Source organism: Homarus americanus, unplaced genomic scaffold (genome assembly GCF_018991925.1).
Source record: "Homarus americanus isolate GMGI-L3 unplaced genomic scaffold, GMGI_Hamer_2.0 scaffold38488, whole genome shotgun sequence".
Taxonomy (NCBI): domain Eukaryota; kingdom Metazoa; phylum Arthropoda; class Malacostraca; order Decapoda; family Nephropidae; genus Homarus; species Homarus americanus.
The window spans coordinates 1-144,179 of NW_024725463.1; the positions used below are offsets into that span (position 1 = coordinate 1).

The following is a 144,179-nucleotide window of genomic DNA, read 5'->3' on the forward strand; positions in this document are numbered from 1 at the left end:
CTTCCGGAAAGTAGATATTTCCCATTTTTTATGATGCAAATTTCCCGTTTTCTATGATAATCTACTTCGCAAATTAGGTAATATTTCCCCCAAAATTCGAAAATCTACTCCCCGAAAAGTCGATAATCTACTTTCCCGAAAAGTAGAAAATCTATCTACTTTTCGGAAAAGTAGATAACCAACTTTCCCGGAAAGTAGATATTTCCCATTTTTTATGATGCAAATTTCCCGTTTTCTATGATAATCTACTTCGCAAAATTAGGTAATATTTCCCCCAAAATTCGAAAATCTACTCCCCCGAAAAGTCGATAATCTACTTTCCCGAAAAGTAGAAAATCTATCTACTTTTCGGAAAAGTAGATAACCAACTTTCCCGGAAAGTAGATATTTCCCATTTTTTATGATACAAATTTCCCGTTTTCTATGATAATCTACTTCGCAAAATTAGGTAATATTTCCCCCAAAATTCGAAAATCTACTTCCCCGAAAAGTCGATAATCTACTTTCCCGAAAAGTGATTATGGAAAGACCCCCGGCAGCGTCGCTGTCCCTGGGAGAAACCCTGAGGTGCCATCGCCCGTGTAATGGCTCGTAGGAGTAGTTGTTTTTGCACTATTTAAGATTATGGGTGATATGACGTTAAATAAATACACCGCCCATCCCATTTCCAGTATCATCGTATCCTAAACAATGAAATGGAGTAAAAATATCCAACAGGAAAACATAAGTTGGGGTGTTGTGCTGACTGAGTGCTCTCTTCTCCTATTGGCTGTAATTTGGTGTATTTACATTCTAGTCCACCAATCACAGTTAAATAAGGGATTATTGGACGAATGCAATATGTACGATACCTCCATCAAATCTCTGGGGGTTCCGCCGCCCTTGGGAGAGCCCCTGAAGTCGCCACTGCCCCTAGCAGGGATCCTGTTGCCCCTGTGAGGGATCCCATCGTCCCTAGAAGTGCCTCTGGGAGCCCCGCCGCTCCTAGGAGGGCCCATAACGGCGCCGTTGCTTCAGATAGGGCCCATGGGGGCGTCACCACACCCGGCAGGGCACCTGGGAACGTGGATGTCCCTGGTAGAGCCCTTATGGGCGTCGCCGTCCCTGAGAGAGTCCCTGGAAGTTCCTCTGGACCTGAGTTAGCTCCTGGCAGTGCCAGCGCCCTCTGACAGAGCCCCTGGGGGCGCCGCCGTGCATGGCATTGCACCTTGGGGCCCCACCTCCCATGAGGGGTCCCCTGAGCGCGACACTGTCCCTGAGAAGGCCCCTGATCGCGCCGCTGTCCCTGGGATATCCTCGGGTTGCGCTAGTGCCTTGGTAGGACCCCTGGGGCGCTTTAGTCCCCGGAAGGGCGCCTGGGGGCGCCGTCGTCCCTGGGAGAACGTCTGGGAACGTGGCTGTCCCTGGGAGAGCTCCTGGGAGCGCCAGCGATCCTGGCGGGGTCCTTGGGGGTACCGCCGTTGTTGGAAAGGCCCCTGGGAGCTCTGCTGACCCTGGGTGAGCCCCTGGTGGCGCCACTGTCCTTGGAAGGGCCGCTGAGAGCGTGGCTTTCGCTAGGAGAGTCCCTGGGAGCGGCAGCGACTTTGGCAAGGTCCTTGGGTTGACTCTGATTATGGAAAGACCCCCGGCAGCGTCGCTGTCCCTGGGAGAAACCCTGAGGTGCCATCGCCCGTGTAATGGCTCGTAGGAGTAGTTGTTTTTGCACTATTTAAAATTCTGGGTGATATGACGTTAAATAAATACACCGCCCATCACATTTCCATTATCATCGTATCCTAAACAATGAAGTGGAGAAAAAATATCCAACAGGAAAACATAAGTTGGGGTGTTGTGCTGACTGAGTGCTCTGTTCTCCTATTGGCTGTAATTTGGTGTATTTACATTCTAGTCCACCAATCACAGTTAAATAAGGGATTATTGGACGAATGCAATATGTACGATACCTCCATCAAATCTCTGGGGGTTCCGCCGCCCTTGGGAGGACCCCTGAAGTCGCCACTGCCCCTAGCAGGGACCCTGTTGCCCCTGTGAGGGACCCCACCGTCCCTAGAAGTGCCTCTGGGAGCCCCGCCGCTCCTAAGAGGGCCCATAACGGCGCCGCTGCTTCAGATAGGGCCCATGGGGGCGTCACCACACCCGGCAGGGCCCCTGGGAACGTGTATGTCCCTGGTAGAGCCCTTATGGGCGTCGTCGTCCTTGAGAGGGTCCGTGGAAGTTTCCCTGGTCCTGAGATAACTCCTGGCAGTGCCAGCGCCCTCTGACAGAGCCCTTGGGGACGCCGCCGTCCATGGCATTGCACCTTGGGGCGCCACCTCCCATGAGGGGGCCCCTGAGCGCGACACTGTCCCTGAGAGGGCCCCTGATCGCGCCGCTGTCCCTGGGATATTCTCGGGAGGCGCCAGTGCTCTGGTAGGGCCCTTGGGTCGCTTTTGTCCCTGGATGTGTCCCTGGGGGCGCCGTCGTCCCTGGGAGAACGTCTGGGAACATGGCTGTGTCTGGGAGAGCTCCTGGGAGCGCCAGCGATCCTGGTGGGGTCCTTGGGGGTGCCGCCGTTGTTGGAAAGGCCCCTGGGAGCTCTGCTGACCCTGGGTGAGCCCCTGGGTGCTCCACTGTCCTTGGGAGGGCCGCTGAGAGCGTAGCTTTCGCTGGGAGAATCCCTGGGAGCAGCAGCAACCTTGGCAAGGTCCATGGGGCGCTGGTGATTATGGAAAGACCCCTGGCAGAGTCGCTGTCCCTGGGAGAAACCCTGTGGTGCCATCGCCCGTGTAATGGCTCGTAGGAGTAGTTGTTTTTGCACTATTTAAAATTCTGGGTGATATGACGTTAAATAAATACACCGCCCATCACATTTCCATTATCATCGTATCCTAAACAATGAAATGGAGAAAAAATATCCAACAGGAAAACATAAGTTGGGGTGTTGTGCTGACTGAGTGCTCTGTTCTCCTATTGGCTGTAATTTGGTGGATTTACATTCTAGTCCACCAATCACAGTTAAGTAAGTAAGTAAGGGATTATTATCGCGAACCATGAACCTCGAAATTCACATTCTTGAATCCGAAGCATTTATGGACAGAATAATTTATCAGTGTCTACTGTTTTGGGTTCACAAATCTGGAAGCGCCAGCTGCGCTGGGAGAGTCTCTGTGGGCGCCGATACCCCTGGGAGGGCCCCTAGGAACGCCGCTGTCTCTAGGAGAGCTCCCCAAAACGCCATCGCTCCTGGCAGGGCCCCTGGTGGCGCCGCCGTCCTTGAGAGGGCCCCTTGGTTTTCCGCTGTCCCTGGGAGAGCCCATGGGGGCACCACAGCCCCTAGCAGTGTGCTATTGGGGTCCCTCCCAGGGTCTGTGGCGCTTTCATGGGCTCTCCCAGGGACAGCGGCGCTACGAAAAGCCCTGCCAGGGACAGCGGTGCCCCAGGGGGTATACCTTGGTAAAGGGCGCCACCAGGGGATCTCCCAGGGATGGCGTTGCTTCAAGGGGCTCTCCGAGAGGCCCACCCTGGGATGGCAGCGCTCCCACGGGCCTTCTCAGTAACGGTGGCTACCCCAGTGGCCTTGCCAGGGTCGCTGGCACCCCAGTGACTCTCCCAGGGACAGCGGGGCTCCCAGGGTCCCTTCCAGGGACGGCGGTGCCTCTAGGGATTCTGCCAGGGGCGGTGGCGCCCTCAGTGGACTTATCATGGTCGGTGGTACGCTCAGGGGCGCTGTCCGGGGCGGTGACGCCCCCAAGGGCCGCGCCAACACCCCTGACAGGGCCCCTGGAAATGCCGCCGTTCCTGGGAGGACCCATGGGAGTACCGCTGTCCCTAACATGGCGCCTGGTATCGCTACTGCCCATGAGACGGCCCCTGGAAGCGCCGGTGTTACTGGGAAAACCCCTAGGTGCGCCACTTTCGCTGGGAGAGCCCCTGAGGGCGCTGCTGACGCTGGGAGGACATTTGGGAACGCCGCTGTCCCTGGGAGAGCTCCTGGAGGATTCATTGCACCAAGTAAGGTCCCTGGTGGCGCCGTTGTCCTTGAGAGGGCCCCTTGGAGCGCTGCTGTCCCTGTGAGAGCCCCTTGTAGGGCCCCTGGCGGCGCCGAACCTTCTGAGAGAGCCCTTGGGGGCGTCGCACCTGGTATGGCAAATGGGAGGACCCCAGTGGGCACTGTCACTGTAGGGACTCTGGGAGCAGTTGTTTTTGCACATTTAGAACAATGGGATATAGGAATAAATACACCGCCCATTGCATTTCCAGTATCATTGTTCTAAATGTGCAAATACAGCTGCACCCAGGATCCCTATAATGACAGTGCCCCTTGGGGCCCTCCCATTTGCCCTACCAGGTGTGACGCCCCCAGGGGCCCTTCCAAGGGCGGCGGCACCCCCATGGGCCTTGGCAGGTGCGGTGGCGCCCCCAGGGGCCCTGCGATGGGCTGTGGCGCTGCAAGGGGCCCTGCCATGGGCGATGGCACCCCCAAAGGCTCTCTCACGGACAACGGCGCACCTAAGGGCCCTGCCAGGGCTGGTGGCGCCCCCAGGGTCCCTCCCATGGGCGGACGCTTCACCAGAGTCCATTCCAGGGGCGATGACACCCCCAGAGGCCTTTCCAGCGGCAGTGCCCCACCCCCCCCCCCAAGGGCCTTATCAGTGGCGCCGGAAGGAGCCCTCCCAGGGGCCCTCCCAGGGACAGCGGTTCCCCCAGGGCCAGGTCAGGTGTAACGGCGCACCCAGGGGCTCTCCTTTTGGGCAGCAGAGGCCCCAGGGGCCTTCCCAGAGGAGGTGGTGCCTCCAGGGACCCTTCCAGGGCGGTGATGCCTCAAGGGGCCCTTCCATGGTCAACGGGTCCCCCAAGTGACCTCCCAGGGGCTGAGATATTGCATGTGCGTATGTGGGATAGTATGTGGAGTAGTATGTGGAGTATATGAGATAGTATGAGAATATGTGGCAAGAGAGAGAGAGAGAGACCTCCTGACGAGATAGCTTGCCAGCCAACAAGAATTTAATATTCAACATGACAACCACTAAGAAAATGACAACCGGTTATTCAAAAATGTGTTAAAATTTACTGTGAAGAAATGTAAGTACAGTATACTGTATTGTATGACCATGCATTTTGAAGCATAAGGTGGCCATGGCTGTTAAGAATATTTTCACCAGTAGAGTACAGGGTTTTAAGTGATATTCCAGGAAGAATTAAGCATATATTTCTATATTTACACATTTGACCCCTGTAAGGAAACACATTATGCTTAAGAATTTACCGGTACATTATACAGTACGATGAGAAACATGTTCTGAAGACAGACTTCAGTCATCGTGAAGGGCCAGAGATCTCACAGGATATGTAGGTTAAGCTTTACAGTGGTCAGGTATATGATATTAAAGAGTAATTTATTTTGGTGTACTTAGATAAGCCTCAGTTAACGTTACAATGTTATAACTGCGCTTCATCCTCTTTTAGCTCGTAATTTGTTTAGGATTTACACTGATCATCAACAGTTAAAAGTTAGGAAAGGCTCTGAATAAATTTTTGGGGTAAAAGCCTTGATTCTATTACCCAATAAATATAATATCATTAACATTAGTAATATGAGCAGTAATATTACTATTATAATGACCTTACGACTCAGACGATCTGGCCTTTAAATCAAGAAGTAATCACATAGGTACAGTAAATAGTATCGTATTTATAAGACAATTCACCTGTAAGAGAATCCCACTCCTGACACACACACACACACACACACACACACACACACACACACACACACACACACACACACACACACCCCAGCATCCTGATGGTCCTGGCCCTTGTCCTTCTGTGAGCTTCGTCTTCCAGCGTCTAGCCACAGGCGGGGGGATAGCTTGCACCGTTGACCGTGCAGAAGAAGGACAGAGAAAAGGTGATGGCGCGGTTGGTGGAGGTAGCGGTGACGGTGTAGGTTGAGGAGGTGGTGAAGATGATGTTGAGGGCTATACGTGGTTTACGGGCGCTGCTTTCACTGTCCTGATCAACCAGTCCCAGCAGTGATCCGTCTAATGATGGTCTGTGGGATGTTAAACAAAAGTGTTAAAAGTTGTAGGCTTAGTTTCTCAGTCACTTAAGCTGTCAACTGGGTTTTTCTTTAAAAAAGCCGCCGCCCATTTGACTAAATCAATTGACAACTGGAAAGGTTTATATTGATAACATAACCTATCTAATAACAGAAAAATAAAACCACTTGATTTTACTTTCTCGAGAAAATTTTTTTGATTAATTTCACCATTCAATCACTATACCAGGGGTGTCAAACTCATGGCCCACGGGCCAAATGTGGCCCTTGGGAGGGTCAGGTGTGGCCCGCGGGATGACGGTAAAATTTATCATCCCGTGAAATTATGAAAGAAATAGATATAATCATGTTTATTTAGTAAAGTGAATTTTACATACTTAAGATCAGGCAACCCCAAATGAGGTATTCCTGGTAAGCCAGGTAAGGCAATGTGTGAAGCTGTAAACTTCAATCCTGCAAATATGTGATATAGCACTTGTCTTGGCCCTGAAGAGGGTAAGTAAAATAAGAATTGGCCCTCGAAAGGTTTTGAGTTTGACACCACTGCACTATACAGTAGTTTGTCTTGTGTGCTTCCTGATTTACAGCATTTAACCCACGGCGCCTTGATTCTCAGTCTCTCCAAATCCTTTTTGGGTTTTCTACCTTTACAATTAGTGAAAATCCGGCACTGCTACGTTACACCTTCCATTCCTAGTTTCTCCTTTACCGGCATCTCCCAGACCTTGTATCCGTTAAGGTCACATTATCACCAAACCAAAGACGTGTGTGTGTGTGTGTGTGTGTGTGTGTGCGTGTGTATCACCTCCTGCCCAAGTGATTCTCCCTGACTCCTTCACCCATTAATAAAGATGTCTCATAATACAGTTGACATCAAACAGCTCTGTCTTAATGTTCTCTGTAGAAAATCAGTTCCACTAAACTCCCTCCACCTCCACATACTACTCCTCCATATGAGTTTTCCAACAGTCTCAATATCTTAACTGTGAGAACATATTGTGCACTCCTTCGTTTCACACTTCTCTTCATAGATATACAAATTCACAGTACACTCGTCCCTCACACTTCTCCAGTTCCTCAGCAGTAATTCATCTCCTTTAGTTTATATATCATCTCTTTATGTTGCTGCTAGGTTTGACTCTCAAATTATTTTTCTTAGAGAGTCGTATATGTACATATTTGTACAAAACAAACATTTATAACAGAAAAACAAGGCTTATCAGACCTAGACAAACCCATCCTTACGATCTTAAGTTTGGGTAGTACAGTATTTCATCTCTGACGCTGCAGCTGACTGCTCATGCGCAGATCGATCTCGTGCTAACCTTTTAAATTGTTCCCAAATAATGCCTGACTCACTTACATAATGAAAAAGCACATTTCTAAGCTGGTGATATTGAAGGAGCTAACCACTACTTATTAACGCAAATAGTATCCTTACTCACCCATCGTTTTCCAGCAGTTGATCGGCGATAGCAGAGTAGCGACGGAATCGCCTCTTCTGGCACACTTCAGGATTAGTGGCTAGGGCGCAGGTGAACGGCCTCACTGTGGTGGACGTCGTTAACACGATGGCCGTCCTTGTCGTATGGGCTGCCACAACCTTTCCATCTTCAGGGTTGCGGCCTGCGTGTGGATTGGAAATCTGTGAGCTATGGTTGGACCGGAAGACTATAAGCGGTGGATGGATAGGAAGCTTATGGGCTGTGGTGAGATTGGAAACCTATGAGCTGTGGATGGATTAGAAAATCGAACTGTAGTTAGATTGGAAGCCTTTGACTGTGGGTGGATTGGAGTTTCATGAGTTGTGGTTGGTTGGGATGCACAAAAGATGTGAGCAGATGGGAAGCATACTGGTTCTCACCTTGGGTCGTCGACAGGACGGCCAAGAGGATGCCAAGAACCAGCCACTTCATTCTGAAATAAAAACCAATACACATTTAAGAGTGAATCATGCTTCAGTATGTACGGTTCAGTATATTGACATCACGAGTGAACGATAAACACTACTCCTTGGTGAACTAAACATTAAGTGAAATCAATGTTTATGGAGAGACTCACACAAGAGAAAATTCATTGTGTTTCGTATTCTAATTTTCCACAACACTGTATATTATCCTACATTTCCCACACAAAGGAAAAATATGTAAATTGGGTCTTATTTTTTTGTTATCGCATCTCACGAGTTTATATATCAGAGTAACGAAGTTTAAGCTATAGTATCTACAAGAACCTGAGTATATCCTGGCGACGAAGAACTGTCAGGTTGGAACAGGTCTTTGGTTTTATATACCCAACGTAGTATACGTGTGGTATGTTGTCGTATACCATAAACTATAAATAGACTTCACGACGCTTCTTTTCCCAAGCAATGGCCACAACAAGGAACTAACCAGAACAGTGATCAAGGACTTGCTATTTATACGTAACATTTTAGGCAGTAAATCGCATTAAAGGTGAGGACTATAACTAACTCATAACAATATCCATCACTATTTACACGAATGCCTGAATGAAATAAAACAGAAATATAACTTTCATGGTCAATATATCGTCAAGTTATGAAGGAGTTATGAGGAAAGTTGTGAGCGTTGGGGTATTTATAGCATCATAGGTATTCATCACTTGCCTCCTATACTCACCTCTTGCATTACAGGCTGGGTACATTGGGTGCCTTGTTGCTGTTGGTTTAACACGCGAAGTTCACTAGGCGCTGCACCAGGACTTAAAATCCTTAAAGTAACAACTCTAACCTACTCCTAACAACTTAATGTAACCTAACCTAACTTACCCGCAACTAATCTAAACTAACCAACCTCTAACTTCATGCAACATAGCCGAACTTAGTTAATGTAATTAAACCCAATTCATCCTAATTACATGTAACCTAACACGACCAAACATAACCTAACCTGACCTACTCCTATCATAATCGGATCTATCGGTTTCTGAATCTTGGATTTGAGTTTTGTTATCCTAAAACTGCCACAGTAAATTATTTTGGTGATAATAAAAGATAATTATTACAAAAGCATTCAGGTTTTTCAACGAGTCACAAGGCGACTTCAGTCACTACACACAGACCCGAGAGACAGAGAAACGAGTTCTCCAGAAATCCTGTATCTTGGACCTGCAATAAGGTGAGTAAGATCATTGTTAAACTCAGTAGATAGATAACGGAGGCTGTATACCGGGTGAGGTGGGATATTCAGATCAACCAGTGTAATTGCTGTCGGTCCTCACTAATGGTCCTGACTCGTGTTATAAAAACTAAACGTCTTTCATACAGTAAGTAGTGATTTATTTGTAATTCGTGTGTAAATGCAGGAGGTAGGCCTACATAAGAGTTATACTCCCGAACAGGTTCACGGGGCAATGCGGAATCACACATGGCACGGAGTCTAGGACAGTGACTCGATTCGTGTGGACAAATTCTCAAGAGGGTTTCCTTATTCCTGTAACTTGACATGGACATTGAACCTCATAAGTGCCCGGGCGAGTTTAATTGTAGTCGAGAGTTACCAAAAATCCGGTTTTTTTTCAGTGTAAGGCCTCAGTAGCTGGCTATAGGTGTAGAAATTAATATGACAACTCCATATCCTGGAAGGCAATTACTCTGTATGGACGAAACTGGCCATCAATCTTCCTTATGTATCATATAAGCTTTTACTTAACACCGGAATATTACTTCATCATAACTTTAGTTCTGTTTGAAACTCTTAAATAAGGTAATGACAAATGTCGTTCAATAATTACTTCAAGATACTTCTGTAAAAAAACAAAAAAAGCAAAAAAACAGCGTATATTGTGTTTATCCTATTGCAGTATCAGTTAATGATTTTTTTTCGAGTTTGGAAAGTCACCTGAAGTCTTTCCTTTGAAGATAATAAAACAAGTAGGTTAGCCTTCATTGTGTTTAAAGAATATTTCTGGATACCGCCACGTGAGCCAAAAACCAAGATTCTTCATTTTTTATTTAACGAGCAGAAATGTATCTACAGTATGCGTGGAGAACAAGAAGCAAACACAATATATAGTCGTTCCCAAGGTGTCTCACCCAAGAGAACGCCCGAGGCAACGAGTGAGTTGGCTTCCATACTTGACCTGGGGCTCACTCTCTCCAGTTTAGGTACACGTCACTCTCCTTTACCCTCTCGTCTCTGAATGAGGTAAGTGTAACCTGAGTTGACAGCTTGACTATGGTGGACCAGCCTAAAATCAAGCGGTGGAACCAGCACTGAGGTTGACATTTGTGATCATTAGCCACAGACATTTGGGAATGTTTGAAGTTTCTGCAAGATCATGAAGAAGGGTTCCCGAAATCTTCGTGTTCGGAATCTAAACTAGATGATGGCCTCAAGTCATGAGCTCCTTGAGCAGTACGGAAACTATTCGGACTCATTTCTTTTCCATCTGGTGAGAAGACATGGGGTACATTAGCCAGAGATGGAGTCCATGCATAGGAAACATCCATATACTCCGACTTTTGATGCCAAGGAAATTTTTACTCGTTGACTATCTACTGCATAAAACAACGGTCACTAATGCATATTAGGTTGACATAATCTGAAATTTGCACGTTGAGGCAGGAGAAACGACGGAGAATGTTGAGGTGTGTGCTCCTCGTCCATGGCAATGCGCCAATTAACAAATCCCATATTTTACAGGTGTATATAGACGACTGTTCTCTACTGTAGCTCCGAGCAACTCCTACATGGTCCCTACATGCCCTATCTGGCTCAAAGTTATTAATATGTTTTGAAACCTGAAGACCCACCCCACGGGCTGCACCTTCAGGAGACTACTGAGGCGTGGCACAATAAGTTTAAAGGACAATTGGAGTAAGTGTATTATAGTCCGGGCAGACTATTGGAATATGACATTAATTGTAGCTCTCGCTTTTTAATTTTATACTCAATTTGCAAAACGTTTTGATATCCTCTCGTGCGGTCCTCCCAAAGGCAAGTTTTCCAATTGTTTAAATTGCTTCTTGTTTCTTTACCAAGGTAAGTGGTATTAGCTTCAAATAGGTAAGGTAAGGTAAGGTAAGGTAAGGTAAGGTAAGGTCAGGCTCAGCCAAGTTAGAATGTAGTTAACTCCTCGTTGAGATTCAATAAAATTTGTAGTAAATGGACAATGTTTAAATGAAATTCACATTGTGGTATAAATTGTATGTTTATATATATATTTATATTTGTATATGTACATAACTGACCCCTCGATGCTTAAATTAAAGTTAATATAAATAAAAGTCGCCATGATCGATTACAGTATTTCTCCTGACGTGCGAGTAACTAACTAGAGGTTCACTGTGAGTCTGTCAGCTGAGCGACAATTTTAGCTGCATCCCCTGAATCAGACTCACAAGTAATCACAAATATTTTGGCATTTGTAGCAAATTGAAATACAAAAATAACAAAACCAACTTTATCAGGAGGAATGAACATGAGAGAACCCCAAGTATTTTTATCCTGTTCGCTTGTTCCACATTATGAGAACCTTCAATCAACACCTACACGCAGGAGATGTACTGTAAGGCCCACTGCCCGCTGCTCTGGAGTCAATTAGCCTAACAACCGGGAGGGTAGACTACACCGTTGACCGTGCAAAAGAAGGAGAGGGAGAAGGTAGTGCCAGTATCGACGGAGGTGGTGGTAACGGTGTAAGAGGAGGAGACAGTGGTCCAAAAGGTGAGAGCCAAACGTGGGTCCCGGTCATCAACATCACGCTCCTCGCGATCAAGCATGCCATTTAGGGAAGCTTGAATCTCGTTGCTGAGGAAGGGAAAAAAAATCCTTTCTAAACCGAATACTGATTTGGTACAGAAAGACATGTGGATTATAATGATAATAACGTTAATAACGTTAATAATAATGATGATGATGATGATGATGATGTTTCTTGCTATAACTTACTTATCCAACTCCAACTGTCTGTCGTTTATGTGAGAATATCGCCGGTATCGTCTCTTCTGACAGACGTCACCTTGGGTAGCGAAGGCACAGGTGAAGGGCGTGACGGTGGTGGATGTGGTGATGAAGAACGCCGTCTTGGTCGACCTGGCTGCTACAATTCTGGCATCCAGAGCATCACGCCCTAGACAGAAAAAGTCAGTCATGATTTTGTTTTTGTTTTAGTACAGTAACATAAACGTCAGTTAGGTAGATCTCTATTTAACAGATTATATAAGAAATTTCAGTCCGTTATATCGAGATCCATTAGATATGAAATCTCCTTATAATGGAATATACCCATTAGATTGATGTCCGTTAAATGGAGGTTTTACTGTATAAAAAGGAGTGAATTTTTTTACAAGACTAACATCCACCCAACTCTAGGCAAGTAAACGACCTGGGGGTTAAGCTACCAAGCTCGCTTCTATTCATCTAAATGTACAATATCACAAAATATCTACTTTGTACTCTAAGCACTTAAGTGTCCTCGTTAGGAATTTAATGCACTACATCTACCCTTTTTCATCTAAAGGTGAGGTTTATAATTCAATGTTGTAAAAATTCCTCCATATAAACATTAGTATCAACTATGTGAAGACCTGTTGTTTTGAATGTTCTCACTCACTTTAAATTTTTAGTCGTGTGGATTTTGGTTCAATATAAGAAATAAAAACTTTAACTCCAGGAGAAAGTAAGTATAAAGTACCAGACGTCCCAACACCTGGTTCCGTAGAGTACTGTTTGTGTCTGTTCTTTCCATGTACAGTAAGGGGGCCGACAAGTTGATATAACACAATGGGGGACAGTTATATCTCTAGATGTATTTTTATCCACACCTTAATTTATAAAATCTAATGAGGAGATAATCAATGTTTTCCTTTGTACAGGATTTCATGAAAGGTGTTTTGTTGTTTTGGTTCGATAATGTTGGTAATGAAGGAATGATTATGAATAGTATCCTAGCGACGCAACGGCCAGGGTCATAATATGGTGTCTACAATGTTGGTATGTAATTGATATATATCGTTACTAAAAATAGACCCCAGCTTAACCATTCGCATTGGGACTCAGTCTTAATGAAACTCAGACCCAATGGACTCTTAATCTTAAGGGTCAAACTAAGGCCTACTAAAGGATTGGGCCTTCGAGATGAAGCTATCAATGATAGACCTCGAGTATTAAGAACTACACAAGGGACTGGTTAGGTTCCTTACCCACCTTCTACGAGGGACAGGACGCCCAACGTCAAGGCGAAAATCAGCCACTTCATTCTGCAACAAAAGCAAGTAAGTAGTACAAATAAGAGAGCGATATTCTTCATTAATGAGGTAATAAGGGCGTACTTCATCCTGTCATTGGTTATGATTCTAGCTGTCATGTTTATAAGGAAACATTACAACCTGTCATACTTATATAACCTACCTGTTAATTATATCTACCTGTCACAAGTTACTGGGCTTACCTGTCATAGATCCGAGGATACATACATTCTCCTTTAAGCACATTCTTCTCCTTGTCATGTTTATAAATACTGTATCAATTCCTACCTATCCTGTCCCCACCAACACATAACTCCCCCCCACCAGCACTTAACTTCCCCACCAACACTCAACTCCCCTACCAACACTCAACTCCCCATCATCACTTAACTAACCTGTATAAATCCAGTTGACTGAGGATACTGAGGGGTCCTGTGTCACAATCCTTATATACTTCACTTCACGTCAACTATTCTAAAAAAAAAATATTTCCAGGTTTCCTTCTCCCGTTATTGGTCTTCAGTGAGGAAAAAGACGACCAGTGGCCCTCCCTCCCCTCCCCCCTTCACAAATTGCAGTATATGAAGTGCTTTTATATTTTTTTTTCGCATTTTTTCACAAACATCGAGAAAACATATGAAAAATAGTTATGTTTTTATACTACATAAGGAGATTTGAAAATAGATTTTGATCGTCGGGAAAACTGAATAAAAATTTTGAGTTTCCTGGTTAATGTGGTGCGAGACTTCGCGGCGAGTTCGATCCCGAGACATATTTAATGCAGTGCTTGGACTGCTTGCGCGCCTACCTACTACAGTACCTCTCTGCTTGCTAAATCCTCTACTAGCATACCCATTTGCTCGCGTACCCTAGCGTACCTCACCTTTGACACACCAAGCGCACCACACCTCTCACACACTGATTGTACTGTATCCCGGTGATTCTTTTTCAAATGGAAGAAAAATAAAAAATTCACGCAGAAAATTCTAAGTGGTATCACTTCTCACTGCCACGCAGGACAGAGGTTCATACTCAAAGGAATGGATCACATTCATTAACAGTATATATAGGTCAGAGTCATGTGGGTGATATCACTGTTCACTGCCATGCAGGACAGAGGTTCGATGGTCGGTCGCATCTCTCTTCCGCACTGTTGGCAAAGTTCTAGGCGTGTTCTGGCTCCATAATATATCTGTACCTGCGCTTTTAAGTCTATGGACATCTGTTGCCTCATGAGTTTTCAAGATGAGTAATGTTACGTGTTCGATTAATAAGTAACCAACAATCGATAGGAAACACGACGATGAAAAAAAGAGAGAGGAATTTACAGCTAGTTGATGAAGGAGTCACACTATTTCGTCTTGTTTTAAAATGTCACTACATAACCAATTAGCTAACACGTTCACATTTGTTTTGTAATGAGGTATTTTGGTTATAAATAATTACAAACATGTGTGGAAGTTATTATAGGTCGATGGATTCATAGTGAGGGAGAGGTGGTGGTGATGAGAGAGGGAGGTGGTGGTAGTGGGGGAGGTAGTGGGAGTGGTGGTGTGAGAGGATGGTGGTAGTGGTGAAGGAATGGCAGTAGTGAGCGTGGCAGAAACTTTCCAGGATGACATATGGTAGATTTTTCTCATGGAATATTTTTGCTGTTCATTATTGCTGCTCATTTTTTGTTTTCGTTTTACTTATATAATTTCACCACTTATCACCTCACTTGCCGCTCGAGTGGTTGATCAAGCCAGTGTTAGTATAGGAGGAAACCAGACCTGTGATGCTTGGTTCACACTACTGTAGATAACACCTCACGTATCGGTGGTGAAGAGGATAAAATCAAAGAAAATATTGGACTTCAATTAATAGCTAGAAGAAAACATTTGCAATATATTTACGTACAGTATTTACATAATTGACCCCTATATATAAAATATAATACTAGTATACAGTGAGAATTCTCAAAAATACGATATAGGCTTCCAAAGAGTCCAGTTACATCGGGGCCGCTTGGTGAGCGTTTACCCTCACCCACAGCTTGGAGGACTAGATGCTCCATTAACTGTACAGAAGTAGGAGAGCGAGAAGGTGGTCAGGGTGTCTGTGGAGGTGGTGGTGATGGTGAAGGTGCTGGATACGGTGGTCCAGAGAGTCACGGCAATGCGGCCACCACGCTTCCCTTGTCTGGGTACATCCTCCTCCTCGTCATCCGTATCTTTGTCGAGTGAACTATCCACCAATGTTCTGATGAAAATAATGGACAGAGATTTTGCTTGCATTTAGATTATGGCATTTAAGGGATTAAATTATAATGTGCAACGGATAAGAAAATACCCATTAAATACTAAATAATGATATATCCACAAGGCGATAGTTCCGGATCATTGGCAGTTATATAAGAGGCTCCAGAAATAACCCTACTTACGGCCGCCCTGTGATCACCATGCACTACACTTCAGACAGATTCCGACATTTCATTCCCAATAAAGTGGGATGGGATATAAGGTCCTTCAGGGTTCAAGTTATCAATTGCCTTTCTGGAAATTTATGCTTTAACCCCAAATTTTGTCGCTTAAGAAAAAATAAATGTAATTTGGGTATTTTTGACCGGAGTCATCTTGTTATGCAGCGTACAGGGTAAAAATATTGACCAATAGCCTGGTAGCGGATGAATGAAATTTAGTGAGAATGTCGTTTTCTATGTTAAGGAAGTAGGACGTCAGGACTTACTCTTGATTTTCATGGTCAATGATGGGCATGAAGCGCCTGAATCGCCTCCTCTGGCAGACAGCAGCGTTGGCGGCGAAGATGCAGGTGACGGGGTTGGTGGAGGTGACGGTGTTGAAAGCGATGGCTGTCTTGACCGACCTGGCCACCACGATCCTTGCATCCCCCTCACTCCGACCTGCAGAAGGATATACAAGGATGTCGGTAAGAATTTCAAGAAAGGTTACAAATACTTATCTTCTTGGTCTGTTTAATACTTGGATGCGTGTATGGGGGATTGTTATTTGTGTGTGTGTGTGTGTGTGTGTGTGTGTGTGTGTGTGTGTGCGTCTGTGTTGGTGTGTGTGAGCATCTGTCTGCCTGTGTTTTCCAAATAATTTTAATTGACCAGATTAGCATGTCCACAAGATACCCAGATTAGCATGCAGGCACACACGGACTCCGGAGATGTGAAAAAAAGGCACAATAGAAGGTTGACTAAAACCAAGTGAATGTCTCACCTTGGGCCAGGCCCAAAAAGCCCAGGGCAACAGCAAGCACCAACCACTTCATTCTGGAAAAAAAGAAGACATCATAATCCCCCCAAAATTCAGGTGTTTAATGTTACTTATTTTTTATTTCCGAAGAACTCACTGGGTGAGTGATGTTTGAGGCATGCATATATATATATATATATATATATATATATATATATATATATATATATATATATATATATATATATATATATATATATATATATATATATATATATATATATATATATATATATATATATAGTCGCCTACAGGTGTGTTGTTACCCCTTACCACGCCTACATTGCTCACGTGACAACTCGTATGGCTAAGGAAGTGATTGATAGCGCTGTTTCCTATCAGTCAGTTCCCTCGCCAAATGAACAGTGCGTGGATGGACTTTTCAGCATAAGAAGGTGAACTGAACTTTTTAATGTGCAAAATCGAGCTTGTTAAATATTGCATAGCCTACGATTGGTCTTGTTTATAATGTGATTCTTAAATATTACTATACTTAGATAATCTTTAACTGATGTTTTATTTACAAATATAGAGTTGATATTTGAGCCCTGAACGTGATGTCAAGCACTCACGGACCCACACCAAGTAGTGGTGCTATTAGTGGAAGTATAATGGCAGAAATATTCCTCCCAAATGGTAAATTTTAAGGGCGATAAGAATAATGCATTTCCTAGTTTCTTTTCCTCACGAGGAACCTATGTGCTCGACATATGTATCTTAGTCACGATTTTGATTATCTAAACAGGACAACACGTTATCTGCACCCCGAGACACGAAGCCCATTTTACAGTCAGAATATCCGATGTTATAAATCTTGTCCATTTGAGCACAAGGTTGATTTTAAACGGCTTTATTACGATATGGAAATTAAAACTGGGATGGACGGATTGATCGATGGATGAAACCTCTGGATATACAAACAAACGGATGCATGGACAGAGGCAAACAGAGACATGGACAGACACACAATAAGATATATGTCAGAGTATTTAACATCAAAAGCATCAATATACTACAATATTTGGCTCTTGTGCATCCTTATGCCCTAGATATATTCACCCAAAACTTAAAGGAAAAAGCTAGTTAAGAAAACGATTGTTATAACAGGAACGTGTACGTCTACCATTTTGTACACACCCAGACGAAAGGACCACGATATGATCACAGAATATAGAGTATGTTAAGTATAAGCACCTGAGTATACCCTGAGCAGCGAGGAACTATCGTGGGATGTGATGATGTGGGTTATATACCTGTGGTGTACTGCTGATAGGCCTCTGTGTCTGCTGAAGACGAGTTATCAGTCAATACCATACATCACTTATAAATTACCCAGGTAGGTCAAGTCTCTCCTGCATTTCTCTCGTGTCAACTATTTTTTAATGTTAATTTCAAGGGCAAACGTGAATACTTTCATCCACAAGTATTATACAAATATTAATATAGAAGTATAAGAAGAATATACAAGTCGGTATCACTATCAGTAATAAAAGCAGTATTTCCTATTGTTAATCCCGTAGTATCAGACTTTGGCTATTTTTAGCACCAAGGAAGTTAGGGTTGTGGATGGCGGGCCCTATAGAGGAAACGGCAACCCTAGTTGTATGAGGATCACAATCAACACAGCCACCACCACGACCACTACTACCACACGTTCTCGCCCGCTCACACACACACACAAACCATCTCCCCTGTGAACCATGTAACCTGCCTCAGTGATTCATACTTTAACTAGTTATTGGAAACAATTTTCGGCCTTCAAGCAGGTCATATCATTCCGGGTCTATAAGTGTGACGGTGCAACGAAACTCAATGATGAACCAGAGACCAAAACCCGGTGTAAGTAAACAGGGATCAAGGGTTGAATTATGAGGAAACACGGAATCTGAAATAGCTTTATATTGGCTGTGGTGGCCTTTGTCACACTATGGGGGATGAAGAGGGTATGGTGGAGTAGGATTCGTCTATTTTTTTTTTATAATACGACTTCGCTGATGCTCAAAAAAATTTTTGCCATTGCTAATTAAATACATAGCATGTTCGGATTAGTTATTCAAGTACTCTGGGTTACTGAGTTATGGTGATATTTCCAACGATAGGAAGAAGCTTGTTTGTGTTAAGTTGTTTTTGACAGAAGCTGAACCAGGGTGGGGATCACCTGGTTTCTCTAAAAGTACAGAGTTAGAGATATAAACTTCCATACAAAGGTGAATGCTCCGAGATATGTCGTCAGCAGGAGTGGATGATCTATTTTGAAGTTCCAGGTTTGTGTGGGAATACAATACTGTAAAAAATTTCCTCATCAAGTCCATGTCTGATCTAATGTCTGCCTGGGAAGGGATGGATCCGAGAGAGGAAGAGGGAATAAAATGCAGAAACAAGACAATAGACTGAAGAACCAAGCGGATAAAAACACAATAACTGTGTCAGGGTTTGGATGTGTAGCGAGGAAGGAAGAACGACATATTACTGACTTAATCCCACGTGTTGTTGTGTCAGTAGCTCAGGTCTTCCTCCATCTCTTCCGACCCTCTGTTAGCACTTCCATCGCTCTCCGTCATCACCCCTTTTCTGTAATGTTTCTCACTCTTTGTTACTGTTCCTTATCCTTTTCTTTTAAGATATTCGACAATCTTAATAAATTACATTTGAAATAATTAAAGATATTTACAAAGTCAATTACGCTGTGTCCGTAAGTTCTAAATCCCCTTTATATACATTTTATTGAAGATGTAAACTACCTTTATTATATAAACACGTTAGTTTTTATTTTTCAAGAAAATTTCGTTTGACGTTGTATTGGTCTAACTTTTGTCTTATACATTTATATACTTTTAGTTTCCTGGGTATCTTATTGTCATGCGTGAAACCTGGGGCGTTCTTTTATTCCTTTCATACTGGTTTTATCATTTCCCCAACCCTCAGTTCACACCCTGATTTTGTTTTATTACTCTTCTTGTTTATGATGATTTTCTCTTTTCTGTTCTGCTGCTCAACGTCTCTCTCATTTTTCTCTTATTTGATTTTTAATCATCATCTTTCTAGTTGCTCCTGATAGCCAGAGCAACTCTCTTGTAGCTCCTGGTGTGATCATCAGTAAACAATAGTCCCCATTACATTTCTCTTTGTGTTCCTTCACCCACACCTTCATCTCTGAGGATGAGGAAAGCCTCGTCAGCCTCAGGCCAACATGTGCATACCCAATGAGTATAAAAAGTAGGAGGCAACAACTTAAAGGCAAATCGAGCACCTTGGAGTAAGTGTAGACACAACGAACTACTGCACAAGTGAGCACGTCATGGGTATGGCGCTGACAACCATAATATGTCACCTTAAGTATTCCTACATTACCACTTCAACAGCAGAGAAGATACCTGGCCAAGTCTACCACTGGATCATAGGCAGAGCGAGACAGGAAAAGTAAATATCCCTCTTTGTGCTGAAATTTTTTGAAGTAATTGGGGATACAGTTAATGTACTAGTGTCACCTTACCCTGGATTATCAAGCCAGTGAGGATATGATTATAGCACTAGTTTGTACACATGTTGGGTATAAGTGACAGAACCCTTTTTTCATAGGGGATTAGAACCCATAACTGTTCAGTGCCATAAACACATATTCATGGGATTCAAAAGAACATTCGGAACGAAACATATACATTATATTTACGTATTTACAAAATTGACCCCTGTGTATTAAAACTAAAAATGGTGTATAAATAACAATAAATAATGTCATAGAAGCAATACAGTCGTCGTAACAGAACAACTACCTTCAAGAGAGGCGGTTGGTTCATGGCGGCGTATAGGGACTGAGGGCAGCAGCAACCGTCATGCTAATGGTTCTTGGTGTCTCTGGAGAGCCGCCCATATCAAGTCTAGATTAAATTGTTATACCGGAAGGCTATCGTTGTCTTAAACTCCATTAAACCTTTATAGAAGATAACCATTTTTGTTTATAAGAAAAACCTTTTGTGGACTTCGTAGTACAAATTAACTCAATCAAGATGCATTCCGTTATGCCCCTCAGAGCTCAAGTCCCACTCTAGTTAAACATTCTAGCTAATCCATAAAACGTAACCTTATTGTTGTTCTAAAACTCAATTGGTTATAGAGCTCTAGAAACTAAATAATTATGTTAATCTGAATAAAAACCGCCAATTCTTGATGATATGGCGACTGTTATGAAATATGAGCGGTATGACAAGATTTCAACACTTAGGTTAAACTATTAGAAGTAAAAAATTATATGTAAAAGTCTTGGTTTCAACATCATTACGGAATTTTAGAAGAATATTATGGCTGCCTGGAATAACTCTATAAACTCTGGCCCCTTGAGACGAATTCAATGTTACTATTAAATTTAAGAGACACTCACGCCAGTAACCGAAGTCACACCCGAATCCTGAAAGCGTCGTTCCATTGGGTTGATTTTTCATGTTGGTCACTTAGCCGCACTTGTTAGGGAAGTCGGCGCCGCTAACCGTGCAGAAGAAGGAGAGGGAGAAGGTGGTGCCGGTGGTGAAGGAGGTGGTAGTGACGGTGAAGGTGGAGGAGGTGGTCGACCAAATGGTAAAGGCCACACGAGGTTGCCGGTCAGCGTCTCTTTCCTCCCGCGAGTACAGATCGTCTTCGTCGGCCATTGAACCTTCCACTAACGCTCTGAAACACGACCACACATTCTCTTACACATGTTAAGGACATAATTATGTAGGGCAATCACAGAGTTATGCATACTAACCACAAAATTAGGCACATCAACCACAGAATCGTGCATATCAATCATATTATCATGCATATCAATAACACAATTGTATATTCTCTCTAGCACCAGCATATTAGATGATAAATTTATAAAAGTTATCATCATCATTAGCTTTTAGGGATTTATATCAAACTCTCCGAATATAAAAGAAGTGACCATGATGTGGCACTGATCACCAGACCATGATGTGGCACTGATCACCAGACCATGATGTGGCACTGATCACCAGACCATGATGTGGCACTGATCACCAGACCATGATGTGGCACTGATCACCAAACCAAGATGTTAAATATATCACCAAAAACTATGCCATGATTCTTCAATAAATTTTTGCCCTCAGTTGGATAAAAAGGAATCTAGAAACGTTTTTCTTCACAAACAACCACTTTATCAGGGCCTCATACCGTAGATAAAGACATAGGGTAAATAAAACTACTTTTTCCTCAACTCTTCGGTTACTCACTGATCGTTCTGGTTTAGATGGTTTAGGGCCTGGAAGCGCCTGAATCGCCTCCTCTGGCAAACAGCATCCTCGGTGGCGAAGGCACAGGTGACGGGAGCAGAGGAGGTGAGAGTGGTCAGGACTACAGTTGTACGCACCGACTGGACAGCTATGACACGGGCAGCAGCATCATCGTTACGACCTAAGAAAAAGAACAAAGATGAGTAAACTGAGTCGTAAATTCAATGCGCACCTGTCCTTAAGTTTCACTAACAGATGTATTAGAATAATTATATAAGCCACATGTGTGAATAACAGATGCATGGGATAATTATCTAAACAGGTGTGCCGGCTCACCTTGTACCAGGCAGAAGACGCCCAACACGACACCTACGAGCAACCACTTCATTCTGCAACATTAAGTAAAACACATGTTACTTTAACGAAAACTTTGCTGTGATATAAGCAATGGTTCTATAAAATGAACCAAGTCACCTCGTATGGTATGTCTCGGTAACTGGCATAATACACACCAGATCGACCAGTCCATAACCTTATTAAGTTCCATCATAACTTAACCATTAAGACTAGGAACTGGTCGTCGTGAGCCCCAGTCCTAATTCATCCCAGTTATATGGGACCACCTCCTGACGGGTCCATTCATAGTGGGACCCCAATCAAAGATGAAATTAGATTAAACTGCTTGAAAGATTATTGAACTTTGAGTCCATAAGGTATTCAACCATGTCTCAAGCTTCTGCTTACTTTAATCTCAACCCACACTGGTGCAGTGACTCAGAGCACCGAGTTTAAGATTTAAAAAAAAACCGTATCTGTTCAGCATTTTTTTTGTAAAAGAATAACAACATATCACTTTGTCGCATCTTGATATAAGGATTACCATATATAAAGACCATTCACAATAGAGTATATAAAGTATGCTAAGGTATAAGCACCTGTGAATACTCGAGCGATGAGGAACTGTTGTGGGATGTGAGGTTGTGAGTTATATACCTGCGGTGTTATAGACCTCTGCTGAAGGAGAGTTACCAGTCACTACCATACATCATTTATTGTCACTCAGGTAGATCAAGCTCCTCCTGTGTGTGCTTATCGTTAGTCACTTTCTCATAATAGACAGACAAGGTCCACCTAGACAGTCGCTACTCTAACAACTTTATCTTAAAATATATGCGCCATACAAATTTATACATAGCAATCATTGCCATAAAAAAAAGGGAGAAATATTTCAGTGTTTTCCTATAGCAATTTGGGTATGGAGGAGAGAGGTGCATAATTGGTGGGTTTAACACCAGGAAAAGTGGGTAGTAAGGAAAGGGTGGCGCGCGGTCCCCTACATCAAGTAGCTCCACACTTGTAGGGGGATCCGAGTCGTCACGACGGAACACACTCGTCCGCTCTCTTCGTCCCGCCGTTCGGAGTTCCAAAGTTAGTTTACTTAAGAGTTATTACGTCTGTCATCCCCACACCCGGGCTACTCCCATACACTTGTCAGATTTATCAGCAAAATATTAACTGTAAGTTATAGCCGTTTTCTAGCGACATAACCAAAACCGCTTTACTGCGTTATTTCTTGTAGGGTTTCTGTCAAATTTCAGGGGTAAATGAGCCATTATATCTGTCTTCTGTGTCAAAACATTATTATTATGTTATTTTGGATGGAATTAGGTAAAGTATATGTGTTTTCAAATTCTTATGAGAGGAGATGTCTTCTTTATAACAAAGGTTTTACTTGTGAAATTTCTACACCCCGACTGATTATAGAAGAAGCCATGCGTTGTGAGATATACAAATTTCACAGTGCCATTCCTTTGTAAAGATATATCGTATTAAAAATAAAACAGACAATATTTATATCTAACCAAACAAAAGTGTGGTCTACCCCAACAACAAATATAAATAAACAAACCCTTGTATTAAAAAAAAAAAATTCTATAATGATTAAGTTGAAGTGTAAGAACATCTATCAGTCAGATCAGAAAAGACAATAACAGACCCACCCTTGATATACTGTAGAAGGGAACACACAAGAGATAAGTAGTACAGTGTTTTAGCTGGTAAACTTAAGGACTCATTTTATTTGTAATGGATCCGAAAAAAAGACGAGCCAGTAACAGGGAGGCTTCGTATAAGGAGCAACATTACTTAATGGTAACAGCGGAACAGTGATTTTCATTATGTAACAAAACTTTAAGACTCGTAATATAATCTAAGTATATGAAAAATAAAACCATGAATATTGATACAGTATTTATATATAATGTGTATTTTTTTAACATAAGACCCCTCATATAACATTCATAACAGCAGTAAATAACATGATTAAAAAACATAAGAGATTCGAGAAAGACAAAGATGAAAAATATGAAAAATAACATTGGATAAACCTGGCAATATACAAGGCTTCAGTGTCAACTACATTACCACAATAACAAGAAGAATCCAACTGATACGGATAATAAAGGATTTAATTAAGGAAAAACTGAAACTTACACAACTCAGGGTATTGTTCAAACGCCAGAGATACTAGTGGAAGCACTTAGAGGCACCGAGACTTTGTTCACTTGTGGACCAAACGAGACACGTGTGGTGGATTCTCAAGAGTCGTTCACAAATTCTTCCCTTTCCATAACTAGAGACATTCAAGAGCTACTGTCAGGATTGCAAAGTTGACTTGATATTGATTTTTAAACTTTATGTTACTCTTTAAGCCTTCCACAGACATACAGACGCACAAACATGATCCAGAAATACCATCGTGCCAGTTCTGAACCTTGATAAGACCCAAGAGGACCACAACTGACTGGCATATTTACAATAGCGACACTCAAGGATGGTTATCATAACGGTGTCGTCAGTAGTAGGTTTAGTAGGTACATTAAATAAGGGAAGAGGGAGACATTTACTCACAAATCTTACTGGACGGGGACACAGTGCTTGACATTTTTATTGTGTCAATTAAGTCTGCCATAACTGATGACATCTTACCTGGTGTTTTTGGCGATAACTCTGGCTGGTAATTTCAGGTGATATCCTACATGAAATTATGGGTGATATCCTGCATCTTGTTATAAATGAATCCTGATTGACAATCCTTGGTGACATCCTGTATGACATCGTGGGTGATATCGTAAGAGGTGCCTCCTAGTACAGAAGTGGTCGCTGCGCCAGATTAACACGCAGGTGGCACGACAGCGTTGGCCGCCGTGCAGAAGTAGGAGAGGGAGAAGGTGGTCAAGGGGTTAACAGAACTGGAGGTTACGGTGAAGGTGGCCACGGTGGTGCTGATGAGCGTCAAGGCTAACAACTTTTGATGGCGATTATTTCCTTCGTCTCCATCCCAAGACTCCTCAGTAAGTGTGTCCGCTGAGTCCGATAACCTGAAGATGACGAGAGCGAGTTATAATTGAGGGAGGATAAAGAAGGGAAAGACATACATACATATAAAGCATAAAAGAAAGTTGAGAGAGAGAGAGAGAGAGAGAGAGAGAGAGAGAGAGAGAGAGAGAGAGAGAGGATCACAATACAATGTACACTCACTTGTCATCAATCTTGTCCAAGTTTTCGCTCATAATGTTATACCGCCTGTACCTTCTCCTCTGGCAGACTGCGGTACTGGTGAAGAGAGCACAGGTGAGTGGAACCTCTACTGTGGTGGTCGTAAGAATTAACTGAGTCTTGGTAGTCCTTCGGGCAAGGAACCGTCCATCATCCTTATCTAAAGCTGTTGTGGAGACGGAGTATGGCAGTAATAGGTAAAGGTATAGTACTGGATGGACCTAGTTAAAATAGGTTAGGATTATTGAGATGAGATTCCCTCTACGACACTTGCACTCACCCCATGACACATGTACTCACCCCATCACATGTACTCACCTCATGACACATGTACTCACTCCATGACACATGTACTCACCCCATGACACATGTACTCACCCCATGACATGTACTCACCTCATGACACATGTACTCACCCCATGACACATGCACTCACCCTATGACACATGCACTCACTCCATGACACATGTACTCACCCCATGGCATATGTACTCACCCCATGACACATGTACTTACCCCATGACACATGTACTTACCTTGGGACACAGCCAGTAATCCACAAATCAAGGCTAGTAGCGACCACTTCATCCTGGAACTAAAAAATAATAATTCATGCAACACAAATTTGAAATGAGTTCAACACCTGGACCAAAGAGCACTGGACCTGGAGACACAAGAGCCTTCACATGAGCTGGACCAGCTGGACCACGTCAGCTGGACCAATTGGACCAATTAGTCAGATATAGACAAAATTGATGCTCTGGTTGAGGAACTTTAGTGTTGATGACTGTGTGAGAAAGTTAAAGATCCCATCAATTATGAACCGCAGAATAGGTGGAGACATCAACGAGATCTCTTAAGATGATAAAATAAATATAAAATTATACCAAACATTGAAACCATATAATGACAATACCGGCCAGTTCTAACCTGTTCACCCTTTTTCTTGGATAGGTAGAGAGATAATGAATTAATATTTAGTACATATATACAATTTAACAACACAATCTACACATATCTACAGCACATATCTACCCGGGATAGTTAGGAGACACAGAGAGAGGCCCCCCCCCCCCATTAACGTAAACGCCCCCAAGAGGACAAGCTACTGTACACGACCTGTTCAGTACATCGATGAAACACAGAATAAGTTGCATCATTAATCAGAATACAGACACACACCTGGTAGTACGCCCAAGCACAAGCTACAGCGCCAATATCTCTACTGCTTTTATACTCCCCAGTTAAATACCTTCCTGCAACCTTAACGTCTAGTAAGAAGAGGGTTTTCCTCCTCAACTCATGCATGTTTTCCTGTTGCTGCTGCTGTGGGCCCTTAATGCAAGCAGTTTCTCTCAGTCGTTCAGTCACTCACAATCACTCGGACATTCACGGTCACTCAGGCATATTCAGGCACTCTCACAGGCACTCAGGCACTCACACAGGCAATGAAGCACTCACACAGTTAGTCACACAGGTAATGAAGCTCTCACACAGTCGCTTGGGCACTTACACAGTCGCTGAGGCATTTACACAGTCACTCAGGCACTCACAGTCGCTGAGGCACATAGTCGCTCAGGCACTCACAGTAAACTACCAAACAATACACAGGAACTTAAACGCCTCTGCCCCCAAATGTTCTCTTCTCCCGAGGCTACGAAGCAACGGTCCTTCGTCATGATATAAGGTCCTTGTTGACTAGGATGACGCCTGAAGACTGAGGGAGGACTCATGTAGTCAAGGGAGGCTTCGAGCACACAGGTGAAACTCTCTTTAGGACAATGGTTCACTGCTAACAGGTCCAAGTACAAGATATGATCGGGGGAAAGACCTCTACACCTGCTAGGAGAAGTCTTCTGAGTTGGCCGGTCACCAACGTGTGTTCTGGCTTCCCATTTATCTCTTCTCTACGCAGTCATTCAGGTACAGTCCACGTTCTCTTTCTTTTTTTCTCGTTCCTTTAATTTTTTCGTTTATTACGTAGTCTGGTTTTTCTTCAGTGTGCCTCCTGTTGTTGATTACTGTATATATTCATCTTTTCCTCACGTTAATGATAGTGATTTACTCGTATGTTTCACAGCAAATACTCAGCTGGAGTCTGAATGTTTATGGAATGTTTATTTCCATGGCTCTAAATGTTAATATCTGTCCTTAGTTTCTAACGAACTAAATGTAAAACAAGATAATGTATAAATAAATGAATTACAAATCGTTGTACAAAATTGTTTTTTTATTTATAACAATAAAATTAAATCCATGTTCAGTTCATGACAAAAGAACCGATTCTTACATGGTATTGTATCTAGTGGTAGTATCGAGGGGCAGTACCCTGGAATTATACCTGGTGGTCGCATCTGAAGTCACACTGGATTCACCCCTGGAGTCATTACTTGGGTCGTATCTGGCGGGGAGGGGGGGTCGTCATGGTATCATAGCTAGAAGTCGTACTGTACGTGGGAAGGAATCAGGGTTGCTGCGGTGTGGTTGTTGTGTTGGGGTTCAGGTACTGGTACACTGGGGGGTCGTAGTCCCTGCTCTTGGGGTCGTACCTCATCATTATACGAACGTCCTTGGGTTTCAATGTCCTGACAACCATTGAAATATTAGGAAACAAAATCAAATGAAAACATACAAGAAATTTCACATCATTTCACCAATAATACAATGAAAAGATTGATGATCACCCCACAACTGATAAACAAAGAGGAGGAGGGATAAGAGAAAGGGGAAAGGGAACTGGAGGAGGAGGGGGAGGAGGAAAAGGAACTGGAAGAGGAGGAGAAGGAGGAGAAATAGAAAGAAGAGAAGGAGCACTCTCCTACCTGCCTTCAGTAAAAAACAACAGAAACTCACGAGAAGGGAGAGGCAGGCCATCCCACCAGCAGCAGAGTCGTGCCCCTCCACCTGAGCCGCCACAGCAGGTTGTGCTGTCCCCGCACGTCCAGGTCCCACAGCAGTAGACACTGTGGGGGAGTAGCCGGGAGCTGTCATGAAAGGGTCACTTCTAGATAAATGACTAACTCTTTACCTTTCTAACTGCCTGTCTCTATCCATCTATTTGTGTATGTCAGTCTATCTACATATTTTTCTACCTGTGTACGAGCTTTATTATGTAAATTACGTGCATTATGGTACAGATTGCGTGCACTGTGGCACAGATTGCGTGCACTGTGGTACAGATTGCGTGCATTATGGTACAGATTGTGTGCATTATGGTACAGATTGTAACTATTGCAACTCACCGACATAACGCCCATCAACGTATAGTCGTCCGAAATTTGGTTCATCTTGATCCAGAGGACGTGATGATGGGTCTGACATTATTATTATTATTATTATTATTATTATTATTATAATTATTATTATTATTATTATTATTATTATTATTTTAAACAATACTATCAGTTGTAATAGTGGAAGTCTTCGTTATATTGCCTGATATTATAATTTATTATAATCTATTGCTTAAGCCTTATAAGAACTCTTCTGGTACTTACTGAGTTACGAGGCAGGAGGTCGGCGGAGCAGGGGTTAGTGGCTCCCCCATCAAGGTGAATTCCCCCAATCAACATTTCCTTCAGCAGGGCGTCGTAGGTCTTGGGTCCCAGCCTAGGAGGACAAATATCCAATTGAGGAAAATATCACGAAACGGGAAGAGATATTACCTATGTATTTTAGACGAAAGATACCAACCAGAGTTATGCTAACCTAACCTAACCTAACCACACTGCCTAAAGACTCTCACCTGTGTAGGTCCTTGAGCTTGACGTGTGGGTGAGTGTTGAGGGCAGTGTGGGCAAAGTGAGTGGCCTGGAAATGAGCAGTGAGGTGGACGCCCGTTATCCCGAAGTGGTAAGTCCTGGACACCTCCGGCACTAGACACTCGCGTCCCTTCTGTTGGGCGGGAAGACGAAGCCACATGTCCCAGTCTGCGTACTGTGGGTTGAGGGGACTGATGGGTGAAGGGGAATGGCCTTGGACGAGGGGTAGAGGATGGTGGTAGATCGGAGGTAACTTTACCATCCTCTACTTATAAAAAAAACAGGACTGAAGACCTGGTTCAGATTTTTCTACTAAAAGACAAATGAACACAAACAATCCTCCTACAGACAGTGGAACGCAACTGAAACCAAGAATCTTACATAATTATCTATTCCTGCTCGTGACCACGTCAGACGGTCTGTAACCAAGCATATAAAATGATCTTTACTTCTGAACAAAATGGTCTCAGTGAAAGTAACAGCCACTCTGAGAATAACCACAAAGGAAGAATGAATCAAAAACCTTAGTGTTCTTTTTATAGTCCATCCATACTTTTATTCCACTCAGTTTCTTATTCTTGATGATAGTCACACAACAGCCTGCGACACACAACCTTGTCATAACTCTGCCGTAATGAGACGGCACGAGACACCCACCTTGTCGTAGGCCGGCCATTTAGGTATGATCTCATCATAGATGTTTCGGGAGAGGAGCCAGCCCAGGCCAGCCATAGTCTCAGAACGCATCACCAGGGCGGGATCACCACCAGAACCAGCTAGACTCAGGTCATTCCAGGCCGACACACAGTAAAGGGTTGAGTCAGCCTCCAGCAGCGGTGCCAGTTGAGTGAAGTAGCTGGGACGAGGGAGAAATAGATAAAATAAAGCTACATGAAGAAGCTGGAACATGTGCTTCATAAGTTACTAAATCGACTTTAAGGTAAAGGATGAAGACATTTTTTTTTGGGGGGGGTGGGGGGGGGTGCAGATGCCGCCATCCGTGAGATGGTTTGCCCACCAGCAGGTTGTTTCCAAAATGGTCTAGTAAATCATCCAGATATATTACTACTACTGTACTTCTATTCTTGATTTTCACCCGTAGAATGCCTTACTTGTAGAAGTCTGCCGCGACATAAAGGTCCTCCTCCAAGATGATGACCTGGTTGGCCTTGGGGAACGTAATGAAGGCAGAGTCAAACACCACCTTATAATGACGGGTGATGCGAAGTGTGGAGTTGTGGCCCCCGGAGTCGTGACCCAAGAACTGGGGGGGGTCAGGTGAATTAAGAGTAAGTGTGATCAGGGTGTAGGTGGATTACAGATCACCTAAATAATGATTCAACTGTGTTAGGAGTTAGCTGGGATAGGAATCAAATAGTTAGGGAATGAGTTAGGTCAGGGTTCAACTGTATTAAGGGTCAGCTAGGTCAAAGATTAGCTGGGTTAGGATTCAGTTAGGTCAGGAATCAGGCCAATGAATATCTACATCAAGAACAACGATAGAAAATTATCAGACTTTCATATTTACAGTAATTCCACAACAAACTCAAAGTGGTGAGTCTGACCTTCAAGCCGTAAAGACTGGCTAGGGCGCTGACCTCCCGTAGGCCTGCGTTAGGATGACCATCAGCCACAACCAGAGTCTGCCGAGGGTTGCTTCCAGCCACCGACAGTAGCCGACGAAGACACCTGCAATACCGTGGCACCAACAGTTAAGTAGATCATTGTTATTAGGCAGGAAGGAGTTGAGGAGAAACGTCTCTCTCCTCCCCCCCCCCCCAAAAAAAAACTTTACGGATGAGGAAGAGAGTTAAAGGTAGGTAAGAGAGGTGTATCTCACCTGTCGAGGTAGAGAGGTCTCTCACTGGCCACCACCACAGTAGGGATGGTCCTCACCTCCACGTCTCTTACCTGTACACAAGACGTTAAAAAAATATAACCATGTAGGTTTTTATTCTCTACAACTAATTCTTCAAAAGACTGTAGTGCTTTATCGTTACTTTACTATTTTTGAAAATATTTTCCCAAACACAACGGCTATCTATTTAAGCATACAAAAACAAATCATTAAGTGGATGGAGGTCAGGTTGGGTTTAGATTACCTTTTCTAATGCCTCATTCCAACTGATGAAATATATTACTGTATACAGTACGTCATTATCGTGCTGTTCAGGCCAGTGTCTAGGAGGTTGGTGTAGGTGGGAGTGTTAGGGAGTGTTACCTGGGAGGGTGGTGGTGGTGGTGGTGTAGGTGGGAGTGTTACCTGGGAGGGTGGTGGTGGTAGTGTAGGTGGGAGTGTTACCTGGGAGGGTGGTGGTGGTAGTGTAGGTGGGAGTGTTACCTGGGAGGGAGATGGTGGTGGTGATGTAGGTGGGAGTGGTCTGGGATGGTCACAGTCACACAGGTCGCCATAACCATCGTACTTCTGACAGAACTTTCTCCTCGTCTCCCACACTCCGCCTCTCGGCCAAGAAGGGCATTCACACTCTGCCAATCACGACGAGAAGAGTTGGATCACAAAAGGATTAATATATGGAATACCTTTATACTTATTATTTTTTTGTATAATAATTTTGAATCACTTTCATGCACTCTTCCTTGTCTCTTGGTTTACCTTAATGGCAAATTTGTGACGCACCTGTTAGAGACACGTGGGGCAGGTGGACGTGCAGGTGTATCGGGCCACCTTGCAGCTGGAACTTCGCACTGTGCACGGAGAACACAACCGCTTCCGCCCATGTACGACCGCCCTTTGTCCATATCCACGCCCATCTGCCGCAAGTTATTATAATGTATATATAATAAGAGTAACTTTTTGCAAATAGTCAACAACTTTATGGCTTCCGATACTCATTTAACCTAAACTGATTTTTTTTCATCAAAGCTGAAGTTGGAATTCATTTATGATGAAGGACAGGCTTATGCGGAGACGGAATCTACCAGACAGAGATCTACCTGAGGGAAGACCTTACCTGTCACCTATGGTGTTGTCGAGGATGGCAGTAGACCCATGGTTAGCCAGCAGGTGGACAGCTTCATTCGACAACTGCATGAACCCCTCGTGCTGACCAGGCGCCCGATACACACACACACACACACACACACAGAACAAATAACATTTTCACATTAGTTTTCTTTATACGTACAGTCGCCTCCAGGTGTGATTGACAGGGATGTTTCGGTAACAGCACATACGGAGGCGGCTGTACTTATATAGGAGAGAGAACAGTGTTTACGTCACCCAGTGTATCATTGTGATTATATATACCAAGGGTTTGTTTTTAATGAGACACAAAGGCTATTTCTATCTCTTCTCACTTTCAGTAATCTTTAGAAACAATGTTTGGTGGTCGGCACACAAATATGAAAAACTGAATGGATGACTAGAAAAAAATTCCTACCTCCCTCCTGATGTGGGAAAAGAGATACCAGATAGATAGATAGATAGATAGATAGATATTTGAAAATGATCCAGCACTGAGCTCGTCTTCTTAAGGACCAAAATAATATATGGAGCATGACCCGGAACCAAATCCAGACTCACCATGTTGGCCAGCACCAGGATCCTGCCTGTCTGTACACCTTCCACCACCCTCAGCAACCCCTCGTCCCCCGACGTCTCGAAGGTCCGGTGTTTGGAGAAGTGGACGACGGAGGCGCTGGAGGGGTGTAACACAGTCAGGTAGAGTCCTCCCTTTCTCATGAACTTCACGTCTGTTAGTTCCATGTTCTCTTGCACCACCTGTTCCAAGCGAAGAGGTAAGGCTGGATTAAGTCTGGTTAGGTTTGGATAAATCAGGTTGGTGATATAATGTTAGACTTCTGCATTTGGTGATTGGAAGGTTAGATTAATTTAAGTTTGATAAAGTTAAGTAACGCTGGATTATCTTAGATTTGATTAAGTTAGGTTAGGTGTTTGTGTGTGTTTATGTGAGAAAGAGTGTGTGTGTGTGTGTGTGTGTGTGTGTGTGCGCGTGTGTGTGCGCGTGTGTGTGTGTGTGTGTACACATCACGTTTTACCAATATAAAACAACAAATGATTAATACTCTTACCTGTTTCCCATTCACCTTGATCACCAGAGACCATTTGCTGACCTGGACGTCAATATCAACGCCTCGCTCCACTAACTCCGTAACACCACTCGAAGTATCCGAACCATCCTCGTCCTCTGCCGCTTCTAGGTTTTCTCCAACTGTCTTGATCTTAGTCTTCACCGTAGTGGAATGTTCGCTGATATTTTCTTTCCTGAGTGTGTTCGTTGTCGATTCTTTACGTCCTCTCCAGTGTCTATTTCTGGTCACCATTAAGCTGAAACGTTTTGTGGCGTCTTGTTTTGTGATAACGTTGGCTGTTGAACGATTGTTGATGCCAGCTCTTCTGATGTTCGCTCTCGTCTCGTAGAAATGTTTGCTATCACCATCTCTTTTGTTCACGTTTATTGTCGTCACATCAGCCATCTTTGAAACACCCATTACTGTTTCAGTGTCCCGCGATTGATTATTTTCTCTATAAGCCATTGATAGGAACCCTTCACTTTCTTCCTCTCTTTCGAGAAGGTGATGATGACGATGATAAAGGGAGTAGTGGAGGTGACTATGTACAGGAGGGACAACTTTATCTTTCCTCGTATGCGCTCTGTTCGTCAGCTGGGGTACGCCCTCCTCTGTACCTCGCGAAAGATAAATATTGCGAATTAATAAGTATGATCTGATTTCTCAAATGCTCCTACATTAAATTTACTCTAACTTAGGATTAAATAAATCAGCTCACCGGCTCACTTGAACAACAAAACAAGGATAAATTCTCCAAAGGATCGTAGGTTAAATATTAGAACTAATTGAACCCTTTGAGTACAATGGCAGCCCCTTGAGTAAGATGACATAACCCCTTGAGTAAGATCTTAATCCATTCGGTAATAATTCAATAAAATGATCTATGATTTGAATAGGATTGATAATGTGCTCAGGGGTTCGCATCGTACTCAAGGGATTAGGATAAAAGAATACATCTCACTGGCTAACCTAACTTAACCTCACCTGACTTAACCTAACATCCATCGGAAGTATCAATAAATTTACACGTATGTATATTTTTCATTACTTCCTTCTTCCCTTCTAGCTGATATCCCTTCCTTTCCCATTATACCCCTTCCCACTTTACCCTTTCCCACAATCCCCTTCAAACACCTTATCACCCATAGTACACCTGTGGGAACTTACCTGTCGTGAAGAGGTGTTTATACCAGACAAGGAGGAAGGTCAAGGACATCAGGTAGAACACACCCACACCTACTACTGCCAGGACTGTCACTTGCTGTGGGGGAAGATGAGAGGGTGGCTGAGAGAGAGAGAGAGAGAGAGAGAGAGAGAGAGAGAGAGAGAGAGAGAGAGAGAGAGAGAGAGAGAGAGAGAGAGAGAATAAAGGAAAGCAGACAGTGGAGATACTTAGGTAATTGGTTAGGGTGTATAGTGTATGTGCATTAAGGGACGAGGAAGAGGGTGGGGGAGACAAGAGAAGAAGAACAAAGAATAACAAATACGATAATGAAGATTCCGAACAACAAAGATAAGGAAAACATCTCTTATAAACAGAGAGAAAATGACAGACGTGTTTAGACTTAATAAAACTCGTCAAAGAAAATTATAACACTGCATAACATATACCTTCATGGTTAAGTTAGGTGATAATGAAGTAATACCGCATAACACTTACCTTCATGGTATTGTCGTTCTAGATGGCATGAGGTTAATGAGAAGACTTGGGTAAGTTCATAGTTCCTGTGGTGTAAAGTAAGACAACTCCATCTGGCCCACACTTCAGCTCGTTCACTGGAGACACCAACATCACCTTACAACTCCATCTTGCCCACACTTCAGCTCGTTCACTGGAGACACCAACATCACCTTACAACTCCATCTTGCCCACACTTCAGCTCGTTCACTGGAGACACTAACATCACCTTGAGGAAAACTCGGCACCAAAACCTACTGACTGAGGGTGCCGGGAGCGACGGTCCTGCTTACGTGTTACGTTTTCTTTGATTAGAAAACAAGAATCAGGATTGCTTTTGATGGATAACTACAGATAAAATCATACAAACAATAAACCAGTGTCTTGTATGCTTGGACTAGCTTATTTGGCGCACATTAGTAATCAGATTCGCTTATTTACAATTCACAGATGAAATACTATTTGAGAAACATAAAACAAGTATAATCATGCTGGTTACTTATAATGATGAGCTAATGTACGAACTGAAAACCAAGTATATCCCATAATTCCATTCATTTTTGTATTTATTTCAGCAATTTTTTGGATGAATAGTTTTATGATCGAGGAAGTCTTCTATCCTAGTCTGGGGGAACCTTAAGTGGCGGCACCTCTGTCCAGGAATTGAGATGGTTACTACCGCCTGACCTTGGTTGGTTCTTGAAGCAGATGTCCCGTTTACGGAGGTTGAAGTCTTTAAGTTTATTAAGGAGGATGTACCCCCCACACGCCCCCGGCCTCCCTCAGAAAATATAGGTTAGTTTTATAATCTTTTAGGTATAATTCTAAATATTATATGAGTCAAATAAGTAAATATTACATCGCAAGATTTACTATATACAATTAATCAATCAATCAAAAAACAACCAATCAATCAATCAATCAAAAAACAACCAATCAATCAATCAACCAAAAAACAACCAATCAATCAATCAATCAATCACTTGGACAAGACAATTGTTAAACTCCATATGTTTCCAAATACTCTAAAAGTTTTCCCATATACTGTAACACTCAGACAGTCATCTTCATTTTCATGGATACAAGTGAACAATAATGATACAATAAAATGATACAAAAGCTTTAATCTACATCAAGTGAATATTTGCAACATTGAAAATAAATTGTCTTATAATGACCATCAAGAGAAGTCAAAATGCACATCTGCTGTCAGTCGCTTCAGGAGTCTTGTATATTAAGTTTGTACCCCGAATGATGCTCAGTGGACCTATCTACTTAAGTAAACATAACTACATAAGTGGACCTATCTACTTAAGTGGACGAATCTACTAAAGTGGACATGTGTTCTAAAAGTTTTATTGTAATTCTGACGCCATTTTGGACATAATTTTCTGATATATCTTAAGTAAGCCTGTTAGCCACCTCTCCATGTTCTCATTTACGATAATATCTTAACATACAATCCTTTGAGAATACAAGCACTGGCCACAAGTCACAGCAGCAATGAGGAGAGTACAGATTACGACAAGCTTATGCTCACCAGGGTACCAATTTACCCTTACACCTCAGGTACAAATGTGGGACACAGCCTAGCGAGAGTGTAGTATCGGGGAACAAATCTGATTTAACCATTAACCTAACCTAACCTAGCCCAAGTTAACTCCCACCTAACCTAACCTAGCCCAAGTTAACTCCCACCTAACCTAACTCAACCTAATCCAACCTACCAAGCCTAATCTAAAGATTTTCTAATGTTCTTTAGTTATATTAAGTTAAGGTAAGCTAAGATGGGCCAAGTTAGTTAAGTTTAGATTTAGTTGGGTTAGGTTAGGTCTAGATTATGTTAAGTAAGGTAAGGTAAGGTAAGGTAAGGTAAGGTAAGGTAAGGTAAGGTAAGGTAAGGTAAGGTAAGGTAAGGTAAGGTAAGGTAAGGTAAGGTAAGGTAAGGTAAGGTAAGGTAAGGTAAGGTTGTGTACTGTATATTAGGTAAGGTTAAGTAAGAATAGGTTAGGTTTGGTTAGGATAGGTTGGTTAGGTACGGTTTCAAATCTGAGATGAGCAAAGCCTTAAATCTACGTCTTTGGAAGATTTCCAGCATCACAAATGATCTAGATGACACACAGGTACATGAAGCAGTAGTCCTTGGAGTACTACAATAATTCTGGCAAATGTTCAAAACTCCCAGATATGATATTGAAGTATATATAATAATACCGATTAGAAAGTAGCATGACTGTCATTCTGGCCTAAAGCTGCTGTTTGATGCACTTCTTAGTCGGGGATCACCTCATGGGATCCAAGCGTGGAGGCCCGCCACACTTAATTTTTCTCACCTCTCGAGTTTTCAAAACTTCGAAATTGATAGAATCGTCGACAGCTACTGTAGTGTTGAGGCAGGGAGGGTGGTGGTGGTCGTCGTCCGCGTTAAGTGAGGCAGGGGGTGTGGTGGGAAGGGTAGCGGGAAGAGAAGTGGTTGCTGGTCGTGATGCAGGAGAGTGGCCCACACGACATCCTCTTGTAAGGGTCATCTTGCGTGAGACACAGCTGTGGATAAACACACACACTCGATACAAACAAGCATATCAATGTGTACTAAATTAAAAAAATACACATTTATGCGTGTATGTATGTATGTATGTATGTATGTATGTATGTATGTATGTATGTGTGTGTGGGGGGGAGGGGGCTTAGTTTTCTCTGTTTGAGTTGACAGGGTTACTAAGCATCATTCACAAGGTTTTAGTTTGAGAGTAACATTAAATAGCCACTAGCTGCCTTACTATGTACAATGCCAAGTAGATTACAGAATTAGAAGAGGAAATAGAAGCTTCAATTATAAGACGTTCAGGATCGTCTGTGGAGTGTCCCGAAATTTTGTCATAAATTACCATCATTATAACGTTTTCTTTGAGACCAACTATGAGCGTGTAAATATATTGGCTAAAGAGCACGATTGGTGTCCTGAATGTGATTTCCAAGTGACCCAGCTCCAATTTTCGGTAACGTCTGGCCATGCTGAATTTCGATCGTAGGAAATGTAAGAAATTTCATGACTTAAACTCCCACTGTCATGTAGCATTTTAATGGTCCATTTCTTTGCGTCAGATGTTACTGGATTGGCCATTATTTCTTAAATGGATAGTGTGTTGTATTATAACAAAGGGAATATGACTGGTGGCTGCTATCTCAAATGGCTACACTCTTAGAAGATCCTCGTGTGAAAGAGTCGAGAAAAACTGTTATGTCTTACCATGTCATCATCCACCACGGTGTCATCCTCTGTGCCATGGTCGTCGAGGTTATGGAGAGAGTCATAGTGGTTGTGGTCCAGAGAGGTACTGAAGGAGTGCTCGGCGTCCTCCAGGCTAGGGCCAAGGGAACCACTAGCTATGGAACCTTTGTCGTTGCTCTCGGTGCTCTTAGAGTCACGGCAGCTCGAGCTGTGGAAAAATGACACCCGCTCGAATCGCGCCTGGTGGGCAGCGGGTGTGTGTCTCACTCAATACATGTCTTTTATTATATTGGTCATTATTTACTAAGATTATTTAAACTAACAGACAGTGTTAGGTTTGGTCTCAAAAAAATATCTGGGTACTCACCTGATAGTCTGGGGAAGCCCTGGGCAACAAGAGACGCACCAGCTGAATAAACTCCGGTCGTTCCTTGGGTTGACCTTTCCAGCACTGCTGCATGAGGAATTTTAGAATCTCTGGGCCATTCTCAGGACATTCCAGTCGTGATCCAGATATAACCATGACGTTCACTACTTCGTGAGCGAATCCCTGAATAACAAATAAAATACTTATTTGAGACTTAATATACAACACAGTACTGTATATTACAGAAGCTTCTAATTTTCGTCTTGTTTTCAACTTTTTTCTCAATTCTAGTTTACACAGTTACTGGTACAACCACGGTTGTTATTTTACATAATTCTAAGGTATATTTCGCGCATTACATAATAAAAAAATAATCTTCCAACAAAAAGCTCACCAAATCGAACTTTCCAGTAATAAAAAAAACTTATATAGATACTTTAATTGATTGTGGCAATTGCATCCCTGGTGACGCAACAGTTTAGGTCATATGCCGCTTATATAGATAATATAAAGTACATACTGTATCTCTGATCAAATTTCTACTCATTAAGTTACTCCAGAGATCCTGCAATTCTAAACATTATTTACACGAACTCTGATATTTTTGAGGGACGCAAATGAGCAAGAGAGCAGTGTAGTCAGCCACAGCAGTTCAGTACCTGGTAGGGTAGGGCGCCCCTGGAGACTACCTCCCACAGCAGGACTCCGTAGCTCCACACATCTGAACGAGAGGAGTAGCGTCCATTCTGCAGCGACTCTGGAGCCATCCATCGCACTGGCAGGAATCCCTTGTCAGCTGTGGCCACAAAGCGAGACAACAAGCACTAACACACTAGATGTAATGGCAAGACATAGATGGACCAGACGAATGACTAAACTAGGTCATTCGTCAAAAACCTAATAAAAAAACACACACACACACACACACACAGGTTAGATCATACATTGCCCTCATAGCTGGCATCAAACCTCATTTCACAGGATATTGCAAACTGGACTATTATATTACCTTGTGTATGAGTAATTGAATGATGGTGAAATAGTGAGTTAATTTGGGGAAATCAAACATTTGGAAGCGAGTGAGTGAGCGAGTATGAATGAGTGAGTGAATGAGTGAGTGAATGAGTGAGTGAGCGAGTATGAGTGAGTGAGTGAGTGAGTGAGTATGAGTGACTGAGTGAGTATGAGTGAGTGAGTGTACGGAAGACAAACTTACACTTCTTGTAGTAGTCAGTCTTCAGGTACCTGGTGAGGCCGAAGTCACCGATCTTAAGTGTGAGGTTAGTGTCCAGCATACAGTTCCTCGCAGCCAGGTCCCGATGCACCAGCTTCTTGTCCGCTAAGTACGCCATCCCGTCTGCAGCTTCCAACGCGAGCTCCACCATTTTCTGGGGGAGGTAGAAACTTCAGTGCGTAGTTCAAGGGGCCACAGGCATTATAGCTCCCAACCTAACCTAACCATTAAGATTGGGATTCAGTTATAGTGATCCAATACTAATAGGTCCACAATGCTGATAGCTCCCAATATTAAGAGGGCCAACGATTCATGTACATCTCAGTCCTTGTCTTAATTCCCTATCCTAATACTGCCCCAATATAGGCTAACCATAAGGACAGAAACACTAATGTATTAAATATAAGGCGGTTACTCCCACCTACGTTCATACTTGGTGTACACAAATACACACACATGCACACACACACATGCTACTTGTACCATCTCGGTAAGTGTGCCGCCCGCCTCAGTGAGAAGAAAGGACTTGAGGTCGCCTCGCTCCATCAGCTCCATTACCACATAGATGGGAGAAAACTTGACTACCACACCCACCAGGCGAACCACGAAGTTGGAGTTGATGTCCCTGTCATAACAAACATTACTGTACAGTCGACGTAATGGCAGTACTTGTGAAGAGCAGTAGCAAAGATCCACTTTATCTTCCCTACTGACTTAAAATATATGATGTAAAATTCTCTTCGGTTAGTTTTTTTATACATATCGAAAAATTCGTAAAGAATATTCATTTTTGTATCCATTAGGTATGATTTTAGAGACCCCTAACAAACGAGATTATTAATAATGTCAAGATCCCGTGACTTACTGCATGAAAACCGCCTCTTGCAGAAACCTTTTAACATCCCAGCCGGTGGCTTGGTTACTGAGAGCCTTGACAGCCACTTTGACATCTGAGCCAGAAGTCACTGACAGGACACCCTTGTGGACCGTGCCGAAGCATCCCTTCCCCAGCTGGTGTTCCAGGTTGATCTCTAGAGCATCACGCTGAATGACATATTCCTCCTTTATGTGTTGCAGTGTGTCACCCAACAGCGGCTCTGATAAGCAGATAAGTTTGTATAGTATTTAGTGTGTGAGAGAGAGAAAGAGAAAAAGAGAAACCCCAAAAAAGAGAAAGAGAGAGTTAGAGTATTCGCTTCAATCCACTTCAGCTTCCTCTGTATCACTGTTTTCGTGATCATCCCCAACGTTTATTAGTGTTTCAAGGGACTATTTCCATCTTTGCACAACAACGGCCCGTGAACACGCTAGTTTATTACTGTGTGTTGTAATGCAAGGATTCCCTAATACCCGAAGATCAATATTAAATACAAATTGTATTAACAAGTTTCATTTTGCCAATTTTCAGATTTACCCATTTTATGTTCTTCTGATACAGCCTTCATCACGAGGGTGTGAGTCAATTATACTGACTAGTTTGTCATCCTATAAATTCTACAAACAGGATCAATTTTCATACCTTCACAGTTGGGGATGTGATTCATGAACTCTGGGGTGGTGGGATTAGCTGCTTTTCGACGTCCCCACAAACAGATCGTCATCGTCACAAGGCAGAACAACACCATCCCTACAGTCAGTAAGGCCACCAAGAAGGGCCAATACCAGAAGAATTCTGAGATCTGTTGACAAGAGTTAAAATTATCCAGGGTAAACACTGAACCTGCACAGGTAATAGATCGTTAAACATCAAGTGAAGGCAAACAAGAATAATCAAGAAGTCTGACCTGTATGGTTCTGGTGGTGTAATGACCATCGCCACCAAGGGAGCGGAGTTTAATACTGAAGACATAAGTGCCAGGTTGAAGCCCCTTCAGACGATAGGTATATCCTTCCCTCCGTGCCTGCTCCTCCATCAAACACTCCATCAGTTTGCTCTTGCCCTTTCGGGAGAGGACATTAGCATGTTTAATGGGCACAACTCCTGATAGACCCTAACCTTACCTAATTTAATCTAACTTAAGACGGTCCAATCCTAATCAGCCCTAGAATTACTGGAAACCCTATTTTAAAGCTAAGTTTTGATTCGGAAGAACTAGGGCTGGAACCCATCTGATGCAGAAGTGGGGTAGAAATGGTCGTCATCAATATATTCCTAAAAAAAGAAAACTCAAATCCAAGACATAAATACTGACCTGAGGAGCTTCTTTGTGTGAGTACTGGATGAGGTAAGCAAGAGGTGGGCCATTGGGGTTCTCCGGAGGTTCCCATCTGAGGAGGATATTACTGCCAGTGGTAGTGGTGGTGCTACTAATGGAGAGAGAGGGGATGGAGGTGGAGAGGGTGGAGATGGTACTGATGGAAGATGAGCGGGTGGGGGGTCTACTGGTGGAGGTGGAGGTGGAGGAAGAGGGGGTTAAGGGGCTACTAATTGTGGAGAAGGAGGAGGAGGCAGTAATGGCAGAGGTAATACTAAAGAAGATGGAGTAGTCACTGGTGTTAGTCTCGCTACTGTTCTCTGAGACGATGCTGTAGTCTGAAAAATTCTGGCCATGTTTCTCTCTCAGTTGGTTCTCTTGCTCACCTGAAGTGACCTCGCTTGGCTCTTCCTCATTGGCCGAAAAGATAAGAATCTTATTCCTTGACTCTGAAATAAATTTAGCATGGTTAGGTTAGGTTATTAATATTGGAAGGTTAGGTTATAGGAAAAGCTAGATTAAATTATGTTTGGCTGGGTTCTAGGTCCAGTTCCAGGCCTAGGAAACAGTGGGACTTAACTTACCCTGAAACAGTGTGGCAGATTCCAAATTCGTCCAGATGCTACACAACGCTTCCCTATTGACTGGTGTGTGGCACGCCCGCACCCACACCTGTGAGTACATATTAACCCCTTCAGTATAATCCCTTTCTCCTAATTATTATGAATCTACCAATTAAGTAAGATATATTTACCCCTGAGTTCGATGATTTAACCCGAGTACAATATTTAATTCATTACATAAAATATAAATACATATAACTGACCCTGTAGTTGGTGAAGTGGTGTAGACCCGTGATGTTGATGGTGGTGGTGTTGGTGGAGGTCCACTTAGTGATACTTTCTGCCACAGGAACCAAAATATATTAATGATAAAAGCCACGATGAACAGCTTTTAGATTAAATTAATCCAATTCCTTATATATCCTAATATGATCCTGAACAAGTTAAATCTAAACCAAAAGGATGAATATAATCACATACCTGTAGTTGAGATATAGAATCTTTCCTCACAGTACAATCCAGATCATTATTTTATATAAGCATAGAGACGTGACTTGCAAAAAGGTGTTCTTAAGGCTCAGTAGTGCCTTAAACATTTGTGGTGTCATATACCAAATGATATCAGACTCCAAGTTGTAACGAGAAGTGTTGTTAAAGCTAACGTCAGTGAGACTACTTGTGTTTTGTAGAGGAAATGTTTGTTGATGTTCAAGATCAGTATTACTACATAGCTCAGCTACAGCCAACCCAAGAAGTATCGAGACTCCAGGCATCAAAAAGAATAAGAAAGTAATATCTCCGTTAGCTGGAATCCCTCAAACCCGGAACTCTCTGATCCGGAATTGAAATTTAATCAGAAAATCGTTCCCAAAGCAGGAATTTTAAGGAAAATTCCGGATTTGGGAACGATTTTCCGAGGGGCACATTTTCCGTAAAATTCTGAGAAAATTTTCCTGATACGCGGAAAATTCTAGAAAATTTTGGGGGATGAGGGATATTTTTCCGGGTCCGAGAGATGATGTACAGTAATGGGCAATTTCTGGAACTTCTGAGACCATTTTTTCGTTACCCGGAAAATTCCGGGGATGAGGGATTTTTTTCCGACTTTGAGAGAGTCATCTCGTTACCCAGAAATCTCTCATTCCCGGAAGTGTTCTGCGCCAATTGTTCCGGCTAATGGAGATATCACTTATTCCACCAGACTGGGGTCTCGATACTTTTTAGACTGGTTGTACAGAAGGTGTACCTGTACTGTATTACTACATAACTCAGGTACAGGAAGTGGTGTTGGGGAGTCTTACCTGTACCATTAGTAGAGCTGAGATGGGGTCCTACATATGTATGACCAATTTTCGACCAGGACACACTAGCCTGCCTCTTCACCCGGTCCTCAGAACCCCTGGAAAAAACAGATATTAAAACCCTCTATCTAGCCAGAAAAAGTACATAAATATGAATAATTACAACTAAGGTTATCAACAGTATTCTGGATAAATTTTCCTTTCCCCACATGGGAAATGAAGTAGTATATAGAAGTAACCAAATCCTAATTTCTGACATTTTATGGCATTTACTTCACATTGTTTTGGTTAGATTAGGATGAATATTATTATATGGTTCTGGAGTTTGGTAGAGTTTTCATACTTAACCTGCATTACTACATGACAAACGGAGGAGAAGTGTGAGTTACGTATTAGTGTTGGCTGATGCAGGAGGGACGACTTCTTCACGCTGCAGGTGGGAGGCTGAAGCACCGGACCAGGCCAACATAGTAGTACTGGATGACCTTTCTTCATCTTCATCGTCCCTGTAAAAATAAATCATTTAATGAAATAAACTGTATTTGAGGACACTACAAATATATAGCAGTATAATAATAATAATAATAATAATAATAATAATAAGAAACTCTGATCTCACAGTTTTATATATATTAAGCTTGACATATAGTCATAGAATTCTATGTCATATTGTCTGTCCTCCTTGGTAACTACTGAGTGCGAGACAGGACAAGGGCAGCACTTAGGAGCGTCCTCTCCTCCTTCCTGCTCCTCTGTCCTGTTGGCATCAGGTGCCACCGTTGTTGTTGCTTCTTTCCTCCCACTCAACTTGCCAATTCCCCCAGCTGGAATCAAGTAATAATAATACAGAAAATATCATTGGATTTGGACGTGTGGAAAACTTGGTCCTGTAACATAAACATGACAAATATAATATACAAAGATGTCACATATGATCACAGAGAAAAAAATCCAATAATCCACTCTCTTTGGTACTGACTAAAGGGATGTAAGAATGGGTGAAGATCTGTTAAGAAGAAAATATAAGAAAAAGCTTCTGGAGTACATGATATAATACTGTACTTACGAGGCTCGTAGTCATCACTACACACATAACTGCGGTTATAATCAGAGGAGGTGGAGGCAGGGTAACGCACCACCTGGTACAGGACTTCGTAAAGTGCGACCCGGCCGTTGGGTGTGGACGGCTCTAGCCAGGTGAGCACCAGGTATGAGGCTCCTTTCTCCTGCACCTTCAGCTTAGTCACTGGGGACGGGTCTGTCGGAGAGGGGAGTGGGTGCAGGACTAACAATAGTAGTTTTCCTTCCCTAGGTCTGAGAGGATATAACGTTGAAACATTTATGAGAGCAGATGCTACGAACCCATGGATAATCTGTCCTTTTCTTAGTTCATCATCTTGACTTTTCTCCCATTATTTGTATGAGATAGATAGGATAATCTAAACACCAAAAAGATTGTAAATGATCCTGGAGAGTCAGGGAGATAATTAACATTCAGAATAAACTTACAGGGGGCACTAGTGAGAGACGGTAAGAGTGGTAGCCCAGATGATAGTGAACCAGTAATAAGAAGTGATCCTCAATGCTGGCACTGGTGTGAAAACTTATAACTGGTGGCAAGGTTAGGTGACCTTAGGACAAGAAATAATATTCCCATGTGGTACTAGTATGAGGTAACCCTTGGAGACAAAAGTGGCACTCACCGGTAGGAGGAGTGGTGATGTAGTGGATAGCAGAGCGGGTGGCGGTTTTCTCTGTATCGATGTTGTGTACGGAGACGTAAAGGGCGTAGCGGGTAAAGGGTCTGAGGCCCCTCAGCATCACGTTACTCCTCTTCTTCTCAAAGTTAAGGAAGTATCGCTCCCATAACCTGCACCACACACACGATTTAGCCTTTCGTTGGTTACGTAGTAAGACTGGGCGACAGAGAGTATGGTTTGCCCAGGTGTAGAGAAGTGTAGTGTGTGTTCATGTGTAAGGCAGTGTAGTGTGTTCATTTGTAGGGCAGTGTAGTGTGTCTTGGTGAAGGAGCAGTGTAGTCTTCTCAATCATAAGGCAAACTTATTGACAGTTTTTAAGTGATACAAATAATGGCAATATTCTACACCCCAGTATATGCATCACACGTACAACAATATAGTTACTCACAGTTTATCATTACAGGCATCGCGGCCCTGGTAGTACGTGACATTGGCGTCGGTCTCCCTGTAGTAAACGTAGTAGCCGATGACATAACGGTGATCGAAGACTGTGTTATGGGTCCACGACACACTGATGGTACCCAATTTCACTCCAATTTGAATCTCAATAGACAGGTCAGTGCCATAACCTGTCAAAATGAACACTACAGCGGTCACAAAAAATTTTACCAACTTTAACTGTGAATGAAAGTTAAGAACATATTATCTGTGAATTATACCGCTTCATCAAATACAAACACAGAGTTCAGGTGTCATTAAATTTTCTGCTCATTTGAATTTTTTATGTTAAGGCTGAGTTTCACACAACTAATCCAATAAGTATCGGGACCCCACGAGTCTGGAAGAATATGAAACATCGGATGAAATATGTTGGAAAAATTAATACAAACATGGTGCGACGTCCTCATTCGAGTCATTGGAGACATCATCAGGAGAGAGGAGAGTCACACCGGTGAGGTTGGCCAGTTGGTGGACGAGTTTGGGGCAGAGAAGCGGGTTGTAACGGGAGAAGAGTGTCCCCTGGGCGATCACGAGGGAGTGGTTATTCTGTGACATGTCCCACAGCTCCTGTAGGTTCTCGTTCTCCAGAATGTACAGCGCGTACCTGAGTGACACACATAAGCACGGGTATTAGGGCAAAGGTATTCCTACACAGGTACTAAACGACAGGTAAAACTACTCATACACATTCTACAACACATGCACCCCTTCATATGTTTTATAACACAGGTACCTTACACAGGTGTGCCTATATACAGATTCTACAGTGTAAATGGAACAATACCAACATTAAGTTGGAAATGCCAATATGTAATCGTTACCGTGTTAGCGTTACAATACAAATGTTTTGGTATTAATGTTACAATAAAGATGCCTAGCTATAAATGTTACAATATAAGTGTTATAGTGTTAATGTTACAATAGAAATGTTACAGTGTAATGTTACAGTGTAATGTTACAAGTACTACAGCCTTGGTACTTAAAGTGAGGGAATTACTGTACAATGCTGGTGGTAGTGTACTGATGCCATAGTGTACAGTTACCCACTAAAGTCCTGTCGCCTCTCCTTCTGCTCCATCGACCCCGAGATTCAGACTTATGATTCCAAAACATTTATGGACAGAATAATGCATCAATGTCTACTGCTTCAGGTTCGCAAATCTGAATCTAGAGTTTCGTGAAGCAGCAGGAGAGGCGACAGGACTTTGGTGGATGACTACATCTTTAACAATACTAGCGACAGTATGATACACACTTGTCATGTACCCGGTCCTCGCCACCTATTAACTCCAAGTTCCTGAGGAAGTTGAGGGAGAAGAGCGTGTTGGAGCCATAGACGCGGATGTATCCCGTCACCACCCGCAGCTCTCCAAGGTTCTCCTCCAGCTGCTCCATCAAGTTCCCTGGTGAAGGAGGACATGTGAATGATAAACACCCAGTAGCTTAACTGGGGCACCTGTAACTCCCCCTTCCCTCTTCACACACTTCAAGGATGAAAGGATTAAACCATTGTCGTCAAAAGTTAAACCAACGTCCAGAAAGGGTTAAATATCATCCTCAAAGGGTTACATTATCGTCCAAAAGGGTTCCATTATTTTCAATAAAGGGTTAAATCCTTCTCCTCAAAGCAGGTTGGGTTAGACAGCAACATTTAACACTTGAGAGATGTCAGCAGTAAGGTAGTATTGGGATGCAGTACTCACAGCCGCCGTCCACAGAGATCTGCAAGTTGCCCTCCACCCGCTGGCACCCACGTAGCCACCGTCCAGGGTCACTACTGGTGATGGTCGCCCCTTTACACGTAGTGGTGCAGTCACCTGTTGATAGTTCCCAAGATGACCAATGTTAGAACAACACAACGCACAGAAATACTGAACCATGCATTTTTTTTTTTTAGGTTAGATGACCTGCAATAACCTAACTTAATGTAATCTAATTTCATAAAAAATCAAACCTACCATAACTTAATCAGCCCTAACCCAACCAATCTAGTCCTAACCTATGCTAACCTAATCTAAAACTTAATCTAACTTAAACCAAGGTAGACTAACGTGGCATACATAACCTAACCTACAATATCCATTAGACTGGCGGCCATCATAATTGTAGTCCATTTGCACCGAGTCTAATTCTAATTTTTAGATCAAATTACCTACATACCAATGAGGATTGGCCTCTAATCCTTATGGTTTGGTTATGCTGAGACCTAATAAGAACTGTGCCACAATTATAATGGATAAGTTGGAGTCAATTACGGGTGAAGCCCGATCACTAGATCACAGAGGATTTGGAGGTGGGGTGGGGGGCAGGACTTACCATGACATCGCACACATACATTCTTTGACTGCCTTTCGTCGGCGTCCTCAAGGGTGTACAGCTTCCAACCAGCACTGATACAGGACTCCCTATTGATGCACCGATAACCCATATGCTGCCAGAGCCACGCAGGGATTATGAGTTAGATCTTAGTGTATTAATAATAATAATAATAATAATAATAATAATAATAATAATAATAATAATAATAATAATAATAATAATAATAATAATAATAATAATAATAATAATAATAATGTTGAAATTAAATAACATAGAAATCATTTATGAAGTGCACAATACGAACCGACCTAACGTTAGCAAAATTACCTTAAGATCATTAAGTTAGATTACATTTCGTAGGTTAGAAAAGCCTGGCTTGGTTAGGTTGGATTTGGATGGTTAGGTTAGAGGTTTAATAGGATCGTTGGTTCGGTTAGGTTCGATTTGTTTGGTTGGATCTTGTTGTATACTGATGACGGGAGTAGAGGTAAACAGTCGGGTGGATGGATATATACACTAATGAGATTGACTCACGTGTACGGGGTTGGAGGAAGTGGGGGAACAGGCAGCAACACACGTGGAGCCATCCTGGTAATTCCTGCAGGCGACGCAGGCGGAGGCATCTTGGGGCTTCAAGCAGCCTCCCACACATTCATCGTGGCACTCCTCACCTGAGAGTGGAAGACACAGGTCGCATGGTACAGTATATACTTGGCCCTACAAATATTATTACAATGGTCATAAGATAACTTCCCAAACAATGAGTGAGTGAGTGTGTGCGAGTGTGTGTGTGCTATTGAGTGTGTGTATGAGTGAGTGAGTGTGTGTGCGAGTGTGTGAGAGAGTGAGTAACATACCTTGGTGGCAGGTACCGTACGCGGTACAGCGTGTGTGGAGGTGTGTGAGTTTGGTGACACAGTTGCCTCGCTCCTCACAGGGGTTATAGATACACATTCCGTAGTTGTCCTGCCCAGAGAGGAACAACACACAGTTACACGTGACTACAGACCCGAAATTCAGCAAATAATTTCTCGCTGAAGAACTTAATTTGTAACAGCTTTAAGATCATAATAATTAACCCTTGCTAAAACGAGGCCCATACGAGATTAAATAAGACAAGATGTTTTGAGAAAGAACCTTCACCCTATTATATATCCGAAGATGTTAATTAAGGGACTATTTTAAGTTTCATTGTGTGTGTAATGTTACCTCTATGACATTGTCGTGGTAATCGGTGGTGAGACTTCGCCAGGCATTGTCCATTCCGGGACAGAGGCTCCAGTTCTTCGCCAGGCGCACAGAACCTTGCAGGATGTGGGTCAAATTCGCCAGTCCTAGCTGTAAGGGGAAAAGATATGTCGATGAGAGAGAGAGAGAGAGAGAGAGATTTTGTCTGCTTAATTTTCGTCAACACTGAGAGCTCGGCATCATGTGGCGTGTCAGTGGGCCAGGTTTAGTGGCAATGTGTTAGGCTTAACATCTGATACACCGTAATGGACAGTCGCTTAAAATTTTACACTAAAGCTGTACAGGTATAGTTCTTTCCGTTCCCTGACCTTGAAGTTTATTTTCATAATAACTTCACCAAATACAATCACCCTGTACCTCTGCCTCTGGGTGATGGCTTCCCTATATACTTTAACAGTCATCTGTGTAAAGCTTCTTCTCTCTATTGAACTTTCCGAAAAAATCCTACTTCCATCTCTGATATATATTCATTATCTATCTCATAGGATCGAGTTGAGGACCTCCCGGCGTCTCAGTTAACCTTTGCAATAATCTCTCGTGCTTAGATTTTTCCTCTCACCTATCTGTTTCTTTCCTGTTTCGTCTTTCAGTGTTTCTAACTATCGACTTTGTGTATCCCAAGTGTATTTTCTCACTGTCACATTCGTAAGTCAACACTGGTAAAACGTCTTTAAATATTTTCGATTTCAGACAGCAGTCATGTTGCTTTTGATATTTTATTTCCCATTAGAGCTAAAACCCAACATGATTATGAAGCAATTGACCAATCACGTGACAGCCACAGTGGGGCTGAGCGGAAGGAGTGTATTGGAGCAGTATTCACCCACGTGAGATCACGAACTAAAAGGGGGCTGAGTTTTGAGGGGTGAGGTTGAGCGGACCATAACAAAAGGACCTCCACTCTTTTTACAGAGGCGCAGGACAGATAGAGAGGAGCTTCCTGGGAGTAGTGGTGCAAAAGAGACGGTGTTAGGTAGAGTGCAGCTTTAACAAGACCAGCTGACGCCCGCGGTCCTGATGGTGGCGCCGTCCTGAATGTTTGATCAAAGAAAAACCGAAACCTTTCTTACGTAATTACTGAATGTTTAACGCAAGTCTTACTAAACTTTCTAAACGCAATTCAATATTTATTAAAATGAGTCATATTAACTTTCTCATGAAATAGAATATCTTACATGAGCCTTATTACATCCTCACACGTGTCGCTCACTGTACATGATATGACCCCTCAACACCTACTGTATACGTTATATAATTATGATTCTCTATCACACCTGTACATAATATATGACTCGGCTACAGAATTCCCAAAGGTAAGTAACTTTCCGCCACTGTGACTACTTGGACACTGACCTCCTGCAGGTAGATGTTGCCAAAGATAACAAGGGCGTGTCCATGGAAGAGCGTATCGCCCCTGATGACAGCGAGGCGAGGCAGTAGGTGGCGTAGAGTCCTTAGGTAAGACAAGCGATAGAGCAACACGTAGCCTGTCACCTGTGAGGGGAAGATACAAGGTGAGTGTTTACCTGTCATCTTATTTATCAAAATAGAAGGAATTTAACTTTTTACTGTACTACATCCATAATACTAAACCTACCTCAGGCTTCCCTCTACACCCCACCCCACCCCACCCCCTCTTTGGACTGGGACCTTCTTGATCAGCCATCTCTCAGGGCTGCGTGTTACCAGGGAGGACATTTAGCTGAATATTTTCTCCCCAGTTAAGTCCAATATTATACTCCAGAAGAGTCCAGAGCATCAAATGAGATTTAGTTAAATGAAATTCATAATATTACTTTCCATTTCCAAAAATAAATTCATGTAATTATATTGTCATTGTAGTGATTATTACTTTTTTTTATCATTATATTATTCAAAATTTTAACGCAAACAACTATTTAAAAATAAACATATAATTAGCGGTTAATTGATGTTCGTGAGGATCAATTAAATGCTTAAGTAGAGAATAAAATTGGCTCCTCTTACCACATCCACGTGTAATAAACATTATAATCTCGGGTGCCACCGCCTGGACGCAACACACCATCACCACCACTACCACCACACCACCTTCACCACCACCACACCACCTTCACCACCACCACACCACCTCCACCATCACCACCACTACCACCACACCACCTTCACCACCACCACACCACCTTCACCACCACCACACCACCTTCACCACCACCACCACCACACCACCTTCACCACCCACCACCACCACCACCACCCCACACCACCTTCACCACCACCACCACACCACCACCACCACCACTCCACCTTCACCACCACCACCACACCACCTTCACCACCACCACCACCTTCACCACCACCACCACCACCTTCACCACCACCACCACCACACCACCTTCACCACCACCACACTACCTTCACCACCACCACACCACCTTCACCACCACCACACCACCTTCACCACCACCACCACACCACACCACCACCACACCACACCACTTCACCACCACCACCACTTTCACCACCACCACACCACCACCACCACCACACCACCACCACCACCTTCACCACCACCACCACCACCACCACCACCACACCACCACCACCACACACCACCACCACCACACCACCTTCCACCACCACCACCACACACACCACCTTCACCACCACACCACCACACCACCACCACCACACCCTTCCACCACCACCACCACCCACCACCACCTTCTCCACCACCACCACCACCACCACACCACCACACCACCCCACCACCACCACCACCACCACCACCACCACCACCACCACCACCACCACCACCTTCCACCATCCACCACCACCACACCACCTTCACCACCACCCACACCACCTTCACCACCACCACCACCACCTTCACCACCACCACCACTTCCACCTTCACCACCACCACCACCTTCACCACCACCACACTACCTTCACCACCACCACCACACCACTTCACCACCACCACACACCACCTTCACCACCACCACCACCTTCACCACCACCACCACCTTCACCACCACCACCACCACCACCACCACCACCTTCACCACCACCACACCACACCACCTTCCACCACCACCACCACCACCACCACCACACCACCACCCACACCACCACCACACACCACCACACCACCTTCACCACCACCACCCACCTTCACCACCACCACACCACCACACCACCACCACCACACCACACCACCTTCACCACCACCACCACCTTCACCACCACCACACCACCACACCACCACCACCACCACCTTCACCACCACCACCCACCACCACACCACCTTCACCACACCACCTTCACCACCACCACCACACCACCTTCACCACCACCACCACACCACCTTCACCACCACCACTACCACCTTCACCACGACCACACCACCATCAGATATCACAGTAAGACCTCTCTCATGGTCGCAACACGCTCTTTCCTGATAGGATTATATTATTGGCCAGAGTGAATAGCGTCATCAGACCCCTTCATCAGCTCAGCAAGGTGTACCACCACTCCTGCAGGCTTCCTCCACACCCTTTACAGCACACAAACCTCATAATAACGACCACCACTGCATTTTTTTTATCCTCCCATTAAACTGCATGTTGGGAACAGATGTCAGAACACCAGACCAAAGTATACGCACAGATAAGAGCAACTTCAAACTGTCCGTCTGTTATCAATCATTACTCATTTGTTATTTTATCATTCTGTACATCATAATCTCTCGGTGATTTTAAAATATAATCGAATCTAAAAAGAAATAGAATTGTTTTGCTGCAAAATACCAAGACGTGTGTTGGTGCATAATAAACTTGGCAGCTGACGACTCTGAAAGAATAACAGCGTACCCTAGCAGTTTGCCAAGGCGCATTTTGTCGCTGGGGAAAAAATCGCTATCCATCTTTTTCTTTCTTAAATATTCTGATCAGACAGATTGAGTCTTAAAGTGATGTTGTTAGGGCAGAAGAAACATGACGATACCTAATTCACGGACAACTTCATTGATTAGTCAGTAACGAATGATACTTTATAGAATATCCCCGTTCCCTGCCGCCTCCCCTGTTCCCTGTCACGTCCCTGTTCCCTGACCCCCTGTTCCCTGTACCACCGTTTCTTTGCCCCCTGTCCTCCGTTCCCTGTCCCCCTTTCCTGCTCCGTGTCCACCCCGTTCCCCGCCCCTCTGTTCCCTGGCTGACCTTGACCGCCGGCATGCACCACCAGTGTTACGACTAGTGGTGGATTATTCTATGTATAACTGACTGACTGAGACTTGTACCAGCGTGGGGTTCTCTGGGTCACACCCCTTTACCACCACCTAATACTATACTACTGGCTGGCTCGCTACACTAACACACTACACCAAACTCGCTACACTACACTGACACACTACACCTGACTCGCTACACTACACTAACATACTACACCTGACTCGCTACACTACACCTGACTCGCTACACTACACTAACATACTACACCTGACTCGCTACACTACACCTGACTCACTACACTACACTAACACACTACAATTGTTGGTAAATCAATGACTCAGTCGGCTGCATTTCAGTAGCAAAAGTTCGTGACACTTGATGCTGTGGCTGGTGTAGTTGTTGTTGGGCTGAGAACTGTGTTATGTCAAGACCTCTGAGGGCAGTTTAGGTAGGCCCCAACCTAACCTAATCTAACCCAACCCAACCTAATCTAACCTAACCTAACTTAACCTCATCAAACCCAAGTTAACCCAACCCAACTAAAACTAAAATAACTATCACTGTTGGACCTCATTAGGACAGAGAACTAGTTGACCAGTTACCATCCCGCATTTCCCTCCCTAACACAACTGTCCCATCAGTTACACAGAGGATACACTTGAGATAAGGCGACGTGTATCATATAGTGTTTAAGATCCCGTGATAAGAGTGGAATGCTGATGATAACTACCACTACAGACATCATCCAGGTGTTTAATGACCTTCTGTGTCTTACCTGTACTCACCTGGACTAACTCTTTTAATTGGCGTATGGTCTGACCCGTCACCGAGACCAAGTGCGTGTATTCTTACCTGTGTTAGGTTAGGTAGGCCAAGGTGAGGCCAGGTAAGATTACGATCATCGATAAGCTGCAGTCGTAGATGGCCCTCAATGACGCTACACTTCTGGTACTGCTCTAACTCACTCGCGTTCCCAGTGATCTCTATCGTCTCACAAACTGGAATGGAAAATTTTTTGTGTAATAGTTTTGAAGAACATTTACTCTCGGTACATAAACTGTGAGGTGTGTGTGTAAACAATAATAATAATAATAAAAATAATAATAATAATAAACGGTTTATTAATAGAGTTGCAGCCGGTGGCTGAAAATATACAAACTTACATGTGATGTAGACATAATATATATACGTTCAATACATTTACAGGGCTGTACAGTACATAAATCAGGAGCTGCTTATTATTTTAACAATAGATGGGATGGTGCTATTCTTATATCTATCAGTGCGGGCTCTTATGTATGTGTGTGTGTGTATATGTGTGTGTGTGTGTGTGTGTGTGTGTGTGTGTGTGTGTGTTTATAATAATAATAGGAAGAGGAAAATGGGTTAAATGCGTCACTGGATCTAAATTTACAAGACAAATAATGGAAGTTAAATGAGAAGGAGTCAATATCTTACATTACAAGCAAAGTGGGTGAGTGAGTGAGTGAGTTTCACCATAGTTAACTACACAACTTACTGTGATGGCTGGAGTCTTGAGGCTGGATGACGGTAGCTACTGAGCCTGGCACCATCACCACCGTCAGCACCAGCAGAGGTACCACACCCTGCAGGCCACACATCACCATACTACGGTGACACTCCCGACTGTACGATTTTTGACGACATTCAATGCTGGTCGTCGCAAACAGACAATCATTGCTGCAAGCTTTAAAGTGTTCCGTCATCATTCTATGGTTCTTGAGAGATTCGTTGTGGGGGTAAGAGGAGCTCTGATAGCAGGGTAGGCCACTAGACCTCTGTGAGTACACTTCTTTTTTTTCGCCACTGATTGGTCTGTTAGTCGTTTGGGTGGTCGGTCACGTTTCTGTTACACACACACTGTTGGTAAGTACTAGGCATGTACTGGCTCCAGAATGTACACAACTTGCGCTAGTGTTGGTCACTTGTGTTCTTGAAAGAGCTCACACTTGTTATGATGGTGGTGCATAGATAACCGTCCGTTCTGCGGTGCTTCTGTCAGAGGTATGGTCAGCTGTGGTGGTGCCTCTACCAGGTCTCTCCTCCTCACTCCCTTTACACAAATGATCACGAGAATTATACGAGCCTTGATTTCCACACTATTTTTCCTTCATAATTTAAGTTTCGTTGTAGACGATACGTTGGAAGTAATAAGGCCACCGTGTGACCTCCAAAGGTTTACCTGAATGTAAGGTCTTTATTGTGTCTATATGAACATTAAGTATGTGTCGCTCCACAATACACCTTCACGAGTAAGTTATGTTGACACTGTGTTGGTGGTGAACATGTGACGGGCAGGCGTCTATCCTGCTTGAGTGTTGCCTGTGTTAGCAAAAACGGTGAACTGACCACGCTATTAACATCACATATCGACTCCGTCAGCGTTATGCACAACAGTGACACCACAGTATAAGTATTTTTCAATAATAAAACACCGTGACTAATTGTTTACCGACGTCAGCAGTGTTCATGTCGCTAACCGATGAGTAGACACAACTCATGAGGAATACAGTATTAAAGTTCACAAAGCAATGCGACAATAACAGCTAACATCTTGCATATACATTAACAGGTGTTTATGTGATATGACACGAGTCGTTGTTTTAGTGTTGGACAGAAACTCCACACTGCATAGAGTAGACAAAGGCAGGTGTACAGCTGGTGACACAACCCTTTCCCCCCGCGGCACACCGAACACTGAGCCCGCCTGTTGCCAAATACGATGCCTCGTGTCCCAGACTGGCAGGCAAGCAACCAAGCAGGTGGAGCAGACAGCGGCAAGCAACAGAAGCGCCCCACCCCCTCTCCTCTACCAAGTGCTGAACCGGAGACCTAAGTTGCATGACGCCGAGTGTTTCATGCACCAATGTCATGATCTCTCACTCTCTCTTGCCAGTCATAAACGATTGTTTTAATGAAGGCAGAGAAAAATTCAGAGTAAATCTCATGACAACAAGTCTTACTGCAGATTTTTCTCTCGTTAACGCTCTCTTCCATCAATAATCCTTTCCATGATACGCACATTCTATTCAAGATTCTGTAACATTATCTCATACACAGCTGTAAAGGAGAGTTTACTGTATACAGAGAATTGAATGAAGTTAAACTGCTTTCAGCCATTTCCTGTATTCACATATTTAAAGTATTTCTGATGCTTTGCAAGTAGCCACGACTCCGTGTGTGTCTCGTGGAAAGAAACTAAGTTACCAGTGAATAGACATCTAGTAAGATATTGTTATTTTTTCGTAAGCTACGACTAAAACTAGACATATAGCGTGTGTGTGTGTGTGTGTGTGTGTGTGTGTGTGGCGAACTGTGGCAACTATTTGGAGGTGTTGTTGCTAGGGCGGGTGTGGATGTGTGCACGGTTGCGTGTGGTGTGTTTGCATGTGTGTATTTGCATGTGTGTATGTGTGTTTGTATGTGCGTGTGCTTGCATGTGTGTGCGTGTGTTTGCATGTGTGCGTGTGTACGCGTGTGCATGTGTATAAATGTGTGTCTGCATGTGTGCACGTGTGTGCGTGGGTGTGCACACGTGTGAGCACATGTGTGTGTCGCCCCATCCACCCCATCACCTCACAAAGTTACTGCCACATTCAACATCTTTCCCTGGTGGTATTTAGATAATATTAACAATTGGTTATTGACAATATGATATATTTAGTGATGAGGGCGTACAGTAAGAGACCACAACCCGAGTGTGGAGGAGAACAGGTGAGCAGGTGGTTCACAACAGGTGAAGAAGTTCATGCCGCTTGGGAGATGCACAACTAAAGGATACACGGCTTAAATATATGAATATTGTGGTATGATTATCCACAGAAACACAAGAGCATTCGTCTCCCTCCGTCTGTTTCGTATCGATCAAAACTTGACCGGGAGATCCATGCTTGGTATTACTTTCTCTCTGAGTCTCTAGAGTTTATAAGGAGGAAGAATAAGTCAGCAGTCCATGAACATCGTATTCTCGACAGTAGAACGTGGAAGATAAATGTCTATTTATCAGTGTAAGACAGAGTTTAACAAGTCTAAAGAAGTCATTCAAAAACTAATCTATACAAAATTTGTGTTGAAAAAATGACAACGGACGAAGGATTTGGGCAACTCTACCTGGACAACAGGAGTCACAGTGTTCATTCCGAAATTAATCACCCCCCACCAAGTAGATATAGTTATTGAGTGATCATACGTGCAGGAAGTGACAATAGGAGCGAGGAAGAGGGTGAGGGAAGTGCATGACTTTCTAAAATGGGAGTAAGGGTGAGGAAGATATGAGGGGTGAGTCCTGGTGGTGGCAGTGTACTGTTACTTACTTTGGCGAGGGTGGAGGAGACTATGGTAGGGGTGTGTAGGGGTGCAAGTACAGATAGGGTGAGTGAGAACAGCTGCAATGTGGCCCTAACTCCACAAGGAAACTGCTGCCATTCCTTTCCTCACCGGCACGCGATACCGTTTCCGCTAGCGGCATACTGTAACTGCGGCAGCTGCGACTAGAGGATAGCCTGTTGGTCCTTGGAGCGTGCCTGCCTCAGTGTTCTGCTGTATGGGGTGAGGTGACTACGCGCTCCTCTGTCATTGATCTATGTGTGAACCTGTCTATTTTACGGAAGTTTTAGGATAATTTGAATGACGTATTTCTGAAGTGCAAAACTCCATGAAAAAGAAATGTTGGAATGTACGCAACAGTTATGAAAACATTAAGAATAATACAGTGGAGAAAGTCTCACGCTCTCTCCACTCACCACAACTGACTAGGAGAAGGTGAGGTTGCCAGACTTGTAACTTTAACTTTTTTTATTACTTTTTTGTATGAACTTTGTTGTCTAATATAAGAAGACCCTGGAATACCCGTAAAAAATCTGCCTTGTATGGGAGGGTCACACTGGTTAACATCTCACATATATGCGGGACCGAACCCAGGACATATTTGAGGATAAGAGATGCGTGTGTGAAATAAGTTTTCTTTTTGGTAAATGTTTCATTGTATATATATATGTATAATGTTTGGTTTGATAATGTATTTCTTCACCAATATAAAATAGAAGGTTAAAGAGGCAGAAGAACGAACATAATCGGTTATGAGCCAAGTTACTGTATATTTCAGAGTGGCTAAGTATCCCCTGTACTTGTTCAGTTTTCTTTGGTATTTAAATATATTCAGGTAATAATTCGGTATTCCTCTCTCAATAAAGGATCTTAAGAGTGAAGCAGTACAGAGAAACGATAGGTAATTTTATGGTGATTATATAAGAAACAATATAAATTATTCGATCAGTTTGCACAATCTACAGACGTTTACAATACTTGGTCATTCTCTCTCACGTTTGGATCATTTGACACAAAATAATAAAGAAATGAAGAATATAAATGATTATTATAAGAAAACAAGAGAAAATTGACAGCATTGTTTTGTGTGAACTTGAGATAAACAGGCAAAGGATTCACACAGGAGAGAAATTGTTAGTTTTTTGCGAGGGTGTTGTTTAGTGTTTCCTTCCTAAGTGTTTTCTTCCCTGTGTTAAGATCCTCCTGTATGTCTCTTTCAACAAAATTAAGTCCAAAATGAAGTAATATTTTTTACTTTGATGCAGCATCCTGAATACCACTAACCAGTTTTATTCCACTTTCAGCTGAATGAGTCACAACCAATGCTATGGGTAATCGTAGAAGCTCCCACAAAGGCAGCCTCTATCTCAGTCTTCTCAAGGGAAAGAGCCAATTGTGACGCACACAAGAGAAGTGACACGGCCTCCAAGACACCCAGGGGCTCCTACCATGGTAACCTAATACAAATATACATCGTCTTACATTTTTCAGCAGCCTACAGTACTTAGAATTAAGAATAGTCTACATATCTGTATTCATTAATATAAAGTATAAGATAATATGGTCAAATCTTCAGTCTAAAGAGTCTATAGTTTTTTTTAATGGTTTTAGTATGGGTGAAATAATTCTCTCATAAATACATAGAAATTTGTATAGCTCGGAAAGTCACTCATTAAATGTGGTGCAGATCCATGAGGCCAAACCTCACATGAAATTACAATTGTGAGTGAGAGGTTTCACCTAAGCAGAGTGAATTAACATACAGTACTGTATTAACCCTTCACTGCTGGACGTCACTTTTACTAATTTATTTGACTAACGCCAGACGATAACTCGGTATAGAGAGACCTTGTACCCAAGGGGTTAAGGTGTCAACCCCATTAGGGGGCCAACATGTAAGTTCATCAAGGACTTCCAGGTAATATGTTATTTCACCTGCAGTGTTCCCTCAGTCAACTTCTGATTGTATCACTATTTTGTAATTCTGTACTAACAGGCCGATCAGTGGCGAAGAGGATAAAGTAAAGTATTCTTGGTAAGGATTACGATGGCTCCTGTGTGAGCTCCCTATACAATTCTGAATATCTGTATAAGTTTCACGAAGGAGAAAAAATACAAGGCCAGTATTCTGATTATGGTAAGAAAACACGTGAGAAAAGTGACAGCAGTGTGTTGTGTTGAGATAAACAAGTAACTGTTGAAGGTTTAGTGTAGTTACTATGTTATGTGTTTAAAGATCTTAGATGTCAAATCACAATACGGTAATAGTAACATAATGGCGACATAAATGGGTAAAAGAGGCTATTTTATCGATGTTTTGGGTGGACATAGGGCTGAATATTTGTGATTGAATATAACAACACTGCCACAACATAACAGTACTTGTCCCCCTAGTGTGGTGAGGATGTGTGTGGGGAACAAGGATGCTGGTATGTGGAGCAACTGCTGGGCGAGGCATCTTCTCGACCCGCAGACTGTGGCAGCCCCGTCAAGCCACCCCTATGGTATGACAAGGCCAAGCTCAAGAGGTAAGGAGCAAGTGATGTCTAGTTAAGCAAGTCTCTGTCCTTATAGTTTGCAATTTTTCACCTTAACTTGGTCATTCTGTAAACGCCTTCATAAAGCTAACAAACACAGGTCATATAAGATTTCATGGAGTTTACTACAGTGTGTCTTAGAAATGCATTCTTTGTGAATGTCTCGATGTAGTTTCATTGATTTTAATTATATACAGTATTCATACTTGAAGACAATACTGTACAGGTAACCTGTGTGTGGTGAGGTTAACTTGACCATTCAATCTCTCTCTCCTCAAGGGGGCAGTCAGTTTTCCATCACTACTTCCTGAGTGTGTTCGTGAGTAACCTGGTAGGTCTGCTGTGTCTGCTGTCAGTACACAGTATCCTGAAAGTGCTGACATTTACTGGGCGCTCCTCTACTCCAGTCGCCTCCTACAAAAGGTACCTTGGTACCTTGAACCACGTGAGACGATGGTACTCTGGTGATGTTTTCGACCCACAATCAAGGTCAGTCAGAACTTGCCGTATATAGTAAAATGGTCATTGATAAGAACAACTCTATGAACAGAATCTCAAAACCATTTATTTCCCAGGCAGTATAAATCAACTAAACCACAGCCGACCTTAACCAATATTATCAGGTTAAGTCTTGCTGTAAAACATACATTCTGTTGATCTTTCCTAATCTTGGCCATCTTACAGTGTTCAGTTACCAATGTCATGAACATTGTTTATTTTATGAATTTCTGGATGTGTAAAGTTGTCTTCCATATCGATTTATTATTTAAAATTCTCCGATGAATTTTGAAAGCAGAAATAATATACAGTAGTTGAGTATTTACACATATCAATCATACTTGGTATGATACAACAGACTCTACTCTTTTAACCCTTGCACTACAGGGACGCCACTTTTAATATTTTATTCAGCTCATGCAAAGTCATGTAGAGATATTTAAAAAATAAGCACCATTATTGTACTTTATTTCTCATTCTAAAGTAATTTTATCCTTAACTTTCTAATTAAATTTCAGTGCCTTCAAATCCATCCAGTTGGTGAGAAGAATGCACACCAGCTCCTTCAGTGACTCCCAGACGGCAGGCGTGTTGCTGGCCTCTCAGACAGACATGGTGGTGACACAGTGGGCCTTCTTTGGGTTAGCACTGACACACGGACAACAGTTGGGTCTTCGGTGCACCAGGAATGAGGAAGAGAGCCTTGTCCACTTCTGGAGGTGTATTGGGTACCTCTTAGGCATAGAGGACAGGTAAGCACAGTTAATGACCTTAATTACCTTTATATCCTCAACTAATTTAGAAGATACTATGATATCTTTCTCATGGTCACTCCTCCAAGTAAACAAAGTAAATATTGAATAATTTACTGATTTTCTTATCACTTGGCAGGAGCATTGGTGTTCCCAAGAGCTCGAGCACATCCAGTTGTAGACGAAATATTTATAATTGATGATTTGAGAACTGTTTTTCATTGGATTACCGTAGCCTCTTCACTACGGGGACGCCACCTTTAATATTTTATTTGGCTTATGTTCGGCGATTTTATTCAGCAGAGTTGGAGCAGTGTACACAAGAGGTTAAACATTAATATGAATGGAATTAATTTTGGATTGGTGTTAGCATCCATCACTTAACCAAAGGACTCAAGGCATTTGGGATTATATCATGATTTTGTCTGTGGGTGAATGTATACAGTCCACACACAGTCTAGTTATTAACATAATAATAGAACTTGAAGAACTTTGCATATGATTGAAATAACTAAATTTTGAAATTTGTAAATTAAGGCCCTGAAAGGGACGCACAGCCCTGACTTATATGATCAGTAAAATAACTAATAATCACAACATCTTTCACCAATTTTCACAGATGCTCCTTTACTAATGAACGAGTTACATCGATACGGAACATATTGTAGAAAATGAAAAAGTAAAGGCTCTACAGTACAACTAAACCCCAATAGTAAATACAGCACAGTACAGGATTTATTAACAGCCACAGCCTTTAACAGTATTTTAATGTATACAACTTTATTAATATTAACAGTGGCATCCCCATAGTGAAGGGGTTAAGAGGAAGGGGGGCGGGGTAATTCAGCCTCTTGCTTTATCTATTCACTTATATTTTTGTTTAATGACGTAGGTTAAAGATTCCTTACAGAAACAGATTCAGTTATAAGTAATGTACACTATAATATCAATGTTTTTAGAGGTAGGGGAAGGTTAGGGTTACCAGTAGATTTTTTTTTCTAGAGGCAGTTTTGTTGGTGAATGTTACATGGAAATATCACCCCAACTTCCCTCTCCTCTCCCACTCTCCAACAGTGCTTCTTTCTACGTGCTCGTTATCTTCACCATGTAAATACTTCACAAAATTTAAACAGGAGATAAATTTAGTCCTTTAGCATAACAAAATATAGTTTATTGATATATAAGTGTTCTCAATATTTAATCTTCCTCAGGTACAATCTTGCTTCAGGGGAACTAGAGGAGGTGAGAGCCAAGTGTAATGCCGTGGCAGAGAAGGTGATCGCTGAAGGCTTAATCAATCCCCCAGACCACTTTGGTGCCATGGCCGAGTCAATGTTACAGGGAGTACACATGATAGTCCCTGTGGTGGACCCTGCTGCTACCATAGCCTTCACTCACCATCTACTGGCACTCGGTCATGACACCCAAAAGTTGTCCTGGTATTCAACAATTTTTCTTTATTTAAATGTACGTTAGATGGTTTTGTTGTATTTTGATACACATTGAAAGTTATCGCGATTATGTTAATGATTTGTTTACAGAGGACTGCCAGTACTGTATCTGGAAACTGCATTTTTGCACACGATCACACACGCAAATTTAACATAAGAGTCAGTTTATGGTTGGGTAAAGATAAAGGAGACTGTCATGGCTTCTGTACAACCATGTTATGAGACTAATGTAACAATGACGGCGTTCACATTACGAGTTAAAACCATCCAGCGATTCAAGACCTGGCAACATGGAGCCGACGCATAGATTAAGTCGCTAGGAAAGAGCGTTATGAATCCTTTCTCATAATTTGGATCATCTTACTTAAACAGTAAGAAATTCAGTCGGCCATTCACAGGAAGATAGAGTTATCGGTCGTGTCTTCACTCTTCCCAAGCCACCCAGGGAATATAATAAGCCTTCACAGTATCTCTTAACTCTATGGCTGGTGCAATGTGAGAACTACCTAACCAAAGGGGAGGAAAGATAAGTAGAAAATTATATTCTATTAAACAAAGAACAGTGAGGTATGGCATCAACTATGAAGGAGAGTAATTCTATTGGTTGAGAACTAGAGGGAGAGTAATCCTATTGGGTAAAGAACTCGAGGGAGAGTTATCCTATTGGGTAGAGAACTAGAGGGAGAGTAATCCTATTGGGTAGAGAACTAGAGGGGGAGTAATCCTATTGGGTAAAGAACTAGAGGGGGAGTAATCCTATTGGGTAGAGAACTAGAGGGAGAGTTATCCTATTGGGTAAGAAATGTGTGCAGGAAGATGATGAATGATAAGCAAATGATATGAATCTCCTAATACATGTATACTCTCTCCCCCCAAAAAATAGCTTTAGTATTTTGTGTTAGACTATGCCACCACACGAAGGATTCTGACAACCCTACCGAGAGAACAGGAGTTGCAGTTCAGTTTGAAATTCATCGGATCCCTCCCTAAAGATGCTTTTTTGGAGTGTTTGTACATGTGTATTTGTATGTATGTATACTATATACTTAACAAATGTGTACTAAGCTTATATTTTTATTTATTTTACATGAGATCTAGTGATTTATCAGACGAGTGTGATTATTTAATTGTCGTTATTTTTTTAAATATATGGACAGCCATTAGTACAAGAGAAGCAATTAAGAATACATCATACAAAAAAAAGTGAAGTTTAAACTATTCTCGACATAAACAATCCTTGTCCTAAATGCAAAAGTTAACTATATGCTTCTTTTTACAGATATGGAACTTAGGAGTTGTTCGACACATCCCCATCATTGGTGAAGTGCTGCGCCTTATTGAAAATGGTCTTCTGAACTTTGCATTAATTGTTTGCAATTCGCTGCCAACAATAGCATTATATTACCGTTACTTAGAAACCACCGTCTATCATGTATTGATGACCATAATTGCCATCCCTAAAACAGCATTGCACAGCTTCACTTTCTTTATGAATCGTAAAAAAATAGTTTAGGATATGTAAGACTGACACTAATAAGAACATTACACACTAAACTACTTTTATGAATGGATAACATATCTTATATATTTTTATACCAGAACTACTGTATTTGTATTAGCTTTACAATTTTGTACTGCGATACAAAATCAAAATTGTATACAGTCCCGGTTAAGAAAAGGCTTTTTACATTACAAAACACACAATAAATAACTGTAACTCGCTATGTCTGTGTAATGTGTTCAGTTATGTTTATAGATAAGTTACTGTAATCTGTTATATTGTATTTTGTATCAAGAAAACTGGATAACATTTACAATATGGTTGAGGTTATGAGATCTGTTTATTTATTACTAATGTATGTTATTTTTGTCATGTGTTCATATATTAATGTTTTACTTTGGTCACAAGTAATGGGATTTCTTATTCTGCCTACTCGTAAGTATCATTTGTATTATAACTAATATTGTACTGTAAATTAACTCATTATACTCCACCAATCACACATTAGTTGATAAATTGGTTTTAGTAGTTTAATTGGTACAACTTGGTATACTGAGAGGTACATGTGATGGTTGTGATCAGTATTGTATTAGTTGTAATAATCTATTCACTAATTGTTCCCCATAGTGTTGGAGGCAAGGTGCTGGGAAGTGGAACTGTTATCCATTTATAAACCACTTGTGTACGAGGTCCTTTGTGCTGATAAAAATCTCCTGATGTTAACTGAATAAAATAGGAAAAGTGTCATTCAGTAGTGAAGGTGTAAGTGGTGTAACCCCTTAGTTATGGAGGGGGGCTCTGTGCTGAATAAAATTGTCTAGTGTTATCCAAATAAAATATTAGTACTGTAGTGACATCCAGTAGTGAAGGGGTTAAGGTACATTTGTGATCTTGATAATCTGAATAAACTTAACTAGACTGAGATGAAACTCAGTATATAGGTATATCCCAACAAGTCCTGGGATGGGTTCGAATACAAGCATATTCAGTCATATATTTTTGGGACTCGAGGTCTGGTGTGTCACTTGTATTGATGAACATTCTTGATATGATTTCTAGATTCATCAGTTTTAAACATATTCAGTATCATTAAGTATTTATTTGATTTAATGTACAAACTTTTTTTCCTGTTGCCTGATTCACCCACCATTAAATTTTGTATCGTTTAAGATATGCTGTATAAGGAAGCTATTATAAGGTGATGTATAGTAAGTCTTGTAAATTTGGCCTCACTGGCATTTCATATCTAAGACCAGACGATTCTATTAAGGACAAAGGAGAGCCCATACACAAGGGGGCATATGTGGTGGTAGGACGGAGGGTTGAGAGAAACGCTTGTTAGGGAAATTGATGGAATGGCTAGAAAATGGAAGTCAATAAAAATGAATAGCTGGAACATTAGTTTTATTGTAAATGATATAAACCAATGGAACCCACCTAATTTTGACCTACCTGATCTAAACTACTTAACCTACCTACCAGACTTAACCTGACCTAGGACTGAAGTGCATTATTGTAAGATATCTTGGGTAGTTTGTGTGTGTGTGTGTGTATTCGATGAGTTTGCATCCATTTTTCATTTATTTAACACAACACAAGATATAACAACATGAACCACTAAAGTTTTCCTTCCACCAGACAAAACAAATGAACACAGACGACCGCATAAATCACTTGTTTACTTACTATCCCTTCATTTGATATCCATTATGAGGAAGGGGTTTGGGAGGGTAAAAAAAAGGCTACTGGATTGTGGAAAGTGTGTCTAATGATCTCGATGCCACATTTGAGAGTTGTTTGGTATGACTGTCATTTGTTTCCGTGTTTGTTTTGATCATAATGTTCGAACTTTTCCCAAAATGGTTCGTGAGTATTCGTGTACTATTCAATATTATCCCTCTTATTGTGGAATTTTGTACAGCTCACTAACACACTTGCGAAAATAAAATATTTATGTGTAATATATTCGTGTCTTTAAAACGGCAATGGAATTTTACTAAAGAAAAAATCTTTCTTAGTCCATAAACTATCGGTCAGGACAGCCAGCGTCGAACAGCTGTCAAGAACCACCATTTATTAGCAGAGTACATTAGGTAGCTCTCGTTTCTGTGTTTTGTAGTCACTTATAATGGAAGGTCATCTGTTTCACTTGGCATAGATACAAGAGGACGTGGCGGGATGCGGAGGGCACACGCGGATAAACTAAATAAGACTTAGGTTCGTTATGTCCAGGGTTAATTACTGTTGGGTGACTTAAGGAGTCCACCTCTCCAGCGTCTTCGTTAGTAAATATCACACTGACATCCACCACAGCATTTCTCCAACACCTTTTTAATGCTAGTAATGCAACAAACTGTAATGAGATGTCATATGGTGAGTACAGTGATGAAGTTGGTGGTTGGACTCGTGGTACGGCACTCGTGACGTGTCGCGTGTAATAGTAACGTTCTCGTTGTCTCGTGGTAAAGGTTGAAAGAAATCTAAATCTACCTACATGTTCACCTCATCCTGAGTACTGTAGCTGGTGTTGGTGACTCATGTTGTGGCTCGGCTTGCATGTTTATCAACAGCTGTATACACATGTGTAACGCACACCCCACTGGTCACCGCGAATAAGGAGAAATGTCGTTTGCTGACGTTATCAATCTGAACTTTTGAGGTATATCCCCCGCCCCCCACCCAGGAATGACTCCTTCCTGCTGCGAACCGTTTCTGCCACTCACGTATATAACTGCTAAATTAACATTCGTAACTCTGTCGCAAGATCCAGTTCCCCTCATAACATATCTTTTAGCGCGTAAACTTTGTCTCTTTTTATTTGATTCGACCAAGTGTCAGCCAGGCTTCAGATAGTCTAGGATTGTTCACCCAATTTTCTCTGGACTTGAGATGTAAGAAACACAACTAAATGACTCATATCAGCTCGATACAAATATTATGGCTATAATTCCGTCATTATAGAGAGACCATCGTAAGTAGATGTTTTTACCCCTCAAATAAGGGAAAATAAAAGTTAGGAGTTGAGCGAAATTCCCAGGGAGTGTGGCGTTCGTTATACAGGACATGACCCGAGATGCTTGTTGTCAGCGCTGTACAGTAATGAATCGTATTAATATATCAGTGGAGTTTATTCGCTAATCTCCCGTTCGTCACTGCATCTGTGATTCAGAAATGGATTTTCTTTTTCTATTGACGTGATGCAACAAAGGACAATTCCCGAGGTCGTTGGTTCACATCCAGTAGAGGTTGACGACCCGCGCATCCCATGTAAGGTGACTTCATCATTCCTCATATTTTTTCTGCTGACGGGAAAATTATGGTTTTTATTTTCCTAACGAGTTCTTGGGAATGGACTTCTGGACAGTGGGAGAGTCATTTGTTATTTCCCTTTTTGGAATGGGCGGATTCTTAATGAAAAGCCAATATGTTAGAAATATTTTGGGTGTGTTTCGGCTGTGAGAGGAAAGTATAGTATTTTATTGATTTTTCGAATGATTTGAATCTAGTCTATATATTTAAGTGATAAATTGTAACACACACACACACACACACACACACAAATGAAGGAAAGAATCTTTGAAGAGTCAGAATCGGGAAGGAGATAAGTTCATAATCCTAAGTTACAGATTTGTTTTTAAATAATCTGAGTTATGAAGCAAGAAAATCTGACTTACAAATACTATAAAATCTGGATTTTGGAAAGGGAACATCAAAAGGTACGAATCTGTGAAAATCTGAACCCTATGAAACATAAACTTAGTTAGAAATCCCTGAGAGTTTGGATTCTGGGCTGGGAACGGGGGAAAATCGGACATAGAAATCTTTGAGACATTGGCTGCCGTATCGTGGGAGAGGGAGGTGGGGTCACTTTGCATATCGATCGGCTTGCGTATTTGCCTGTCTAATCATTCAGAATAATTTGTGTTGTGGGTTAACCAAGCGGTAGATTGGTCGTGTGGAGAGAGCCAACGACTCTATCGATTATCGAGCGGATTATAAAGAGTAATTATCATGTGCCTGGGATAAATCTGGAAGTTATATAATTTTCGTTCGACTTTCTTGGTGTAGCGAGAGTCAACAGGGTACGAGGAGAGGAGTTTTCTCTTGTATTAACACTAAATGAATGAATAAATAAATAAATAAATAAATAAATAAATAAATAAATAAATACAATGCACTAATAACATGACAAAAACAGTAAGTAAATGGATAAATATTGTTCAAGCAAAATAAATAAAATAGTATTATAAGAAGTAAGTTATGCTTGTACGAGTTGCCTACATGTTTAGATATGTATTAACATAATTTATTTATCCCAGTTTTGCGGGAGGTTGTGTGGTGGGAGGTAGCACTTAAAAAGAGTTCCTTCACATTGTGAACACTTTTGCTGGCCTAGCTGGTTGAGGTTTCTCGTCCTGCATGAGGTCGTCTCCTGATAGAGGTTAGGTTCACAGGGTCAATATATTTGCTATAGTAGCCCGTATATGACCGTGAAGGATCGATGTTACATAGTGGGCCGTATGGGCCTAATGGCCCGTTAGGTGTACAGCAATGAATCACACGTAATGCTAAACCTTCGGTACACAAGGGGCAGTGTGAAAAGTACTGCACTCGACCGTCTTAACTTCCCCAACGGAAAAATTAGGAGCTCATTCACAGCTGGGTGGACGGGGAGTGCCCTCGGTGCTCATCAGGTCTTCCAGAACAGGAAGGGGAAAGCTCTATCCTCTTACGGACATATTAGAGAAAATGCGACCTGAAATACAATTACAGGTGTGAAATGCCCTGAAAAATGTCCATATAAGATTTGTTCTCTGAGAGGAATACAAGAGTGAGAGAAGAATCAATACGGTCTTCCTCACGGCCGACAAAACCTGACGATGAACAGTCGAGGAGGGAAACGTTTTGTTATTCTCTCCTAATGACAACTTGTATTCCCTAACGATGGATGCCACTTTGTTTGTTTGGAAGTCCCTCGCAGCGTGATTGCCGGCAGGATGTGGGAAGTAAAATCTCCTCTGTGTGTAGTTAACATCGGCATGAGTGGCTACGTGGGGGCGGTGGTCCCCTGGGTGAGGCTGACGGGATGCTCTGGGGACAAGCTACTGAGTTCCTACGCCTCGTGGGTCATAGTGGTGGTGATGGACCGGACGCGTGGACCCAGCAAATTGAAAATATTTGTAAGAAGCTGGTGGTATTAACAGTGAAACTAGAGCTCACATCACAAGTAAAGCGACTTATATGATAAATCACTCTAGATTTCCTCGTATTAGGAAGAGTGGGAATTATCCTCTACCCTTTGTAAACATCACCCGGGTACTGGATGGACCCTGGAGTACGGAAGGAGGGTGAAGGTACACGTGGACGGCCTCACAAAGCACCGTGCTCAAAGGAAACTATATTTTACCCACCGCGTTGAAAGGAATATTCTTTGTAAGTTGCCTGAATGAATATACTGTTTTTTCTGTACCAAGTTCAACAGAATCTTTAAACAGTCTAAAAATGGAAAGGAAGTCCAGGTGAATGAGTTATTAAATCAGATCTAGTTAATTTGTTAGTCTAGATATAACTTTACCACATTTGGCTCACTGTGTATACACATTACTATATAATTCAAACATAGTGAAGATAATTAAGATTTCTCTCTCATAATTTAGCAGTACACTAAGTCATTATTTTACAACATCTGACGGGCACTTAAAAGACGAGGCGTGGAAAGGGTTGTAGGACAAACACTCAAACCTAAAGTTACCGAATGATGTAAGAATATTTTGTTCAATTTAACTTAGATTTTTGTTATTAGATTATTTTATTTGGAAATTTTGTTGTATGGAAAGCTATCCGTATGTACGCATTGACTCACCGTAGTCGTAGAATAGCAAGAGTTTGGGTGGGTTCAGACGCGCCGCCATTGAGAAACAGAAGGGAATTTCGAAGCTCCTCTTAACTCGTGGGCAACTCTCAGCTGCCCAGACAACGTGCATTATATGAGACACTCAAAATAATATTCAAAATGAAGTTGTTCGCTTGCGTTTTTCTCTCCGTCGGTCGGAATTCCAAGGAAATACTGTATATTGTAATTAAAGGTTAAAAGAATGTGCGGATAATACGAGTAAACACTAATATAAAGCCTCTTTGGAGACTGCTTAGGAGAGAGAGAGAGAGAGAGAGAGAGAGAGAGAGAGAGAGAGAGAGAGAGCGTGTTCCCCCTCAAAATAATTTCTTCGTTTTTTATGACAAAAAAGTGTTGTGCCTAACTCAAGTAAATTGTCTGATCTTGCCTGGTCCTTACTTCTGACAGGGATTTCTATACTGTTGAATACCGCTCTTAGATGGCCATACAGTGCAAGGTAGAGATCTCCATTGTGTGTTTTCCATCTCAAGAATCCCGAGGACCCAAGGTGGGAGATTGGGAGACTTGTTTTTGTGATTATATATCTGTTCTTCAATAAATCATCCACTAACTCAATTAATTCACTAGACAAACACAATAAAAAAAAATCCGGGGAGTCAATGAAGGGAACAAGTGACGTAGTGGTTGCAATTGTCTAGATATAGTTGAAGATATATCCTTATACTTTAAAAAAAATTATATAAAGTGATTTGACTGAAATAAATCAATAATATTTCTTACTCTTCTCCGTATGTTTATCATTCTTGTGGTTCAAACGAGTCTCTCGTAATTCTTTGATTAGTTCCCCAGCTTACATACCGACTGTCAGTAGCTGAACCCCTGTGAAAATTCACGGTAATATAAATCTGCAGTGATGGTGAAAACTGGCCTTTTGTGGTTACTGCTGAGCCATCTGTCACGGGGGTCCACCTGTCACTCCTACAGCGCTGATTACTGTTACATTGTACCTAGTTATTGTACCGTACTATTGCTCTGGTTATTTATGGTACCTTATTGTATACGTTACCCTGGGTGTTGATTATTCTTGCATGGGAAATCGACGAGAATCAAACAGTATCCAGTGATGTATTACCAGATCAGGGTGTAAGAGTGAGTCAGTCAGTCTCATAAGTTAAGGAGAAACCTGTATTATCTTAAGATATATTATGGTTTCAACCGAGTGCAACATTAACCACGAAATATTGGGTCATAAAATTCATCAGAGTGGGCAGGTGTGAAGGAGACCCCAGTTGGTGTTATATAGTATTGGGTGACACATACACATAACTATAGGAGCAGTAATGTGTCCTGTGTCCTGGAAGGGATACACCCACAAAAGGTTAAAGAGTTGATATCACACACACACACACACACACACACACATTTCGTAGACCAGGTTTAACTTCACATATCCACATCAATGATAAAATACGTACAGAAAGCAAAGACTAACAACGACATTGCCAAAAAGTAATCACAACAAACATTATTTTAAAGTTAAATCATATAATTATGATAATGTTAATTTTCGTGACTAACATTTTCGCATCTACTTTTGTCAACATTTCACGATTCATGATTTTTCGATTCGGTGTTCACCCTCACGATAATATACTCGTATGTAAACAATGATAAGTGTAAACAAATAAAAGGATCATATTATATCTTTACTATATGAATAATCGACTCTATAGGTGTGTTATTTCTCTCTGTTTCTCTTTTCTCTCTTTCTATCTGTCTCTATCTCTCTGTCTCTCTTTCTGTCTGTCTTTATCTTTGTCTTTTTCTCTGTCTGTCTGTCACTCTCTCTCCACTGGCGCAAAGTAGATTAATTCGAGATGGAGACGACACACTGTACATTTGACAAGCTGTACGGGAGGCCACACTCGTTCACTGTAATCTTGCGGAAGTAATGATATTTCTGGGAACTTGTAATCAGTATAAAGGAGTATCACTTGAGATATGATGTGATGGAGCCGTCATGTGACACGAAAATTCTTAGAAGAAGCTTGTTGTTGGTAACGCCACAGTGTATGATTGACTCCTGCAGTGTTTAGTATTTGTGATGTTTCTACTTCCCTCTGTTATCTCTCTCTTATCCCTCTTTCTTTACCCCTCTCTCTCTCTCTCTTATCCCTCTTTCTTTACCCCTCTCTCTCTCTCTTATCCCTCTTTCTTTATCCCTCTCTCTCTCTCTTATCCCTCTTTCTTTACCCCTCTCTCTTTCTCTTATCCCTCTTTCTTTACTCTCTCTCTCTCTTATCCCTCTTTCTTTCCTCTTCTCTCTCTCTCTCTCTCTCTCTCTCTCTGGGGGTTGGCAGGTGTGGTCAGGATATTGGCAGGTGTGGGCGATGGGTTGCGGGTGTGGAAATGTGTGTAAATTATGATAGGAAAATGAGTAGGCGTGGTTAGGAGAGGGACAGGTGTGGGTGAGAGGTTTACAGGTGTGGGTTGGGGTCTGTATGTGTGGGTGGGCGGTCTGTAGATGGGATGGGAGGTGTACAGATGTGGGTTGGAGGTCTGCAGGTGTGGGTGGGAGATATACAGGTGTGGGTTGTAGGTCTGAAGGTGTGGGTGGGAGATATACAGGTGTGGGTTGTAGGTCTGCAGGTGTGGGTGTGAGATATACAGGTGTGGGTTGTAGGTCTGCAGGTGTGGGTGGAAGATATACAGGTGTTGGTTGTAGGTGTGCAAGTATGGGTGGAAGGAGCAATATTCACAATCCTTATTTAACAAAATGTTCTCTCTATAGTACAGTAATATCTTGATTCAATACATAAATAAAAAGTAGTGCTCAACAGATCAGTATACAAATATACACAACTTCACTTGAAATATTCCCCCTCATTCACTGTGTAATGATATGCTATAATGTACGTAATTATTCACCATATTACCATGCTATTATAAGGCTCCCTGCAATGAACCAATCAGAAGGACTCCCGCTCCCTAATTAGTATAATACAGGTGAGGTGGGTCACCCATATACTCACCCTGTTGAGAAATAATCCTTCACTGACTCCCCTCTCCTCACCTAACTTACCCTCCGACTAATTTCACTCCCTCGTCAGGAGTAAGGGTCTTCATAGCAATGCAAATGCTTTATTAGGAAGAAAAATGATTGATATTGCTTGAAAAAAAAATCTAAAACTAAGTGTACGATCGCTGCTTTCCACGTCGCTGCCTGGGTACGATGTTTATCAATGATATAAAGGTAACTGACGGCGACACAGATCTCTCCTATGTGTCACGATTTACTTCACGGTTTTTTAGTCTTCGTAAAAAACGAAGAAAAATATATAAACAGTGAAAGCTACACACATCAGGGATGGGAATCTTACATCAAGGAACTCCGTGTGATATAAAGAAATATAAAATACATTATTTCAGCGTTGTTTTGATGTATTAATACTAAGTCTAGTCATATTTAATTAAGAATTACCGATTTACCAATCATCAGATGTCTAAGATACTTTTTCATAACGAAATACTAAACCGAGAAATCTCTTATCGCCGCCATTTTCACTCCCAGCCGTCGATTTAATACTTCTCAAACAACAACACCTTAATTACTTTATCAAAATGTCGAATTTGTGATCATATATTTCATCTCAGTTCATTCACCATTCAATCTGATAACTACTATGTACTGCATAGTGTATATTTTTGGCCACCGTTGATGTACAGTCATCCACATAAGTTCTGTAGCCTCTCCAGGTGAACCCACGAACCCAGAGATTCAGATTTGTGAACCCACATACACTCTACCTTCCTTCATCACTGCCGCCTCACCTCTGGGCACGTCAAGGGAATGGTAGTCATCGGTCTTCTTGATAATTAAACTCAGCTCAGGAAATATACTTCCTATAATTTGATATTCAATTTCCTGCCGTAAATCACTTGCTAAGAATGTCTTCTTGATCAACGGTTCAGTCCCAGGGTGAAGGTGAGGAAGCTGGAGGAAGAGGAAGAGGAGGAGGAGGAGGAGGAGGAGGAGGGGAGGAAGACAAGGAAGAGGAGGGGGAGGGAGAAGAAGATAAATAGGAGGGAGAAGAGAAGGAGGAGGAGGAAGATGATAATAAGAAGAAAAGGGGGGAGAAGACAACGACCCAGCCTGTGTATGGAAAGGGTATATGACGATGTTCCCTTTGCTACACACATCTCCCCCGCGGACCGCTTGTGTAATCGGGTGATCGTCGTGATGATCTTGGTATCCCGTAAATGAAGCCTGATGCTGATACTGGCCACGACCTGTGATAATATATTTCATCAGCGATAAGATCTAGATCCTGAGCTGTTATTGATGACCCGCCTTGCTTTCCATAACATGAGGAAGAAATCAGGTTGGTGTGATGATGTTTTTACTCTGGTATAAAAGTCTCAAGTCTTATAATGTCGCAAATAGCAAGATATAGTTAAGTTATTTCACCCAGGCGTCAAAGACATAATTTAGTTTCGATTATAATGTTATGGTTGAGACTAACCTGTGACTCAATGGATTTATTTTAGTGACTTAGGTAGTGCCACTGGTTTTAGTTATGACCTATGATGCTGTCATGTAGGTGTCGTCAGTATTTGGTGCCAGTTGCCTCTGCTAGGACCCTCTCGTCTGGTTTCCTGTAACAGTGTCATTAACATGTCATATTTTCCTACTGTCTTGTTTTAGTCTCATTAACCTAATTTAACTTTCTTGTTTCTATGTTTATTTATGGTAGTGGTCCATGATGGCATTACTCTGACCCTTGCTGTTGATATTGACCTCTCGTGACCGCTGTGTTGACAACCAGTGTAAGGGTTATAACCACAACCCTTGATAACACCCATAAATTATTATGTACAATTACAACCCACACACAACCCATGATAACAACCAAACAGAGGATAACATCGACAACCCATCAGACAATCCACAACCCACGAAAAGACCCCCAACTTGTGATAATATCCAGAACTTATGATAACATACAAAGGATAACACAGAACCCACGATAACAATCCATGATTCAAAAAATACAAGGCCCACGATAACACCCATGAATTATGAAAACACAAAACCCTATGAATTATAATAATATAGAACCCATAATAACACAGAACCCACTACCCCAACATGAATCATAACAACACAATACCCACGATAACCCTAATAACACAGAACCCACGATCACCCGGAACATCGGACATTTGGAGGGAGGGTGGATAACATGATCCGGAACTCCCCCAAGACAAGGGTCGGGTTGTTGGTCCTTACGATGTGTAATAGTACCCGCTGGAGGCGATGATGTCCACGCGCCAGTGAGTACTCGACCTGTCTACCTGCCCGCCCATCCACCCCCGCCCATTTCACGTCTATATAAGTGACTTCCGCCCGTTTTACATCTCTATAAGTGACTTCTACCAGTTTCACGTCTTTATAAGTGACTTCCGCCCGTTTCACATCTTGTACACCTGGGACACCTGATGCTGACACACACACACACACACACACACACACACACACACACACACATAAATATATAGCCTATACAAAGAGAGAGAGAGAGAGAGAGAGAGAGAGAGAGACTGATAGACATATGAAGAGAGAGAATAGAGAGAAAGGAGACAGATAAAATAGATAGATAGAGACATACATAGACAGATAGTTAGAGAGACAGAGATAGATAGTTAGAGAGACAGAGAGAGATAGTTAGAGAGACAGAGAGAGATAGTTAGAGAGACAGAGAGAGATTATTCCAACATACGTTATATTCATCAACATGTTATTCTTTGTCATCCATTACGGCTCCGTTTGTTAACTTCTCTCAATTATTTCATTCTCACACCTGTTATTTCTCTTCCTTCAATATTTTCTTTATTGATTTTCATTCGTCGTAACATTCATTATTATTCAAGTAAGCTAACTCTACTGTTATCTTGTATTGATTATTTTAAATCTTGTTTTTGTTTTCTTTATTTGATTATTCTGAGGTCATAGATTTCTTTCTTAAACAGTCATCAATGGCTGTTTTACATTAAGGTGAGTAATTTTTCTTATTTACAAGACCATGACAATGCCTTAAATTCCCCATGTTCCGTCTGAGGTTCCGATAAACGCCACACTAACTTTATCTAAGAGGACAGCGATCAAGTAAGAAGAGAAGCGAAGGGGAAAGAGAGATGGTAAAAGAAAGTCCACGATCGCCAGTCGGTTTTATGAACTTTGTAAGATGCCACCACACACTCCCTTGTTGTCCCAGTGCGAGCGCTCATTGGTCCAACTCATTGCGTCACGGCCCGGGCTGACCAATTAGGACTGGGGTATGGATCTCGGTGCGTGATTTTTTCCCGTTCTATGTTAAACGTGTTTTGCATTTGCTGTTTTTATTTATTAGTATTATATTGTTTTTTAACAGGATTATTCTAAGCAAATGTGTGAAGTTATACTCGTTATATTGTCCCATGTTGTGTATCGGTATTTACTGTTTATCAGAGGAACAGCACTTCACTATAGAGGTACCGGATTTCCCTTGGTATGTACCGAAGTTGCAATGTTGTTCAAAGACAGGAGCCTCCAGAACGCGTTTAATGTATTTAGAATATCGTTAACTAATACATTAATATTCAATAGACACGCTAGATGAACGAATAATTACGATACAGAACAGAAGTTAAAAATCATGAGTAGGTCACCTCCCCCCACCCCCCCGGCCGTCCACCCACCAACAAAGGTCGCGCTAACCGATGCTCAAAAGCCATGTGTTCTGATTTCTCATGCCCAGTGTAACACACACCTTCACGCGGGAAGGAGGAGGACCCTGGCTCCACCGGACAGTGCCAGTGTCACTTGCAACTCGGACGCGCATGGACGTCAAGTGCCGACCCTTATTCTGTCACACAGTTTACAAGTTTTAGAAAAAGTTTTTGGTGGAGATGAGAGTTTAGTGAGAGTGACCTGTATGATGGGGAATGAGAAAACCTTATTTAAAACATTGGAAAAACTTAACATTTTATAAAGTTGTGACAAACGTATATATACATATAAGTTGGACTTGTCAAGAACTTTGATGTATGTTAACAATATTACAGCAAGAGAGAAACTTTTAGTGAAAGAGAAAAAAGTTACTGAAGTACTTGGAGAAGTTCTTGGACAGGCACGCCCCCTCGCGGCCAGACGCGGGGAAGAAATTGATTCCAGGCGCAGGAGGCGTCATAGAACATTTGCCTAACATTGCCTCCTTCACCGTGCCCAAGACTCCATCAGTCTGTCCAAAGCTCCCCCAACGTGCCCAGGACACCCATCGTGGCAAGTACTCAACCAGCGTGTCCATAACTCCTTCAACGTGCCCAGGACTCTTTCAATATACCCAGGACTCCCTTCTCAACGTGTCCGGAACTCCATTACTGTCACGAGGACTACACCATCGTGCCCAAGAGTATCTCAGCAGCAGCAGGATGTTGCCCCAGGGGATGCAGGACGTGGCGGTGGAACATCCCCTCTCCGCGGGTGCCAGCTTCGGCTCCCTGGCAGTAGACGAGAGCTCTCCTACACCTTACTCAGACGCCACGCAGGTGAGAATTCTATCATCCCACCCGTCACTTACAGCTTGTTCACCTGCCCAACAGTCCTGGGATAACAGGTGTTGTGAAAGACACGTGTTAAGAGAAGATGTTATGAGGAAAACGACAGGTGTTACATTAAAGACGTGTAGTTGAAAATAACACAAGTTGGGGGAATACTTGTAGAGAGGGTCATAAGGGAAGTGTTATAGGGAGGAGGAGCAGCAGGTGTTGAGGGTTAATTATCAGGTGTGGTGAAGAACGGAAGCTGAGGGATATAACAGGTGTTACGGAAGAGGCATTTGTTGTAAAGAACAGTAGTATTGTGGGAAATAAAATGTCTCACCTCACAGGTGTAATGTGTCCCAAGTGTCACCTCACGGGCGTAATGTGTCCCAAGTGTCACCTCACAGGTGTAATGTGTCCCAAGTCTCACCTCACAGGTGTAATGTATCCCAAGTCTCACCTCACAGGTGTAATGTGTCCCAAGTCTCACCTCACAGGTGTAATGTGTCCCAAGTCTCACCTCACAGGTGTAATGTGTCTCAAGTCTCACCTCACAGGAGTAATGTGTCCCAAGTCTCACCTCACAGGTGTAATGTGTCCCAAGTCTCACCTCACAGATGTAATGTGTCCCAAGTCTCACCTCACAGGTGTAATGTATCCCAAGTCTCACCTCACAGGTGTAATGTGTCTCAAGTATCACCTCACGGGCGTAATGTGTCCCAAGTGTCACCTCACAGGTGTAATGTGTCCCAAGTCTCACCTCACAGGTGTAATGTGTCCCAAGTCTCACCTCACAGGTGTAATGTGTCCCAAGTCTCACCTCACAGGTGTAATGTGTCTCAAACCTCACCTCACAGGTGTTCTCTGGTAGGTCATGCAGGTGTTCTGGACGGCTGTTTGTGGTCTAATGTGGTACATCTAGTGTTGTATAAGTCCGCCACTTACAGAGATGATCATAAAGTTGTCAAGAGAGACAACTCGGATAAAGTGTTAATATTCTGTGCCTGTAAGTTCCTCCACACTAAATGATCGCAGCGAATTTTATATAAAGTGAATTGTGGCATGATACTGAAGGCTCACTGTGTGAACCGGACTACAGACCACGTGCTTTATCCAAAGTATATAGTTACTAATAGAAGCTGTGTATGTTGACTGAGGAATATATATAAACACCCACAAGTTCACACATACTGTATAATTTAGTATCTTAACCTTTAAGGGTACGAAAACATAATATATCTTACTCAAGGTAACAATAAACAGGAAAAAAAACAATATAAAAACAACAATCCAAACGACTTTTGGATTTGGCGCCGCGTATTTGAATCCTGGCAAACAAATCCCGAAGAGTTTAGTGGGTCTGTGTGATGACAGGTAGGCGAGCGAGGCCTTAGCTGTTACTACTGAGGCGGCCACTCGCTTCCCTCCTTCATATTTCTAAGTTATTCCTCTTCTTTGATATATGCGATATTTTATATATAGACGCAGAATCATATACAATATAAATTAATATCTAATAACCCACAATATATTACAACCTTACGGGTAGGTTACTCTCTCTTCATCTGCTACTTAACCCGTTTTTATAATCTACTGTATAAATGTGTTATTGACAGAACGTAACCAGCTTAATTTACATTAAAAAACTATCTCTCATCTTTTGCAATCGTAAAATATTCCACAGAGGTAATTAGACATTTTTTCCTTCTCAACGTGTAAATGTTTGGCAGCATCTCGTGTCGTGTGGGAGAGGTAACCAAGGAGTTCATCATGAGACATACGAGCAAGGTAAAGTCGTCTCCATTAGGTTTATGGAGGTCTCTACGACTACTCTTGGCACGTGGACGATGTGTTGATAAAGTGGACGTGACTCTCGTCTCTCTGTTGTGATTCACAGTATGACGATGTAGTTTGTGACGGACCTTGATCACAGTATCTTAGGACCGTACGTGTAAATGAAAGAGTTTACGAATGGACCGCTAATCCACGCGTTAAGAGCATCGTAGAAGTCTTCATGATATTAACAGATTAGATGTTACGTTCTTCATTAATTAACTCACACAGCACGGTACAGCCACAGTACATAACACTAAATAACTCCCATAGGTCTAAATAACTCCCATGAACCTAAATAATTCTCTCATAGGTCTAAATACATCTCATAGACCTAAATAATTTCCCCATAGGTCTAAATAACCCCCTAGGCCTATGGTGTATTTATCATAAAACCAACGATATATTTTCTTCGTGACTCAAGTTCAAGTACCAAGTGAAACTAATCTCTGACACGAGCAAGAGCCGAGAATGGTTCTTCTCAAGAGACGAAGATTAAGTTAACATGACATTCCTCGTCTACCACACAGTGAGGCGAGGCTAAACGATTACACGCTCAACAACGGAGTAAATAAAAAAAAATAACGTAAAACTTTAATATATCGTCCATAAATTAAAAGCTATCGTAGTGGTGAATGTAAAGTTAAGAAAGCAAAAAGTACGTTGCGGATGTAACAAGAGGCGCGAAAGGCAAAACGATCACACATTCAGCTAAACTGCAAACGATACGACACGACAAAACGACTTATGTACACCGCCGGAACTGAGTATAAGCAGTTCGACGGCACAAACGAACAGATACACAATAGTAATGGAACTTCCAAACTGATATACCGATAATTGGGTTACATCACGAAATCCCAGGCGAGAAAACTCACCAGTTCGGAAGTCGTGATGAGCGGTGTTGCTGGCGCGGGGATCTGCGAGATGTGTTGGGATTAGTGTCCAAGGATTTCTGGTGATCCTGGGGAATCACCTGGTCGCTATCCCACCTGTAGTCACTTTAAAGCCCCGAGGATTACAATATAATCCAGGAGAATGTTGGGTGTTTTTTTTCACAACTAAAAAGTTTAGTTTTTGTTACGTAGAGAAGACATGTTTTGTTCTTTATTATATTAGTTATCTTTAAATATTTGTTTTAAGAATGAAGAAAAATATGTTAGGTTCACTAATATAATGACAACAGAGTTCTACATGTGTGTATCAGCAACTATCAGAACACCCACATAACAGCTGTCAGAACACCCACACAAAATCTGTCAGAACACCCACAACAACTATCAGACCACCCACACAACACAGCGGTATATAATTGCCAGATCAACGATTTAACAGACGGGATTCAATGAGAGACTAAACTGTGAGTGTAGTGGAGAAGTGAGAGAGAATTGAGAGATACTGGTTAGAGAGGGAGGGGGAATGAGAGAGAGAGTTTAGAGACACTAATGAGAGTGACAGAGAGAGAGTTGAGAGAGGGAGGGAGAGTTGAAAGATACTAGTGAAAGAATGAGAGAGCTGGAGACACTTGTGAGACAGGGAGAGTGAGAGAGAATGAGAGATACTAGTGAGAGAGGGAGGGAGAGTAGGTGTGGGGGAGGAAGCTAGAGAGGGGCACCTGTTGAAACTACACGTGGGGGAGGAGGCTGCCGCTGACGCACGCTTCCGCTCTCTACCTGTCGCACCCCGTTCTTCTGTCACACCCTTATACTCGACCTGTCACACCCTTATACTCGACCTGTCACACCCTTCTACTCCACCTGTCGCACCCTGTCAGTCTACGTTTCGTACCCTGTAACTCAAACTGTTACTTTCCACCATCCTCACTTGCTACCATCCTTCCTGCCGCACCCTACACTCTGCCTGTCACACCCTACCTTTCTGCTTGTCACACCCTGTCACTCGAACCATTACCCTGTACTTATACGAGTCACGAAATAATAACAAAACCTTAATATTATGAAGACAGGAAATAAGATTCACAAGACAGAGAAAGAAAATAAGGAAGAGAAATAAGGAAGAAAATACAGTTGACAGAAAGAAGGTCAGACACCCCAACAACGTCACAAGAAACTCCATAACTCCGTACCCGAGCACACAAAGGTTCGCCTCCTGATTACACCTCGTAGTTGAAGGTAGACACTTACACCTAACTCATTAACTTGACACAGAGCACAAGAATACTGTTCAAATATTGCATTATATACTTTACTTACACTCTACCATAACTAGATAATATTGATACATTCATTAAACATCAATTAAGGAATAGAATTAATGTACTTGGGTTAATATTTTTTTGTGGGTTGGGGAAGGGGGGGTTAGGTCATGCGCCATAATTGAATCTAGTGTGATATGATAGTATCTAATCAAGGTAGAGCTGTGGAATAATTATTATAGTGTATTTAGGTATTTATTTTTGTTCCTTATGTCAACAAGTTAGGTTTTTTTTTATATAATGGTTTCAGATGTAAGGAAGTTTCACCGCAAGAAACTTTCTATATCCGGGTCCCGTAAGAGCTAGAAAAACTTAATTATCAAACACGAGAGAAAACTTGGCGTGACTTATCCAAATAATAAGTTGGCGTAATGTGTAGTTTTTTCTCGATTTATTGTGTTCACGGACGCAAGAGCGGACGAACACACGAACGACAAGAGGGAATAAAATGGAGAAATGAAAATGGATAAGTGAGGAAAGACGTAGAAGAAATGAGAAGAAGGAAGAAGAGATAAATAACGATTACTCCTATTTCTAAATTTTTTTAAAATTCATTCCTGATATTCATTTACATTCGAAGATCTCAATAATTGTTTATTATCTATTTACATTCACTTGATCCGTTTAGTACTGTTCCCTCTTCCTCTATCTACTTGTCATTCTCATCTGCATCATACAGCGAAACACCATACTTCTGGCTATCCCTTGTTCCACGGTGATTCATTTGTCACATAAGTCTTGTAATTTTTTTCCCACGTGGCGGAGGATAATGGGAGGCGTTCAAGAACAATAATAGTTACTCATCATCTGTTGTGTTCTTACTGTAATGTTCCTCGACCACAACAAAGTACTGAAAATCTCTTGTTTATCTCTGTTGGTTTGTACAGTTTAATATTAGTTATAAATAGTATGTTCATTCTTGATATTGAAACAGTTTATTTAGCCAGAAAAATACAGATACAGAGTCGATAATAATAACAGTATTGGCATGGATGAGCCAGTTGAGAGCCTGAGCTCTCTTGAAGGCACCTGTTATATAATGTACATTTATCTCAAGGAAGTATTATGTAACGTTATTATCAGCTGGAATAGTACACGTAACATGGTGGTAGTAAGAACATATCAGAATGTTACCACGGTTATCACTTTGTTATTTATTTAATTTAATTGTCTTACTTATTTTTTAAATTTATATTATAAGTATATACATAATTTACAGTGAAGTTGATATACATTAATAATTAATATAAGGGAGGGAAGCAATACAATCTGGGTTGTATTAAAGTGGAACAAGAGGACAGAAGCTGTCAGTTTCATGTCCTGTCGGCAACTATATTTATTGCAATTTGTAATTTCTATCTATCTTCATGACCATTTATGATATAATGGTTTTGGTGGTATAATAAAAGCAGGAATATAAAGCAAGTGTTACAAAAAAATTAATACTTAGACAATAGATATTTTTTTAGAGATGATTTAAAGGAAGGGAGCGTAGTCTTTGCTGGGATGGGTGGGGTTAAGTTGTTCCACACCTTCACACGGTGATATTTTATGGAGGTCTGGGACTGAGAGGAGCGTATGGGGGGTGGTCTTAGTAGCTCTGGGTGTCTTAAGTTGTGTAGCTCTGATTATTCCGGAACTGGAAATAATCACAGATTTGTAAACATATTGGGCACACATCAGTAGGTGTTAATATCCTCGAATTTTAATATTTTCAATTTAGTAAATTGTTCGTTAATTGTACAGCTCTCTTCTGTGCAATAATCAGGCTTCTTCTTCTCTTTTTTTTCTTCTTCTTCTTCTTATTATTATTATCAAGAAATCACTATAAGAACGCATGATTAAATTTCAGAACGAATAAATGCCTGAATCTTCGTGGTTATTTGCGGACAACGAACTGAACGAGTGTGTGTGTGTGTGTGTGTGTGTGTGTTAAGAGTGTGTAGTGATAGATTACATGCTAGAGTGTTTATCTAAGGAGCATGTACAGTATGTTTTAAGAGTGTGTAGTTAGAAATCATATATGTTAATGTGTGTGTATATCCTTTAAAGTAGGAAACTGAAGTGAATGTGAGTTAGGGTGTGTCGTAATTCTGGTCAATAATTCAATAATCACATATAATTCAGTAACATAAGAGGACAAGTTGGAAAAACGAAAAACAGTTTTGTTTAAGATTGTTGGAATAATTCTATCACTAACAAAGTAAAATATGTGTCAATAGTTTAAATTTTTTACCAACGAATTATTTTACACCATGACTCAACGAATGTAAGAATCCCACGAATTAGAATCAAGTAAATATTATCATTATCAACTTACTCGATTTTCATTGGTTAATAATCCAGAGAGAAACATCCATCACGGTATAACAATATCTTATCATTATTAGTAACGGAATGTTCATTGGTATTTAGAAACGAGTGTAAAGATTATAACACGGGGAAGGTGCCGGTTAGAAATAGCAAGCGTACCACACTCATAAGACGGTACCTGGCTGCCTACCCCCCGACACCCTCACGCCAAGAATGCCCCGCCGACCTCACCATTTGCTCCACCTTTGCTAATCCACCTTCGGGTTGTTTACTATATAAAAACAAAAACAAATGAAAAACGATAAAAAACGACATGACAATGAACATCTCGATGGTGTAGCGTGGGGGCTAGACGCTAGTTGGATCTACCATAATGCTAGTAGCGATAATAGTAATTTAATTTCAATAATTGAAAGACTTATTGATTTTGCCGATAATAATACTAGTAGCAACAGCAATGGTAACACACATACCATAAATATTATTATTATTATTATTATTACTAACACTATTGCAAGTACTACAACAACACCTACTACTACAACAACTACAACTGTTACTTCACTACTAACACAAACATATGATATTGTTACTGCAACACATCCCAGTGTTACATAAAGGCAACACAAACCAAAATAACCTAAGTAACCTTACTCCCATTCTAAATATTCCCCAAACACACCAGTTACATTATGGCAATGTTCTGATATTAAATAAACCCCAACAAACTAACACTACCATGACAACTACACCCAAACAAACACACGCCACTATTAAATGATGTCAAGTAAAAAAAAACAACAAAATAAAAACTGGATCAAATAAACGGTAGTTAGGCACAATCTGTGTTGGGCCGCGCCTGGGCATGTGTTAGGCCCGAGCTCGGTAGTGTTTTCATTCGGGTACTCGAGGTTAAGTCTGGTATCCGATGGGTATTAATTTTTTCCCAAGTGTGGCTGTAAATTTAGCATAATGTGTACCAGGTGGCGGCCAACCACGTCGCTCTCTGTTCACCGCGGGTTTTTTCGTTTATAATGTGCTTTTTGCAACCACTTCGAGAGTTCTGCCAGATTTTTGAGGTCAGAAATTCCATTTTTTTAGTGCTATGCTTACTTTTTTCAGCAGTGGCGGAAGTTCCACACTGTCGCACGTAAGAACTGAATCTCCGACGAAAAAATCTGTTATTTCTTCCTAGCGTTGACCACTCGGGTGAACACAAAGATAAACATTACAAAGACTCTTGAAAGAAGTAATTCTTAGTGACATATTTCCACGAGTCATTAAAAATTTGTGTTGGGAGATGTTACAGTACCTTGTGGTCAGCGCCACCTGGGGGAATTACTAAAGACTATTTCTACTTTTTTCTCAATCTATTGGTTCTCTCACTCGGCCCAACTAACACCTACGGCTTTATCTATTAATATTTTTGGTGGAGGGGAGGGTGACACATTATGGCAGTTTAAATGTATTGGTAAACATCGACGTCTTACTTTAATTTAAAATAAGTGAACGAATGGTGTCGTTAGTAAATGCATACGGAGGTTAGGTAGGTTAAATTTTCGATGGTCAGTGAACGGTAACGTTTTACATATGTTGAACGTCGTAAAAGTTTTTATTTTCATCAACACTTGGCAATAAATGTTCTTATACCAAGGTCTCTGAGACATGTTATCTACCCTAAGCTTTTGTTTCGCTTGATGGTCGGTGTTTCACAAACATTAATTGTCCATCATGTTAAAGTCAGAGAGATATATGTATTAATGAGTCAATTTTCCCACTGGTTGTTATAAATATTGTAAAATTAAATATACGTGTTTTTATAAGTGAAGAGAATACAGTTTGCGGATTTATTTTGTATCCATATTTAAGCGGATCTATTACTGTATGTAAACACAGTTGATAATGGAATGTTTTCTGTCTTCCTCAGACCAAGAAACATCCGCCCAACCACATCAAGCGGCCCATGAACGCCTTCATGGTGTGGTCCCAGATGGAGCGGCGGGAGATTGTCAAGTTTGCACCGGACACCCATAACGCCGAGATCTCCAAGCAGCTGGGTCGCCGCTGGAAGTTACTGACGGAGGAACAGCGACGACCTTACCGTGATGAAGCAGAACGACTGAAGCAACTGCATATGCGTGAATACCCTGATTATAAATACCGACCACGTAAGAAGTCAAAAGACCCACTCAAGGGCGTCTCGGAGCGCAGCGGCGGGAAGGTGTCGAAGGTTCATCAAATGAATAATATATGTAAGGAGTTCGCTAACAGTATCAAGCCCAAGGATGGTACCAACAACAAGCCTCAACTCGACCTTCACACTCTAGAGGACCACGTTAGCTGGTCGTTGCCGCTGACGCCCACTTCCCCGCCTCGGGTCCCCACCAGCCCCGCGACCTCCGATCTTCCAGACTCCCCAGAAAGCGCCTTCAATTTTGATGATCACGCGTTCATCAGAACATCTATGGTCAACTACACTCCCACACCCACACACAGTTACACTACACCCAACGAAGGTCATCCTCGCTCAACCACAATCACCAGCACGTCTTTCTCCTACCACAACTCTGTTCCTGTCTCCTCCTCACCCAACAACTCCCGGACAAGTAGCTGTGCCTATAGTGTTCCTCAAAGACAGCAACCGTACCAGCCTCATTTTTACCAGGAGCAAAAGCTGGCACACAGTTACCTGAAGCACGAGGCAATCAACAACATGAGTTACCTGAAACGGGAACAACACGAATATGCGGAACAGTTACGTTTACAGCACCATCAGCAGCATCAACATCAACAGAAGCCAAATTATCAACAACATTCATGTCTCTACTCGCCAGTCAGTACGCATTCTTCCTTCTTCGCCTCTGCTGTTATGGCACAGCAACAACAGCAACAGCACCAGCACCACCAGCACCACCACCAGCAGCCCCCACAGCCTGCTGTTAAAGTTGAAGCCCAAGAGACCCACCCAGCGACCCTGGATGACCTGGATAACATCGGGGTTACCGAACTGATCCCAATGACCTCTGATCTGAAGGTGGAGTTGGAGTCGTTAGCTGACTTGGGCTACGAGTCAGGAGGGTCAGCGGCCAGCAACTGGGCGAATGTTGGGATCACCACCAACACTCCCAATGTTCTCGCTGACTTTGAGATAATGAACGCATGGATCAACTCCTGAACCATCCATGTATGAAGCCAAAAGTTAATGTCTTTCAAAACTTGTGCATTCAATGGCTACAGAACATTCTTGCCCTGTTGTACATTAGTGAAGTGCACAAAGACTCTTATTATGGTATTACAAATAAACAAAACCTTGTGTACATTTTCTCTTCTTGTAAGTCATTGACGCACATCTTTACATCTTGTACATAGAAGAAGAATCAACTGTCATCGCCGGGTATTCCTAGAAATAGTTACCAGTTCAGCTGATGAACTTCGTGCTTGCCCAGTATTTAAAAAAACAAAACAATAAAAATAAACGTCTCACCTGGACAAATGAAAATCTAGTCAGTCACAATCGCTGATACAATCACAATAAAAACATTCAACTCAGAAATTGTGACACCGGATTCTGAGACAGTACTTAACGTCACGGAAAAACATAAACGTAAATTATTCTCAACAATGTCACAGTCTCAGCTCTCGCTATGGTAAGTTAACTAGAACACAGGCCTAAAATAATGCGAGTCTACCAGGTTAAATCTAAACCACTAGGAACAATTTATAGGCAAAAATAACATACTTTCTTTAGGTTTCAATGTCCTATATCAACAACACCGAATGTAAACAAACCCATCATATGCCTTGTCAAAATCCTGTGTTGTGGTTAGATTAGCGGAGTTTAAGGTTGAGTGAATGTTGACCAATACTTGTACTCAGGCTGGTATTGAGTGAATGGTGACACTTGTACTCTGGTAATAGGAAGGTATGGACTCAAGTCTTAATTCGTATCTAGAGTACATATCTGTCATCATCACTAATCAATACTACTAGCCTGAAATGTAATATAATTATTCTTTCAGTGGAGGCTTGATGACGACTTGCCAGCATACGTTAGCGTAAACCTTACCAACCTTCTGCTATCAATTTATCTTCCAAATACAAATAAAACAATTAATGACACTCAGCTAACTTCATATGACACAAATTAACTTCACGACACGTAATTAATCCCATATGACACTCAAATTGACTACATATGGCACTTAACTTACTTACTAGTGTAATAATAATAAAAATATTACGACACCTATATATGACAGAGATGTTGGTCAAGGTTACAACAACAGTATGACTGGTTGGGTTGTCGTCAGCTCACAGCACTGGGAGAGAACGTTAACATTGCCGTTCTGGTGCATATTGGTACTTGTTCCTGACTCTAATATGTTGAGGGCACTGTGAGCTAAGACATAATTGTACTGCATCATTATAGAATCTTCACCCTATTATAAAGAATAATAGTTTAAATAGTCAAATATGATGGACATATTATATATAAATCATAATATAATCTTCATCATATTTACAGTTATAATAATATAAGCAAAGTAAATATTGAGAAATTATTTTACTAATGATAATAACCCAACTCACAGATGCCCCAATATGTCTAGAGATTTTCCAGATGAAATTTATTAGTCTCCTGAAGTAAACGACAAATATTGTATTGTAAAAAATTATTGTCCGAATTTTTTGTTGTGTGTTTTTTTACGAATGTGTATCGCAGAATTTTGTGGTAGGAGAGTAGAAAGTTTTAATTAGATAATATATAGTTAATATATATAAATATATATTATGAAATATATATTAGAATGACAGAAAGAATGTGTGGCGGTTCAGCTCAACGAAAACAACGAACAAGAAAGCTGGATTTTTCTTGGTTTCTGCTGTACTGTACTTACACCCACGGACACACACACAAACTCTAAGCGCCCTCCTACACTTCCTGCACTTACACCCACGGACACACACACTAGGCCATCTCCTGTACTTAAACCCACGGACACACACACTAGGCCATCTCCTGTACTTACACCCACGGACACACACACACACACACTCTAAGCGCCCTCCTACACCTCCTGTAAACCCACGTTAAACCTCCTGGACACACACACACACTAGACCATCTCCTGTACTTACACCCACGTACACACACACTAGGCCACCTCCTGTACTTACACCCACGGACACACTCTAGGCCACCTCCTGTACTACACACACTACGTACTTACACCCACGGACACACACACACTACGCCTCCTACACCTCCTGTACCCACACACACACACTCTAAGCGACCACCTCCTCCATGTACTTACACCCACGGGCCACCTCCTGTACTTACACCCACGGACACACACACTAGGCCACCTCCTGTACTTACACCCACGTACACACACACTAGGCCATCTCCTGTACTTACACCCACGGACACACACACACACTCTAAGCGCCCTCCTACACCTCCTGTACTTATACACGGGCCACCTCCTGTACTTACACCCACGGACACACACACTAGGCCACCTCCTGTACTTACACCCACGTACACACACACTAGGCCATCTCCTGTACTTACACCCACGGACACACACACACACACTCTAAGCGCCCTCCTACACCTCCTGTACTTATACCCACGGACACACACACACTCTAAGCGCCCTCCTACACCTCCTGTACTTACACCCACGGACACACACACTCTATAGCTCCCTCCTACACCACCTGTACTTACACCCACGGACACATACTCTAGGCTCCCCACCCACACCTTCTGGTTCCTGCTGTACTGTGCTTACATCACGGACACTCTAGGCTCACTCCTACACCCACTGGACATCCACGGACACTCTCCCTCCACACAGAAGACTCTATCCAAGAACCTCACTCCACACCCAAGTAAACTGGGTGTAGAGGTGTACGGAACCCTACACCAGCGTCTATGGGAAACCTGTAAAGTATTCTACCTTGAACATTTCAGCTAAATAATCACATTGTTTTGCCTGGCAGTTTGTTTATGTTTTTTCCTATCGACCTTTTCTCTATCTCTCCCTTTTTTACTTTTTTTCTTTATTTGTTCAATTTTTTTTTTTTTAGTACCACCGACGAGTCACTCAGTACCCGTCTGTGAGCAACTGTGTGTCCGCCGGTGTGTCTTGTTGTGGCTCAAAATATTTATGCAAACCTTATGTAAATAAGATATTTATTATTAGGATTTCCTATGCATTTATGTAGCTGCAATTGAAAACATTTTATACGTTTGCACCACCGAAATAAAACATAGACTACAACATATAATTTATTTTCTTTAAACATTTACCCTATTGATGAAAACAAACTCAAATTGGACTTATTGATAAAATTATGGAAATACAAGAACCGTATATATTTCTTACGTATTTTTAATATACTATATCCATTAAAAAATGTTATGATTACACTATATCAGAAAAACGTACATATAATTAGAAATGTACTCCTGGTATATACGGTATATCAAAGAAACTTGGTATATCTACAGCCAGTATACTGAGAGAATGATATACAAGAGAAGGATACCATTACCTATGATCATTATACCACAAACATAATATAGAACGGCTCTTGAGTGTACTGTAAGAAACGGGTTATGGTGATTTGTAACAGAACTTGTGTTGGAGACGGAGATAATATTAGTGTTGGAGACAGATAATATTAGTGTTGGAGACAGATAATATTAGTGTTGGAGACAGATAATATTAGTGTTGGAGACAGATAATATTAGTGTTGGAGACAGATAATATTAGTGATGGCGATGGAGATAATATTAGTGTTGGAGACAGAGATAATATTAGTGTTGGAGACAGAAAATATTAGTGTTGGAGACAGAAAATATTAGTGTTGGAGACAGATAATATTAGTGTTGGAGACAGATAATATTAGTGTTGGAGACAGATAATATTAGTGTTGGAGACAGATAATATTAGTGTTGGCGATGGAGATAATATTAGTGTTGGAGAGAGATAATATTAGTGTTGGAGACAGAAAATATTAGTGTTGGAGATGGAGATAATATTAGTGTTGGAGACAGAGATAATATTAGTGTTGGAGACAGATAATATTAGTGTTGGAGATGGAGATAATATTAGTGTTGGAGACAGAGATAATATTAGTGTTGGAGATGGAGATAATATTAGTGTTGGAGATGGAGATAATATTAGTGTTGGAGATGGAGATAATATTAGTGTTGGAGACAGAGATAATATTAGTGTTGGAGACAGAGATAATATTAGTGTTGGAGATGGAGATAATATTAGTGTTGGAGACAGAGATAATATTAGTGTTGGAGATGGAGATAATATTAGTGTTGGAGACAGATAACATTAGTGTTGAAGACGGAGATAATATTAGTGTTGGAGATGGAGATAATATTAGTGTTGGAGACAGAGATAATATTAGTGTTGGAGACAGATAATTTTAGTGTTGGAGACAGATAATTTTAGTGTTGGAGACAGATAATTTTAGTGTTGGAGGACAGGTGGTAACAGCGTCAAGAACAATTTAGAACGTGGCAGTACAGGTAAGAATCAAGACGGATCAATAGAGTACTGTTTTTAACCCCGTGAGTACGATAGTTTAACCCCTTGAGTTCCTTGAATTAAACACTAGAGCAGTGTCTGAACCCATTGAGTGCGATGAGTTTAACCCTTTGAGTACAATAAATTAAACAATCGAATAAGATGACTTAACCCCTTTAATTAAAAGTTATGTACTACTCAGGAGGTTAAGTCAAAGTACTCAAAGGGTTGAATTCACCGTGCGTTGTATCTTTAATTGTACTCGGTTGATTATCATAGTACTCAAAGTGTTTATCAGTTCTGAGTCAAAGTGTTACTCAGACTGGCTCATTAATCTCCTCCTACTCGTAGTAAACAAACACACTATCAATTTCACTTCTCATTTCAAGGCTCCTGAGTGGTTTTCAATTCTTGTCGAGATAAGAAGGTAGTAAAGGCGTGTCAGCTGATAAGATAAAGAGATAGATTCAGAGTAAAAATAATACTAACTGTTCTATTCGGTAGATTAAATAATATACTGTTATTGGTGAACACTTGAGAAACACACGTGATTGTATATGAGATTGAAAGTTGCAGTTTAATGATGATGGTGACAATACCACTATTTATGTTTTACTGCGTCCGATAGATTTATGAATGCTAAACCTGACCGACTTGCTGACTGAGAACTTTTTGTTAGGTCAAAACTGAATGTTTTTTATGAAAAAAGTCCCCGTAACCTTTTTATCTACTTATTATGATTACTATAATTATAACACAAACTTACACACACATTTATATACAGTCCCATGTGGTCTAGTGGCTAGGATACCTGGCTTTCACCCAGGAGGCCCGGGTTCGATTCCCGGCATGGGAAGGATATTTTTTCTTTGTAAATAACAATCATAATTAACAGTGAAAACATTACAAGAATAAAACAACAACCAAATATAACACGCGGCTTCTGCACATAAAGGGTGTTAGAGGTGCTTAGCTCTCAGGTAAATGTTAACAGGAGTCAAATAGCGAACCCAGGACGAGAAGATGCCAGCTTGGTAAAGACATAACAAAAGGGTACCAGCTAGGTGAAGACTAAAGAGAGTGCTAGCATGTTAAATACAGTACCAATTGAAGCCAGTTTGTTAAGAATAATGCCAGTGAGAATAAACATCGTAAGAACTATGCCAGATAGAGCCAAGCTTATTAAGGACAGTGCCAATGTAGACCAGGCTGACGTAGACGATGCCAGAAGCTACCGGGAGGAGGTGGTGGGACATGAGGCTGTGTTATCAGGTAGAGGTTATCGCCAACACCGCCCACTGGGGTACTTAAGTGATCCACCTCCAGTGACCTCCTCGTGGACTACTACCCCCGGGGCTGCCACCACCACCACCTACCCTGGGGCTATCAACACGTGCCTAACACCACCTACCTCGGCTCTACCACCACCTACTCCAGGGCTACCATCACTTACCCTGGGGTTACTACCACCACCTACCAGAGGGATACCACCACCTATACCCCAGTTACCACCACGTGCCACGGGCCTATTTTTACCTACCCCGGGGTTAGCACCACCACCTACTCCGGGGTTACCATCGCCTATCACTCACTCACTCACTCGTGTTATCAGCTGTGGCATTGTCCGAGTCACCATTAGCGCCTGAGTTGGTGATTAATGTGGTTTGTGGTTACCAGGTTAGCAGGTATGCGGTCACCAGGCTATTACGGTCGCCAGATTGAAGTGTGGTTATCGAGTGTGTGGTCACTACTTTGGTGTGGTTATCAAATGTGGTCACGATGAGGTTATGGATACCAAATGCGATCACTGTTTTAGTTTGGTTATCAAATGCGGTCACTTGGTTGTTATGTTTATCATGCGCTCACCAGGTTGTAATATTGATCAAATACGGCCACCAAATTGTTATAATTATGTCCGTTCGTGTCCGTGGTTTGTACTTGGCGTTGACTTAAATACACTTATACAGCTTTAAAGATTTCATTTTTAAACTTAACCAAGGCAATATCCTCCCGCCAGGAATTCAGACGAGTTAATGATAGTGATAATATTATAACGATTATTAGTATGGCGATTTTTTTTTACGTACAGTATTATAAAGATATTCACGTTAAGAGCACAAACGTATCGGGCTTATGAATTAATTATAAAGATACAGTAACTTTTTTCCCTCTCGTAGTATAAATTAACTTTGGAGTACGATTTGTAACTAGATCTCTTGAGTACTTGTGTGTATATATGTGTCTGGTGATTCTGTCTGTCTCTAAGTCTTACAGTTTATCATACTTGGATTTCACTCTGGAGTACTGGCACACTGAACCTCTCTTGATGGTGTGTACTTGAGATATGTAGATTGTTAACATTATGATGGCTATTGAGAGAGAGAGAGATACATTAAACGTACCATCAAGTCTTCATTTCTCATTGTTATGTTATTCAATGTTGACCAACAATGTAAGTGTTTGATGACGACAAACAATTTACACACAGACACACTACTAACACACACACACACACACACACGTCCACGGTATATTTTACACTCCCATACTTTATGGGTTCTCTCTCTCTATTGTTTGTTGTATAAACGACCAAAACAATGTTTACATTTCTGCTGGCCATGAGTCACGACTCCCTCTGAAATTCTTGTCAATGTTTTTATTTTTTTTCATAAATTCCGGTACATATAACAACTTTCTTAGATTTATGTGATGTTGTGTTAGTCAATATTTATCAACAAGATACAGTTTAATATCAAGGAATTAAACCAGTGTATTTTAGTCTCTGAGGTCGATAAAAGGTTTAACACCACAGGGAAGAACAAGATGGCATACAATAACAACTTCCTCTGTTAAAATACTAAGTGAGAGAGTTAAACAATCCATCAGTTCCGGGCACACAAAAAAATTCCTTGGAAAATTACGTTTTTTTTTTAGTTAACGACGACCAGTTGTGGTGTAAGAACCAGCCCACGAAAATATACTGAGGCGGAAAGTTGGTTTTCGGGGAGTAAGAGAGGGAGGGGGGAAGGAGGGAGGGAGTGAGGGAGTGACAGAGGGGGAGGGGAGGGAAGGTGTATATGTGTACAAACATGTATTGATGTATCGTCCTGGGTGAAGGGAGTCATGTGCTCAGTTTAGCCCAACAATAACTAGAGGGGTCATTAAGGTGTATTTCTGGGGCGTTGACGTGTAGAGCGACATATGAAGATTTTGAACAGCCTTTACTGAGGATAGGAGAGAGTTAGTGCTTCATATACAGACAGACAGACAGACAGGCAGGCAGGCAGGTTATGTGAGGTGAGGTAAGGTTAGGTGAGGTTAGGAGAGGTTAGATTAGGTTTGCTTGGGAGGCCTATTGTACCGGGCCCAAGAGGACTGGTTGATACACATAATCACTAAGACTCACGTGAACTATAACCAGTTTGAACAATAGAAAGTGAACTATATTATACACTCTCTTTACACATGCGTATAATAGCGCTGAGGAGAGACGTTCCGTAAGCCAGACACCTGAGAAAGTGAACAAGAGAGTAAGACCTGTATGTGGGAGAAGGAGAGAGAGGAATGTTCTTTGTCCTCTGTGTCAGCTGATTGAGGCTCCTTTAGAATGTAAATTGGGTGAGTGCATATGTTGATACAAGAGAGAGTGTGACATTTACATAAAGCAGGAAGTGTCACTGTGTACTTGAAGCCCAAGGCAAAATGCATAGTGTAAGGGCAGTGTATATATGTATGTATGTATGTATGTGTGTGTGTGTGTGTGTGTGTGTGTGTGTGTGTGTGTGTATTATTGTACATTATATTAAACCAATTACTGAAAAAAGATTCATAAAATTAAGAGAACCTTTAAAATACAATAATAATAATAATAATAATAATAATAATAATAATAATAATAAACAAAGTAAAACACAGGTAACAGGTCCTTGTATGGCCACTATGGCAATAAAAAATAAAATAAAATAATCAAAATAAGTATGACGGTTTTCAAGACTCCAAGAGATGCGTTTGGTAAGGGGAAAATATCACGTGACATTAATAGTGAATAATCAACAAGCCAAACTAAAATAATATCACCCCATTAACAGGAATAAACTTAAAAGTCATACCATCTCCTACATAACAACTTATATATATATATATATATATATATATATATATATATATATATATATATATATATATATATATATATATATATATATATATATATATATATATATATATATCCGTCTCCTGTTTTCAATATCAAAAACTCGTAAAGTCGAACCATAAACTTCAATTTACAGGAGAGTGAGGACAGACGAAGATACAAAAGTTCCTAAAACGAGCAATAAAAGCGACCTGACCAAGATAAGGCCAGCAAATAGCGTTAAAAGTAGGACTAATTAAGCCCCGCCAGTACTAGGACTACCACACGTACTACTCAACACCTCTCCCAGCCTTAAATATTTATCTGTTTACTTATTCTCGTAAAAACTTTGTATAAACATTCATTCATCAGGAGATTTCTTTGTTCCGGCATGAAGAGGAGGGGCAAGAGGGGGTGGAGGAGGGGCAAGAGGAGGTGGAGGAAGGGCAAGAGAAGGTGGGGGAGGCGCAGGTGGACACGAGGAGGGGCAAGAGAAAATGGAGCAGGAGCAGGTAGAGATGGAGGAGGGTAAAAGGAGGTGGAGGAGGTGCAAGTGGGGACGAGGAGGGGCAAGAGAAGGTGGAGGGGGGGCAAGGGGGACGAGGAGGGACAAGAGGAGGTGGAGGAGGGCAGGTGGAGATGGAAGAAGGCAAAGGAGGTGGAAGTAACTACAGGTAAACTACAGATAAACTCAAGGTAAACTCCAGGTAAGTTCAAGGTACTATACCCTCCTTATTCCTCCTCATACCCTGCCCTCCTCACTTCTACAGTACACCTCTCCCCTCCGGCCTATCTTTTCACCCCCCAAGAGATGTATCACTACTGACTAACATCCATTAATCAATAATTTAGCACTAAACCTATCCCCCGTCCCATTCTCTCTCTCTAGCATCTCCCACCGCCCATCGTTACTACAGGCCGGTTAATTAGTCAAAACACTCACCTCTATTATCCGAAGTCGCCTTTGTTGTTCAGTGTACAAGGTGGCCCAGGTACTCTATCAAGAACCGGAGGTGAGATGGGCTTACATGTCCCCTTAATGACTTAGGAGGGACCAGTGGTGGTTAATTGTTCAAGAAAGGACTTCAGGTATCGTCTCGTCCGCCCACAGAAAAACATCATTTGTAACACTAAAAGTCAGAACCTAATTTCCGTCTTTTCGTAAATGAAGAGCAACAAAAACAACACCTATAGACGGAATACTCTGATAGTAGAAAACAATAAACGAAATAAACATATTGTTCCGGAGGCAAGAGACGAGATACTTAACACAGATACCTTACTACTGTTATTACTTCTCAAACACCGTCTAAAACGTACTGAGTCACCCATCGCACCACCAGGACCAATCACAGTGCTTAACGTAAATTATATAATATGACTCTCCATACTAAGAGTGTAAACTTCTATATATATACTACAGGTTACACTGATGACCAACACCATCTTTTGAGCAAACTCTTCCCTTCACCCTATTTTTTTCTTGTTTGTAATATCAATTCTCGGAAAGGCGTCACAGATTCACAGCCCCATAGTGGAAATAGTCTACTAACCACTTGTGATGAACACTATCGCCTAACGTTAACAAAATAAAATATTAAACGTCCCTGTAGAGAAAGAGTTAAATCAATTACTATATTTCCCACATTTATTGCTACTACAACTATGAGTGTCAGAATACTTCCATGACATCAACGTCTCATGATTTTGGTCCACACAAATTATTGATGACATGGGTCCAGGATCTTAGTACTGTACAGGTTACCGGTAATATGGGTCTCTGAATTTTAGTTCCTGTACCTGCCATAAGTAATTAAGAGTAGCTGTATCTGCCATGTGGGAACCGGGTACCTGAGTCTATCTTGAGATTAATGATGTGTGTGTGTGTGTGTGTGTGAGCTGTAGAGATACGTAGGTTAGGTAAAACACAAACAGAACCGTGAAGTGAAGTGGTTGCTCTCTTAACTTTGCTTCGTCTCTTTGCTGTTTATGGTTTTGATTGGAATAGTACTTGAGTGTTACCAATTGTATTTGTGTTCTAGAAATTGTTTGACAGATGATGATTAACCCTCGAAGGTGGTGAGAGGAGGAGGAGTAAGAGGAAGAGGAGGAGGAGGATGAGGAGGAGGAGTATTGAGGGAAAATAAGACCTAACCTTTGTCTCTTGGTTTGTTTCACTCTTCACCAAACTCGTTCAACTATCTAAGTATCTGTCACACCTCGTGTTCTTCTATAATATCATTATCAGATCCTTTCTCATACCACGCGTCCGTCCATCCATCCGTCCATCCGACCGTCTATTCATCTGCTACTTCACATGTCTATCCAGCTACCTCCTTTTATGGTGTAAAAAGTCATAATTCACAGAGTTGTATCCACATGGACCCACTCTCAAACTGGCATGGTACTGTAGGAAGACAAGATCCACTCAGCTCCCATCATACCCACAATCGCGCTAATATTTACCAAATTATCACCTAATTATATGTATTGCATGAGCTAGCGGTCATTATGCAACATGAAACACAATCGCCTCTGTCATGCAAACAACTTCAACTCTGACATGCTAACAAGAGGCAGAAAAATATGCCGTTGATGACTAATTCTTTCCAGTAAATCACATATTGGGTTAAAAACACTCGAGAGAATACATTTGCAATATATAATATGATATTGTATGTTACTGTAACATATAAAAGGAATATTTGCTATGATTCTAATTTCCGACGCCCACAGCCACCAAGCGCAGGTTATTCGGTGTAGGAGGCGATGGTAAGGTTAGGATAATGGTAGAGTATTGAGGGTAATGGTGTAATGGTGACCTTAATGGTGTAATGGTGAGGCAGGTGTGAGTAACATCCGGTGCCGCAGTAGTAGATGGTCAGCCAAGCGATTCACCTACACGCCTTGTTTACCTCCGATAGTGTTGATGCCGGAAAAATGATTAACCTAACTACCCGACGGCTTTTGGGCTGTTGTGACCTGTCTCTCCTCTCTGAGCTAAGGATGTGAGTCACCACAGTCATAATGGAGGTTGACACAAATAGTTATACTACATTAAGTTGAGGTCTATAATGATTGGGACTTATGATATGTTACCTCTGAGCTGTGTATAGTCGTGTCCAAGAGTACTGTCACCTCTTCTGCTGTTCCACGAAACTCGAGATTCCGACTCGTGAATCCGGAGCATTTATTGAAAGAATAATGCATCAATGTCTGCTGCTTCGGGTTCATGAGTTTGATCTCAGGGTTAGTGGAACTTTTTGGAGCGAGTGTACATTGATGCTAAATTCATCTACTCGCGCTATTGAAACTTGAAACTAAATTTGTTAATTACGTAGATATGACAATATGTATCTACTTCATTATGAACAAGATTGCAAAAAGTGTGGAAATATATAAACTACAACACTAAACTATATAAAAATTTACAAACTCGTAAATAAGACAAAGAAAATGTCGTTTTATGTGTACAATGATGTTACTTGTCCTAACCGCGTTATTAACATACAATATATGTATATGGAACCCTAAATTTAATGTTGTTTGGCAAGGTGAGGACAAACACAGGAAGAGCAGTTCCCACACAGTAACAATGGTATAAATATTCTAATTTAAAGGAAATGTATTCTCAAACTAAAGGTAATTGGCATATGTTAACGAGAACAGTAAGTGATAAACATGTTTCCAAATGAACAACGGAGCAAACTCATGAATATTTCTACACAAACGGCCGCCCTATTCTGTACATCAGGGGGTGGAGGGCAGTTAACATGGCAAAATACCTGGGAATTCCCCAACGTCACTAAGCGGCAGAGGAAGTTCCGGAAGTCTGGGCCAGCGGTGCTACACTCAGTGTGCCACGCTCCACACCTCGTGTATATACTGCAGCATCAATAGGTAGAGTTTGCATCCTGAGGCCTGAACTAACCACCTCGTGTGCTACAGTCTATACTTTAGTCTTCCTATCCTTACACTTTATGCTCTTCACACTCCAGGTATTATTTTGTTCTGCTCCAGTGTAATCCATAATGAACGCGGAAGATTAAACAATATCAGGTGTTGTAGCTGACAGCGCCGGACTGACAGGGCGCCCTTGCCTCTTCTCAACAGCCTTCCCTCCCTTCCACTCTCCTCCCACCCACACTATCCTCTCCCTCCCCTTTCTCCTCCAACATTATCCTCTCCGTCCCTCTCCCACTCTCCTCCTACACTATCCTCTCTCACCTATCCCCTTTCCCCTCCACTCCCTTCCAACACTATCCCCTCCCACTGCCTTCCAACACTATCCCCTCCCACTCTCCTTCAACACGATTACACAGCTCCTGGCTCTCACTACATGACACCAGTTCTACATTTACACTGAGCACCTCCGGACCTGAGAACCCGAGAGGAGGAATATGCAACAAGACGGTAAAATAACGATAAAATATACTAAGTGGCAGACAGTAGGCGGATCTACATACATGAGGGTGGGAGGTGTTGACGATATAATATAGTTAGTGGGATACAGTGTGTAGATCTACATAAGTGATAGAGGGAGGTGTTTCGTAGCGACCCTACTAGAGGTGATGTAAATATCGGCCTTGACAAGACCTTTATGCTTTACCTAAGCAAGTTAAAAAAAAAAAAAAAACACACACACACACACACACACACCTCTTCCTTTTCATATTTCTTATCTATTTCTGCATTTTTTAGTTTCTTCGTCTATCATATTCCAGGCTTATGTCACTTACAGTCACACCAGAATATAACACGATAATACTACAGTATGAGACTCAATAGTCTTAGATACTGTGACTCATAGACAAACATTCCTACATTATATTCTTATACATTAAGTCCAGTTAAAATACCACCACTGTCATAACCTCTATCATATCACTATTATATCCTGCTTGTCATAACCCTCTCTATCATGACCTCTCTCTATCATAACCTCTCTAACCTCTCTCTATCATGTCCTCTCTCCTTTATCATAACCTCTCTATCATAACCCTCTCTCCATCATAACCTCTCTCTATCATGTCCTCTCTCCTCTATCATAACCTCTCTATCATAACCCTCTCTCCATCATAACCTCTCTCTATCATGTCCATTCCTATATCCTGACCTTCCCTATAACCTGACCTCCCTACAACCTGACCTTCCTACTAACCTTCCATCTCCCGACCTTCCCTAATTGTACACCCCGACAGGTGAAAGGTGAAGTAACATGGTGATGAGGAGGCGACCGATGCAGTGATATTGTTGAGAATAACGCGGTAATAGTGACCCTGGAAGGAGTGACGCAGTAGTATAAGTGACATTGATGTAAGTGACGCAGGAACACGATGACGCTGAAGTGAGTGACGTAGCATCATTGAGGTGAGTGACGCAGTGACATAGCGACCCAGAGGTGAGTTAAGGAGTTAAACACATTAGCGCCACACCCAGTCTCCCAAGCGACCCTAGAGAGCATCTGGGTATCTCAAGGTATAAGCTCTTAGGTGTGTCTAGGAACAATGAACTACACCCAGGTGACTTTAAAATACACAAACCCAACTACAGGTGCATCTTGTTACCCTGGAGTTCATCTGTGAAGGTTTTAGGAAGTTCTCTCAGACTACAGAACGCTTCCAGTGAAAAGTTCAGGAGTTCTGCAAAGATTTTGGCCCCTGACTGGGATAGTTATAAAAGTTGGGGACAAAGAGAAAGAAAGAGACGGAGAAAGGGATAAGGAAGGAGAGAAAGAGAACGAAAGATGCAAGGAAGAGAGAGAGAGAGAGAGAGAGAGAGAGAGAGAGAGAGAGAGAGAGAGATGAAATAGATAATGAGAATACTGTCCCTTCCCCTCTCATCATCCTTTCTCTCTTTCCCCTCTCCCTTCCTTTCTCTTTTCTATCCCCTCTTTCATTCCCTTCTGACTTCTCCCTTCCCGCCTGTGATGAGTCTTTCCCCCTCTTTCCCTGGTTCAAGTGACGCCAACCTTCTTTCTCACGGCGACCCGTTCCATCCCTGTCGGTGACGCATATACTGCTCTCTCTCTCTCTCTCATTTACGAACCAGAACTAGATTAAATAACCCCTTCAGTTCTACCCAAAACTTATAAGGACACTAAACCGGTAGAACTGAGGCCAATTAGAACTAGGACCTATTAGAACTGTGGACCAATTAAGGGTGTGACCCATCAGAATTGGGAGATCCATTAGCAGTAGAGCCAATTTATCCAGTCACCGGTTCAATGTACGGTGCCAGGTAGGGAGGAACGTCACTAGAGGTACGGAAACACGAGCGAGTGACCAGATTAAACACCAGTCACTCATGAACACTCGTTACTTACCCCGTAACACTCTCAATTTTTTTTTTTTAGGGTGGAGGTCCGGTGAGTGGGGGAGGGTCCAGGGATAGGGGAAGAGTGGGAGGAAAAGGTGAGAATGATGGGAGGGAGAGGGTAGAGGAAACGGAAGGGGTGAGGTGATGGGGTGAATGAGTGGGGAGAGAGAGGTGAGAAGGAGGAGGGTAGAGAAAAGGGATGGGCTAAAGGAGGGGGAGATGGGAGAGGTGAGAGATGGGAATAAATAAGAGGCAAGGAAAGGGCGAGATGGAGACCTAATTTAATCTAACCCTCCCCGACCCTTACTTCTATTCCCTGATAACCCGACGACTCAAACATTCACTTCAACAGTAATTTCAACACAAATACATTTTCAAATAGTCTTAATAATGCACAAGTTAACATGACACTATTCCTGGATAATGATACTGACACACTTCAGCATCGAGTGAATCAAAACTTGGTGATATTTACCCCTTTTGATTCACAGATCTAGAATATACCATTGGCTGTCGTAATGCTGGGTGGGTGGTGTATGCAGGGTGGGTGGTGTAATACTGGGTTGGTGGTGTAGTGTGGGTAGTGTAATGTAAGGTGGGTGGTGTAGTGCTGGGAGTGTGCCTGAGTGATGAAACGTTACTTGCCTGAGCACTTGTTTCTGGCATACACACCTGTGTTACTATAGTGCCAACATGAGAGACAGGTTGCGTGAGGTGAATGACGGACTAGAGTTGAGAGACAGACAGGCCACGTGTTGGTAGATCACGCTAGGTCATATTAGGTCGCCAATTGCCAAAACTCACATGTATGGGAACCTATCACGTGCTGATAAACCTTTACCTTACCACAGAGTTCAGAAACAACTCTCACTTCCCTCACACACCTCACGAACTTGACCTACATCAAAAAATAAACTTATGAGTGACTTACAGTACCTAATCTAACCTAACCTAACCTAACCTGACCTAAGAGTGACCTAAAGTACCTAACCTGACCTGATACATAAACAGGACGTGATGGGATAAACACCAATACTCGTGATTCATGAATTTTGGTAATTTTTTCCAAACTGTGGCGAGGAAAAGGAATTATATCATCAATAGAAGTAGTGGTTTAATAAGGCTTTACCAGTGTTATTAGTTCACTACATTTGTGTTCATTCCTAGCAAGATAAGATATAGAATCCTTAATAATTTACTGAGTATTTTTGGATACAAGACACCATTACAATTCTTATAAAAGGCCATTACTTAAAGGGATAATTTATGCTTATTTTTTGTTTCTATTACATTTTAATTTAAGTAAAGTGAAAATATAAACTCAGTACAGAGGTCTAGTAAACAACATATTCCAGCCTTTAATAATAACAATATATCAGGTAATTATGTTGTTTTAGAAATCCAGAAGTTGTGAGAAAATGGAGACTAGAATTATAAAGTGAAAGAATATTAATACTATTTTTTTTTGCACTTTAGATTACAAATAATTTTAGTGTAGACAATTAGTGTCATTCACGCGAAGATGGTGTATAACTCTCTCTCTTTCTCTCTCTCTCTCGTATTAAAAGCAATTAATATAAACGCCAAATAAAGTATGTTTACGAGAAAAAAAACCAATGAGGCACATAATAGCAGAAACAGTTTAACGTTAGATTTACAAATACTACATAATAATAAAAATTACATAATTTAACATTGCACCACCTAACCTAACCTAACCTTAGCTGCCTGAGATATGTATAAGATTGTTATAACATAAGATAACATAAAATTGCACTTTCATCAGGTATGGATGTACAGTTGGCGAACAAAATTCCCATCGCCTCTTCTGTTACACCGCGAACCCCGAGATCCAGACTCATGAACCCGAAGCGGCAGACACTGATGCATTATTCTGTCCATAAATGCTTCGGATTCGCCAGTTTGAATCCTGGGGTTCGTGGAGCAGCAAGAGAGGCGACAGACGACTTTTTTTTCGTGATTGTACGTTGATATGATGAATGTGTTAAGAAAAGAATACCTAAGTAATGATAAATTAACCTGGATGTCTTAACTCTGAGTAAAATGTTTTGAAATGACAAAGAAGTTTACAAGAGAGAAGCGACAAAAGTAAAATCAAAAGTGTCTTAAAGATTGAGAGAGAAAGAAAGACTGGCGTTGGTGTTGAATGAAGAATGTGGCTATAAGTGATGGAATAGGTATGTTGAGGTCACTCCAAGAATATTTTTGATCGAGTTAAAAATGGGGTGAAATAAATAGGTTAGTGTGGGTTCAGAGTCAGCGAAATTTGTAATATAAGTGACAGTGTTAGTGACAGTAACAGTGTAAGTCATAGTGATATTGATAGTGACAGTGTTAGTGAGAGTGACAGTAACAGTGTAAGTCATAGTGATATTGATAGTGACAGTGTTAGTGAGAGTGACAGTAACAGTGTAAGTCATAGTGATATTGATAGTGATAGTGACAGTGTAAGTCATAGTGATATTGATAGTGAGAGTGACAGTGTAACTAATATTTCTGTGTTTGTTTATAAGACCTGTAATGGTATATATCCTTGAACAGCATAAAAAAATACACTGAACAAGTTTAAGACACAAAGTCATAATTCAGCCTCAAAACACATAATTAGACTCGAACTTTTTACAGAAATTATGTATTATTAACCATCAAAATTTTTGGTTCCCTTCCTGACCTAAAAACTAGACGTGTATACTCATCTATACCTTAGGGTGTGATATTCACTTGAGTATAATCGGTTATATATCTCTCATCTTGTCAGTCTGCAATAATGTTTTCACGATGTCAAAGTTATAGTCAGTATGGATTTTTTGGATAGAATGATAGTTTTGGTTTACTTGTTGTAATAAAAAATTCGTTAACTTGTCTCGTGCTGTTTTTAAGTTATTACGTCCAGTCTGTTTTCCCGTTTCTTTCCTTAACATTTTGTATCAGCTTCTGGTTTCTGATGACTCATTTAACTGTTCGTCTCTGTGGTTGAAAAAGTATTCACGAAAACCTGTTTACGTCGTGGTTAACTTTAACTCATCATACTTACTCACATCTCTGAATAGGGGGAAAAATCGTAAATTAATTCACTTCTAAAATTTACATAACTTGTAATAAGATCCGAATCGATGGAAAATTTTAATACTTTATGGGTTTTGCTGATAGTCCCGGGGCGTCCTACCACCCTGGGTCGTCTTTGTAATTGTTATGTAGTATTCATTGGTATTTGGTTTTAAGATTTTGTTACCTTTTTTTGGCTTCGTATAGTTAAATGTAATGTTTTCGTTATTACAAATTCAATGTTAAATCAGTGTTATTTTTCACTTGTAAGGGATTAATGTAACCAATGTATTTAATTTAGCCCTATTAAGTTTTTGATGTCAATGTGTTATTTCAAGTTTTAGGTCTAATGATGGTAGACAAAATTACCGAATAGTTACCCAATAAGTATATCACTGTTTAACCATACATTGGTGCTGTTATTTAATCCTGTATATAAAGTATGCAGTATATATGTATGGTATACACGTTATCAATACTACCAGGGATTATATAGTAGTCCCGGATAGATTAAATATTGCTTTTGAGGAATTAAGATCGTTCCCTGAGTCAGAAGATCCTATTGCAAGTTATGTAAATGATAAAATTGAATTAATTTACGACTTTCACAATTAAGAGACCCGTCGGCACCTTAAATAGACCCAAATTAATTTTATTGACACAGATAAGTAAAAATATATTTAATTATTATTCACAGTTAGTAAACACACTATAGATTATATCTTAACATCTCTAAACATTATTTATATCACATAATATATTTACATACTAATATATAAAGAACTGCGAGGTATGGTTATTGATAATGAGAGTGAGTGATATAAGTCGATATAAATCCCTCCTATAGTTTAATCATCAAGAATACATTAAGAATCACTATAAAATGTTAAGACGTTCACTTGGAGTTTTAGTTGGTGTGGTACAGTATACGATGGTGCCACTTTCTTCTCGTCAGTAAAGTTTTCCAGGTTGACTGAAAGAGAATTACGTGTTGAAAGTTTGTCCTCGTTGGCAGTGTACTGTAGAGCTGTGTGTGTTAGTGGTTCAGTGTGTTGAGTTGAGGTGTGTGTTAGTGGTTCAGTGTGTTGAGTTGAGGTGTGTGTTAGTGGTTCAGTGTGTTGAGTTGAGGTGTGTGTTAGTGGTTCAGTGTGTTGAGTTGAGGTGTCTTATGTCTTATTGTAGTCGAGAAAAGAGACTATTATTTGCAATTACACACACACACACACACCCTCATACAGACACACACACACACACACACACACACACACACACACACACACACACACACACGAACGAACAGAGACCATGGCAGATGGGAAGGGTGTGAGAGTATAAGAATGACCCCGTGATGAAAGATTAGGGAGGAGGGAACGGGAGGAGGGGGCTAGGGAAGAGGAGGAGGGCCAGGAGGGAAAAGGAGTGCCATAAGGAAAGAAAAGGAGGGGTAGGAGGGAATAGGAGGGAAGAGAAGGAAGGGTAGGAGGGAAAAGGAGGGAACAGAAGGAAAGAAAAGGAGGGGTAGGAGGGAACAGGAGGGAAGAGAGAGAGGGGTAGGAGAAGAAGGGTAAAGATGAGGGGGAACGAATGAGACAAAGATCAATACCGTGATAACATAAGTGACGAGGGTAGATTAGAACACAAACCCGAAGCAGGAGAACACAAAACGGAGGTGAAGAACACAGGGAGACAGAACGAGAACAAGGTGATGAACACAGCAAGTCGATTTAAGGTGATGAACACAGCGAGTCGATTTAAGGTGATGAACACAGCGAGTCGATTTAAGGTGATGAACACAGCAAGTCGACTTAAGGTGATGAACACAGCGAGTCGATAAGTAAAATTACATTTTCAATTAGGCTTCATGTTCACGTCTCGAAAGTGGGAATTATAGCAAATGCTCCACCTGGCTAAAATTACACATCAAGTGGTCGTCGGCTAAGATTAGTTAAGGAACAAGAAAGTGGCAGATAATGTTTTAGGGGACTAATTTGGTTGTGGTCCCACTTTGTAATTACTTCTAGGTAGATGTTTAACAGTATTGCTTAGAGCGAATGTTCTTCCGCTGGTGAAAATGAGAGAGAGAGAGAGAGAGAGAGAGAGAGAGAGAGAGAGAGAGAGAGAGAGAGAGAGAGAGAGAGAGAGAGAGAGAGAGAGAGAGAGAGAGAGAGAGAGAGAGAGAGAGAGAGAGAGAGAGAGAGAGAGAGAGAGAGAGAGAGAGAGAGAGAGAGAGAGAGAGAGAGAGAGAGAGAGAGAGAGAGAGAGAGAGAGAGAGAGAGAGAGAGAGAGAGAGAGAGAGAGAGAGAGAGAGAGAGAGAGAGAGAGAGAGAGAGAGAGAGAGAGAGAGAGAGAGAGAGAGAGAGAGAGAGAGAGAGAGAGAGAGAGAGAGAGAGAGAGAGAGAGAGAGAGAGAGAGAGAGAGAGAGAGAGAGAGAGAGAGAGAGAGAGAGAGAGAGAGAGAGAGAGAGAGAGAGAGAGAGAGAGAGAGAGAGAGAGAGAGAGAGAGAGAGAGAGAGAGAGAGAGAGAGAGAGAGAGAGGTTGGGTTAGGTTAGGTTATTGTTAGGGTGCTTAATATTTAGGTAAAATTAACTGAATAAATCAGAGTGGAGATTCTTCAGGTGATTCCGACACTCCTCCAGTAAACTCATACACTACACCTCACTTATATTTGGCAGAATCCAGATGTAGAGTTGATCTTAGATTCTAAAAGGTTGGTACATTACATTCTTCATCTAATTGGTGATATGAGAACCCATCTATCTCCTTCAACTAAGCTGATATCAAGATTGAGCTGACTCTCTATTATAACTTAATAGTTCACTCCCCAGACAGTGATAAGTTATTGAACACCTTCTGAATCTGGTCCCCTGTTGTTTAATCATAAATTTAGCTTTTAAAAGTTATACCTAATTTTAAAAGTCATTGGTTCTAATAATTTGTGGTAGTAAATCGATGCATGAATACTGTATGTTAACTAAATCCATTATTAGAACGAGTGTGAATCTAAATTGGAGGAAGGTAAAAATACAAGAGGGAAAAAGAGGCAGAGCAACGAGGAAAAGAAGATAAAAGGATGAAAAAGTAAATAAAGGGATATAAATAGCAAAAGAAGGACAAAAACTAGAAGATGAAATAAAAAAATAATGAAAATAAATGGATATAAATAGCAAAAAGAAGGACAAGAAAACTAGACGAAATAAAAAGAAGAGGAAAATAAAGGAATATATATAGCAAAAGGAAAAAAAAATTAAAAGATGAAAAAAAAGGAGAAAAATAAAGAAAATAAACAGCAAAACAAAGACAAAATGATAAAATACATATATAGTAAAATGGGTAAGTCAGGTAGCCTCATTAATTAATCCTTCTTGGTGTTCAAGAATAGCTATGACAAGATCCGTCAACAAGAGAGAGAAGACGTGTGACACAAAAAGATAAATTAAACGCACTTATGAATGTTCTCACCTCTAATCCCGTCAGAAGTGTCATGATGCCTCTAATTAGAAGGTGTTGGAGAGCCCGTGCCATCACCTGGGTCCCTCTCTTCCTCCCTCCACGATTTGTGTATTAATTCTTGCCCTAAATTTCATGATTAATTAGTAAACCTCAGTTTATTTCAGCTTAAAACAAATGTAACACCAAAATATGAAAAGGTTAATGACTAAAATTCGTACAAACAACATTGAAGGTAATACTGCAGGTAGGAACAATACAAGTAACAGAATACAAGTAATATATAAGATGTAGTGGTAGTAACAACACAAGTAACAGAAGACAAGTAACAAGTAAGGAACAGTGAGAAAGAGGGAGGCAGTGGGAGGCGGAGGATAAAGGCTGTGTTGCAGCATCAGCGGCCACTAACAATAGTAATGTCCAGCGTGGCAGTAAACACACGCTCTCCCTTAGCACGTGGAGGACTCCTCGTTTTTTTTAATCCGTACACAGCCCTCATTTCCTAGATTACCCCTGGGGCGGGCTTGTGAAAGGCGGAGGAGCTGCCTGGATGAGCCTGGAGGCAGCACAGACGGAAGGAGCGGGTCTCGGCGCGGAGGGGGGCGCCACGGTTACCCTCCTCAATTTTCCGGGATGGAGTGCTGGGCGACCCGAATGTGTTTTGTTTATTATTTGGAATCGTTTTCAGTTGATGTTGTGGTTGGTGAGATGGTGGTGCAGATGAGGCCAGCCGGGATTAAACCTCGCGCATATTGTTACCATACGGATGCAGCTGCCCAAGTCTCTCTTTTTTTCATCAGCAGATTAACGATATTGTGTAAATTTTCCAGTGAGGTTAGCGATGCTTGGTTAATTTAGATAAATGAATTTAGGTGACCGGCAATATCGTGGATGGGGAGATGATGGTAGTCGAGACACTCCCGTTCACGTCTCATATACAAGGGGTAACATCTTAACCAATACTAAGGGAAATTTGATGAAGTTTTCATGCGTTCTGTGTCGTCCTGAATCTAATTTAAACTCTGGCTACCGATACAGTCCAGCTTCTAGTTTATTTTTGCTTTAGAAATGAATATACATAATTATACTCTGTACTGTGGAACTAGTTATGAAAGCAGACCCAGCTATCTTCACCAAAGATCCATAAGGTTAGGTTAGGTTAAGTTAGGTTGGTATATATTATGTTATGTTATATTATCTTAAATTTTGCTGGGTTAGGTTAGCTTAGACTAGGCTATGTTATGTTGGTTTAGGTTAAGTTTGCTTAAATTAGGTTAAGTTAGATTGGGTTTGTTTAGGTTAGGTTAAGTTTGGTTCGATTAGGTTTGTTTAGGTTAGGTTAGGTTATATTCTACGTGTCTCACTGTGGCTTACTGCTTATATAAAGGTCACTAATTACAGAGTACAAAGGGGTACACAAACCCGGTTCTCTAGCATAAATGAATCGACAGCTGTACCCGGGTCAGTAACCATTCCCTAATAAATTACTTACGTACAACTATACCACAAAGGCAACTCTACTTTTTATATTTTTCATACAAGTTTAATCTAGTTTTATCCTTTATTGGTCATTCTTAGTTAACGAGGCATTGTTAATCATAAATATAAGTGTAAAAATTGATGTCTCTTTATTTAATGTTTCCTGTAGTTTTATATTTTCCTCTAGGCTTAACTATTTTAATTCGCGTCTTTTCCCAACAATCCTTCCTTTGACCTCCTTATCTTAGCGCCCCTATTATGCTCCCCACTCTTACTACCTTCCCACCTCCACTGCCTCCCCAACCTCTTCCTATTCACTCCCTCTCCACCATTACTAATTATCATTCCTTTTCCATCTCCCTTCTCTCTCTCATCTACTCCCAAAGGTCCTCCCTACCCTAATCCCTTTCCCACAACCCTACACTCTCCCCCAATCTTCATCTCCCTCCCCCTACTCCTATTTCCATCCTCCTTCCCCACGTTCATCCTCTCTTCCCATGATTATTTCTACCAATCCTACAATACTACAGTATCTATCGCCTTCCCATCTCCCCCCGCTTGGTTACACCCTCCCCTTCCTCCTCCACCCCACGAATCACCCCTCTCCCCACCTACCCAACCCCACCTAGTGCCAGCTTATCTCCCACCCCACGATCTCCCCCTCCTCATCCCACGAATCACCCTTAAAGTTCCACTAAACACCCTCCTCACCTTTCCATTATCCCCCCACGATTCAAATCACCCCACTCTCACCCCACGAGTCACCCCTTACCCCTCCCACCCCTACGATCTACCCCTCTCCCCACCCCTCCGAGTACCAGCCTGACGCCTCACCATAGAAAACGAGCATACTGAGGTCTTCATGCCATCCACACCAGCCACGACTCTACATCAACACCTTAGATGCTATCTGTGGTACCTGCTGCGGCCACAATATTAACCAACTGGTAATTGGTCTACGATTGAAACTGACTTTGACGAGCGTTTGTGAGTCGAGCTTTTAATATTAAGTAGATGTTTGTTATTGATAAACATGTGAAGATGAAGTCATTGTTTACACTCGGATACTAAGGTTGAGACTAGGAAAAAATTGGTGCGGTTGTGGTTATAGGAGAGGATAAGACAAGGGGCCTCCTCGTTACACACAAACTATCGACCGTGCAGAAATTGTTGCAGCGGTCATTAGCAAGTTGTGATGGACGAGGTGGTCACACAGGTGTACTAATTGGTTGATGGTCACCTGGGCACACTACTGTCGTCCCTTGCAAGTTGCTGAATATTTACTGATCAATAAAGATAATAGAAATCTAGCATGTGTGTGTGTGTGTGTGTGTGTGTGTGTGTGTGTGTACTAAAATCTTGAAGAAAACAGCCCTCTCTCTTCCCTACTTTCTCTCCCACTCTGCTGCTCTCTCTCTCTCCCTCCTCCTCCGTCTTCCCCAACACGTTAGATCTACACAAAGGTCACCAGTCTGATGGCAATTTTTTTCCTGGTATATTGAGTTTACCGACTGATCTTGCCTCTCATCCTAACCTCATTGTGTTCATCAACGTTCTTCTTCTGTGTTATTTGACTGATGTTATTGATATTTCATTCGTTCTTGCTGTTATGAAATGTTATTGTTGGTGTTATTCCTCTCAACTTGTTCATTTTTATCGCCAACACAATGTGACTTATTATTTGTATATATGAAGATACTGTTTCTATACATAAGTTATTTTTTTAATATTTTACCGAATTATTTTTTAGATATTGGATGAAGTTTGTAGCTCACATCTCTCTCTCTCTCTCTTCTACTCCCATCTTTTCTTTCTCTCCTCTCCCCTACTCTCATCTCTCTCCTCTCCCTCATTCTTTTCTTCTCCTACTCTAATCTCTCTCTCCTTTCTCTCTTCTCCCCCGACTCTCCCCCCCCCCCCGCTGCGAGAGGGTGTGGCCCCCAGGTTATCAGCAAGTTCATCTTGGTGCTCTAATTATTCTGTCTCTTCTGGGTCTTTATTTTTATTCGAGTGTCTTTCTAAGTCTTATTTATCACTGAGTGTGTAATTGTTTCTTTTATTTTTATCTCTTGTGTTGCCTAACTTGAGATTTGTGTTGTGCGGTTTTTCTCTTCTCCTTCTTCTCTTCCCTCTTCCTCTTCTCCTTCTCTCGTCTCTTCTCCCTCTTCCCCTCCTCCGCTAACTTCTGGTCTAACGTCATTTACGTCATCTTCTCTTCATTATCCCCCTCCTACATCTTATACCTCCTATGTCTGTCTGTATATCAGTCTGTCTGTCTATCTATATATCTGTTTATGTAAAGCCAACAGTTGTGTGTATCTTGACACTCCTTCCCTTATTAAAACAGATGACGGTGTGTTATGGCCGCTAAGCACTTTATAAATCCCAAGCCTATTGTAACAACATTACCTGGAACCAAAGGGATTTATTCTGGTTGTTTTTTTAATGACAGAAGTTTATGAGTTAACACGTCAGAGTTGTAGCAGCACATAGAAATAATTGATATGTTAATGGAGATATTCTAGTGATCATTTGTATACTGAACAAAATCGTTTGGTGTTAGTCAAATAAAATGTTAAAAGTGGCGTCCCTGTAGTGAAGGGGTTAAAAGAATGAAGTTTTTAGATAATGTCTCAATAACAGTTTAACTATCGGTGAATAATTAGATTTAATATATATATTTATTTCCTATTATGTAAATTTACTCAACCAAGTTTGGGGTATTTGTTCCCATTTTGGGGAGTTGGGTTAAGAAATCAATCAAATTAATGTTTTTAGTTTATACCAGAGGAACAGCAGTTAACATGAGGAGACACGATGTTGATGCTTACAGTCAGAGGAACACACACCAGTACAACCTGCCCTATGTCTCACCTCTATTTACCTCTACCCTAACGCTTCCCTTGCCTTAAACTGCCCTTTACTGCTTCTCATCCATCACCGTACATCACGCCAACGTGTCCCCTCACTCACACTCCCTGCCTAACCCCCATTGCCTCACCCTGCCCCCTTCACTCGTACCCCACCTGTCGTTTCGCCCTATACCTCCACCTCCTCCTTGCTTATACTCTACCTGTCACTCCGTCCACCTCTGCCCCACTCACCCACACCCCTATCTATCACTCCACACCCTCACCCACCCACACCCCTATCTATCGCTCCACACCTTCACCCACCCAACACCCTTATCTCTCACTCCACTTCCCCATCTATCACTCCACACCCTCACCCACCCCACACTTCAACTCTGCTTTTCACCACTTACATTGTCCCTCCCTTCACTAAACTGTCATTACTTCCTCCAGTGACCTGTAGTACTCGCGTGTGTGTGCCCTCCACCCTTAGTACAGTCACCATAGCCTCACTTCCTTAGATATGGGACGTGTCTACCTCTCCTCTCTCACTCTGGCCTCCTCGCATTTCTCATCTATTTTATCATTATCCTTATAACAGGGGGTCTACCTCCTTCCCCCTTCCTCCTCCAACTTCTAGACCCCCACCTACCCCCCTTCCAACCTCTTGAACCCCTCCTCCCCCTCCAACCTCAACGCCCCCTCTTCTTCCCCCTCACACAGCAGCACAGGGCGTATGTGGTCCAAAAGGTTATCAACTCGTGTCAATTCACGTCCGCTTCCGGGCGTCACAAAAGGCGAGCGTCCAGGCGCGAACACCCTCAGTAATCACGATGATCAGGCCGCAAATAAGCCCAAGTTAGCAGGTCGTCAGAGAGACTCCAGCCACCACAGGTCCGCGAGTACAGTTAACTCGCCCCGACCTGCCTATTGTAGCCGCACAAGAGGAGGAAAAAAAAACACTATATTATCGCCCCTCCCTTCTCTGACGCTGCTGCTGCCAGGGTCCAAGAGATGGAAGTCGCCGTAAAGAAAATTATGAACGACTTTATAAGTGATGGACGTACTGGTTGATGCCCGTGGGTGATAGGAGGGTAGTGTGTGTGTGTGTGTGTGTGTGTGTGTGTGTGTGTGTGTGTGTGTGTGTGTGTGTGTGTGTGTGTGTGTACAGGAAGAGCAGTAACATAAAGAGAAATAAGAGTTCCCCTGCGTGGTCTTCCTGAAGGTGGTGTCAGGGGTCGCTGCCTCCTGTATTGGCTGCCTTTATCGTGACGGCTTCCTCCTATCCCTCCCCCAACCTCCCCCACCACCCCGTCAATAAGCACCGTGGCAGAGAAACATTCACCCCGTAAAGGATTGTCACATCAACACCTGAAATTTCTTGCCGTTAACCGGATTACCCAACCCCAGAAAATGTAATCCTAATGTAATCCTGGTTTAATCTCAATAATAGTCATGTTACACTTAAGATGTAATCCTGTTATATCTCGTGTTAATATTATAGACACATGTAGGTATATCTTATCACACACACACACACATTATGATATGCAGTAGTATATTTACCCCGAATGTCTTAATCACATTTTAAGTAAGGTTTGGTTAGGTTATGTTAGGTTAGGTTATGGTAGCATAGATTTGGCTAGACATACATACGTTCCTTAACTACTTGGGTATATTAGTGAGTCTGGGTTAGGATTGGTTAGGTTAGGATAGATTAGGCTCGACTTACATACGTTCCTTGAGCCTGGGTTAAGAGGAGTCAAAGATCAAAGAGGGAAGTAAGACCCGCCCAAAATGACGTACCAGAGAGCGGGTTTTGTGGTTTTGTGGTGAGGTTAAGAGAGCGTTACTGAGGGTTTCAGGTTGATTTTATCAAATGCGGTGGCGGAGCGGTTAATAGCGGCACCTATGTGGTTAGATTATGCGTGAAATGTGGGTTGGTTGGTGGTCTAAGTACCTAGGTAGGTGCGTGTGTGTGTGTGTGTGTGTGTGTGTGTGTAAGTTTGAGAGAGCTACGAACACCCTTAAAATGTTAAATATTGGGAGTCCTGTGTCATCCTGTACTTAAAAACTTGTCAGCCTCTCTACTGTACGTCATGCTTTAAAATATATATATATATATATATATATATATATATATATATATATATATATATATAAAACCGATCCTGTTCGTCGTTCTTTTCCAACACTGGCCGCCTTTTGGTTAGAGAAAATGGGAAGGTGATAAACAAAGACCGGGGAAGGATGTTGACAGCTAGGTGACTTGACCACTTGATCCCTTCACCACGTACTGCAGGGAGTGGTCAGATAAGGGAGGAGAGAGAGAGAGAGAGAGAGAGAGAGAGAGAGAGAGAGAGAGAGAGAGAGAGAGAGAGAGAGAGAGAGAGAGAGAGAGAGAGAGAGAGAGAGAGAGAGTCTGTTATTCTTAAAACACTTTACTGAGTCAATTGTAAATGCAAGTAGTAGCAATTTACACTATGTAAATGCGGGTAACAGCAGCTTGGTGGGGTTACAGGGAGAGTCAGGTAAGGTGAAGTGAGCGTCAGACTTTCCCGAACTGTACATTAATCACTGATAAGAGGAGTTAAGGTCAAAACTCACAACGCTTCACCGCCATTGGTCCAACTTGTAGGTAAAACAAATGAATTTAGAATTGCACACATCTATAGTGTTACCAATGTGTGTGAGTGTGTGTGTGTGTGTGTGTGTGTGTGTGTGTGTGTGTGTGTGTGTGTGTGTGTGTGTGTGTGTGTGTGTGTGTGTATGTGTGTGTAAGAGTTAAGGAGGTAGAAGGATGTGTGGAGGTTGGGTTATGTGATGAGAGAGAGGAGGGGGGGGGAGGGAGAAGGAGGAAGAGTGGGAGAGAAGAAGGGCAGGGGAGGAGGAGGAAGAGGAAGGGGAGTGGGATGGAGGGAGAGGGAGGAGGGAGGGGAGAGGGATGGAGGAAGAGGTCAGAAGGTACTACAATTATTCCAACAACCGGACTTCACAAGTATCTGTCAAACTCACCCTTGTTCATATTCTCGATAAATAAAAAAAAATAAAAATAAAATTAAGAATAAACTGTTTTTATAACCCTGAATTTGATACAACTCTTATTCATCTGTGTGTCTCGGCAGTTTCCAGACGGGGTGGTGAACTGTGGCTCCTCTGGTGTATACAAACACTCGGTAATAAAGTGAACACACTATCAGGTAAACTTGCTAGTGGTGTTACAAGCCTCAGGTGGACTGACATCCTGCCTAGCCAGGTAGTAACTCACTACCTGCTGCTGAACGATTACTGTAACATTAGAGCCTGTCCTGTTCTGTAGCAGGAAAATGTTTGTTATGAATAAAACAATAATACTAAGACCACTACTACTACTACTACTACTAACAATAATAATAATGATTATTATTATTATTATTATTATCATTATCATTATTATTATTATTATTATTATTATTATTATTATTATTATTATTATTATTATTATTATTATTATTATTATTATTATTATTATTATTATCATTTCTAAGATTTCAATTCTTCCATCACACTTACATCACACCAACCTAACTAAAAGTTAGTAAAATAATTATTGATGTCACAGCCCTATTTTGGGATACTGTGAAATCACGACCATGCTGTGGGGATACAAACTGACGTCACCATATTATACTATATGGTACTTACTGACATCAAAATATTGAGAGATTTTCAAAATTATAAAGTACACACACACACACACACTGATGACGTCAGCTTCACCACACAAGTTTGTTAACCCTGTCTGGCCAAGCTGTGACCCCTCCCCACCTACACCCCGGAGAATGTGGGCGTGGCCAGCTGTTCTTAACCCCCTCACACGCCTAAATATGTGGGCGTGGCCAGTTGCCATTAACCCCTCTCACACCCCCAAGTTTGTGGGCGTGGCCAGTTGCCATTATGCCATTATCCCCTTACACCCCAGAGTATGTGGGCGTGGCCAGCTGCCTTTAACCCCCTTGCATCCCAGAGTTTGTGGGCGTGGCCAGATGCCCTTACCCCCCCGTACACCTACACACTTGAGGGGTAGGGGGATAAGGGGGAGGGGATGATGACTGCGCCACCGCCCCCCCCCCCCGACTGTGACTTGCAAGAGCATTAAGCCGGAAACCGCCCAACCCATCACCTGCCAGGCCACCTCCCTATCCCCCACCCCAACATTACCCCTTGGTGCTTGGTACTTGACCCATCTCTTCTCCCCCTCCCTCTGGTACCCCTCCTCTTCCCCTGGTACTTGCCGCCCCCCCTTCTCCTTTTACCTGCCCCCCCTGGTACCACCTGCCCTCCCCCTGGTACCTGCCCCACCACCTCTGTGACTGTTCTGTGAAACTCTCTCCTTTGAAGCGGCTGCAAGTACGTAACCCACAACCTAACCTAACACATCATTATCATACCTAACCTAACCTAACCCAACCTAACCTAGCATAACCGAATCAAATCTAATCGAACCTAATCAAATCTAGCCAAATCTACCCTAAACCTAATCTAACCTAATAATGTAACGTAAAGTAACCTAACCTAACCAAACTCTCCATAATTCATAACATATATTTCGTTATACTTGGATATAAAACATAAATTACGGTATAGAATCTTAATGTAAATATGTTTTTAATTTAGGCTAAGATCACGAGTAGATACATCAATAAGCTTTAACCTTGAGATTCGCCAAGCAACCCCCTGAGCTGGTTGGTGATGATGGGGGAGCATCACACTGTAAAGGTAATCACTAAGGAGAAGGTAGAGGCACAACTTTAGCTTCAAGCTTCGGTTCTGACTCCAATACTAAGGTCTATGATCTATTATAGGGGGAGCTAATGGAGTATAAGCAGCTCTACTCAACCATACAACACGGTGTATGATTAAAAAGGAGTCTATAGTTAGTTGTAATAATATGTTCTAGGATACACCACGTGCAACGATACACTGCTTAATGTTCCCAGTCATCGTGTTGATCCCGTGTTGAGCCGGTGACACACGCCTCTCTGGGACATGCACACCGACCCATGGGGGGAGATGAGGGAGCAGATAAACGGTTCCTATACGGGGTGCATTGCCTCGCATATGTGCTTGTGATTATGACTAGTTATTATGTATATTAAGAATGGATTATGTGCCATTTGATACGTAAATTTGTAGTTATATAAGGCTTTGAGAAGGGTAGGAATCACTAACAGTTATAGAGTTTTGCATATATTTACGTTCCTACATAGGTTGTTGATCAAATGTTCAGGCTTAACCACTAAAGAAGATTTATATGTATCTATAGTACACCCACACACACATATATAGATATATATATATATATATATATATATATATATATATATATATATATATATATATATATATATATATATATATATATATATATATATATATATATAGCTGATGCAATAGATTTCCTGAATAAACAGTGACATAATTATTTGGTAATGACAATGAAAATCTGATTCTCTAAATATAATCCACCAAATACAACAAACGCACTAACTACCTAACTGCCTACCTAACTAACTACCTACCTAACTACTTAACTAACAATCTAAATTATCCATACACCATAATACTAAGAAATCCGAACTAGTGTTGGTCTGTTCATGTCATATCACTCCCCGTCACGTATTTCACAGCATAAGTCAAGCGGGGTCTTCCTGGTTTCCTCGTTCACCTCACCAACGCCGGACGACACACAGGTGTATCTCCGGAAATCACAGGTGTTAGGCTTCCTCTCTGTGGTATGTGGATTGGTGTGGCAGTTATGTGTGTAGTGGGGTAAGGGGAAGGGGGGGTGGGTATTTTAGTGTGGTGGTGTGGTGTGGTATGTGGTTTGGTTTGGTGTGGTGTGTAACATGTATGGTGGTGTGGTATAATGTGTGGTGTGATGTGGTATGTGGTGTGGTGATGGCATGTAGTATGTAGTGTGGTGTAGTATGTGGTGTGGAGGTGTAGTGTAACATTTAGTGTGGTAATGGTGTGTAGTACCTGGCATGTAGGTGTGGTGTAATTATGTGGTGTGATGGTTATATGTCATTTCGGAACAAAGCAAAATCGGGACATGCAACATACGGTACTGATAGTTTGAGAATCACACAATAGCAGTTCTATTTATGAGTCTCGGTACTTGACTATTATCTTGAACCAAATAAATTACTATATTCGTTCACATTACTTGAGTTTCTTTACAAAATTGTATTATATTTTTTTTCAAGAAAGTAAGAATAGATTTGGAGGAAAACTGAACCATTCTCTCATCATAATCTGAATAAATTGAGATGTTTATGTATGTATTACTCCTGTGGGATAGCTACTGGTTACGTAGTTTCATACTCTGGCTTTTCGTACAAAATAAAAATCACGCTGAAGAAATTTACACCCAATTCCAAGGTATTACGTTCATGTGATTATGCAATTGTCAGAAAAATGTGATAATGTGATGTAATCGTTTTGCTAAGAAACAAACTAAGACTCTGTCACCTCTTTTACGCTGACGTACTTTCACTCAGACACTACTAATCCTCTCCGTCACCGTTCTGACCACCCGCTCAACCCTGCTGGTGGAGATTATCACACTCAGACACACAAACAGTCCCTCCGTGTGATACAGTCGTCGAAAGTTACAGAATTCTTCGAGGAGGTAACTGACTTATCCCGAAATTAAGTAAGAAGTCCGGAAAATGTCTTGTCCCCATTATAGCTCGTCCGGACCTGACCGAACTCCTTTCCATACACTGACACTGTGAAAGGACTGACTGAAACTCTCTGAATAGATTGTTATTGTTACTGTTATTTCACCTGGAACTTAAAAATGAACCCATCCACTTCTGCTGATAACATTACATAAATTTGTCGACTTCATAAATAACTCCTTGTTTTGTAAATAAAGATGAGTATTAACACATTATAATTCTGGACAAGAGTCTCAGCAAACACCACTGTTATCGCCGCTGGCTTATAAATGCTGGCGTCAGTTGTTGACGATCGCTGCCCACCTCGAACAATCATTGGATCTCTCAGCGCGCCCCCCCACGCGGCCTGTTGTCTCGTGAGATGTGGCGGGGGGTGGGCGGTGTTTACGGAGAAGAGATCCTGATTCCCGGCTAAATGAATGGTTTAATAGGGTGGCGTGGCCGCCTAGGCTCCAGGAGATCGCTCACTCGAGTGATGCTGTGAGGACCAGCCCTCCCTTCGAGTGATGCTGTAAGGAGCAGCCTCCTGCTCGCACTGATAAACACCACACAATCCTGTCCAAGAATTTGTGCTGAGACAATTTACACAGTACTGTTGTCTCTTGGAACATCATACTGATCTGCATTGACCCGCACTTGTAAGTACAGCATAAGTGAAGACATACCCCTCGGTACTGAAATATTGTTGACCAATTACGTCTACTCGTTTCTGCCTAACTTGGAGTAATAAGACAATGCAGAATAAAGCAAAGCTAAGATTAATAAATATTGAATGCGTCAACAGGCGAGTTTCAATCATTTCCTTTGACTTGCCCGTCACCTGAACGTCCTTATTCCCAAGGCGTTTATAACCACTATTGAGTCAACTTCCACCAATTACAATTAATCACGAATCCAAAAAGTTTGTTATTATATACAACTATCTGGGGCAGGAAGCATAAATGCTTACATTTTTTTTCATTTATTGGGCACCCCCCTACACCCTTGTGTAAGGTGAAGCGCAGAAGCGTTTACAGCGCCCAACAGGGAAGCATGCTAAGTTCATGCTTGCCTTATGTCTCATGAGTTAAGGGCGTAGAAGCCTGAAGAGCCGAAGGCGTAGAGGCCTACATGTTTAATTCAAGTGAGGTATAGCATGTAATCTTTAACCTGTATCACATTCTGACGACTTTAATTTTTATTCACACAGAGGAAGTCATGTGAATCCGTTGGTCAGTGTTGTCAGTGTCTAATTTATCGAACTGTATAGATAAGTACAATAACTCGACATCAAGGTGAAGTTAATATTACTGCTGATGTATACTGTAATGACCTAACCTAACCTAACTTAACCTAGCCTGTAGTCCAGCTATGATGTGAAGACCAAAAGTTCATGGTCAGAGTTTTGATGAGTTTACTCCTTAAAGTGTGTCTGTAACTCTGTCCGCAGTAGTGACGCGAGGACGAGAAAAGCCACACTGTTCACACCTGGCATTTATACTTATTCATCTTGACAGTCGCTGAAGTTGCCACATTTTTAAGTCAAAGTTCAGGGCCACCACCTGACATGTACAGTATGTCTCCCCAAAACCAACTCGATAATGGAAGGAATTGACATGTTCAGAGTTGGCATATATGTTAACATTTGTATTCCCCAGCGAACATCTGCATCCATATACAGACAACACAACAAATTTTCCGTTAATTCATATACAATTATATTTTTTTTTACTGATTTATTTATTTGTTTCTATTTTCTAAAGGAGGACCACAAACCTGAACATACATAGCCCGGGCGACCATCAGCCGTGGGCCTGCCAGAGACGGGTGCCTAATTATACGACGTCCACACTATTTTGTCGTCTCTCCATCACTTGCTAATTGGGGGAACTGGGGGCGTGACGGTAGGGGTCAGCAAGGTGAGGGAGGGAGGGAGGGTGGAGTGCTGAGAGAGAGAGATGTGGGTGGCGTGAAGGTGTGTGTGTGTTTAGGTGGATGTTATGAGGGTGATGTGTGTGGTGTAGGCGTGGTAGGCAGTGGATGACGTGACGTGTGCGGCGTAGGCGTGGTAGACAGTGGATGACGTGTGTGGTGTAGGCGTGGGAGACAGGAAGCTGAGTTATCTGAGTGGATCTGTTGATGCCGGGACACTCACTTCCGCCCATGCTTCCGGCACCTGCTGTGATGATGGTGGTGGTGATAGTGAAGGAAACACCTGCTGTGTGAGTGGTGGAGGTAGTGGTGGAAGTGGTGGTGGAGAAGGAAGTACTTGCTATAGTGGTGGTGGTGGTGGTGGTAGTAGTGAAGGAAACACCTGCTGTGGGATGTTGGAGGTGAGGGAAGTACCTGGTGGTGGTAGCAGTGGTGGTGGTGGTGAAGGAAGTATTTACTATAGTGGTGGTGGTGGTGGTAGTGATATTCTGGGGGTCACATAAGTGCGAAGTTGTTTAAGGTGGAGAAGCTGTCGCCAACACCACAACTACAACCTGAGTTAAAGAGCTGTATATTGTAACCCAAGAAGACCGGACAAATAGCCAAATGCACTGGCTAACTCGGTAACCCCCCTTCCCACACACACAGTCGCCTGCAATAACTAGTACCCGACCAGCAGCAAGGTGGTGGACAACTGTGTGTCAGTGGTACAACACATTAGTTAAGATTTATGTTATAAGGGTATTTATTGTAATAAGCGATTTCCTCTATTACTACGACACACACACACACACACACACACACACACACACACACACACACACACACACACACACACGTAAAGCTACTATTTCAAGGATAATCATCTAATTAAAGCCTTAAAACCAAACTAATCCTTTAGCCAAATGGAAATAATTTCTAATTTTTATTGCTCTAACTTCAAATACCTTAACCCATTTACATATCTATGGTAAAACTCCACTGCCTCATAAGACGTGGTGACTGAGGGGTTACTACCACCACTACACCTCAAGTCACCGAACTATCGGATACAAAATTAGTAGTGATCGTTAAATACAGCCTGGGTGAACTGGTGCATGTTGTAAAGTTATTACCTGGAATAATTTAGTGTTAAAGATGACAGGTGAAGCGGATCATCCCTTAATTACTGGTCACATTATGTTGGTGTTTACTGTACTGCAGGGCTAGGGGTGATGTGGGGGGGTGAGGGGAGAGGTGATGGGGTGATGAGGAGGGTGAGGGGGGTGATGGAAGAGGTAAGAGGGGAAGGGCAAGGTGGCATTGACGGTGTGAGGGAAGTATGAAGGGGAGATGGTGAGGGAGAGATGCGGAGGAAGGTGGGAGGTTTAAAGTGATGGGAGGAGGAGGAGGAGGAGGAGGAGGAGGAGGAGGAGGAGGAGGAGGAGGAGGAGGAGGAGGAGGAGGAGGAGGTGTAAGAAGCAAGTGAGGAAGAAGGACATTTGGTTTGAGTTGACTTAAGTGACGGGAGTGAAGGAGAACGATGTTGTGTGTGTGTGTGCGTAAAGTTCGACACAAAACAAAAATCTTTACAGCACCTCAAAAAACACTACTCAGGAACCCTTCACTCACAATGGCACAAAAACAGGTCCTCAGGTCAACATTAGTCACAGCAAAAAAAAAATAGTAGAAACAATTTAGGGTCATTACGAGGGCGGATAATTAACGTTAAAATAATGAACTTACAAACATCTCCCGACAGCCAGAACTTTTCAGGGGCGCATTAACGAGGTTCTGATAAACGGAAGATGGTACAGTATAGCGAGGTTAGGATTAAATGGTAGACGCTATAGTAAAGTTTTCGTAAATGGGAACCAGTATAGAACTTGTGGAGACGAGTCAAATGGGCCCTTGTCCTTACTGGCCCAGGTTAGGGTTGATTAGGACTGGGGCCCATTTCGGCTGTACCTGTGGTGTGAGTGTGTGTGTGTGTGTGTGTGTTCTCCCATTCTCGACAGCTTCCATGTGTTCGAAACATCGTTAATTATCCTCTCGCCTGACTCCTTCCTCCACTTTTCATTTCCTCAGCTCATTTCCACCTTTTACTTGTGCCATTTATCGTGTTTTTACCCTACTACTCATTCATTACCATCTATCATCTTCACCTAACATCAGAATTTTCCTCCATTATCACTCGTCTTCTTCACCTTCCATACATTTATGGTCACAACTTCCTGTTACAGTCTTGTTGGTCATTTGTACTCGTTCACACTCACGGAATGTCAAGCTAATTAGTACCTGTATTACCTGGAGTTAAATTAATCAAGAGAGCCGCAAGTTAGGGGATCATATTTGGGAATTTATCATCATTTTCTACTACCATAATACCCCCCCTTTACTCTTTAATCTTTCCCTTAACCTCATCCATCCCCTTCCCATTCCCCTTAACCCCCACCCATCCCTTCGTCCTCTTCCTCAACTATCCTCCTGTCCCCCTCTTTCCCTCCTCCTTTACTATCTCGACCTCCTGTTCCATCTTCATCATTTTATACGTATCTTCTCTCATTATTCCCTTTCTTCTCTATCATCTATACACCATCTTTATCCGTCATTTTCAGTGTTTTTTTTTCTTATTCGTCGTCAGACTTCAATAACCTCGTGTGAATTGTTAATATCGTCCATTTATCATCTTTATTGACGTATTCATAGTAGTAGGTGGTCGGTTAGTACTATACAATGCTCATTCACATTTAGCTTTTGTACACACACACACACACACACACACACACACACACACACACACACACACACACACACTACTTAGTGCTTACCTTACGATGTTGTGACTACTTATTTGTTTGTCTTATATTAGTTCAGGAGGAACCAATCGACCCAGATACGACAAAGCGAAGGTCTCAATATTCAACAACAGTGTAATCACGTTGTTGTGACTAGTATTTTACTTCCTGGTAACTGTGAAGTCTTATTTTAATGGAATTTTAACACTTGTAGGAAAATAATAATAATAATAATAATAATAATAATAATAATAATAATAATAATAATAATACTAATAATACTAATAATACTAATAATACTAATAATACTAATAATACTAATAATACTAATAATAATAATAATAATAATAACAATAATAATAATAATAATAATAATAATAATAAAACACTAAACTTTAAAAAAAAACACTAAACACAGTAAAAAAAAATCCCAACGTGTTTAAAAAGTTAGACATAATCCTTCACCCCAAACCTAATTTAGCGTTATTGACCAGTGGGGCCCAGCTGGTGTGTTAGCGAACCGGCAGGGGTGAATAGTTAACTCAATCTCTTCCTCCCCCACCCGCCGGAGACCAAAACACTTTACTGAACACTCCAAAACTCTCCTGAATATTATTTGAAACACCAACACCTCAGGGTGTCATTAGAAGCTCCCAAAATTCTTGGAAAACGCGAAAATCCTCAAAAACTTTCATATTCGTTGAAATATCCCCAAAGTCACCCTAATATGTTGAAACACCCCCAGATTCATCCTAATATACCCCTGAACACTATCAAAACCCTCTGGTATTATATCTGGGGGTCATTGAACCCCTCCTACGTGATCCTGAATGTCTTCAAACATCACTTGGACACCCTGACAATATTCTCTGACACCCCTGAATCACCCACAGAGAATCGCTATACCCACCTTCACCCTCTTCTGTCACCTCCCCGCAAGTTTCAAGGACTGTGGGGGAGACCGATCTAGAATCCCTTCCCCTCCCCCTTTTCACTCTCTCTCTCTCCCCACCCTCCCTCACTCACCTCCCCTCCCCTCCCTCACTCAACTCCCGACCGCCCCCAACACTAAATTACACTTGAGAGTCTCTCCCACCCCTCCAGGGAAGTGTATATAAAACTGTGGTTCATTAAGCATTTCTTATGTTCCCAGGTCATAGTCTTAGATTCAAGGGATGGTATTAGCCATGCAATCTAGATGTTACTCCTTCCAGTAGTGGTTTGTCATGGCTGTGGCTCCTAAACGGTTATTCCCTTCCTTCACGCCTTCAGAAAAGAAACTTAAAAATGTCTCCAGTAAATAGCGTGACTTTTGTCGAGATTGGCCTGAAGGAAGTTAGAAAAAGAAAGATCCTTCGGCAGGCTTGAGCTAGGCAGGCTTGAGGACCTTGCCTTCACAATTTTAACCCAAATTCTGCCTTCCAGTTACACATTTCTCTTTGATGAAATGATAAGACCTACTCAATACTTGGCCAGGCAATGACCGTTTACTAGTAAGTTTTCATTCAATGTTTGCCAACAACACACGTTTTGTGATAAAATATTAGAGTAATCATGGTGTTGATAATCACACACGCTGCGTGTTGCAGGACATTAGTGCCCGATTAGAGGAAATATGACTAATTTCAGCGGGGTAATCAATCAGCCTATTACCGCCCATTAAAGTTATTACCCCAGTGAGTGGTGGTGGAGGGGCGCTGGCTTCCTCGCTAAAATAAAATGCATGAAATTACACCTGCTTACCTGCCTGAAACTCGGAACCTGGCTTAAGTCCGTTGTTGCAACGCTGTCATTTACCTTCATTTACCCGACCGTCACATTCATCACTTACAGAAGGTGTTATCGTTACTACTCTACTACGCTGGTATGATGTGCGTAATTTTGCGTAACTGTTGAACGAGCAGAAGCGTATCCGGGTTTATGACTACTACTTCGCTGATTTTCCACTATACTGTATAATGACCGTGTGTGGGAGGAAGAGGTGGCAGCGTAGCATAACAGTGAGAATGTGATATGTAATGAGAATATACGTTAGTTTTACACTGCACAGCCAGGCACCAAGTAGAGGTGTTACAGTGAGAGTCGAATCCAGGCCATTTGTGTTATAGTTGGTCGTTGTAGATACTTAAAAAAATATTTTCTTTATAATAAACAATAAACTAAAAGGTAGCAGTTATCTTCTCTCACGTGTGATGTAAATAATAATTCCTGTCTCTATATAAAAACTCGAATAGAGTATCACTTAATTATCAGTATATTATATTTAGTGTATGATTTAACTTCGATTACAGACCTAAACACTTGGAAGTTATTGCGGTGTAACAATGCAATAAAACACAACAATTACAACTATTTTTAAATGACTCCGTTTCACCCCAAGGCGTTACCATCAAGCGTAATAATAATATAATAACACCAACATTATCCCTGCTACAATAACTACAAACACATTAATTTAATTCTTAACCACAACTTCAACAATTTATTACATAACACTGATATATTACATCTAGGAGAAAGAGTTATCAAAGTTTGTAATGTGGTGAAGTTTTCCTGCGCTCGTCTACACCTTGTTCACCCTCGTTCCCCCTCACCTTAGTCTCACCTTAGTATAGCTCTTGGGGTACATCGCCTCACGGACCACATCCCCTACACCAATATCCAGCCTTACGTCCTCTAATACTTATCTTAATAGCGTCGTGAATTAAGGGTCATTGTGGCTTTATTTACAAGAAAAAGACGGTTCGTTTAATAATAATCAATATTTGAGGAAGAAGTTAAGAAAGTACATAATAATGATGAAGGAACGTTATAGCGTCAGGATCAACTTGTAGGAGGATTTTATGATCGAATTTGGAAACCTTGTCTGGAAGATTAGACGCCCCGAAAAAAACCCGCCTGAAGAAAAGAAGGTTAATGACGACCTGAGAGGGACGTCCAGGAGAGCCGTTTAAGGCACCGAGACCCCTCACAATCCGCTAACTAATCTCCAGGCCCAAAACTTTACGGGCCCAAGAATCTATCAATATTAACTAAAAGCTTTCAATCAAAGTAATTAGGGACAAAGGCTCGTAAACCATGAAGAAATATGCATCAGTGGGAGAGTGTGTTATTATGTTAGGAATGTACTAGATTAAGTGACCTGCCTGACAACCCAGTGAATATTTAAATTTTGTGTCCATGGAACCCTTTGGCTGCCTGGCTGGCTCGATGACAAGAGGCCAGAGAGTTTGATCTATTGACACCTAGCTTGTCTCTCTCTCTCTCTCTCTCTCTCTCTCTCTCTCTCTCTCTCTCTCTCTCTCTTTCTCACTTAATTTACCGTCCAGAACTCCACGGTATATTTCATCCCGGCAACTTTGACAAATCATCAATATTATTTTTTCTTCTCCATCTTCGATACATATACTTAGTCTTCAGTCACACTTAGAATACCCATAATGAACTTTATTAATGAATAGTAATCAATCATGACACAAATCTTCAATAGTTACGAATTTAAGAACGGCAAACAGTTAATTTACGTGAGTTAAATGAACCTTTTCGTTGATAATTTGCGAGAGAACGTCAATTAACCACCTCTAAATAGCCGACAAATAGCAAGAGTGTTGTTGAGGAAAGGTGTGGGAGTGGTGATGGAGGGGAGGTGGTGGAGAAGTGGTAAGGGAAAGGGGTACGGGTAGGAGGGAGGAGAGGGGAGAGGGAAGGGGGAAGGGGGAAGAGTCAACGATGAGGAGCCGTTGATCCGTGGCCGGGCAGGTCCTCAAACGCATCTCCTGATAACATCGTTTGATCCCCCCCTCCCCTCCCCCTCCTCAGACCCCCTCTCCCCTCCCCCCACATTATGGATTACGTCCATGAGTATAATAGAGTAATTGTCTTTTGACCTTAATTGATATACTGTGATGTACTCGGTCGTTCATGAGGGTAGAATTGAGCACAATTATACTCATTACAAAGAACAACAGCCCGCTAAACGCGTGTAATTTGGGAAGTGGAAAATGCGATAAGTCAGAATTATAACCTTGATTTATGACTTGGTAAAAGGGAATTATGATTAGCGCAGGAATATAGTAGAGAGTCAATGTTGGATCTTCAGTCTGGGCGTCAATATTTTTGTAGAATCATCGAAGTTAATTCTCAGGTTAAAATACATGAATCATGGTTGTTGGTGGTTATTATGGGTACTGTAGCGAAGCCTTAACCTTAACCTTAACCCTATTGGAGATATTTCACGATTAGATAAATATTTTCATAAACTAAGTATTCCTTTAACCCTTGTTGTACGTGGGTCTGTCTCTCTGTCTACGTGGGTCTGTCTCTCTGTCTGTTCTTAGTGTTCGTGAATTTATCTAGTAATATACGTCGGTGATTGAAAATAGTTGTCATACTATACTAAAATTAATACCTCTGTACCCAACCCAACTCTATTACCTTGACTCAATATTTTGGTATAGGTAAGAATTTCTCTGCAGTCACCCAATGTTGACAAGATACCAATGTGTTGACTCTGAATACCATCCTAACATCATTACAAAGGACAAATACAGATTTAAGCTTTTGGTTGACAGCGATAAGTTAGAAAGGCGTCGAGTTACCCAAGATGGAGGAGACTTCATAACAGGTACAGTAATATCTTAGTCTTATGTTTCGTTAACTTAATATGTTACTTGAAGAAAATAGACGGGCTACTCAATCATGTTATTCTCTGTCAGTCCTGTGTGTGTGTGTGTGTGTGTGTGTGTGTGTGTGTGTGTGTGTGTGTGTGTGTGTGTGTGTGTGTGTGTGTGTGTGTGTGGCTGCCAGGGAGGTCCAGGCTGCTGACTCTCTGCCAACTAACTTGATGACATCATCTGCCACTTGTCATATGTCAGTGACAAGAAGCACTATTACACACACCCACAGAGGCTGACAGTGAAATATGTAACATCATCTCGTAATGTAAACACTGCATACATGACAGTAAGTTATATCTTGGCATATATGACAGTACCGGGTATGTTTACAAATATGTTCTGCTATGATCTACATAATGTGTCAAACAGGGTAAATATTTAGGTAACTTTATTTACTGTCTAGCATTTACATTTTTATTTTAAAGTAGGTTAGGTTAGGTTAGAGTGCCTCAAATGACAAGGGGTCATTTGAACAGTCACTAGAGGTCTCAGGTCACTACTGAACGAGTCACCACTATCGACTATCACATGAAGGCGTCACGGGCGAACTACGAGACACCTATACGCGCTACGAGTCACGTATCAGCGTTCGCCTTAAGACAAATGGAATCTCGACGTGATCCCAATTAGTGGAGGTTGTGTCATTATACGGAACAGCTTAATTTCACGGCTGTGGTCATTGTACATGCACACTATTTCCTGTGGTTTAATTCAGAGTCTCCGTTAATAAGGCGTTTGGTATGAGGAGTGAGGGGAAGAGGGAGAAAGAGGAGAGGGAGAGAGGGATGGGAGGGAGGGAGAGAGAATGGGAGGGAGGGAGAGAGAGGGAGGGATGGGAGGGAGGGAGAGAGGATGGGAGGGAGGGAGAGAGGGGTGGGAGGGAGGGGGAGAGGGATTGGAGGAAAGGAAAGTGGGATGGTGGGAAACAGAGAGAAAGGGAGAGGAAGGAGAGATTGAGGAAGGAAAAATAGAGGGAGGGAACAGAGAGAGGCAAGGAAGGAAGAAAGAACAGGAGGGAAGGAAGGTGAACATCTAGTGTAAAGGAAAATACATCACAGTAACTCCAACACGTTTATGTTTCTCACCCAACCTCAGATAACATGAGAAACGTAAACATGATATTTCTCATGTCGTCATATCAAGCTCCAGTCTCTCAGATACATAGTCTTATAACCTCTTGTATAATTACGGTTTCTTAAAGTAACAAATATCTAAAATATCTAAAAGTAACGTAACGCAAATATGTAGCAATTCATTTCAATGTAATATCATTCAGAGTTTATTTTTCAAGCAGTCGGGTTTTTTTTTCTTGCAATGGTGATATGTAAATTTCATTGAAGTCTCTGACCAAAACATTAGTATGTGTCAAGATGAGCGAAGGTAAAAATAATGCGTTGAAATTACCTGGCAGGAAGTGGAACGTCATTTGTCGTTAAGGCGGCGGCAACTCCCAGGTAATTACCATAATTTACAGGTATATTTCTAATCTTCTCGTGTTATGTAGGATGGAATTTTTAGTATCATTATTATTACTACAGAACTATTATTATTATTGTTGTTGTTTTTATTATTTATCTTTTTGTCTCTGTCTCTCTCTCACCCTCCCTCTTCTTCTTCTCTCCATCTGTTGCTCTATCTCACACTATATATATATATATATATATATATATATATATATATATATATATATATATATATATATATATATATATATATAATCAACGACCTCACCAGCCAGGAGTGCTCTTGTGGTATGGTCGGTAGCGTTCCCTGGTCCCATGCATTAGGTCCAGGGTTCGAGTCCTGGCTGGTGAGGTCGTTGATTATATGTTCAAAGTCCGCGTGTTATATGGACTAAAAATGAAATATATATATATATATATATATATATATATATATATATATATATATATATATATATATATATATATATATATATATATATATATATATATATATATATATATATATATATATATATATATATATATATATATATATATATATATATATATATATATATATATATATATATATATATATATATATATATATATATGAATACGGAGAGATAGTTCGACCTACAACATATTAATACATAAAATAGACCCCAGAGGCAAGTGGACGCCATACTGGGTCACGCACCACAATACTTAGGGTACACCAACACGCCAGATGCCTCCACACAGCCAAGGTTGACTACACCACCGCTGCCAAAACTAGTGACATGAAAAGTGCCTGTAGGAAGTGCCAGAGGAGGTGTTCGGGTAAATTCCAGAAGAAGTATTAAGGAAGTGCCTGATGATATTTTGATGAAAGTACCAAGAAAAGCGTCATAGGTGCCAGAGAAAGTGTCTTGGGAAGAGGGCAGTACAGAGGTCGGTTGTAAGTAGGGGACATAGCAAAGGTTATTGTAGATTGGTTAAACATTTGAGGTGCTGCGTGTGAGAATGACACATGCCATTTGTAAGACAGAGAAGAGCACATATTGACTGAGGGCAAGGGAACCCTCAGCAAGCACAGCAGGTATTGGGTTGCGGGTATGGGTGCCGCAGATGTTGTTTGTGGATAAGAGAAACGCAGCAGGTGTTAATTATGAATACGGAAGTAGTCTGGTCACCAGATGTTGTTTTGTGGTAAGGCATACGAATACCAGGCGTTGGTTGTGGGTAAGAGGCCACAACAGATGATAGTTTTGGGTAGAGTCGCTGTAGATGTTTGTGGGTGTAGATAAGAAGATAATGGGGAAGGGATGTTAGTTATAGGAAAGGAAATGGCACAAGTATAGACAATGGCTGTGGACTGGTAGAACACAGAAGAGTATCACAGAAAAAACGGAATTTCCTCTTAATACCAGAGTACAGTATAGTACGTTCTTAAAGCCTCACTAATTCTCCCAGCGTACACAGGGGGGGGCTGGCTGGGGGCTTGTCACGGGGACGACCGTCTTCCTTTCTCAAGCTGTGATTTCACTCAGTCCGTATAGGGTTACTGCCTCCCCCTTTACCCACGTGAAGATAATATATGAGAGACGTTATTCAGGCGAGTTTGTGTCTGTATTTGGACAACCATAGAGACTCAACATTGTGGTAATAATTACCCTTAGGACAGGCGCCGTACATCGTGATGTTTCGTTTTCTTTATTTAGGCTGAACGACTTTGACTACCGAGCCCTTCGTTCGTGTTAATTTGATTAACATGAGAGTAACGGAGTCAAAATAGGAATTTGTACACTTACTTCACTAACTGTCTGTCTGTCTGTCTGTCTGTCTGTCTCTAGCTATCTCCAATACGTATTTATTATTCCCCTTCAACAAAAAATTCACATATTAACTCACAAAACAAACAAATCTTGGTGTTGGTCTGTATTCCCTTAAGCTCCATTGTTCTACGCTGGGAAATAATAACAAGAGCTGCATATATAAATCATTACCACTACCTTTGTGAAGTTAACTCAGAATTTGTATACAGATTCGGGTTATGAGCTGCCGCATGCATTATACAGTACATACCCTACCCAGGCCTTGTTCTCCTCCTCCTGTCTTTATGGTTCAACAGCAAAAGACATCAATCCTCACCTGATGATGTTGCAAGGAGTGGATGACGGGAATATGGCAACTTGTAGTGGATAATGGGAATATGGCAACTTGTAGTGGATAATGGGAATATGGCAACTTGTAGTGGATAATGGGAATATGGCAACTTGTACTGTAGAGGGTGGTTTGGATACGACAACTTGTAGTGGATGATGGGAATATGGCAACTTGTAGTGGCTGTTATTAAAGTAAATAGTGCCTCAAGTATTGTCGCTGTTATTATTGTAGTTTTTATTATGAGTTCAGTTAATACAAGTACTTTGAATTTCTTTACCGTAGTTACTGTAATATATTGATTATCGTAGTTAATGTGGGAGTTGGTACGTCGGGGTGGGTGGTAGGTGCGGGCGGGTGATTTACTGTGGAGAGGGGCCACCGCAGCGTGGAAGAGCTAGCCGCAGCCGCAACCTCTCTTGTCCGTATGATTAACGACCGCAATTTAACTGCAATCTGCAATATATCTGTTTGTCTTTTTATAACCTCGTTGCCATAAATCATAGTCAGTGTCATTCTGTCTGTGTAGGATGTCCGCCACACGTCGCCAGCGGCCTACGGGTATCGGGTAGGTCATTTATATACCCAGGGGTCAAGTATTTGGGTAAGATAGTGGGAGGGGAGGTCAGGTTATGTCCAAGGTCGGTTCATATACAAGATCAGTGGTAAAGAAGGTCCTCTTATGTTAAGGGTCATTCATTGTCAGGGCGTTTTAGGTTATACCCAAGGCAACTAGTAGGGTAGGTCAGCTTTATACCCAGAGCCAATAGCGGGGTAGGTCAACTTGTACCCAGGGTCAATAATAGGGGCATCAGCCTACACAGGGGTGAAAGGTTAAGCAGGGAACAATAGCCAAGAAGACTGGGGTAATACCTTGAGGTCAATCGTAGGTCACGCTATTAAAAGTTAGTCTGAACCCGAGTGCTTGCAAATGTGATAAGACCGCAGTGATGACCTACCCTCTGTAACACTCAGGTCAAAGGTCACACTCCCTCAGATAATCCCCTCAGTCAGTCCCCTTACCTGTCATGCTAATCTACGCCCAATTTCCCCTCTTTACCGATGAGATGCCAAGGGAGTGGTAACGCGTTCCTGGTCTCCTCCGCTCGACGTATTGTACAGAAGACTTGGCGCGCGACGCTCCCACGACCTGACTCAAGACGTAACCCAAGATTCGTAACCTGTTGCACATCACATTGGTTTCTTGATGTGCGACTCACCCACACCTTGACGCTCCGATGACTGACTACGACGAACTCACACACAAACACACACACACACACACACACACAAAACACCCCCCACACACACATATGCACTCCCCCACACACGAAACACCCCCACACACAAAACACCCCCACACACAAAAGTATTGTCTTAAGAAAGGAGAACCATTAAGAAATATTGACCCAGTGAGAAATGAAAATACTGACCTGAAAATTTATATTGATCAGGTTCGAGGCGTCAGGCAGACAGGCGTGGAGAATCAATAATACACACCGTGAACATATTAATAACTAACTCTTCTCCTCTCTTCGTGATGAAACCTATTGCGATGTTGATTAAATTTTTATATAATATTTTAGTTCTTTTTATATATACATACAGTTTATATAGTCCTTATCCACCATAGGTTTACTGATATTTTTAAAACCCATCCACCACAGTTCACTCATATTTGAACGAATGACAACAATAAGCAACAAATGTCAACATCTCATTTTCAATATCTCATCGTCCATCACCATTTCGCCAGCACTAATGTTCATTTACGGTACAAACATTAACATAAGGGAGGGAAAAGTTGATGACAAGAGAATGGAAAGAAGAAAAGAGAGAGAGAGAAAACCTAACAATAAATCACCCTTCATCATGTGACCTCCTCCTCCACCTGATTATAAACTCACAACTTCTCACATTAAAATGATCCTTACCATCAAAGCTCACGCCAACCCGAGACGCACACCACACGCCTTGGTAATGAATGATACCAGCATTACGTTCTCTATGCGTGAAGAAGAGTGACTGCACCACCATCTCTGCATTTTAAAACCTCTATAATATTTTTGTGGTTTCGAAATGACGCACCGGAACATATTCTTATAACACAACGACCTGGGTTGACTTCTTTTTTTTTCACCTTGTAAAGTCTTAATTTGCGTCTTGTATGTACAGTTGTAGACAAAGTTTCCTGAATACTTTACAATATCTAGAAACTGCTTCTGGGTATTATATATATATTTGATTGGTTTATATATATTAATATTATTTTTTCATCACATATTACGTCCCCTAACCTGACCTAACCTGACCTAACCTAACACGCCCGTAAATTTCATATAAAATACAATTCTGGTCCCAAATCGCCCTATCAATAGAAAACAAAAAAAGAATAATGTTATTGTAAGACACTATTGTGCATTCATGATGACAGATCCTAGACCCCTCATAAACACAGGAAACCATCAACTTATACTGGATAAACAGGATTTATTTTATCTCCTCACTGTAAAGGAGTTTGTGTAACGCCACATCTACCAGCGCCTTGTTTACTAGTGTCAGGGTAAACATATAGCGCTCCCAGTTATATAAAACAAGTAGTACTAATGTTACGTTATGATGTTAGTTAAAGTCATGTGTGTGTGTGTGTGTGTGTGTGTGTGTGTGTAATAATAATAATAATAACTAACGGTTTACTGAAAAAGTTCTGCAGCCCGAAGGCTGAAAACATACATTGGACATAAATGACTTATTACATACTACATTGACATTGGTGGTTTAACAAAAGCCTTCATTAGAAAAAGGTAAAGGAACATAATTGAACATACAGACTAATGTTTACTGTGGAGGTCACACTTGTTGAATAAGGAACTGCGATGGTATAATGTTGTATGACTTGCCCACAAACCTACAAGTGTCCACACCTAGTGTTACATATTAAAGATTATGTAATAAGATACATAGAGGCAACTTATCTAGAATGTACAGTTATAGTACTAAAGTTACAGTAAATAGAGTACAAATATTACAATAAATGTGTAATATTATTAGCGTCTTAGTTTAATACTACATCTACACATGACTTGGGCTGTAAGTGCTCCAGGAGTCAAAACAATGGCGTGTGTCCTCGATGCCTACATAAAAGGGACGGGGGGGACCTCGGGTCGTCAGTCGGTTAGTTTACGAGGGGTGAGGTTGACGTGTTGGTCTCGTCACACTCGCCTGGCAACACCACACTTCAAAAAGATAAATGAGCTGATTTTTATGCACCATCGTAAATATTGACGCTTGTTACTCCGTGTACATGCGAACTATAAAAGGTGAGAGTGATGTCTAACTCTTGCCGCCCGCACTGTGGTGGTAACCTTACGAATATAATGTAAAATTTTAGCCAGAAATAATCTTACCAACCCTGACATTATGTGAACTAACTAGGCACACCAAACCTAACCCAATCTATCTATAACCTAACATAACCTAACCTAAATTAACCTAACGTAACCCAACCCAACCCCAATTGATATAATTTGCCCCCAATAACAAATCTTACCTGACCTTACGTGGCTCTAAGACTCATAAGCTTCAAGTCACAACTCAGAGGACAGTAAAAATTACAGAAGCGACTAAACAAAAATCGCAAATTTGACTGAAACACAATGAACCTCCTCTAATATAACGGACTTCCCTCTCTAGTCTGTTAAATAGAGGTTTACTGTGTTCAAGTTTCCGCGTTACGGCTCAGCGTTCAAAGGATTCTACCATCAGGACCTTTAAAAATGGATTTGGTTTGGACAGAGAGCATTCCCTAAATACTTGGGTGTCCGGGGAACATTCCAGCCAGTGAACTATAGGCTTCTGATATATGGACTCTATTCCTTCCCTCTCTCTGTCTGTCTCTTCACACACACACACACACACACACACACACACACACACACACACACACATAAAGATTAAAAACACCAAACTCAATTTAAACTCATCACAACAAAAACATTGACTTAAAAAAGAATACCAAATCAACACTTAATCTAAACACATTCAAATAATAATAAAACAATTCGCTTCCCTTACGGACACGAGACAAGATAATTAATTAAAGTTACATTAAAATTAAATTATCTTAACCACATGAAGACATTTAAACCATCATTATAAATTACAATTAAACGAGACATTATTATAAAACAATATCAAATTACTTTTAACCTTTTAAGTTGTAAACAAATTATTAGTTATCTGTTCATTCCTGTCAGTCGGGTGTTGGGTAATGCCTGACTGATATAATGAGCCGTGAATCTAATGGTAGGTCCTAGTTAAGGTAGGTCTTGCTTCAGTCTAGACCTTAGTTAAAATAGGTCCTGACTCATTCTTAGGCCCTAGCTAAGATAACCCTAATCTAATCAACTCTAAGATAACCATAAATAATAGGGTCTACTCTTAGTGTTAATGGGTCCAGGTCTGGGGTCTGTAAACACTGGGGACTATATTATATAATGTGTATGCTGGTGGTGGTAGTGTTTGAGCCACTTTGTTATTGTGTCTTGTGGAACTCAAGTGAGGGACAGACAAGAGTGATGCGAGTGGTGGCTCTGTGTACTGGCTGGGGGGGGTGGGTAGGGAAGTGGTGATGCATGGCCGTCGTGTCTACTTTATTTTATTTGTATATTTGTATTTTTATAGGATTAATCTTATTTGTGTTTTGTAGGATTTTATTTATTTTATAGTTGGGTTTCAAGGTTTGTAGATGGTGTGTTTGTAAGTTGATTTGTGTTTGTGTTTTTTTATGTTTTTTGGTGGTTTTGAAAGTTTTATCCACACAAACACTCATCTCCTGCCTGTTGGTCTTCCCTGGCTCACCGCCTCAGTATGCCACCCACACACTTATGACCCTCACTTCGCCCCTCCACACCAGACCTTACTAGCGTCCTCCTGCCACCTGACACCCTGAAATGCGCCAGTTACACTTTTGCTGTCCAGAGTCCGGGTGTTCGGGTGTCTTGGAGTCTGGATGTTTGGAAGTCTGAATGTCTGGGGGTCAGGGTGTATGGGAGTCTGGATGTCTGGGGGTCCGGGTGTATGGGAGTCTGGATGTCTGGGGGTCCGGGTGTATGGGAGTCCGGGTGTATGGGAGTCTGGATGTCTTGGGGGTTCCAGTATCCGTTGGTCCGGTTGTCTTGGAGTCCCAGAGGTTCACACATTGAATAATTGTACAAGGATTAGTAAGAATGACATCAATTTCGTGATCTTACACCTCAGAGTAGAGAGAGTCTTAGAGAACCCGACCACCATCACCTCAGTGTTGTCTGTGCTACACAGTTTAAGCGAAAATTTATGAGGTGTTAGAGTGCGCATTCCTTGTTCTACGACTGCGCTTTTATTTCACAGCCAGCGCGCCAATGACGACGACGTTGGGGATGGCGGGTTGGGGGAGGGGAATGAGGAGCAACAGCCTGCGTCATAAATATATCATTGTGGAGTTGAGAAGACATAAATCTGGGGTGGCCAACGCGCTCCATACATCACCCTCAGTAATCCACCACAACGGTAGAATTATGCAAAAATGCTTAATCTTGGCGCCGACCGAGTGATTCATTCATTCCCGGGATGACTCTTGGGATTATTTATTGAAAAATTAATGTATGAGGCATGAATGAAATGGTTGTGTTGGGGTTACTCCCTCAATATGGCACGAACCCCTAGCGGCAAATTGTCCCCAGCTTCGAGGTCCAACATTCTTGTGCTGATAGCTGTCGGGGGACGAATTTAATAACTCCCTCTGTTGAAGATACACTTGAGTTAGATAAAGTGACTTAGTGATGCACTTGTACTCCATAAACTATATCAATTCAAGTTAGAAGAATAATGTGGTACACTTTGTTTAGTATATCAATGAGTAACGTAGCCACAACCTGTGTGGTTGTACTCTACATCACCTTAAGTTAGAAGTACATTGCAGTATGAATCATTTAGTACATCAGTAAGCACAATAGTACATGTACTTGACTACGAGAATATTCAGTGTAATTCTGAATATAACTAAAATGAAGTTATTATCAATTCAATTTCAATTTCCATTGTTTATTCCTTGATAGAGGAAGCGGGATCCTAGTGTAGTTATTATCTTAACAAATAATCCTTGAGTCGTTCTAAACTATTACAATTATTATCACACGATCTATGAAGTTAATTGTTTAAAGCAATAATTATACTACATCCATCATTATCCTCAACAGTAATTATGATAAAGATGATTACCTGGATGATACTAATTATACTAATATATACGACTGCATCAATAACTTATTACAGGTAAAATAATAAGTCAGATTTATTAAAAGATTGGGAAGGAACCGAGACAGAGTTGTATTCTGAGCTACTGTATGAAGACAATCAATGTTAAATAAGTACCACGAATTGAGCTCGGCGTTGGTTATTTTTGGTGCAATAGTTATCAATTTGCTCCTGGGTAGGGTTGGGTAGGGTAGGGTAGGGTAGGGTTGGGTAGGGTAGGGTAGGCTGGGTAGGGGTAGGGTAGGGGTAGGGTAGGGTAGGGTTGGGTTGGGTTGGGTAGGGTAGGGTAGGGGGGAGGGTAGGGTAGGGGTAGGTTGGGTTGGGTAGGGTAGGGTAGGGGAGGATAGGGTAGGGCTTATTAGGACAAATATGTAATAGGACAAGGGGGTCTTTTATTAGACACCCAAATTTAACAGAAGTTCAAGAAAAATGTAGCGACAAATATATTTCTAATTAAATTGATTATCATAATTGAGATATAAAAATGCATGGAACGACTTAATATAATAATGTGGTGAATGTGTCCTGCTACTCTGTCGTGTGTGTGTGTGTGTGTGTGTGTGTAAAGGTGTGTGTGTGTGTGTGTGTGTGTGTGTGTGTGTAAAGGTGTGTGTGTGTGTATAAGACAGCAACCTACCCTCGTGGACAACAACACAACACCTCGTAACATTTACCAGTATCTGTCAGAAGCTGTTTATTTCATATTTACCGGAGATCCGTCTAGCCCTGCTGTTAACACGCTCGTTAACATGGTTACTCAAAGCCCTCTTCTGGCCCTTAATTACCGCCATTTGGCCTTCAGTAAAGAGTTAGTTTAAGAACCCAGTACGTCCAAGAGAGCTGTGGGTCCTTGTAGGTCGTTATGACACACACACACCTCATGCATTTATTACAACTTCATTTGTAATTGCCAGTAATGCATCGCGAAACAAGAGGTCGCAAGCCGCAGGAGAGTTACAAAAGACTACTTATCTTAGGTCATCTTCTCATAAGGTTTGTTCTACTCTCCCTCGAGTCTACATTCCTCAGACGACCTCTCGCCACGTGGGGGAAAAAACCAGCGACCACTAATGCCGGTCTCACAGGTAAAACAGATTTACACTGATCTTTACGGCTTACTTTAGAGCATGGACGTGAGGGCTGGTGTTTATCGTGCAGTTCCTGTCCCGCCAATCCCCGCCCCTGCCCCGCCGACACCCGCCCATGCCCCGCCGACACCCCCGCCCCAGCCGACTCCCGCCAATGCCCCGCCGGCCCTCGCCATACACACCAGCTGGGAGATATTCACTTTTTCCCTCTCACACCTCATTAAACATTTTGTAGCAACTACAGATGTGTAGGCTGGAGAGACGGTGGTGATGGTGGTGGTGGTCGTGAGGGTGAGTACCACATAAGTGTTGACGTAGAGGAACAGTTGGGTGAAAATCCATAAAATTGTAACAATAAAAAACCCAAAAGTTATCCATATTTGACCAATTACTGTAAGTTATATACCTAACAATTATAACTCTAATAATGATTATAGTAATATAACTACCGTTTACCTGGCTAATATAACATGGAGTATATAAACTTCACAATATAGCCTCCCAATATAACCAAAAATATCAGATTAAATAAAAAAATACATATATTCCCCAGTAATACCTACAGCAAGACACCCCCCCTCCCCCTCCCCCCCACACACCAGATCATTCATACAGTAATTCAATAATTCATCATTGTTCATATCTCACAAAGTATAGCCAGACATGAAGTGAAATCTGATGACCACGAGCTAATTAAGCGTTCTTCAGACTACAGGTGACCGGGGGGCAGGTGAGCACAACGACACCAAATCTAATTAGCATAAGAGATGTCATTACAGGGATTTAGATGCATAAGTTGGAGGCGATAATTTCTCGTTATTAGTTGTCAGAGTGGATACTTGTGATGATGACTTGTGTTAAGTAGCTTTTATGATGGGTTAGATTAGATTAGGTTAGATTAAATTAGATTAGGTTAGGTTAGGTTAGGTTAGATTAGGTTATGTTAGGTTAGTTAGCTAGATTAGGTTAAATTAATGTTAGGGTGGTTAATATTTAAGTAAAATAAGATAGGGTGGTGATTCTTCAAGTGATCCTATATATCTTCACGTTATTTCATGGTATACAGCTTTATGAGTATCCATTGCTGAAAGGTTTACATGTAGACTCTGAAACACATCACTAGTACATAACACTGACGGTTCTATTGTCTATAAATCACTGTTGTTGTAAAGTACGCGACTCGTATATAAAGGTGGGGGCCATTCTTAAACTGATATATTCTTTTAACAGTTGATTCTGCGGCGATTTTGGACACTAGACTTGGCAGATCCAATCACCAATGACGTAGAGCTGTTTGTTGATCCTCAGAGCCCAATCATGTCAAGTCGGTCATAAGGGTCGATCTTTATAACATAGAGAGACGAATGTTATCGTTGTGACTTTCAAGACCGGTGTTACGGGCTGAGACTGTACCATGCTGAAAATATTCTGGCCATGCGCAATTCGATCTGAAACTAACCAAATCTGACCTAACCTGACTTAACCTAACCTAATCTAATCTAAAGTTTGGTGTAAATTTGACAGCGATTATGTTTTATTATATTATTGGCGATGGTGAAGAAACATCCCCCACCCACCCAACCCACCCACAACCACCCACCTCCCCACCCACTCACCCACCCACACATTACAATATCTTCACCCTGGCAGGAGGTAAAGGCAATAACAATACTCTGAACTAACTAACAGCAGGAACTCCTTAACCACACTGTTATGGCCATCAATGAGGCGCTTTAAACCTATCATAATAAAACTCAAGAGCAATAATAACCTCAATCATCACACCGGCTATGAGGAATTTAAATCCTCATAAAGTATAATACAAACCCACACCTATAAACCCACAAGTATAAACCCACACACTAAAACGACTACGTAATTTATGAAGCCTTTTAATGTTATTGGCCAGAGTACTGCGTGCACTCCCCCACGCCAAGAGACCTGAAGATGATGAAGCCTCGTAACTGAGAGAGATACTTCATAAATATCGCTATAAGAACTTGTATTGCAATGAGTTAAGTAATTTTGTGGTCGCTTGAGTATGCTTGAGGTTGTGGCCTTGATATGAAAACCTTAAGACAACCACGAGGTCTACACAATAGGGGCCACTGACAGCAAAATATGTGACACAGTTATATAAAATATTAGGGTAATATCGTCACTTAAAACATGTTACTGTATATACGATCTTATAAATTATATAATCAAATCAAAGTATCAAGAACAAGTTGCTATATAAATAGATTTTTCCTATGTACAATATAACAAAAATCACTGGAAGTTCTCGTGTTTACTCATATAGTACTTGACCACTAACCGACCTATGATAACACTATTCTTTTAGGAATAAATATATAACCCTTATACCTATCTAAAGTGCCATACCTAAAAAGACCTGATCTAAGAACCGTTTACCCCTTGTGTAAGGGGGCACCTCTGAGCTGAATAACATCGTTTAGAGTTAACCAAATAAGTGAAGAGGTTAATAAGAGATAATCTACTCTAAGCAAGCAAGAAGCTGGGGATCCTTGGCTCTCCCTCGACTAGACCACAAGACTGACTCGGTCGATTCCTTGTGTAAGGTCTCGGGCACCTCATAAATCCTGGCTTAGTCGATTTCTTATGCAGGGTGGATCGACCCATAGTGTTTGATCCTTAGCGGGACTTTGTATACTCGCAGCCCTTACCTCTCTGACCTCTTGAGTAAGATCTGGTGGTAGATAATTAGACCCGGGATGTTTCTCTGTGGGTCCTGCTAGATGCCTAACCCCCTTGAGCAACCCTTTACATACTTCCAGATGCATACAGCTTCAATAATGGGTTGGACAGATACACAGCTTCAATATTGGGTTGGACAGACGCTTAGAGCTTCAATAATGGGTTGGATATATGCATAGAACCTCATAAAGGGGATAGAAAGTCAATCAAACCTCAAAAAAATAAAATTTTAATGTATCAATTCCCCCTTGCTTTTTATATCTAGGTATAATTAGTATAATTTCTGTAATTACGTAGTGTTTTAGGTTAGGCTAGTATAATAATAAAAACTTCCACATCTACCCATAGGTAATCCTCTCAAGAAAGCCTACATGCTAATTTACTCTCTCATATTGACCATCGACCCCATCTGGCCAAGGCTAAACACAACATTCACGTCACTCATTACCATATTACCATTACTAACTCACCCTAAGAGGCCAAAACACCAGCATCCCTCAGTTGATTATGTAAAGAATCCGTCCAGTACCTTAAATAACTTGCACTTGGAATATTAAGTAGGAATTACAGATATCAATTTGGTAAGACAGATGGATGAACCCTTTATAATCTTGTCTCGTTGGTAGGTATAATTAATAACGCTTCAAGTTAAAGAGCTAATTGGATACATACACCCCACGTACACCCCCCCCCCTACACCCACTCCCCCACTCCCACCCCGTCTCAATAGGTTATTTTTTAATCGGTGGTGGTGTGATTACAGGTAACGAACCCCCAATTCAACGCTAGGAACCTAACCATACGCACACCATCTTTACCTGGGTTGGTCGTTAATCACCTGGTTAACTGGATAACTAGACCCTTAGAGCACTGATACCTGTAGTCTCTATAAAGCAGAGGGAGAATCGCTAATAGGAACGTCCGGATAAAACGATGATGAGGAAAGGGGGGATCGGTTATAAGGATTTCCAGATAGCAAATAAAGGGTTTGTATTGT

General features: G+C 41.6%; 9 protein-coding genes, 1 long non-coding RNA gene and 1 other non-coding gene across 14 annotated transcripts; 4 read left to right on the forward strand and 7 right to left on the reverse strand.

The window, feature by feature from the left end:
• The first annotated feature begins 4,449 nt into the window (after positions 1 to 4,449).
• Positions 4,450 to 4,839, forward strand: LOC121864882 (MAPK-interacting and spindle-stabilizing protein-like). The gene has a single exon (XM_042364047.1). It carries the CDS (start codon positions 4,450 to 4,452, stop codon positions 4,837 to 4,839), a length of 390 nt encoding a protein of 129 aa, XP_042219981.1.
• A 333-nt stretch (positions 4,840 to 5,172) lies between these two features.
• LOC121864871 lies at positions 5,173 to 8,386 on the reverse strand. 2 transcript variants are annotated; one of them, XM_042364035.1, is made up of 4 exons: positions 8,274 to 8,386; positions 7,905 to 7,957; positions 7,486 to 7,666; positions 5,173 to 6,034 (listed from the first exon to the last, which is right to left on the reverse strand). In XM_042364035.1, the coding sequence occupies exons 1-4, from the start codon at positions 8,369 to 8,371 to the stop codon at positions 5,830 to 5,832; spliced, it is 537 nt and encodes a 178-aa protein (XP_042219969.1). In that variant the 5' UTR covers positions 8,372 to 8,386; the 3' UTR covers positions 5,173 to 5,829. The 2 variants fall into 2 exon arrangements, with proteins under 2 accessions (XP_042219969.1, XP_042219968.1); XM_042364034.1 differs by having other exon boundaries at positions 8,268 to 8,386.
• A 2,810-nt stretch (positions 8,387 to 11,196) lies between these two features.
• On the reverse strand, positions 11,197 to 13,699 carry LOC121864872. The gene is made up of 4 exons (XM_042364036.1): positions 13,649 to 13,699; positions 13,213 to 13,265; positions 11,956 to 12,136; positions 11,197 to 11,814 (listed from the first exon to the last, which is right to left on the reverse strand). Exons 2-4 carry the CDS (start codon positions 13,262 to 13,264, stop codon positions 11,610 to 11,612), a joined length of 438 nt encoding a protein of 145 aa, XP_042219970.1. The 5' UTR covers position 13,265; positions 13,649 to 13,699; the 3' UTR covers positions 11,197 to 11,609.
• Positions 13,700 to 15,125: 1,426 nt separating this feature from the next.
• LOC121864874 lies at positions 15,126 to 16,585 on the reverse strand. The gene is made up of 3 exons (XM_042364039.1): positions 16,478 to 16,585; positions 15,981 to 16,155; positions 15,126 to 15,494 (listed from the first exon to the last, which is right to left on the reverse strand). The coding sequence occupies exons 1-3, from the start codon at positions 16,527 to 16,529 to the stop codon at positions 15,278 to 15,280; spliced, it is 444 nt and encodes a 147-aa protein (XP_042219973.1). The 5' UTR covers positions 16,530 to 16,585; the 3' UTR covers positions 15,126 to 15,277.
• A 3,572-nt stretch (positions 16,586 to 20,157) lies between these two features.
• Positions 20,158 to 22,699, reverse strand: LOC121864873. Its single transcript, XM_042364037.1, has 4 exons — positions 22,680 to 22,699; positions 22,081 to 22,133; positions 21,745 to 21,925; positions 20,158 to 21,175 (listed from the first exon to the last, which is right to left on the reverse strand). The coding sequence occupies exons 2-4, from the start codon at positions 22,130 to 22,132 to the stop codon at positions 20,962 to 20,964; spliced, it is 447 nt and encodes a 148-aa protein (XP_042219971.1). The 5' UTR covers position 22,133; positions 22,680 to 22,699; the 3' UTR covers positions 20,158 to 20,961.
• Positions 22,700 to 23,981: 1,282 nt separating this feature from the next.
• LOC121864875 (protein O-linked-mannose beta-1,2-N-acetylglucosaminyltransferase 1-like) lies at positions 23,982 to 35,077 on the reverse strand. Its single transcript, XM_042364040.1, has 19 exons — positions 34,777 to 35,077; positions 34,284 to 34,377; positions 33,117 to 33,727; positions 32,608 to 32,805; positions 32,036 to 32,127; positions 31,702 to 31,835; positions 31,405 to 31,550; positions 30,904 to 30,974; positions 30,629 to 30,752; positions 30,176 to 30,327; positions 29,721 to 29,919; positions 29,048 to 29,238; positions 28,800 to 28,911; positions 28,545 to 28,616; positions 28,156 to 28,265; positions 26,485 to 27,887; positions 25,839 to 25,897; positions 25,285 to 25,468; positions 23,982 to 25,124 (listed from the first exon to the last, which is right to left on the reverse strand). The coding sequence occupies exons 1-16, from the start codon at positions 34,780 to 34,782 to the stop codon at positions 27,767 to 27,769; spliced, it is 2,433 nt and encodes an 810-aa protein (XP_042219974.1). The 5' UTR covers positions 34,783 to 35,077; the 3' UTR covers positions 23,982 to 25,124; positions 25,285 to 25,468; positions 25,839 to 25,897; positions 26,485 to 27,766.
• An 826-nt stretch (positions 35,078 to 35,903) lies between these two features.
• LOC121864877 lies at positions 35,904 to 36,704 on the reverse strand. Its single transcript, XR_006088679.1, has 2 exons — positions 36,503 to 36,704; positions 35,904 to 36,471 (listed from the first exon to the last, which is right to left on the reverse strand). It is a non-coding gene; the product is annotated as an uncharacterized LOC121864877 (long non-coding RNA).
• Position 36,705: 1 nt separating this feature from the next.
• On the reverse strand, positions 36,706 to 56,394 carry LOC121864876 (insulin receptor-like). Of its 2 annotated transcripts, XM_042364041.1 has the most exons (28): positions 55,188 to 56,394; positions 54,521 to 54,666; positions 50,808 to 50,948; positions 49,416 to 49,544; positions 49,064 to 49,172; positions 48,741 to 48,877; positions 48,204 to 48,318; positions 47,591 to 47,704; positions 47,143 to 47,290; positions 46,277 to 46,491; positions 45,835 to 46,015; positions 45,390 to 45,556; positions 44,753 to 44,944; positions 44,306 to 44,510; positions 44,076 to 44,192; positions 43,687 to 43,784; positions 42,649 to 42,725; positions 42,407 to 42,494; positions 41,820 to 42,271; positions 41,412 to 41,567; positions 41,147 to 41,306; positions 40,493 to 40,724; positions 40,111 to 40,252; positions 39,610 to 39,781; positions 39,053 to 39,189; positions 38,394 to 38,576; positions 38,045 to 38,266; positions 36,706 to 37,338 (listed from the first exon to the last, which is right to left on the reverse strand). In XM_042364041.1, the coding sequence occupies exons 1-28, from the start codon at positions 55,396 to 55,398 to the stop codon at positions 37,219 to 37,221; spliced, it is 4,566 nt and encodes a 1,521-aa protein (XP_042219975.1). In that variant the 5' UTR covers positions 55,399 to 56,394; the 3' UTR covers positions 36,706 to 37,218. The 2 variants fall into 2 exon arrangements, with proteins under 2 accessions (XP_042219975.1, XP_042219976.1); XM_042364042.1 differs by lacking the exons at positions 48,204 to 48,318; positions 49,416 to 49,544; positions 50,808 to 50,948; positions 54,521 to 54,666; positions 55,188 to 56,394 and having other exon boundaries at positions 49,064 to 49,164.
• Positions 56,395 to 58,201: 1,807 nt separating this feature from the next.
• Positions 58,202 to 66,150, forward strand: LOC121864878. Of its 2 annotated transcripts, none has more exons than XM_042364043.1 (7): positions 58,202 to 58,450; positions 59,320 to 59,467; positions 60,410 to 60,543; positions 60,832 to 61,041; positions 61,569 to 61,802; positions 63,014 to 63,269; positions 64,533 to 66,150. In XM_042364043.1, exons 2-7 carry the CDS (start codon positions 59,465 to 59,467, stop codon positions 64,764 to 64,766), a joined length of 1,071 nt encoding a protein of 356 aa, XP_042219977.1. In that variant the 5' UTR covers positions 58,202 to 58,450; positions 59,320 to 59,464; the 3' UTR covers positions 64,767 to 66,150. The 2 variants fall into 2 exon arrangements, with proteins under 2 accessions (XP_042219977.1, XP_042219978.1); XM_042364044.1 differs by having other exon boundaries at positions 63,014 to 63,241; positions 64,533 to 64,635.
• Positions 66,151 to 77,389: 11,239 nt separating this feature from the next.
• On the forward strand, positions 77,390 to 89,627 carry LOC121864879 (sex-determining region Y protein-like). Its single transcript, XM_042364045.1, has 2 exons — positions 77,390 to 78,195; positions 86,478 to 89,627. Exons 1-2 carry the CDS (start codon positions 78,079 to 78,081, stop codon positions 87,723 to 87,725), a joined length of 1,365 nt encoding a protein of 454 aa, XP_042219979.1. The 5' UTR covers positions 77,390 to 78,078; the 3' UTR covers positions 87,726 to 89,627.
• A 3,266-nt stretch (positions 89,628 to 92,893) lies between these two features.
• On the forward strand, positions 92,894 to 92,965 carry Trnae-uuc. The gene has a single exon. It is a non-coding gene; the product is annotated as a tRNA-Glu (tRNA).
• Positions 92,966 to 144,179: the final 51,214 nt, after the last annotated feature.

Excerpts from the sequence above, each read along its gene's own strand:
- LOC121864882 (XM_042364047.1), top strand. The coding sequence starts at position 4,450 with ATGGCACCCCCAAAGGCTCTCTCACGGACAACGGCGCACCTAAGGGCC.
- LOC121864871 (XM_042364034.1), bottom strand. The coding sequence starts at position 8,371 with ATGGTATACGACAACATACCACACGTATACTACGTTGGGTATATAAAA. Across the intron at positions 7,958-8,267 it reads CAGGATATACTCAGGTTCTT|AATGAAGTGGCTGGTTCTTG; the intron begins GTAGATACTATA and ends TTTTTATTTCAG. Across the intron at positions 6,035-7,485 it reads CAACTGCTGGAAAACGATGG|ACCATCATTAGACGGATCAC; the intron begins GTGAGTAAGGAT and ends AACATCCCACAG.
- LOC121864872 (XM_042364036.1), bottom strand. The coding sequence starts at position 13,264 with ATGAAGTGGCTGATTTTCGCCTTGACGTTGGGCGTCCTGTCCCTCGTA. Across the intron at positions 12,137-13,212 it reads CGTCCTGTCCCTCGTAGAAG|GGCGTGATGCTCTGGATGCC; the intron begins GTGGGTAAGGAA and ends TTTTCTGTCTAG. Across the intron at positions 11,815-11,955 it reads AGACAGTTGGAGTTGGATAA|CAACGAGATTCAAGCTTCCC; the intron begins GTAAGTTATAGC and ends TCCCTTCCTCAG.
- LOC121864874 (XM_042364039.1), bottom strand. The coding sequence starts at position 16,529 with ATGAAGTGGTTGGTGCTTGCTGTTGCCCTGGGCTTTTTGGGCCTGGCC. Across the intron at positions 16,156-16,477 it reads CTTTTTGGGCCTGGCCCAAG|GTCGGAGTGAGGGGGATGCA; the intron begins GTGAGACATTCA and ends ATCCTTCTGCAG. Across the intron at positions 15,495-15,980 it reads ATTGACCATGAAAATCAAGA|AACATTGGTGGATAGTTCAC; the intron begins GTAAGTCCTGAC and ends TATTTTCATCAG.
- LOC121864873 (XM_042364037.1), bottom strand. The coding sequence starts at position 22,132 with ATGAAGTGGTTGCTCGTAGGTGTCGTGTTGGGCGTCTTCTGCCTGGTA. Across the intron at positions 21,926-22,080 it reads CGTCTTCTGCCTGGTACAAG|GTCGTAACGATGATGCTGCT; the intron begins GTGAGCCGGCAC and ends TCTTTTTCTTAG. Across the intron at positions 21,176-21,744 it reads CATCTAAACCAGAACGATCA|AGCGTTAGTGGAAGGTTCAA; the intron begins GTGAGTAACCGA and ends GTCGTGTTTCAG.
- LOC121864875 (XM_042364040.1), bottom strand. Across the intron at positions 32,128-32,607 it reads TCCTGGTGCTGGCCAACATG|CACGAGGGGTTCATGCAGTT; the intron begins GTGAGTCTGGAT and ends GCGCCTGGTCAG. Across the intron at positions 31,836-32,035 it reads GACAACACCATAGGTGACAG|ATGGGCGTGGATATGGACAA; the intron begins GTAAGGTCTTCC and ends AACTTGCGGCAG.
- LOC121864876 (XM_042364041.1), bottom strand. The coding sequence starts at position 55,398 with ATGATGACGGAACACTTTAAAGCTTGCAGCAATGATTGTCTGTTTGCG. Across the intron at positions 46,492-47,142 it reads GAGGACCGGGTACATGACAA|GTACGCGCTGTACATTCTGG; the intron begins GTGTGTATCATA and ends TGTGTCACTCAG. Across the intron at positions 44,945-45,389 it reads CATCACCACTCCTCCTACCG|ACCCGTCCCCAGTGACTAAG; the intron begins GTGAGTGCCACT and ends CCTCTCCGACAG.
- LOC121864878 (XM_042364043.1), top strand. Across the intron at positions 60,544-60,831 it reads GACAAGGCCAAGCTCAAGAG|GGGGCAGTCAGTTTTCCATC; the intron begins GTAAGGAGCAAG and ends TCTCTCCTCAAG. Across the intron at positions 61,803-63,013 it reads CTCTTAGGCATAGAGGACAG|GTACAATCTTGCTTCAGGGG; the intron begins GTAAGCACAGTT and ends AATCTTCCTCAG.
- LOC121864879 (XM_042364045.1), top strand. The coding sequence starts at position 78,079 with ATGTTGCCCCAGGGGATGCAGGACGTGGCGGTGGAACATCCCCTCTCC. Across the intron at positions 78,196-86,477 it reads CTTACTCAGACGCCACGCAG|ACCAAGAAACATCCGCCCAA; the intron begins GTGAGAATTCTA and ends TGTCTTCCTCAG.